We start from the raw sequence: 144179 nt of genomic DNA on the forward strand, positions 1-144179 counted from the left end.
TTGCTCACTTGTCAGGACATTGTTGTTCAGGGGATCTAGCCAACAACACAGCGAACACAATCACCTCAAACTGAAGCTAGAAAGACTGCAAACTAGCTGCACTTTCAATTGGCATTCTTTGTGTATAATATATTGTACAGTCAGATGGAACAGAGTAAATAGGCATTTTAACGTTATGGATTTAGCCGTTAGTAACTTGTGGAATAGACACCAGCTGAAATGTGGGTTTAACCAATCACCATCCAGGTTAAGACCCACTCGCTGTATAATTCACAACAATACACACAAGTAAAACAATGGAATTAAGAAATATATAAATATTAGGACGAGCAATGTCGGATGTTTGGACACACCTACTCATTCCAGTGTTTATCTTTATTTCAAATCAAATCAAACTTTATTTGCCACATGCGCTGAATACAACAAGTATAGACTTTACTGTGAAATGCTTACTTACAAGCCCTTAACCAACAGTGCAGTTCAAGAAAAATAAAATATTTACCAAGTAAGCTAAAATAAAAAGTAATAATAAAAAGTAACACAATAAGAACAACAATAACAAGGCTATATACAGGGGGCACCAGTACCGAGTGAGTGTGCAGGGGTACAAGCTAGTTGAGGTCATCTGTACATGTAGGTGGGGACGAAGTGACTATGCATAGGTAACAAACAAACAGCGAGTAACAGCAGTATACAAGAGGGGGGTGTCAATGTAAATTGTCAGGTGGTTATTTTTATAAATTGTTCAGCAGTCTAATGGCTTGGGGGTAGAAGTTGTTGAGGAGCCTTTTAGTCCTAGACATGGCCCTCTGGTACCGCTTGCCGTGCAGTAGCAGAGAAAACAGTCTATAAATTGGGTGACTGACAATTTTATGGGCTTTCCTCTGACACCGCCTATTATATAGCTCCTGGATGGCAGGAAGCTTGGCCCCAGTGATGTACTGGGCCATTCGCACAACCTTCTGTAGCGCCTTACGGTCAGATGCCGAGCAGTTGCCGTACCAGGCGGTGATGCAACCAATCAGGATGCTCTTGATGATGCAGCTGTAGAACCTTTTGAGGATCTGGGGACCCATGCCAAACCTTTTCAGTCTCCTGAGGGGGAAAAGGTTTTGTCATACCCTCTTCACGACTGTCTTGGTATGCTTGGACCATGATAGTTTGTTGGCGTTTTGGACACCAAGGAACTTGAAGCTCTCGACCCGCTCCACTACAGCCCCGTCAATGTTAATGGGGGCCTGTTTGGCCCGCCTTTTCCTGTAGTCCACGATCTGCGCAATTTGTCTTGCTCACATTGAGGGAGAAGTTGTTGTCCTGGCACCACAATGCCAGTTCAATGACATCTCATCGTTGTTGGTGATCAGGCCTACCACTGTTGTGTCGTCAGCAAACTTAATGATGGTGTTGGAGTCGGTTTTGGCCACACAGTCATGGGTGAACAGGGAATACAGGAGGGGACTAAGTACACACCTCTGATTGGCCCCAGTGTTATACTCCCTGGGGGCGGCCCGTCAGGAAGTCCATGATCCAGTTGCAAAGGGAGGTGTTTAGTCCCAGAGTCCTTAGCTTAGTGACGAGCTTCGTGGGCACTATGGTGTTGAACGCTGAGCTGTAGTCCATGAACAGCATTCTCACATAGGGGTTCATTTTGTCCAGGTGAGAAAGGGAAGTGTGGAGTGCGATTGAGGTTGAGTAATCTGTGGATCTGTTGGGGTGGTATGCGAATTGGAGTGGGTCTAAGGTGTCTGGGAGGATGCTGTTGATGTGAGCCATGACCAGCCTTTCAAAGCACTTCATGGCTACAGAAGTGAGTGCCACGGGGTGGTAATGATTTAGGCAGGTTACCTTCACTTCTTTGGGCACAGGGACTATGGTGGTCTCCTTGAAACATGTAGGTATTACAGACTCAGTCAGGGAGAGGTTGAAAATGTCAGTGAAGACATTTGACAGTTGGTCCATACATGCTTTGAGTACACGTCCTGGTAATCCGTCTGACCCAGTGGCTTTGTGAATGTTGACCTGTTTAAAGATTTTCTTCACATCGGCTACCGAGAGCGTTATCACGCAGTCATTCAGAACAGCTGGTGCACTTGTGCATGCTTCAGTGTTGCTTGCCTCGAAGTGAGTATAAAAGGCATTTAGCTCATCTGGTAGGCTTGCATCACTGGGCAGCTCACGTCTGGGTTTCCCTTTGTAGTCCGTAATAGTTTTCAAGCCCTGCCACATCCGACGAGCATCAGAGCCAGGGTAGTAGGATTCAATCTTAATCCTGTATTGACTCTTTGCTTGTTTGATGATTTGTCTGAGGGCATAGCAGGATTTCTTATAAGCGTCCAGATTAGTCTCCTGCCCCTTGAACACAGCAGCTCTAGCCTTTAGCTCGATGCGGATGTTGCCTGTAATCCATCGCTTCTGGTTGGGATATGTACGTACAGTCACTATGGGGACGACGTTGTCGATGCACTTATTGATGAAGCCAATGACTGAGGTGGTGTATTCCTCAATGCCATTGGATGCATCCCAGAGCATATTCCAGTCTGTGCTAGCAAAACAGTCCTGTAGTGTAGCATCCATGTCATCTGACCAGTTCCATATCGAGCGAGTCACTGGTACTTCCTGCCTTAGTTTTTGCTTGTGTAAGCAAGAATCAGGGGGATAGAATTGTGGTCAGATTTGCCAAATGGAGTGCGGGGGAGAGCTTTGTATGTGTCAAGTGTCAGTGTGCAGCGGGTAGGACGGAGTCAGGCGCAGGACACAGAACTGAGTAAAAACATACTTACATTTACATTTACATTTAAGTCATTTAGCAGACGCTCTTATCCAGAGCGACTTACAAATTGGTGCATTCACCTTATGACCTCCAGTGGAACAGTAGTGCATCTAAATCTTTTCAGGGGAGGGGGTGAGAGGGATTACTTTATCCTATCCTAGGTATTCCTTAAAGAGGTGGGGTTTCAGGTGTCTCCGGAAGGTGGTGATTGACTCCGCTGTCCTGGCGTCGTGAGGGAGTTTGTTCCACCATTGGGGGGCCAGAGCAGCGAACAGTTTTGACTGGGCTGAGCGGGAACTGTACTTCCTCAGTGGTAGGGAGGCGAGCAGGCCAGAGGTGGATGAACGCAGTGCCCTTGTTTGGGTGTAGGGCCTGATCAGAGCCTGGAGGTACTGAGGTGCCGTTCCCCTCACAGCTCCGTAGGCAAGCACCATGGTCTTGTAGCGGATGCGAGCTTCAACTGGAAGCCAGTGGAGGGAGCGGAGGAGCGGGGTGACGTGAGAGAACTTGGGAAGGTTGAACACCAGACGGGCTGCGGCGTTCTGGATGAGTTGTAGGGTTTAATGGCACAGGCAGGGAGCCCAGCCAACAGCGAGTTGCAGTAATCCAGACGGGAGATGACAAGTGCCTGGATTAGGACCTGCGCCGCTTCCTGTGTGAGGCAGGGTCGTACTCTGCGGATGTTGTAGAGCATGAACCTACAGGAACGGGCCACCGCCTTGATGTTAGTTGAGAACGACAGGGTGTTGTCCAGGATCACGCCAAGGTTCTTAGCGCTCTGGGAGGAGGACACAATGGAGTTGTCAACCGTGATGGCGAGATCATGGAACGGGCAGTCCTTCCCCGGGAGGAAGAGCAGCTCCGTCTTGCCGAGGTTCAGCTTGAGGTGGTGATCCGTCATCCACACGGATATGTCTGCCAGACATGCAGAGATGCGATTCGCCACCTGGTCATCAGAAGGGGGAAAGGAGAAGATTAATTGTGTGTCGTCTGCATAGCAATGATAGGAGAGACCATGTGAGGTTATGACAGAGCCAAGTGACTTGGTGTATAGCGAGAATAGGAGAGGGCCTAGAACAGAGCCCTGGGGGACACCAGTGGTGAGAGCACGTGGTGTGGAGACGGATTCTCGCCACGCCACCTGGTAGGAGCGACCTGTCAGGTAGGACGCAATCCAAGCGTGGGCCGCGCCGGAGATGCCCAACTCGGAGAGGGTGGAGAGGAGGATCTGATGGTTCACAGTATCGAAGGCAGCCGATAGGTCTAGAAGGATGAGAGCAGAGGAGAGAGAGTTAGCTTTAGCAGTGCGGAGCGCCTCCGTGATACAGAGAAGAGCAGTCTCAGTTGAATGACTAGTCTTGAAACCTGACTGATTTGGATCAAGAAGGTCATTCTGAGAGAGATAGCGGGAGAGCTGGCCAAGGACGGCACGTTCAAGAGTTTTTACTCGAAATAAATCACAAACTAATTCCATACAGGGAAAATATTCCAGCTTGACACAAAAGAGTGATCACTTAACAAAGAACAAACACACACAAAACCATGTATGAACCAGAGGGTTAAATATGGAATAAATTATAACGTAATGGAAACCAGGTGTGTACAATCAAGACAAAACAAATGGAAAAAGAAACGTAGATTGGTGGCAGCTAGAAAGCCGGTGACGTCGACCGCCGAACGCCGCCCGAACAAGGAGAGGCACCAACTTCGGCGGAAGTCGTGACAGTATGCATCTCTGTGTGTGGAGTAAAGGTGGTCTAGGAGTTTTTTCCCCCTGGTTGCACATATGACATGCTGGTAACATGTTTGTAAAACTGATTTAAGTTTGCCTGCATTAAAGTCCCCGGTCACAAGAGAGCGCCTCTTCTGGGTGAGCATTTTCTTCTTCGCTTATGGCCTTATAGAGTTGGTTGAGAGCGGTCTTAGTGCCAGCTTTGCTTTGTGGTGGTAAATAGACGGCTACGAATAATACAGATGAGAACTCTCTTGGTAGATAGTGTGGTCGACAACTTATCATAAGGTACTCTACCGCAGGAGAGCAATACCTCGAGACATCTTTAATATTAGACATCACGCACCAGCTGTTATTGACAAAAAGACACACACCCCCACCCCTCGTCTTAGCATCTCTGTTCTGCCGGTGCATGGAAAATCCCACCAGCTCTATATTGTCCTTTTCTTTGTTCAGCCACGTCTTGGTGGAATATAGGATGTTACAGTTTTTAATGTCCCATTGGTAGGATAATCTTAATAATAGGTCATCAATTTTATTTTCTAACAATTGCACATTAGCAAGCAGAATGGAAGGCCATGGGAGTTTACTCGCTCGCCTCCGGCTTCTCAGAAGGATCCCCGATCTGCGTCCCCTTTTCCGGCATATTTTCTTCATGCAAAAGGCGTCGATCTGGGCCTGTTCCAGTGAAAGCAGGATGTCCTTCTCGTCGGACTCGTTAAATAAAAAAAAACGATTTTCTGATGTCCAGAAGATCTTTTCGGTCATAAGAGACGGTAGCAGAAACACCCGTAAGGGAGAGTAACAATGGTTGAGAGCTTTTGAAGCTTGAGTACTACAGGGAATGTGTTGATAGAATTGTGGTAGCGTTTTCCTAAGATATACTTTGTTAAAGTCCCCTGCTACAATAAATACGGCCTCAGGATATGTGGTTCCAGGGTAGTTCCTTGAGGGCTTGAGGGGGAATATAGTACATGGCTGTGACTACAATCGAAGAGATTTCTCTTGAGAGGTAATACGGTCTGCATTTGATTGTGAGTTATTCTAGGTTGGGTGGACAAAAACACTTGAGTTCCTGTACGTTATCACAACCTATGAGTCTTCAATGTTAAAATATTTTTGAGGGTTATGTTATAAGGTTACTTTCAAAGCAGACCTGTTAGGGGGTTCCTCATCACCATCATGTTATAATTAGCCACCACTTCCTCCTCTCTTGGCTATAGGCAGGGAACTCTAGACTTACTTAAGGAAACACTTGGCCTACTGGGAAGAAACATAAACCCCTCGATGGAGGCAGAGAACTCTGACGCTAGCGTGAAGGAAGGGAACTCTGATCTTACCAGGAGGGAAGGGAACTCTGACCCTACCAGGAAGGAAGGGAAATCTGACCCTACCATGAAGGAAGGGAACTCTGACCCTACCAGGAAGGAAGGAAGGGAAATCTGGCCCTACACTCTTAGAATTTTTTTTTCCAAAAGGGTTCTTTGGCTGTCCTCATAGGAGAACCCTTTTTGGTTCCAGATATAACTATTTTGGGTTCCATTTAGAACCCTCTGTGTAAAGGGTTGTACATGGAACTCAAAATGGTTCTATCAAGAACCAAAACGGTTCTCCTATGGAGACAGCCGAAGAACCGTTTTAGGTTCTATATAGCACCTTTTTTTCTAAGAGTGTACTGGGAAGGACGCTCAGGATTGGAACTAGCTTGTTGCTGGCATGTGGGGCTTGGGAGGGTCCAATGTCCTGTCTGCACTTGAGTACAGGTTGTGGCTCCATCATAGGAGCACGCAAAGAATTGGGCTCCGGGTCAGGAGCAGGATTTGCAGGTGGAGACTTTGTGGATGAAGGTTCCAGGGCAGAAGACAGTCGAAACTCAGGCACCCAAGAATATACCTTGACTAGCAGGGGATCCCCACTGGGAGGAGAGGACGGCTTCACAATGGCAACCAGACCGGGCCCCATGGGAGCGACTGGCTGTTGCTCCACGATTGGAGCGAGAGTCTCCTTAACTATGGCTAGTCGAGACTCTGGCTGAGGGTGTGCAGACCATGGTGTGGTAGACTATGCCCTCTGGAGTTGTCTTCATCTGCTGGGGAGCTAGGCTGCTTTAGGGAGCAGAAACGGACTGGACGCTCCTGTGGCCTAGAGGGACGTCGGTCGGCTGAGCAGCTGGACCACCTCGAGGGGAAGGTGGCGCTCCCGTCACTCTGGCAGGTACAAAGTAGGCTCTAACCGGGGCGGGTCCAGCTGCTCAGCCGATCAACGTCCTTCTAGACCTCCCCGGCCAGAGCCACAGGAGCGTCGAGTCTGAAGTTTCCCTCAGACATGACCTGGAGCAGTGCTGGTCAGTGCTACGATGAGAGGGTGTGTAAGGACCTCGCAGCTTGTCTTCCTCTGGGACGTGACAGATTCGTGTGTGTGATGTGCAGCCCCATTCGGCTTAGGGATGCAGGGTAAATCGTATGTATCCTGGGGTGCGCAAATGGTTAATTATCAGCTAATGAAGCAATCCTACCTGTAGCTGGTCAGAAATCTGGCGAAACGAAGGACCATGAAAAAAACAGCTAGCTGGAACTCGTATGAGCGGTTGGCTTCTGAGCCCTCACCCTCTATGAACTTAATGCTGATTCTGACTTGGGTTCTGATCCTCTACAGGATGTCCGGTAAGAACAAGGTGATGCTTCTCATTTCAGAGTTTTTATTCGTCACCACACAGCCAACAGATTTTCCACTGATCCTCCTTATATTATATATAACTGCACTCTATACTCCTCTGTAAACTGGCCATTTCTGTATAACCAACGCAAGTCCCACTGATTGATGCTTATTTATAAAACCATCTTAGGCCTCACTCCCCCCTATCTGAGATACATACTGCAGCTCTCATCCTCCACATACAACACCCGTCCTGCCAGTCACATTCTGTAATAAGAATATTTCATTCATTCAGATCTAGGATGTGTTATTTTAGTGTTCCCTTTATTTCTTTGAGCAGTGTGTATTTATATTTCATAAAACGGCATTAGCACTTACCCGTCCAGAACGTCCTGTCCTTGCAGAAACAGCTCCTCAGTTCCTGTTTGAATCATAACACTCAAAGATTCCTCAAACAAAAAATGTCTCTCACTTTCACTTTTTTACTTTCACTTTAGACTTTGACATCACTTTTCCTGATTTATTCGCCATGATGTCTTCAATGAAATCGTTGAAAATACAACTTTCTGAAATACTGCTGCGCGTAACAAGCGTCACAGCAACTCCTCTGATAGTCAAGGCGAGAATGGAGTTCGTTACGCGTGCATTTACAAACACGGAATGGTGGTCCAACCCAAAACCATTACATACTGGCGTTTACCTCAGCTCATTGGCTATCTAGCCAGCTAGATTTCAAGAAGATCAGTGGTCATTGGGCAGAAATACAGTCAATCAACGAAGCTTTGCTAAAATTATTGGTGCGCAAGGTAGTTATTGCTCGTTGTCTTCAAATCAGTTGTCTTCAAATCAGTTCACTTCGGTCAATACTCCCCGCAAAAGAAACTATGACATTTGGCTGTGTTGCAAACATCCAGAGGAATGCACTGAAACCAACCATGACTAGATAAACAATTGTTTACCGTGTGTAATTACTTCGAATGCTCCGTAAAAAATTTATAGAGATGGAATTCACGGCACAAACGGGTTACAAAATGTTTCGATTTAGGGTATAAAAATTGATTTTATCAAAGAAAACGGCACTTCATTTGATCACTGGTAGCCTCAGGAAGAGAAATAAGAGCAAGATATCAGAATGTAAGTCATAATTTTACCTTCAGATGTGAATGTGTAAAAACTGTCATGGTGGAAAATGTTTTTGTTGTTGATTGCTCTTCTCAAACAAAAGCATGGAATTTGTTCTCTGTAATAACTATTTTAAATTGGAAAACGTAGTTTGATTACCAAGATCCTAATCTTTTGAAGGATGTAAGACACTTGCATTTTCAAGAATGCTTAATGTTACGATGTTGTATTTTTAGTTGTCACTCTGAAATTTCCCCTGATGTTGATCCCTGTACGGGGATTGCAGCCATAAGATGGTTAACCCCTTGAGACTCTAGGGGCAGTATTTCATTGTTGGATAAAAAAACGTGCCCGTTTTAAGCGCAATATTTTGTCACAAAAAGATGCTCGACTATGCATATAATTGCCAGCTTTGGAAAGAAAACACTCTGACGTTTCCAAAACTGCAAAGATATTATCTTTGAGTGCCCCAGAACTCATGCTACAGGCGAAACCAAGATGCAACTTCAACCAGGAAATGAGCAGGCTTTCTGAGGCTCTGTTTTCCATTGTCTCCTTATATGGCTGTGAATATGCTGTGAACGAGTTTATGCGCTCTGCCGTTCCTCCAAGATGTCTGCAGCATTGTGACGTATTTGTAGGCATATCATTGGAAGATTGGCCATAAGAGACTACATTTGCCAGGGGGCCGTCCGGTGGCCTTTGTCTAAATTGGTGCGTGATTCCCAGTGGCATTCATTTTACCTTGCGATACAGAAAGAGAAGGATACTTCCAGGAACGATACATCATTGAAGAGATATGTGAAAAACACCTTGAGGATTGGTTCTAAACAACGTTTGCCATGTTTCAGTCGATATTATGGAGTTAATTTGGAAAAAAGTTTGGCGTTTGGATAACTGAATTTTCTTTTTCTTTTGGTAGCCAAACGTGACGCACCAAACGGACTGATTTCTCCTGCACAAAAAATCTTTCAGGAAAAACTGAACATTGCTATCTAACTGAGAGTCTCCTCATTGAAAACATCCAAAGTTCTTCAGAGGTAAAATATTTATTTGAATGTTTTTGCTGGTTTTTGTGAAAATGTTTCCTGCTGATGCTAATGCTAAATGCTACGCTAGTTATCAGTACTGTTACACAAATGCTAGTTTGCTATGCTTGAGAAGCATATTTTTGAAATCTGAGATGACAGTGTTGTTAATAAAAGGCTAAGCTTGAGAGTTAGCATATTAATTTCATTTCATTTGCGATTTTCATGAATAGTTAACGTTGCATTATGGTATTGAGCTTGAGGCTATGATTACGCTACCGGATCCGGCATGGCTCGACGCAAGAAGTTAAATACTTTTTTCTTTACATAGTTGAATGTGCTGACAACAAAATCACACAAAAATCAAATGTATCAACCCATGGAGGTCTGGATTTGGAGTCACACTCAAAAGTAAAGTGGAAAACCACACTACAGGCTGATCCAACTTTGATGTAATCAAACAAGTCCAAATGAGGCTCAGTAGTGTGTGTAGCCTCCACGTGCCTGTATGACCTCCCTATAACGCCTGGGCATGCTCCTGATGAGGTGGCGGATGGTCTCCTGAGGGATCTCCTCCCAGACCTGGACTAAAGCATCCATAATTTGCATACAAATTCATTACAAATCCTACCAAGTGATTTTCTGATTTTTTTTTTCTGTCATAGTCATAGTTGAAGTGTACCTATGATGAAAATTACAGGCCTCTCTCATCTTTTTAAGTGGGAGAACTTGCACAATTGGTGGCTGACTAAATCCTTCCCCCCCCCCCCCTACTGTATGTATATATTCCATGTCAGACATATATATTTCCCATGTCAGATATATATATTTTCCATTTTTTTATTCAACTGGAATGGAGTAGAACAGCAAACACACACATGACCACTGCGCCTGCTACTCCTCTCCATTTCCATATGAAATAGCCATTGGGTGCTGTTCAGGGGAGGGCAGGCCCACAACAATGTCTGGAGTTGAATGGAACAGCACTTCACCTTAGTGACTGTACCCTCTGCTCTATACAATACATATCTGTTTATTTTATGTGATGATGAAAGGCTCATACTATACAAACATTTTTTAAATGTTTTCTTTCACAGTGATAGCGACTCCGACTGGGAGCCACGGGGGCCAAGCTAACCGCTCTACCTCTGCCCCCTCTACTCCTGCCTCCAGTGGTGTTCATATGCCACAGTTCATTACTGCAGGCATGACTGTGCCTCAGGGCCAAAAGGGCACAGCATGGAGGCGTCGTTGTGTTCTGTGTCGCATGACCTGCACCACTTGTTCAGTTTACCTCTGCTTTACCTCAGAAAGAGACTGCTATGGGACATGGCACAGGCAGCAAAATATTGTGTAGAGGACTTCCAAAGGGTGTACTGTTTTTTAAATGTATTTTCTAATATTTTTTTTTTTTTTTTTTTTTTGTGTGTGTGTGTGTTAGAATTGCTTTTTGATATGTTGTATATAGTTATTTGCACTGTTGTATAGGTCATTTCACCAATTCGGCCACTTGGGTACATTTGGGCAACTTGTGTGGGACACCTGGGTGACTTCATGCTAAATGTCATGTAGCTCACCCATCCCTGAAGTTATCAGTCTGAAACTTTGCACACCTACAGTTGCTCTCTTGTGTTATCCATCAACATTATCTGACTGTGTGGCTATTCTAGTACATTTGAAAGATGATGCTACAACAATAAAAAAACAGAAAACGTATGCTCTTTCTTTCTCTTATCTTCCACCAGATCTACTGTGTTATATTCTCCTACATTCAATTAACATTTCCACAAACTTCAGAATGTTTCCATTCAAATGATACCAAGAATTGGCATATCCTTGCCTCTGGGGCTGAGCTACAGGCAGTTAGATTAGGGTATGTCTTCAGGCGGAAATTGAGAACAAGGGATGCAGCCATAAGATGTTAAAGGTCCCCAAAGCACACACATCCCTAGGTCACTCCTCTTTTCAATTCGCTACAGCTAGTGACTGTAACGAGCTGCAAAAAACACTCAAACTGGACAGTTTTATCTCTATCTCTACCTTTAAAGACCCAATCGTGGACACTCTTACCAACACTCCTCCTGGTTACACTAGTGAACATATCCCCCACGCATCCTGCAAAGGTGTTGCTAACATTTATGATAGCAAATTTAAATTTACAAAAAAAATGATTGCGTTTGTCTTTTGGAGCTTTATGAAATCTATGCAGCCTACTCAATCACTTTTTATGGCTACTGTTTACAGGCATCCTGGGCCGTATGCAGCGTTCCTCACTGAGTTCCCTGTATTCCTATCGGACCTTGTAGTCATGGCAGATAATATTCACATTTTTGGTGACTTTAATATTCACATGGAAAAGTCCACAGACCCACTCTAAAAGGCTTTTGGAGCCATCATTGACTCAGTGGGTTTTGTCCAACATCTCTGGACCTACTCACTGCCACAGTCATACTCTGGACCTAGATTTGTCCTGTGGAATAAATATTGTGGATCTTAATGTTTTTCCTCATAATCCTTGACGATCGGACCACCATTTTATTATGTTTGCAGTCGCAACAAATAATCTGCTCAGACCCCAACCAAGGATAATTAAAAGCTGTGCTATAAATTCTCAGACAACCCAAAGATTCCGAGATGCCAAGGACATCAGAGAACAAAAATCAATTAACCACCTAACTGAGGAACTAAATTTAACCTTGCGCAATACCCTAGATGCAGACGCACCTCTAAAAACTAAAAACATTTGTCATAAGAAACTAGCTCCCTGCTATACAGAAAATATCTGAGCCCTGAAGCAAGCTTCCAGAAAGTTGTAACGGAAATGGCCCTACACCAAACTGGAAGTCTTCCGACTAGCTTGGAAAGACAGTACCGTGCAGTATCGAAGAGCCCTCACTGCTGCTCCTTCATCCTATTTTTCCAACTTAATTGAGGAGAATAGAACAATCCAAAATGTATTTTTGATACTGTCGCAAATATAACTAAAAAGCAGCATTCCCCAATAGAGGATGGCTTTCACTTCAGCAGTGATAAAGTCATGAACTTTTTTGACGAAAAGATCATTATTATTAAGAAAGCAAATTACGGACTCTTCTTTAAATCTGGTTATTTCTCCTAAACTCAGTTGTCCTGAATCTGCACATCACTGCCAGGACCTAGGATCAAGGGAGACACTCAAGTTTTTTAAGATTATATCTCTTGACACATTGATGAAAATAGTCTTGGCCTATAAACCATCAAGCTGCTTACTGGACCCTATTCCAACTAATCTACTGAAAGAGCTGCTTCCTGTGCTTGGCCCTCCTATATTGAATAAAATATACAGCTTCCTATCCACCGGATGTGTACCAAACTCACTCAAAGTGGCAGTAATAAAGCCTCTCTTGAACAAGCTAAAACTTCACCCAGAAAATTTTAAAAAACTATCGGCTTATATCGAATGTCCCATTCCTCTCAAAAATGATTCCTGCCTACCTGGAGACAAACAATGTATAGGAAACCATTCAGTCTGGTTTTAGACCCCATCATAGCACTGAGACTGAACTCGTGAAGGTGGTAAATTACCTTTTAATGGCATCACACCAAGGTTCTGCATCTGTCCTTGTGCTCCTAGACCTTAGTGCTGCTTTTGATACCATCGATCACCACATTCTTTTGGAGAGATTGGAAACCCAAATTGGTCTACAAGGACAAGTTCTGGCCTGGTTAATGGTCTTATTGTCAGAAATATATCAGTTTGTCTCTGTGGATGGTTTGTCTTCTGACAAATCAACTGTAACTTTCAGTGTTCCTCAAGTTTAAGTTTAAGGAAAACTATTGTTTTCAACTATTGTTTACACTAGGGCAGATTTCAAGGTTTTACTGCTAACATACAAAGCATTACATGGGCTTGCTCCTACCCATCTTTCCGATTTAGTCCTGCTGTACATACCTATGTGTACGCTACAGTCACAAGACGCAGGCCTCCTTCCTGTCCCTAGAATTTCTAAGTTAACTTTTTATGGCTGCAGGGGCAGTATTGAGTGGCTTGGATGAAAAGGTGCCCATTGTAAACGGCCAGCTCCTCAGTCTCACTTGCTAATATATGCATATTATTAGTAGTATTGGATAGAAAACACTCTGAAATTTCTAAAACTGTTTGAATTATGTCTCAGGACTACCTGGCCTGATGACTGTCCCTAGTCCACCTGGTCATGCTGCTGCTCCAGTTTCAACTATTCTGCCTGTGGCTATGAAACCATGACCTGTTCACTGGACGTGCTACCTTGTCCCGGACCTGATGTTTTCGACTCTCTCTCTACCGCACCTGCTGTCTCTAACTCTGAACGATCGGCTATGAAAAGCCAACTGACATTTACTGTGCTTGTAGAGGGTGCTAACCTGTTGCACCCTCTACAACCACTGTGATTATTATTATCTGACCCTGCTCGTCATCTATGAATATTTGAACATCTTAGCCATGTTCTGTTATAATCTCCACCCGGCACATCCAGAAGAGGACTGGCCACCCCTCAGAGCCTGGTTCCTCTCTAGGTTTCTTCCTAGGTTCTGGTGTTTCTAGGGAGTTTTTGCTAGCCACCGTGCTTCTACATCTGCATTGCTTGCTGTTTGGAGTTTTAGGCTCGGTTTCTGTTCAGCAATTTGTGACATCAGCTGATGTAAAAAGGGCTTTATAAATAAATTTGATTGATAGATTGACTTGTGTCTGCTTTGCGTGATGTACTGTTGTCTCTACCTTTATGCTATTTGTGCTGTTGTCTGTGCCTAACAATGTTTGTACCATGTTTGTGCTGCTACCATGTTGTGCTGCTGCCATGTGTCGCTACCATGTTGTTTTCATGTTGTGTTGCTGCCATGCTGTGTTGTCTTAGGTCGATATTTATGTAGTGTTGTAGTGTCTCTCTTGTCGTGATGTGTGTTTTGTCCTACATTTAAATGTTTTATCCCCTGGCCCCGCAGGTAGCATCACTGTAAATAAGAATTTGTTCTTGACTTGCCTAGTTAAATAAAGGCTAAATAAAAATTTTAAAAACACCATTAGGCACACACACACACTTTGGTTCATTAAAAGGGATTCTAATTGGAATTACTTGGAATCTTACTTCTTGTGGTAATCTGAATGATGTGTGATCTTACATGTTGTGGTTCTATAAGGCAAATACAGTTGAAGTTGGAAGTTTACATACACTTTGGTTGAAGTCATGGGGGCAGTATTCGGAAGTTTGGATGAATTAGGTGCCCAAAGTAAACTGCCTTTTACTTAGGCCCAGAAGCTAGGATATGCATATAATTGGTAGTATTGGATAGAAAACACACTAACGTTTCCAAAACTGTTAAAGATAATGTCTGTGAGTATAACAGAACTGATATGGCAGGCAGAAACCTGAGGAGAATCCATACTAAATTTTGTTTTTGTTGAGCTCACCACTCATTGAAATGGCTGTCTATGGGAAAATCAATGGAATACCTCTGAGATTGCAGTTCCCAGGGCTTCCAGTAGATTTCTGACTTTCGTGATGCATCTGCTTGTTTGAAAATGTTTGTAATGCTTTTGTAAGTGGGGTGCTGTCCTCAGATAATCGCATGGTATGCTTTCGCCGTAAAGCCTTTTTGACATCTGACAAAGCAGCTGGATTAACAAGAAGTTAAGCTTTTAAACAATGTAAGACACTTGTATTTTCATGAATGTTTAATATTACGTATTTTGTATTTAGAATTTCGCAATCTGCAATTTCACCGGATGTAGGCCAGGTGGGACGCTTACTCGTTTTTCAACCACTCCACAAATATCTTGTTAACAAACTACAGTTTTGGCAAGTCAGTTAGGACATCCCCTTTGTGCAGGACACAAGTTAGTTTTCAAACAATTGTTTACAGACAGATTATTTCACTTATAATTCACTGTATCACAATTCCAGTGGTTCAGAAGTTTACATAAACTAAGTTGACTGTGCCTTTACACAGCTTGGAAAATTCCAGAAAATTATGTCATGGCTTTAGAAGCTTCTGATAGGCTAATTGACATGATTTGACTTGGAGTGTACCTGTGGATGTATTTCAAGGCCTACCTTCAAAATCAGTGCCTCTTTGATTGACATCATGGGCAAATTTTAAAAAATCAGCCAAGACATCAGAATAAACATTGTAGACCTCCACAAGTCTGGTTCATCCTTGGGAGCAATTTCCAAATGTCTGAAGGTACCACGTTCATCTGTACAAACAATAGTACGCAAGTATAAACACCATTGGACCACGCAGCCATCATACTGCTCTGGAAGGAGACGTTTTCTGTCTCCTAGAGATTAACGTACTTTGGTGCGAAAAGTGCAAAGCAATCCCAGAACAGCAGCAAAGGACCTTGTGAAGATGCTGGAGGAAACAGGTACAAAGTATATATATATCCACAGTAAAAACGAGTCCCATATTAACATAACAAAAAAGGAAAGGCCGCTCAGCAAGGATGAAGCCACCGCTCCAAAACCGCCATAAAAAAGCATGTAGACTACAGTTTGCAACTGCACATGGGGACAAAGATCGTACTTTTTGGAGAAATGTCCTCTGGTCTGATGAAACAAAAATAGAACGGTTTGGCCATAATAACAATCGTTGTGTTTGGAAGGAAAAAGGGGGAGGCTTGCAAGCTGAAGAACACCATCCCAACCGTGAAGCACGGGGGTGGCAGCATCTTGTTGTGGGGGTGCTTTGCTGCAGGAGGGACTGGTGCACATCACAAAATAGATGGCAACATGAGGTAGGAAAATTATGTGGATATATTGAAGCAAAATCTTAAGAAATCAGTCAGGAAGTTAAAGCTTGGTCGCCCAAGAATACTTCCAAAGTTGTGTCAAAATGGCGTAAGGACAACAAAGTCAAGGTATTGGAGTGGCCATCACAAAACCCTGAACTCAATCCTATAGAAAATGTGTGGGCAGAACGGAAAAAGCGTGTGTGAGCAAGGAGGCCTACAAACCTGACTCAGTTACACCAGCTCTGTCAGGAGGAATGGGCCAGAATTCACCCAACTTATTGTGGGAATCTTGTGGAAGGCTACCCGAAAGTTTGACCCAAGTTAAACAATTTAAAGTCAATGCTACCAAATACTAATTGAGTGTATGTAAACTTCTGAAACACTGGGAATGTGAAAGCTGAAATCAATCATTCTCTCTACTATTATTCTGATATTTCACATTCTTAAAATAAAGTGGTTATTTTAACTGACCTAAGAGAGGGAATATTTACAAGGATTAAATGTCAGAAACTTCCAACATCAACTGTATATATAGTGTAAAATTCAGATGTTGGTGTTTTCTTCCTCGGGGTACTGCACTGTGTTCAAGTTTGTATTCCTGTCTAGCAAAAACACTGTTTTCAAATGTTCATGGTCTACAATTTAGACCACAATTAGTTGAATGAAGTGTTAGTGAAGGGCTGGAACAAAAAACGGTGATCTACTTTCCTGCGTATAGTAAGTATGTGGCTGTCATGCCAAAATGTTGCCCTCATTTACAGAACTTATACATGTTGAATGTTAATATCCTTGATATACCTCATTTGGAGATGCTAAAATGTTTATTATATTCTACTGAGCCATTTACTTTGTGTTCTTAATGCATTATTTCTTATTGTTGTTGCATTGTCTAGAAGGAACCTGCAAGTAATCATTTTGTTGCACCATGTACACCCTAATACAACTTGATGCTTGACTTATTTTGTACAATGGAGTATGTGTTCCAAGAATTACTGCACGGATAGAGGAAAACCTCTAAAAGGGTTCATATTGGTAAGAAATGACGAGTTGATGTTTTCCCGCGGTTCATGTTTTGAGACTTGGGCATCTGGGAGCTGTAGTTCATCTGTCTAATCCCCTGCAAGGAGAGCGAAAGGCATTACTAATATTACAATGGTGTATTCATTTAATGTAATATATCTTTCTGTTTGAAATGCAGGCATATAATTCAATTGGACATGTTCTCCTTTATAATATGCCCGTGTTTGTTTTGTATCCAATACATTCAGCTTATATTAGGATGAAGTAGTCTAGGATTTATAATGTAGCTGTAGTGCATCATATCACCAATCAATATCAGCTATCAATGCATGAGGTGAATATAAAACCAAGCCATCTTGAACAACAGTCTCATTTAATAATATCCACGGGTGTTCTGGTTGTTTTATTTCCAATGAGAAGAGTTGCATTGTGAAAAAGTCATACATAAGCAGTCCAAATGCAATTCAATATTAGCTTCACGGTGAAACCCCACTATTTTGGCTATTTATTGTTGCTAAACAGGTAGCACAATAGCTGATTTCGCTATTTCAAAAATGTTTAGCCTATGTACAATGCATGAAAGCTTGTCAAGACTAAATTGTTAGATGCGTTCTATATGGATATGTAATGGAGTCTATTGGATTCTGCTGATGTTCTTATGGCAACGTTTTTTTTGCAGTGACGGTTGACTTTGCATTGCCTCCTTGAGGGCTAGCTGCTACAGCCATATAGCTTTACACTATTGCCTATCAATTATTATAAACGGATTGGTTCGAGCCCTGCATGCTGATTGGCTGACAGCTGTGGTATATCAGGCTGTATACCATGGGTATGACAAAACATTTATTTTTACTGCTCTAATTACATTGGTAACTAGTTTACAATAGCAATAAGGCACCTCGGGGGTTTGTGGTATATGGCCGATATACCATGGCTAAGGGCTGTATCCAGGCACTCCACGTTGCGTTGTTCATAGGAACAGCCCTTAGCCGTGTTATATTGTCCATATATTACGCTAAGGAGACTAGTAGTTAGAGTGTTGGACTAGTAACCGAAAGGTTGCAAGATCGAATCCCCGAGCTGACAAGGTAAAAATCTGTCATTCTGCCCATGAACAAGGCAGTTAACCCATTGTTCCTAGGCCGTCATTGAAAATAAGAATTTGTTCTTAACTGACTTGCCTAGTTAAATAAATGTTAAAAATGTTTTTAAAAGGGAGTTATTCTAGTTAATGGTGCATTTGTAAATTCACTCTGGCTATCTACTCCTAAAGCACTCTAGTCTGAGTGTGCCAGAGTGCAGAATAACTGATGAATTTATGAACATGCAACACCCTGAATATGACCGGTGTCCATAAATGTCTGCAAAAAATGTAATTCAATTGTTGCCAGCAGCACAGTTACAGTCACCAATGCTCTAGATAACATGAAAACAGCCTAACCAGCTCTGCTATGGCGAGTAAAATGGTCAGTGAGGTGTTCTCCCATTTGTGTCTGGAAGTACCTAGCTAGGGTGCTTCACTGCCATTGGGAGGTCAGAATGTTTGGATCAACCCTATTCCAACCACCGGCTTCAAGGGCATTATCGCTTTTTTTAACGGGTTACCAACATATTCAAATAATGATAGACATATTTCCATTAAAAAACTTATTTTGATTCATTTATTCATACTATTTCATCCTTCCACAGTATATATAATCTCGACACAAATATAGGGTTGCTACCCAACCAGCTGGTCGTTCATTCAATCGGTTCGCTTGTCAGAGATGCGACTCAGTCGTTCAGTCTTTTTGTTCTGTATCTATGGACGCGACCCAGTCGTTCGTTCTAAATGTTCCATTGCCATACTAGCTGGCAACCCTTGCTTGCTAGCCAGCCAACTATGGCTAATTTACAGTCACATCAAACAGTGCAGCCAGAATAACAACAGTAGCTACATTTGCATTTGTTTAAGCTGTTTTCTAGTTACATTTATTTAGATTGAGTTTAGTTTATTAATTCAACCATTTTAAAAAACACGCACACATAAAACTTGAAAAAGCCAGACATCCACATGAATAAAAACACACAAGAAAGTACCTTTCCCAGCATTATCAATGAACCAAATGTATTTATGAAGCCCTTTTTACATCAGCCGATGTCACAAAATGCTGTATAGAAACCCAGCCTAAAACCCCAAACAGCAAGCAAAGCAGATGTAGAAGCACGGTGGCTAGGAAAAACTCCCTAGAAAGGCAGGAACCTAGGAAGTAATCTAAAGAGGGACCAGGCTATGAGGTGTGGCCAGTCCTCTTCTGGCTGTGCCGAGTAGAGATTATAACAGTACATGGCCAAGATGTTCAAACGTTCATAGATGACCAGCAGGGTCAAATAATAATAAATCAGAGTGGTTGTAGAGGGTGTAACAGGTAAGCACCTCAGGAGTAAATATCCAGCTGGCTTTTCATAGACGATTATTCAAAGTTAGAGACAGAAGGTGCTGTAGAGAGAGAGAGTCAAAAACCTGAGGTTCGGGACAAGATATCACGTCCGGTGAACAGGTCAGGGTTCCATAGCCGCAGGCAGAACAGATTGAAACTGGAGCAACAGCACGGCCAGGTGGACTGGGGACAGCAAGGAGTCATCAGGCCAGCTAGTCCTGAGGCATGGTCCTAGGGCTCAGATCCTCCGAGAGAAGAGAGAAAGAGAGAGAGAAAAAGCAAACGAAAGAAAGCGAGCGAGAGAGAGAATTAGAGGGAGCATACCTAAATTCACACAGAACACTAGATAAGACAGGAGAAATACTCCAGATAAAACAGACTGACCCTAGCCCCCCGACAAAAACAATTGCAGCATAAGTACTGGAGGCTGAGACAGGAAGGGTCAGGAGACACCAACGATGCCCCCGGACAGTGCCAACCAGGCAGGATATAACCCCACCCACTTTGCCAAAGCCAAAGCACAGACCCCACACTACTAGAGGGATATCTTCAAACCAGCAACTTACTACCCTGAGACAAGGCCAAGTATAGCCCACGAAAATCTCCCCTACTGCACGAACCCGAGACTCAACCCACTAAACCCCTCCTAGGGACGTCATGGAAGAGTACCAGTAAGCCAGTGACTCAGCCCCTGTATAGGGTTAGAGGCAGAGAATCCCAGTGGAGAGAGGGGAACCGGCCAGGCAGAGACAGCAAGGGCGGTTCGTCGCTCCAGTGCCTTTCCGTTCACCTTCACTCCCCTGGGCCAGGCTACACTCAATCATAGGACCTACTGAAGAGATGGGTCTTCAATAAAGACTTAAAGGTTGAGACCGAGTCTGAGTCTCTCACATGGATAGGCAGACCATTCCATATAAATGGAGCTCTATAGGAGAAAGCCCTGCCTCCAGCTGTTTGCTTAGAAATTCTAGGGACAATTAGGCCTGCATCTTGTGACCGTAGTGTACATGTAGGTATGTATGGCAGGACCAAATCGGAAAGATAGGTAGGAGCAAGTCCACGTAATGGTTTGTAAGTTAGCAGTAAAACCTTGAAATCAGCACTGGAGTAATATGATCACATTTTTTGGTTATAGTCATGATTCTAGCAGCCGTATTTAGCACTAACTGAAGTTTATTTAGTTCTTTATCTGGGTAGCCTGGAAAGTAGAGCATTGCAGTAGTCTAATCTAGAAGTGACAAAAGCATGGATTCATTTCAAATGTTACGTAGATGAAAAAAGCTGTCTATTTGAGACTGTACACCCATCACGATTATTCTGTGCTATCTGGAGCTTCCCCTTCAGAAGCTTCGATAATGACCCCCCAAACCGGGAGTACTAGCGTAGTGAAAATGGCATTGAATGAGGGCAGTGACTAGCACTCTCATTGAGTCCTTACCAAGCAGCTTGGACTTTCTAGTCAAACCCTAGCACTTTAGTGGCCATGCTCACACCGCCAAGCTTTCATCAAGGATGCATCCCAGGTAACTAACAGAGGTTTTAGTAGTCAGCACCTCACACCCAAACTCCTCACTGATTTTATAGGACCTACACAATTTTGGTCTGGACTAGAAAATAATTGTCAAGACCCGGTTACGAACTCGGGTCTCCGGTGTGAGAAACAGTCACTTAGCAAACTGAGCCACTAATAGTCGGCAGAACCCAGAAGATGAGGCAGACACAGCAGTACTTGAGACAGTGTTTTAATAAAGTAAAAAGGAAGTTCTTCAGGCAAAAATATAAATCCACAACGTCAAAAGTAATTCCAAGAGAAAAAGGTCATCCTCCAAGTCAGAAGGTAAATCCACAAGGTGGTAGGTACAGCAAGAAAAAGCCTCAAAAGATCATCAAAAACAAATAAACGAGAACAAAAAACAGAGTACCCCAAGAGCATCCAACTGGCGCAACAAATGTTCACAGCATCGCTGGGGCTGGGTGCTAACATTCAAACACAGAGCAAAGAACTGAGGAAAACTAAGGGTTTAAATACATTCAAGGGAAACGAGGCACAGGTGCAAATAATAACTGGAAACAAGGGAAAACAAAAGAGTCAAAAAGCACAATGGGGGCATCTAGTGGCCAAAACCGGAACAATCCTGGCCAAATCCTGACAATAATTGCCTCAGTTTTACCTAAGGGCAGAGATAACTTATTATCTCCAAGCCATTTGCTAATGGTAGTAAGCTCTGTGCTAAGTACTACTTGCTCCCTTCTTGACAAATAGGACTTTACCCTGCCTAGAGGGATACCGCTTAACCCCAGTGCATCCAGTTTGAAGAGTAGGAGACAGTGGTTGACTGTATCAAAGTCCTTCTGTAAGTCAAGCAGAACCATTCCAAAGAGATTTCCCTCATCAATCTTTTTCCTGAAGAAGTCAGTCAAGGAAAGTAGACATGAATCAGTCTAGTATGTTTTTCTCAAAATCCAACCTAAAAAATCTAACATTAGACGTTGTTTGTTGACATATTCATTAATTTGCTTATGTCCAACACTCTCCAGGATCTTTGATGTCATACTGATGATAGCTACAGGCCTATACTTTCCGGGGTCAGGCTTGATCCCCCTTCTTATACAGAAGTATAACTTTAGCTTGTTTCATGTCCCTGTGAAAGATGCCTTGTTCAAGAGAGAGATTAACAATATGCCAATAAATACATGGTGGGTTGGGCTATCCTTTTTGCCGACATCTGTATTGAAATCCCCTAACAAAATGATTTCCTTCACCAGGGAATCATTACAGTTTGACAGCACAATTTCAAGACCTTCAGAGAATGCATTCGGATTGTGCGGCACCCCCAACAAAATCGGCTTGGTTTTGGGAAGGCAGATATCCAGCCAGACAATCTCCAGATCATCGCTTAAATTTGATCTGACGTTATAAGCAATGTCCGATCTTACAAATGCACATATCCCCCCATCGTTCTGATCCTTCCTGACATCAGAGTAATTGCAAGGAAACTTAAATCAGTTTTACCAAATTTCTATCAACATGTTAAATTTGCAACACATTCTGTACTCCACACACAGAGACACATACAAAACTCTCCCTCCATTTGATAAATCCGACCACAACTATATCCTCCTGATTCCTGCTTACATGCAAAAATGAAAGCAGGAAGCACCAGTGACTTGGTCATATAAAAAGTGATCAGATGAAGCAGATGCTAAACTACAGGACTGGTTTGCTAGCACAGACTGGAACATGTTCCGGAACTCTTCCAATGGCATTGAGGAGTACACCACATCAGTCACTGGCTTATATACCCCATACGTACATACCCCAACCAGAAGCCATTGATTACAGGCAACATTCGCACTGAGCTAAAGGGTAGAGCTGCCGCTTTCAAGGTTCGGGACTCTAACCCGGAAGCTTACAAGAAATCCTGCTATGCCCTGTGACGAACCATCAAACAGGCAAATCGTCAATACAGGGCTAAGATTGAATCATACTACACCGGCTCCGACGCTCGTCTTATGTGGCAGGGCTTGAAAACTATTACAGAGTACAAAGGGAAGCAAAGCCGTGAGCTGCCCAGTGACACGAGCCTACCAGACGAGCTAAATCACTTCTATGCTCGCTTCGAGGCAAGCAACACTGAGGCAAACATGAGAGCATCAGCTGTCCCGGCTGACTGTGTGATCATGCTCTCTGTAGCCGACGTGAGCAAGACCTTTAAACAGGTCAACATAGGTTTAAACAGGTCATCCCTCTGCAACTGGATCCTGGACTTCCTGACGGGCCGCCCCCAGGCGGTGAGGGTAGGTAGCAACACATCTACCACGCTGATCTTCAACACTGGAGCACCCCAGGGGTGCGTACTCAGTCGTGAAGACTCACTACTTTTATAGCCTCGCTACTGTTTTTCACTGTCTTTTTACTGTTTTTATTTCTTTACTTACCTATTATTCACCTAATACCTTTTTTGCACTATTGGTTAGAGCCTGTAAGTAAGCATTTCACTGTAACCTGTTGTATTCGGCGCACATGACCAATGAACTTTGATTTGATTTGAATTGCCGATCTCAATTTCTGAATCACAAACAGATGAATCCAAAAAGTCTCTGATTTGTGAACCAACAGGCGTATCTCATCAATCTTCGGTAGTAGACTTCGGACTTTTAAGTTTACAAACTGTATACCTTACTTCCCAAAGGCCTCACTGAATTCCCAATACACTTGTAACTCGCCTCCCGCTGCACTACCCTCCTCCTGCTGCAACGCCTCCAGTGGCATCTCTGCCGCCATGGAGCACACCTCCCCAGGTGCTGCTCCGTCATCCTCACCACTGTGTCCACCATCTCTCGCCTGTGGCCTTCGCGCTGCTTATACCCCCCTCCTCTGGTGTGCTCTCCATCCTAGGTAAGTCCTCTTGTCCCACTCCACCTTCAATGCTCACACACCCCGTGGGTACAGCACACCGACAGCAAAGGTACGTTTCATTGACCCCATGACCAAATCTAGGATCGTTGCATTTTAGATGAATCCCCTGCGAGCATTCCAAACACACCAGAGCTTTGCGGTTATTCGTAACCCAACGTTCACAGGAGGTACATGGTTGCATAGGCCGTTTGGTGTTTGAGGTGAACTGAAGACCAGGGCATTGATGGATATCACCCGATAAGAGAAGCCATAGAGTTATTATAAGATCTCTATAATATTATAATATTATAATATTAATTATCAATAAGTAGACAGATCAATTTTCCAATGTCAAGCTCTTTCCAAAAGCCTAATCTCTGATAAAGCAAGCTAAATGACATGTTGTTTGCTTAGCTAGCTAGCTTAATGCTAAATGGATAGGCTACTTCACGTATCTGAAATTACATGAACAATTGATGTTTACTGATCATGAAAATTCAGTTACTTGCTGTATAATTCTGATGATAGAGCTAATGTGGATTCTGAAATAATCTGAAATTTGTAGTTCTGACTATGCTCTTCAAGAAGTGTTGATATTAAAACCATAACATTTATTTAATAATCCCTTGAAAACGGCACATAGTTGTCAATGGTTTTAGCAGAGCTGTGGATCTCCTTGCCCCCCAGCAGCCAAATCAAACACTCTACACCGTATTGTGGCGTTTTATTGATAACGACCTATATAGAAATAATTACGCTCAAATGTAAAATCATTTGAATTTCTAACATCCAAATCGAGGTGTCCCACTGGGCACAAGCTGCTTGAATCAAGTCAATCTTCCCTTCAACCAACAATATAAGTTCATTAATATGACTAAATCAAATCAAACTTTATGTTAAATTCATTTAAAATTGGATTAGATTAAGTCCTATTCTTCAACTTCGATTTTGGGTTGAGATGGAGACGTGAATCCAACATATCAATTATTAATTTATAGCCAAACTGGATATTGAATTGAGTTCCTTTGAAGGTGATGTATCTTCTACTTGGATAGCTCCGTCTGTGCGATTTGGTCTGGCTTTAATTCCATTCTCAACCAAATAATCAAATCAAACTTGAAATGCAATTTAAATTCATTTAGATTTGTTTTAGTCCTATTATTTAACTTTGATTCTTGGTAGAGATGGAGACGTGAATCCAACATTTAAATTATTAATTTGGAGACAAACAAGAATTAAAGCCAAAATCAGTGGCACAAAAGATATATCTCCAATATTGATATTTGAGTTTATTTTTATTTTTTACATTGCATTGACAACCAAACACAATTCAATATAACTTTTGCAATACAGTAAATAGCCTAAAGTTAAGGAAATTTTACAAACTAATTTACAAACGAATGTAACAGTATTTATTCAACCTTAAAATGAGTAAAACATTCATGGCCATGGCCATTTGGAGGTCATCCCACTGTAACTTGAAATGTCTTCTTATGTAATCATAGAAAGCGTGCATGTTCAAGATGGCATGCAAATGTCGCAAGTCTGTGGAGATCTTCACGATTGCTATAATGACCTGTGCAGAATCTTGAACACATTTACATTACATTTAAGTCATTTAGCAGACGCTCTTATCCAGAGCGACTTACAAATTGGTGCTTTCACCTTATGACATCCAGTGGAACAGCCACTTTACAATAGTGCATCTAGGTCTTTTAAGGGGGGAGAAGGATTACTTTATCCTATCCTAGGTATTCCTTAAAGAGGTGGGGTCTCCGGAAGGTGGTGATTGACTCCGCTGTCCTGGCGTCGTGAGGGAGTTTGTTCCACCATTGGGGGGCCAGAGCAGCGAACAGTTTTGACTGGGCTGAGCGGGAACTGTACTTCCTCAGTGGTAGGGAGGCGAGCAGGCCAGAGGTGGATGAACGCAGTGCCCTTGTTTGGGTGTAGGGCCTGATCAGAGCCTGGAGGTAGTGAGGTGCCGTTCCCCTCACAGCTCCGTAGGCAAGCACCATGGTCTTGTAGCGGATGCGAGCTTCAACTGGAAGCCAGTGGAGAGAGCGGAGGAGCGGGGTGACGTGAGAGAACTTGGGAAGGTTGAACACCAGACGGGCTGCGGCGTTCTGGATGAGTTGTAGGGGTTTAATGGCACAGGCAGGGAGCCCAGCCAACAGCGAGTTGCAGTAATCCAGACGGGAGATGACAAGTGCCTGGATTAGGACCTGCGCCGCTTCCTGTGTGAGGCAGGGTCGTACTCTGCGGATGTTGTAGAGCATGAACCTACAGGAACGGGCCACCGCCTTGATGTTATTTGAGAACGACAGGGTGTTGTCCAGGATCACGCCAAGGTTCTTAGCACTCTGGGACGAGGACAAGTTCAAATGGTAATACACCATTGATTACTTGCACTATGTACTTTTAATGTAATCTCAACAATCCAGGTCATGTGGTTGCTATTAGATGAAGCATAGTGATAACACATTATAAATAAAACATATGACATCGTATTACCATTTGAACTTGCGCTTTTAAATGGTTGAAAGTGCAATGATAACACATTTAGATGGCTAATAAACTAAACAAATCAGACATTGTTTTTCCATTGGAATTTGGTTGTGCCTTTAGATGGTTGAAATCACAGTGATAACACATTGGAAATTCAACATACCTCTGGCCGTCTTTTTGAGTGGGTGAACAAATGTTGAAATCTCATTGATCAACGTCGCAACCAAATATTACCAAAATGTCCATGTTGAAATTATGTGGTGTGCCCAGTGGGGTATTTTACATCTCTTACATTTCAGTGTGGCTGCATGGGATTTATAATAACGTGACTCTGTGCAGCCAATGGCAATGTCCGCTTTAGGTATAATGCCGGGAGCCACTTGTGGATTTGACAGCTCTAATGCAGTTCCACATCCGACACCGCCAAAACAACTGCCATGCGGATGTTGGCTAAAGCGGATCTGATTGAACAGAGCCCAAATTGTTCCAAAGACTGAAAGGATGACTCAAAGTATCATGTCATATATGCATACACACACACACACACGTGAGCACTATACTGTAATTTACTCTGGATTATCAAAAACATGCTCACATTTACACCCTTCATGCACACAAGGCAATGTTATTTCAGGTGGGACTTATTGATTATGATCATATGAGTTTTTTGTCTACTAAATGCTGATATGTCTAACTATTAATCAGTGATTAGAAGTTTTGCCCGTCACTGTTAGTCTATTCCATTGTTGTTTGGTATTACATTTACATTACATTTAAGTCATTTAGCAGACGCTCCACTCCACCCTTAACAGCCGTGTCACCATAAGATCAGAGTGGGGCGTTAAGCATTCGCCTCCGGGGTCATACATTTGAAATTGAGTGCTAACTCTGTCCCCGGCTTGCTGAAAGAATGTGCCGATGCATGGGCGGAGCAATTTTATTGACCGATTATGTGACGGCTTTCAAATGAATTGTGGGCGGGGGGGACGAGTTAGCATTCAATTTCAAATGTAAGATTGAGGCCATCTGCACATATTAACGTTTGTTTTGTGTTTATTGTTTGAGGTAGAGCGAGCTGAAGAAAAAATAATAAGACGTATGTGAGATTTCAACAAGCACACGAACAAGAGTATGCTGGATTTCTAAAATGTTCTTGCTTTCAGCAACTACACTAATGATACTTTGTGAGATTTCTAGAGTGTTCTTGATTTCAGCAAGCACATAAATGAAGGATATTTCACAAGGATTTGATGAGGTACCACGTTTTATTGAATTTATAAAAGCGATCACATTGTTTAGCCAGTGCGGGACAATGACATTGCAAATATATGGCTTCTCAATGCATTCAGAATGTGTGAAAATATTTCTTATATGTGCTACACAACTGTAAAAGTCACCCATCGTCAGTCTCCTCTTATTACCAAGATTTAAGTCTAGATAATCAAAGTCAGCTTGATGCCACCAACAGCCTCGTCTCAGACTGACAGGAAAATAGCCATGAAAATGATTTCCCTTATTACCCAACTAGAAAAACACTTAGGTGATCCAAAATGAATAATAATGCAGATACCCTTTACATGTCAAAAATAATAGTAGGCGAGAGCGATTTATTCTGTCTACACTTTGGCTGTGCTGCTGTTCGCCTCAATGCTGACAGACAAAAAACATGTCTGCGAAGAATTAAAGACTTTCATGTTGCTGAGAGCCTATATGACATAAGATTCTGCATCCAACACTTTACCAATCCCAAACTTGACAACTATAACTCTTTATTCCCTTTATTGTCATAAAATTGCTTTAGTATGCATTCCCAGTTCTCTAAGATTTTTCAATAGTGTAACAAAATATCGAAGTCTGTATAACTTCAAAGAAAATTGGAGAGGCATGAGGGAAGTGTGGTTTAGGGACGCAATCTTGAGGAGCATTTCGGACATAGCAAGACATGACACAAATGACTCCAAACTGCAAAGCAAATATTTATGGGATCATTCTAGCGATATCACATCTCACTCAGAATGTGGGCTTCACAGCTAAACAATAAGAAGTATAAAACAAGACTATTTTCCTCACAATTGTACTTTTAGAGGAAATAAAAGTAATATACAGTGCATGCGGAAAGTATTCAGACTCCTTCCCTTTTTCCATAAAAAAAAAAAGTTACAGCCTTATTCTAAAAATGATTAAATAAAAGCAATTCCTTATCAATCTACACACACTACCCATAATGACAAAGCGAAAACAGACTTTTAGAAATGTTTGCACATGTATTAAAAATACAGGCAGAAATACCTTTTTTACATAAGTTTTCAGACCCTTTGTTATGAGACTCGAAATTGAGCTCAGGTGCATCCTGCTTCCATTTATCATCCTTGAGATGTTTCTACAACTTGTTTGGAGTCGAACTGTGGTAAATTCAATTGATTGGACATGGTTTGGAAAGGCACACACCTGTCTATATAAGGTCCCACAGTTGACAGTGCATATCAGAGCAAAAACTAAGCCATGAGGTTGAAGGAACTGTCGTAGAGCTCCGAGACAGGATTGTGCTGAGGCATATATCTGGGGAAGGATACCAAAACATTTCTGCAGCATTGAAGGTCCCCAAGAACACAGTGGCCTCCATCATTCTTAAAATGTAAGAAGTTTGGAACCACCAAGACTCTTCCTAGAGCTGGCCGCCCTGCCAAACTGAGCGATCAGGGGAGTAGACCTTGGTCAGCGAGGTGACCAAGAACCCAATGGTCACTCTGACATAGCTCCAGAGTTCCTCTCTGGAGAAGGGAGTATCTTCCAGAAGAACACCCATCTCTGAAGCATTCCACCATTTAGGCCTTTATGGTAGAGTGGCCAGATGGAAGCCACTCCTCAGTAAAAGGACATGACAGCCCGGTTTGGAGTTTTCCAAAAGGCACCTAAAGGACTCTCAGACCATGAGAAACAAGATTGTCTGGTCTGATGAACCTAGATTGAACTCTTTGGCCTGAATACCAAGCGTCAAGTCTGGAGGAAAACTAGCACCATCCCTACGGTGAAGCATGGTGGTGGCAGCATCATGTTGTGGGGATGTTTTTCAGTGAAAGGGACTGGGAGACTAGTCAGGATCGAGGGAAAGATGAACAGAGAAAAGTACAGAGAGATCCTTGATGAAAACCTGCTCCAGAGCGCTCAGGACCTCAGACTGGGGTGAAGGTTCACCTTCCAACAGGACAGTGACTCTAAGCACACAGCCAAGACAACATAGGAGTGGCTTCGGGAGAAGTCTCTGAATGTTCTTGAGTGGCCCAGCCAGAGTCCGCACGTGAACCCGATCGAACATCTCTGGAGAGACCTGAAAATAGCTGTTCACTGACGCTCCCCATCCAACCTGACAGAACTTGAGAGGATCTGCAGAGAATAATGGGAGAAACTCCCCAAATACAGACTTGCCAAGCTTATAGCGTCATACCAAAGAAGACTTGAGGCTGTAATCGCTGCCAAAGGTGCTTCAGCAAAGTACTGAGTAAAGAGTCTGAATATTTTGAATCAATTTGAAAAAAATATATAAAAACCTGTTTTTGCTTTGTCATTATGGGATATTATGTGTAGATTGATGAAGGGAAAAAACTATTTAGTCAACATCAGTATAAGGCTGCAATGTAACAAAATGTTGAAAAAGGTCAAGGGGTCTGAATACTTTCCCGAATGCACTGTATAGTGTAGCTAGCTAGCTAGCTAGCCAGCTAACAATATTTAGGCCCAACTCGCTAAGAAATAACAAACTAGCTGTTTGCAGATGTAAGAAACACAAAGTAATGATTTTGTGTTATTATAGAACACTAGAGGATTTATATTAGAAGCAAAGTGAAAACAACATAGGTGTCTGCATTGATCATGCAGACTGAACGCAAGTGACAGGGCTAGGTCTGTGTGGAAAGCGGCTATTTACAATTGTAGTCAATTTCCACATTGTTTAAAATAAGGTATCAGATATGCAAGGGGGAAAAAAAATCTGAGTTTACATTTTGTTGTGTTACAGCCTGAATTTAAAATGTATTAAATAGATGTTTTCTCACCCATCTACACACAATGCCCTATAATGACAAAGTGAAAACATGTTTTTACAATTCTTAGCATATTTATTGAAAATGTATTACAGAAATCTCATTTACATACAGTGCAGAGAAAAAGTATTTGCCCCATTTCTGAATTTCTCTATTTTTGACCAATAACTAATATTAGACAAAGGGAACCTGAGTTTATGAATAACAAAAAAGTAGTAATTACCCCCTTACACTCAATAACTGGTTGTGCCACCTTCAGCTGCAATGACTCCAACCAAATGCATCCCACAGTTGTTGATCAGTTAGACCCACTTTTGCATACAGAACTGCTTTAACACAGCAACATTTGTGGGTTTTCAAGCATGAACTGCTCGTTTCATGCTTGAAAAACTTAAAATGTGTTGCTTTTTAACCATTTAACCATCTTGCTGCATGACTTAGCTGAGCTTCAGCTTCAGCTCACAGATGGATGGCCTGAAATTCTCCTGTAGAATTCTCTGATACAGAGCAGAATTCATGGTTCCTTCTATTAAAGCAAGTCGTCCAGGTCCTGAGGCAACAAAGCATCTCCAAACCTTCACACGACTATCACCATGCTTGACCATTGGTGTAAGGTTCTTACTGTGGAATGCAGTGTTTGGTTTTTGCCAAACATAATAGGACCCATCTGGTCCAAAAACTTGACTCAAGTTTGACAAAAAGCACCTGGAAGATCATCAAGACTCTGGGAAGAATGGTCTATGAACAGATTAGTATATAACTTTTTGGACAACTGTCTGGTGGAAAGCAGACTGAACCAGGTTTTCCTCTCGGATTTTTCCTGTGCTTAGCTCCATTCTGTTTATTTTTTTATCCTACAAATTCCCCAGTCCTTAGAGATTACAAGCATACCCATAACATGATGCAGCTTCCACTAAGATTGAAAAAATGGAGAGTGGTACTCAGTAATGTGATGTATTGGATTTGCCCCAAACATAACACTTTGTATTCAGGACAAAAAAGTGAATTGCTTTGCCACATGTTTTGCAGTATTACTTTAGTGCCTTGTTTGCAAACAGGATGCATGTTTTGGAATATTTGTATTCCGTACATGATTTCTTCTTTTCACTCTGTCAATTAGGTTACTATTGTGGAGTAACTACAATGTTGTTGATCTCTCCTGAGTTTTCTCTTATCAAAACCATTAAACTTGCAAAGGTTTTAAAGTCACCATTGGCCTAATGGTGAAATCCCTTAGCGGATTCCGTCCTCTCTGGCAACTGAGTTAGGAATGACGCATGGGCGCATTGTCATGCTGAAACAAGAAAGGCCTTCCCCAAACTGTTGCCACAAAGTTGGAAGCACAGAATCGTCTAGAATGTCATTGTATGCTGTTGCGTTCAGATTTCTCTTTACTGGAACTAAGGGGCTTAGCCCAAACCATTAAAAACAGCCCCAGACCATTAATCCTCCTCTACCAACTTTACAGTTGGCACTATGCATTGGGGCAGGTAGCGTTCTCCTGGCATCCGCCAAACCCAGATTAGTCCGTCGGACTACCAGTTGGTGAAGCGTGATTCATCACTCCAGAGAATGCGTTTCCACCCCTCCATAGTCTAATGGCGGCAAGTTATACACCACTCCAGCTGATGCTTGGCATTGCGTATGGAGATCCTCGGCCATGGAAACCTATTTCAAGAAGCCTTGCTTCTAGATGCAGTTTGGAACTCTGTAGTGAGTGTTGCAACCTAGGACAGACTATTTTTTACACGCTTCAGCACTCAGCAGTCCTGTTCTGTGAGCTTGTGTCCTACCACTTCATGGTTGAGCCTTTGTTGCTCATAGATGTTTCCACTTCACAATAGCAGTACTTACGGTTGACCATGGCAGCTCTAGCAGCGCAGAAATCTGATTAACTGACTTGTTGGAGAGGTGGCATCCTATGACGAAAGTCACTGAGCTCTTCAGTATGGGCCATTCTACTGCCAATGTGTGTCTATGAATATTGCATGGTGGTGTGCTCAATTTTATACACCTGTAAGCAATGAGTGTGGCTGAAATAGCCAAATCCACAAATTTGAAGGGTTGTCCACATACTTTTGGCCATGTAGTGTACCTTAAAGTTAAAGCTGACAGTCTGCACTTTAACCTCAGTCATTTCAAATCCCAAAAATGTGTCACTGTCCCAATACTTTTGGAGCTCACTGTATGGCAATGATGCCTCGAGTAATAAAATGTGAATACGGCTTTGTAACAATGTTTCATTTCAGAATATGGATTATAACACTTTGCTTCCTAAACCTGCTGCCTGCTCAAAATGCTTTATTAACAGAGCAGCTTCGCACCTAAATTGTGCATTATAATGTCAGTAGTATGCATAGCCCATGAGGCATTAAAATGTACCTATTATGAAGAGGATATTCATAGAAATTTCAAGAAAAGTGTACTGCTAGCCATAAAGTAGTGGTCATCCTTTTTTTCCCAAAAAGACATCTTTATTGGATAGTTTTATAGAACTATTTTTCAAATCTCTTCATGAAAACAAACAAAAAACAGAAGGAAGGTGTCTATTACAGCTAACAAGAATCTGATTTCACTTCCTTCCAATCTCAGTTCAGGCATCAGCTGAATCCAACAGAAAGCCGTGCAAACTGTGTAGAAAACGCTGAGACTTTCAACAGCATCAAACTCAGCACCTGCAATGTTATTTTGCCTTCTTTCATGGGTGGTAAATTATGATGAATATCAAAGTTATGTTCTTCTTGGCTCAAGTGTGAAATACTGCTCAATAATAGATGGCTCAAGTCACCTTATGTTTCCTATCACAAATAGCTGCAGTCTATGACATCTAGAAACAGGATTATGTAAGAATTGTCGTAAGTCACATTATACAAGAGAATTGACAAAGCATATTGTTGACAACCTAAACATTCTCCTCTCCGTCTCCTATCACACTTAAATGCTGAAACACACACACAAATGATTTGGTTTACAGATTCTAGATCCAACACTGAAAATACATTTAGAATTTCTTAAATACAATTGTCACTACTTTGTATATTTTCTTTGTGATAAAATCTATAGACTTTCTTTTAAAAATACCAGTCAAATGGAATCACAAAAAAGGCATATCAAATATGATCTCTGTGGATGAGGAGGTATTCCCTCACAGGCAGGTAGTAGACAGACACATAGGGACGGTTTCCCGGACAGTTTTATCTTAACCCTGGACTATAAAGCTTCTCTATTGACCAAGCTTCTTAGGCCAGGACAAAGCTTCATCTGTGTCCGGGAAACCGCCATATAATGTGCTGCCTCAGGAACACTTCTCATAAAAACAATGACATGTCTTAAATCTTGCAAGGCTTCCGGCCCAGACGGCATCCCTAGCCGCGTCCTTAGATCATGCGCAGACCCGCTGGCTGGTGTGTTTACGGACATACTCAATCTCTCCCTATCCCAGTCTGCTGTTGCCACTTGCTTCAAGATGTCCACCATTGTTCCTGTAGCCAAGAAAGCAAAGGTAACTGAACTAAATGACTATTGCCCCGTAGCACTCACATGAAGTGCTTTGAGAGGCTAGCTAAGGATCACATCACCTCCACCCTACCTGACAACCTAGACCCATTTGAATTTGCTTACCGCCCCAATAGATCCACAGACGATGCAATCGCCATCACACTGCTCTGTCCCATCATGACAATAGGAATACCTATGTAAGAATGCTGTTCATTGACTATAGCTCAGCATTCAACTCCATAGTACCCTCCAAGCTCATCATTAAGCTTGAGACCCTGGGCCTGAACACCGCCCTGTGCAACTGGGTCCTGGACTTCCTGACGGGGCAACCCCAGCTACCTATCCCTTTTTTGTTTGTCTGTTGGTTTTGTCTTATGAGTTTCACCTGTGTGTATTTTGGTTTAATTAGCTTCCCTATATGTAGTAGTTTGACCCGCCCTTGTTTTGTGCGGGATTGTTTTTTGTTACTCTGTTGGTTGTGGTTTCATGTTTGTATTCTCCGGACTGTTTGGTCCTGTGTTTGGGCTGGTCTGTTTTATGCGCCCTGTATGTTGGCGTGATTTACCGAACTCTGCTCTCTGCGCTTGATTCCAACCCACCACTCCTAGTAGGCTGTGACAAGCCTGCCTATCCCCTTGTACTGTTTTGGACTCGGGCCTGGTTTCTGACCCCTGCCTGGCCTGACCTCGAGACTGCCTATCGTCTGGTACTGTTTGGACTCTGACCTGGTTTATGAACTCTCGCCTGTCCCCGACCTGCCTTTGCCTACTCCCTTTGTTATAATAAATATTGGCGCTCTACCATCTTCCTCCTGTGTCGGCATTTGGGTCTCGCCTTGTGCGTTATTCCCATGTTGTGTCACCCCTGGGTACAATAGCACAGTCATTTGTATGTGCATTTATTATGGATCCCCATTAAGCAGCTACTCTTCCTGGGGTCCGTAAAAATTAAGGCAGTTATACATAAAAAAAAAAAATAGAATACATTTATAACAGGTTTCACAACACACTATACATAGAGCAATGACTACATGGAGCAATGACTACATGGAACTTTATTCCACATCAGGTAACTGATGTAGGCTTGCGTGTGATGCAAGCAGTAGAATCAGATTTAAAAAGAAGATAGAAATACACCTTATGGAACAGCGGAGACTGTGAAGCAACACCCACATAGGCACAGACACATGCGCACACACGATAACATACACGTACACATGATTTTGTGTTGTAGATATGTGGTAGTGGAGTAGGGGCCTGAGGGCACACACTTAGTGTGTTGTGAAACCTGTTATAAATGTATTCTATTTTTTTTTTTATGTATAACTGCCTTAATTTTTACGGACCCCAGGAAGAGTAGCTGCTTAATGGGGATCCATAATAAATGCACATACAAATGACTGTGCTATTGTACCCAGGGGTGACACAACATGGGAATAACACACAAGCAAGAAACAAACAACTTCCTTTAGCTTCAGTCCCGTCGTGCTTGACAAAACACAATCTAATCGCGTCCAGAGAAAATTCTCTGTGATGTACAGAATACAACAAAGGAGAACAAGATGAAAAGGTTTCCATTATGTATTGGGAATGATTGATCTTTGTTACTCTCCTACCCCAATCATGGGTGACCCAATCTTCAAATCCTTTTGAAATGATTTGCGCAAAGGTTTGACCCAGAATCGTTGTAAAGTTTAAATGATTTCAACGGCGAGTGCAGCTCCATCAACCCCAAAGCCTTGTGCATGCATGCCGTTTAGTAACACACAAGCCTACAATCTGGCAGCCCGATAGAGAGCAATAGTAATGTCGTCTTTTTGTAGCCACTAATAACTCCGCCATGGCTCGTCAAAGCCTATGGAGAAGTTCATGTTTTTTTTTCATAAACGGAAAAAAAGAATTCTGTGGTAAACAGGGGTTCTATGAGATCATCTTCATCAGCTCACGTCACTTTTTGTGAATTTTGAAGCATTTATATAATCAAAACCAGCACATAAAGGCTTCATAATTCATAGGCGTAAATATTGTGAAAGGCTTATCAGAGTAGACAGACTGGACTACTCGTCTCCGCTCTTTTCCGAGCCCGTTTCCATGGCGACGGCCTCGTAGCAGTGGTCCGCCGCCGCGTGTTCTGGCGAGCCGTTCATGGGAAGCTCATAACCTTTCATCGCAGAGCTCACGCGCTTGCGATTGTGTGCGCCTGGCTGGTAGAGCTGCATGGCAGGCCGGTCCTGTATGGAGAGAAAGAGGCAGAAACACAGGAGAGAGATCTCGGTTACAATAACAGCACAAACTCACTGCTAACACAAAATGGGTGCTAAACTATACTATATTTTACTGGACACAGATTGACAAGTCCTGGACTAAAAAGCCATCTCAATGGAGATTCTACATTGCGCTTTCTTTTAATTCCAGAGGCCATATCAACAAAGCGTCTCAGAGTAGAAAATTGGTCGTGAGTCAGTGGTTCCTGCGCCACATTCACAAGCTTTGGGGTTGTAAGAATGTTTTGATGTTTCTATTCAGCACATTTATTGAATATGAAATACAGAAATATCTCATTTACATAAGTATTCAACACCTCTTATGCAATACTTTGTAGAAGCACCTTTGGCAGCGTTTATAGCTATGAGTGTTTCTGGGTAAGTCTCTAAGAGCTGTCCACATCTGGATTGTGTTAGAAACACCTTTGGCAGCATTTATAACTGAGTGTTTCTGGGTAAGTCTCTAAGAGCTTTCTACATCTGGATAGTGTTAGAAACACCTTTGGCAGTGTTTATAGCTGTGAGTGTTTCTGGGTAAGTCTCTAAGAGGTGTTAGAAACACCTTTGGCAGTGTTTATAGCTGTGAGTGTTTCTGGGTAAGTCTCTATCTGGATTGTGTTAGAATCCCCTTTGGCAGTGTTTATAGCTGTGAGTGTGTCTGGGTAAATCTCTAAGAGCTTTCCACATCTGGATTGTGTTAGAATCCCCTTTGGCAGTGTTTATAGCTGCTGGGTAGTCTCTAAGTTTATCTGGAGCACCTGGCAGTGTTTAGTGTTTCTGGGTAAATCTCTAAGAGCTTTCCACATCTGGATTGTGTTAGAATCCCCTTTGGCAGTGTTTATAGCTGTGAGTGTTTCTGGGTAAGTCTCTAAGAGCTTTCTACATCTGGATTGTGTTAGAAACACCTTTGGCAGTGTTTATAGCTGTGAGTGTTTCTGGGTAAGTCTCTAAGAGCTGTCCACATCTGGATTGTGTTAGAAACACCTTTGGCAGCGTTTATAACTGTGAGTGTTTCTGGGTAAGTCTCTAAGAGCTTTCTACATCTGGATTGTGTTAAGAAACACCTTTGGCAGCGTTTATAACTGTGAGTGTTTCTGGGTAAGTCTCTAAGAGCTTTCTACATCTGGATTGTGCAACATTTGCCTATTATTATTCTCCAAATTCTTCAAGCTCTGTCAAATTGGTTGTTGATCATTGCTAGACAACCATTTTCAGGTCTTGCCATAGATTTTCAAGTAGATTTAAGTCAAAACTGTTACTCGACCACTCAGGAATATTCACTGTCCACTTGATAAGCAACTCTAGTGTAGATTTGGCTTTGAGTTTTAGGTTATTGTCCTGCTGAAAGGTGGAATTCATCTCCCAGTGTCTCATGGAAAGTAGACTGAACCATGATTTCCTATAGGATTTTGTCTGTGCTTAGCTCCATTCCATTTCTCTTTTATCCTGAAAAACTCCCCAGTCCTTAACGAATACAAGCATACCCATAACATGATAAAATATGGAGAGTGGTACTCAGTGATGTATTATATTGGATTTGCCCCAAACATAACACTTTGTATTCAGGACAGTAAATAGCTTTGCCACATGTCTTGCAGTACTTCAGTGCTATTTTTGTTCTGTACAGGCTTCCGTCTTTTCATTCTGTCAATTAGGTTAGTATTGTGGAGTAACTACAATGTTGTTGATCCATCCAAATGTTTCTCCTATCACAGCCATTAAACTTGGAAACAGTTTTAATGTCACCATTGGCCTCATGGTGAAATCGCTGAGTGGTTAGGAAGGACGGCTGTAATCTTTGTAGTGACTGGGTGTATTGATACACCATCCAAAGTGTAATTAATAACTTCACCATGCTCAAAGGGATATTCAGTGTCTTTATTTTTTTACCCATCGACCAATAGGTGCCCTACTTTGCAGGGCATTAGAAAACCTCCCTGGTCTTTGTGGTTGAATCTGTGTTTGAATTTCACTTCTTAATTGAGTGATCTTTGCAATTGTGTGATCTTCGCATGTGTGGCGTACAGAGATGAGGTAGTCATTCAAAAATAATGTTAAACGCTGTTATTTCACACATAGTGAGTCCAACGTATTATGTGAGTCGTTAAGCACATTTTTACATTTCAACTTATTTAGGCTTGCCATAACAAAGGGGTTGAATACTTATTGACTCAAGACATTTCATCTTATTGAAAAACACAATTCCACTTTGGCATTATGGGGTATTGTGTGTAATCCATTTCAAATTCAGGCTGTAACACAACAAAATGTGTAATAATACATGGGGTGTGAATACTATCTGAAGGCACTGCATAACCACATAGGCAGATAAATAGTCACAGATTTTCCTTTTTGATTATTCAATTACCCCACATCATGTTATTTCAAGTTATCCTTTTGGAGCGCAATAACACATTGAAAACATATGCCATGCCTATAAGTTGAACAATTTAAAGGCATCTGGGGCCTATGTTAATTAACTTTGATTGTGTTTAATGAAAATTATAGACCATTGAAAAGTTTTATGTAACATTATCAGCAAGTGATTTGATGCCAACTGTACTGAAAGGGGACAAAAAGAAAATGCAACCTGTCTCGGAGTTTACCGTAAGAGAGGCCAATGTTTTTTGTGCTAGTTCTGTATCGTACAATATATTTATTTTAATCTTTGAGAATGGAACTGTCTACACTGAGTGTACAAAACATTAAGAACACCGGCTCTTTCCATGACAAACTAACGAGGTGAATCCAGGTGAAAGATATGATCCCTTATTGATGTCACTTGATAAATCCACTTCAATCAGTGTAGATGAAGGGGAGGAAACAGGTTAAAGAAGGATTTTTAAGCATTGAGACAATTGAGAAATGGATTGTGTATGGGTGCTATTCAGAGGGTGTAAGGGTGCCATTCAGAGGGTGACTGGGCAAGAGTTACAGGGTATGGTAGTAGGTGCCAGGGGCACCGGTTTGTGTCTAGAACTGCAACGCTCAACAGTTTTCCGTGTGTATCAAGAATGGTCCACCACCCAAAGGATCTCCAGCCACCTTGACACAACTGTGGGAAGCATTGGAGTCAACATGGGCCACCATCCCTGTGGACTGCTTTCGACTCCTTGTAGAGTCCATGCCCTGCTAAATTGAGGCTGTTCTGAGGGCAAAATGGGGGGGGGGGGTTCAACTCAATAATAGGAAGGTGTTTTTAATGTTTTGTACACTCAGTGTATATTAATTTAACTTTATGTCATTGAAAATGGAGCCTCCAAAAGATGCGGTGGGATGCCTTCACTTATTTCAGTAGTAAAGCAACTGGGTCATTCCACCAATTTAGTACCTTTCGGGTAGTGTACCTTGGTAAAAGAAAAAGAAAATCCCCTAATTTCAACATTTCCATAAAGAGCACACGTTCAACTTAATAAAAACATGTTTTACCATCTCAAGAAAAATACTATAGCAAGTGCTTATTTGAGGAACAAATAATGTAACAGGGTTGATTGTAACAGGGTTCATGATTTAATCTTAAATCAGCCATAAATCCCCTTGTGACAGGGGTAATGGAAGCTTGTTGTGTGCAACAGGGAGGGGCAAATGACTAAATGCAAACTTCACAAAACAATTGAAATTTGTTAAAACATTTGTAGCCTGTCTTCCAATGTATGGGTAACAGGGGTGATGTGTTTTGTTCGTCCCACTCAGATGTCCACCACAAAACACTCGAAAATGGCCAAAAAGAGTAGAACCAGCTCACCTGCTTTTACACTATGATTCGACAATTATATGTTCAATGTTTCTATGGAATTTTAAAAAAATGTTCAAAGGAATAGTTTGGCCATATTAAAACAACAGTTCAGTTCACATAAAAGGATTGACCTTAAAATGAGGGACATTTTGGGGTGAAGCGGGTTACAATGTTCCTAGAAGTAACAGGATGCACAGAGGGAAATGTCAAAATTCTGAATTTACTTTAGCAAGTATTCATTCATATTAAAAATCAGATTTACTGAATTTTCCATGTGGTTTTTATTAAAAGTAACTTCATTTAATATAATTGGCTTTTTAAAGTTAAAATTGGTGCACAATTTCTACTTAAAATGTCAAAGGGACGCAAAACACACTTTTTTTGTGGTACGATCTAACTATAGAAAGGCTACTAGTAAGACTAGCAGTCCATTGGCTAGTAACCTCACTCACTATAGAAAAACTAGGTGTACTAGCAGATTTTCAAATAGTATTTTTTTCTTCTTTATCAGCTCTTAATTGAGCTTGCCTGATGCAATAGAGTACTCCCAAAAGTGCAAACCCTGCTCTCTTCTGGCACTCCAGGCAGGCTCAACCAAACCTTAAATGTATTTGAAAGGCAGCAAATACTATTTGAAAACAGATATGCCACCTATGTAGAAAGGACCAAAGGGTAGAAGAGTAGCTATACATCTATACTTTGGTGCACCATCCCACTACCTTGTGTGCCCCTCCTCATCCCCAATGTAGAAAGGCTAGCTATAGCTGTACCTTGGCCGGTGGTGGAAAGACTAGCTGACTATACCTTGTTTGGCAGAGCCCCTCGTATCTGGTGTGGCCTCTCTGACTGGGCCGTCCTTCTGTCCTGATAGGTTAACACAGACTGAGAGACACAGGCCTGGATCAATGGGGGTTACATACAAATATATCATATGTCAAGGTATTTATACATGTGAGTTTGTATGTATGTATGTTATTATGTGTAGTGCACATGTACTGCAATTCTCACTGTTTTTAATACAATGTATGATGACTGTACCTTTGATCATCTTTAGCTTGTAAATCTTTCATCTCGTGGACAATAATGTTATATTGAAGTATAAATGTCTCCACTTCCCTGCAACAGTATAGCACTGTCTGTTTGCACAGCTGATGAAACACAGACTAGGTTGTACAAGCAGTGTGACAAGCAGCTGGAAATGTGTGTGGTGGGGTTGTATCGTAAAAAAAACAGAATATATCACAACAACATAAAACAACCTTTGTTTACTTGAAAATATTTAAAAATCGGTATAACGACAGGTTGAAATCCTCAAAGAATTCCAAAGGACTCAAAACTGGCAACGATACTTGTTATATTGTACTTTCAGGAATAATTACACAATAATAAAGGTGTAACCTACTTATATGATCATTGTTCTTTAAATAAAAATCAACCACAAAACAACAACCTACCTCTCTTGCTCACCTTGTCGCTCACCTTGTTCCGGACGCGGTCCTTCCTGCTACCGCCAATGTCCTCTCTGACCTCCTTGCCCACCTTGTCGCACGTGTCGTAGGAGTAGGAGCTGTGGTATTGGCCATCTTTCTTTGCCCGGTCCTGGCAGTAGCCTTTACCCCACTTGGTATCCTCCTTGCACCGCATGGACTTGTCGAACTCGTAGTGGTGGCGCTGTCGTTTCCTCTCCTCGTCTCTTCCTCTGTGGTCTTTGTCTCTCTGCCTGCGGCCGTGCTCTCTCTGCTCCTTATCGCTCTCCATCTGACCCCTAGTGGCAGGAAAGGGAAGCACAGACTGGTTATGACTAGGGCTGTGACATTACATTTTGTCAGCTGGTTATTGTCAATGCAAAAGCCTGAACTTAGCTGAATGAAATTGTAACGGCAGATCTCCTCTTCGTCTGAAGAGGAATAAGGATCGGACCAAGATGCAGCGTGGTAAGTGTTCATGATGATTACTTTAATAAATAAACTGAACACTATGAAAAAACAAAACAATAAACGTGAACATGGAACGAAACCGAAATAGTACCGTGTGGCGACAAACACTGACACCCACAAACCAACAGTGAAACCCAGGCTACCTAAGTATGATTCTCAATCAGAGACAACTAACGACACCTGCCTCTGATTGAGAACCATACTAGGCCGAAACAGAAACCAAACATAGACTGCCCACCCCAACTCACGCCCTGACCATACAAAATAAAGACAAAGCAAAGGAAATAAAGGTCAGAACGTGACAGAAATAGAAAGGAGATTTTTCCCATTCCGGAGAAAGTGTGCATGTTGTGGCTATGTTGAGTGTAAAAGTGATCATTTGAAGCAGGTCCTGTACATTACATTTAGAGTTAGTTGGCAACTTAAGTTGTGAATGATACTTACCTTAAAATGTCTTAGAAATCAAAACACATATTTAATTTTTTTTTTTTTAAATTTTACCTTTATTTAACCAGGCAAGTCAGTTAAGAACACATTCTTATTTTCAATGACGGCCTGGGAACAGTGGGTTAACTGCCTGTTCAGGGGCAGAACGACAGATTTGTACCTTGTCAGCTCGGGGGTTTGAACTCGCAACCTTCCGGTTACTAGTCCAACGCTCTAACCACTAGGCTACGCTGCCGCCCGTAGCCTAGTGGGGTGCATGATGCGACTACAGGATATTGATGATTTGAGAAAGTCGGGGGAAAAAGCTTGCTCTCTGTTCCTTGCATCAGGTTGCACAGCTGTTCTCTCATCAAGTGATCATATTTTCACCCATCAGACTATTCTCAATTGAATCTTGTCTTTACTAATATGTCAAACTAGTCTCAATTTAGAATGGCCCATTGAGCAGGGACAGGGGGGAAAACACGTCATCCACACTCGAATAGCGAAAAGTGGCCACGTGTTTTCCCGTGGTCCGTTTTTCATTTACGCCGGATAGGCTCCTTGGTTAATTGGGTTTTGTAGGGGAGCTATGCTTAATATGAGCACCTGAGAAATAAATACAAGAACCCTTATCTCACTCCACATATAAACCACTGTTTCACTCGCTACACAACAGGCGATTTTCTGGATGCCATGGGCTCAAACTCTATTCCTGCAGCTACCCAATGCTTAATTTGGGAAACCAAATGAAATCTGTCGGTAACAATGATAGTAACATGTTTTCACAACAAAACATATTTCACTGAACTGTTGTCATCCCCTCTGCACGCTTGAGAAAGGAATAAAGGAGAGGAGCAGATGGAAACGATTGGTGGTGAGATATTTTGTAGCTAAAAGGTAACGTTAATATGTCAGCCTATTAATTATGAAAATAAAATAAAAATCCCTATTACTAGGCTATTCAAAATCATATACAAATTTACCACAACTGTAAGACCCCTGCACAATCAATGAACCAACAACATCGCCTAGGGGTATACATTCTCTCCTAGACTCCTGGATATACATTTTGGAGTGTAGCATGAGGTAACCCAGGCCATCCAGTTTGCATAATAATACAATGTGTTTAATTTTGGAGTAGGCCTAAAGGCTAGACCAATTATGTACCAAAGACATATTAAATCAGTAGGCTATGTATTGTATAACAGCACAATCATTATTTTAATTCAGTTTTTTTTCCGAGCTTGGCCTCTTATGCATATGCATAAGCTCTAATATGCATGTGGTTGTTTTGAATTAATCATCACCTTAGAAGGCGTTGTCCATTTTGTTGTGTTAGGCTTTGAAACAACATCCACAATGACCGACCATGTTTTTCACTCAGTTTCAACCTGCTGTTGAACTTCTTTCTTCAAATGTATCATCACAGTGGGGTGGAGTTTTGAAAGCATGATATTGTTTTGATAATAAATGTTGTGATTTTCAATTGCATTTGCATTGATGTCAGAGTGTTTAAAGGGACAATAGACCCCTGAGTACCAGGCCATTAGCCACCTAATGTTCGTTAGGGTACTACCAACACATGACCTGAGTGCATAAAAAGGAGATTACCGTGACTCAAAAGTCACTGTATAATTTTACTGCGGTCATGACTCATGACTGCCAGTGTGGTGTTAATAAGAACACTGCAACAGCCCTAGGTATGACACTGGAGGGGTGTGGTATCAGATTATGACCAGGCCTTGGCTAGAAACATTGCTTTTGTCACAAAGCTGTAAAGGCTCCAGGTTGGTCAAAGCCAAATGTGGCATCCACTGTGATAAGGATAGAAAACTCACAGTATAGAAGAAATCTCGTCCTTTACCACTAGCTAACTTCAATTTGGGTTTCTCATAACTGAGAAAAACAAAGCATCAGAGACTGATATAAAACAAAGATATCATGAATAGTGCATTAAAAGCTCCTTACGGGTCCTTGGTTTCCTTTGACTTCATGTGTCCACTGGGTTTGTCCCACTTGGCCCTCTCTGTGTCCCCACTGTCTCCTTTGTCCTTGAGCCTGTCAGAGTCCACATCATCGTCCCAGTCACTCTTCTTCAGGAGCTGAGGCAAGCCCAAAACACACTTAGTACCCAACAACTACCAACAGTTATTAACAAAACAGTCACTAACTATAAAATCTGGTCACAGCCTTAACTCTGGGTACCGAAATTACTGTCTATCTGACTAATAGTTACGACTAACAAAATCCAGCTCACAAAGGGCTTCCTAAAAGCTTTCATTTGGTGAATGTGCATATACCACTCAAAATGGGACACGTTCCAGAAAACTAGGTGGATGTCGTGCGCCACTAGAGACCCATTTGAACATAATTTGTTTTAATTTGATCTAAATGTGTTTTTTTTTTGGCAGAAATGCCTTCTGGAACATGTGGACTTTCATATGCCTTAATAAAAAACATGCATGCCATCTGTAAATACAAATAAAATGGTTAAATCACGAGCCAAGTCGGTTTAGCCACAGAAAAAGTTGGCAACCTTCCCGCTAGCCATGATTGGCTGAGATAATGAGTGTGTTGGACATGCCAAGAGAGGAGTTCAGATTGGTCTGCCATGTAGCACGCTTCTGTCTATAACATGAGCTGGTCAGTATGAGTAGATATTCCTTTCTAAGATGTCTTTTTTGAAAGATATCACATAATAGAACTACATAAATGTTGCTCTCCACTTTCTGAAGGACCGAGTTTTGAAATCAGTGGAATTAGAGTATGATAGCTAAGGAGATGAGGAATTTCTGGTGTTAGTCAAAAAGAGACCACTGAGAAGGCTGTTGTATAAAACACCTTTCTCCGGATTACATCTTCAAACAATTTATTATTATTTTATATTTTTTTGTACACTGCTCAAAAAAATAAAGGGAACACTTAACCTCTTCAGTCGACCCTCTACTTTTTTGAACATTTTGTTAAAAATCGCGCAACATTTCAGCGCCCTGCTACTCATGCCAGGAATATAGTACGTTCATATGGTTAGAATGTGTGTATAGGAAACCCTCGGACGTTTTTAAAACTGGTTAAATCACGACTGTGGCTATTACATAACGTGCGTTACATCGGAAAGCGCAGGAAAACCTGATCACAGAAAATGGAAATAAATATCCTTGCGCCACTACCGCAATTGTTAACAGTGAGCCGAATTAGATAAGACCGAGCATTCAACTCCCACAGCATCCCCATGTTGTCGAGTATCTTGTGAATTTAATCATCTTTGATTCTTGGTTGAACCGAAAGAGGGGCACCGCTTACCTCCGGTCTCCGCCCAGATCATTCCGGAAGAGCTCTCTCCTGAAATTTTTTCCAAGACGACAGCTAATGATATCTACATCGCCTACGGATGATTTTTATCGCTTATTAACGTTTACTAATACCTAAAGTAGCATTACAAACGTATTTCGAAGTGTTTTGTGAAAGTTTATCGTCTACTTTATGAATTTTAAAAAATGACGTTACGTTGTGAAATCGCTGTTTTTTTCGTTTATCACACAGTCTACATATAACGATATCTTGGCTTTATATGGCCCGATTTAATCGAAATAAAGACCCAATAGTGTTTATGGGACATCTAGGAGTGCCAACAAAGAAGATGGTGAAAGGTAATGACTGTTTTCTATTTTATTGTGCGGTTTGTGTAACGCCGAAATGCTAATTATTTTGTTTACGTCCCCTGCTGTGCTTTTCTGTTGTAGTGTATTGGTGCATGCTATCAGATAATAGCTTCTCATGCTGTCGCCGAAAAGCATTTTAAAAATCTGACTTGTTGCCTGCATTCACAACGAGTGTAGCTTTAATTTGATACCCTGCATGTGTATTTTAATGAACTTTTGAGTTTTAACTAATACTATTAGCATTTAGCGTAGCGCATTTGCATTTCCAGAGCTCTATAGTTGGGACGCAAGCGTCCCAGGTAGAGGTAAGAGGTTAAACAACACAATGTAACTCCAAGTTAATGACACTTCTGTGAAATCAAACTGTACACTTAGGAAGCAACACTGATTGACAATAAATTTCACATGCTGTTGTGCAAATGGAATAGACAACAGGTGGAAATTATAGGTAATTAGCAAGACACCCCCAATAAAGGAGTGGTTCTGCAGGTGATAACCACAGACCACTTCTCAGTTCCTATGCTTCCTGGCTGATGATTTGGTCACTTTTGAATGCTGGCGGTGCTTTCACTCTAGTGGTAGCATGAGACGGAGTCTACAACCCACACAAGTGGCTCAGGTAGTGCAGCTCATCCAGGATGGCACATCAATGCGAGCTGTGGCAAGAATGTTTGCTGTGTCTGTCAGCGTAGTGTCCAGGGCATGGAGGTGCTACCAGGAGAAAGGACAGTACATCAGGAGACGTGGAGGAGGCCGTAGGAGGGCAACAACCCAGCAGCAGGTCCGCTACCTCCACCTTTGTGCAAGGAGGAGCAGGAGGAGCACTGCCAGAGCCCTGCAAAATGACCTCCAGCAGGCCACAAATGTGCATGTGTCTGCTCAAACGGTCAGAAACAGACTCCATGAGGGTGCTATGAGGGCACGATGTCCACAGGTGGGGGTTGTGCTTACAGCCCAAAACCGTGCATTGATGCTATGGACTGGCCCACCCGTTCCCCAGACCTGAATCCAATTGAGCACATCTGGGACATCATGTCTCGCTCCATCCACCAACGCCACGTTGCACCACAGACTGTCCAGGAGTTGGCGGATGCTTTAGTCCAGGTCTGGGAGGAGATCCCTCAGGAGACCACCCGCCACCTCATCAGGAGCATGCCCAGGCGTTGTAGGGAGGTCTGAGGAAGTACAGTTCCCGCTCAGCCCAGTCAAAACTGTTCGCTGCTCTGGCCCCCCAATGGTGGAACAAACTCCCTCACGACGCCAGGACAGCGGAGTCAATCACCACCTTCCGGAGACACCTGAAACCCCACCTCTTTAAGGAATACCTAGGATAGGATAAAGTAATCCCCCCCCCCCCTTAAAAGATTTAGATGCACTACTGTTCCACTGGATGTCATAAGGTGAATGCACCAATTTGTAAGTCGCTCTGGATAAGAGCGTCTGCTAAATGACTTAAATGATACAGGCACGTGGAGGCTACACACACTACTGAGCCTCATTTTGACTTGTTTTGATTACATCAAAGTTGGATCAGCCTGTAGTGTGGTTTTCCACTTTAATTTTGAGTGTGACTCCAAATCCAGACCTCCATGGGTTGATAAATTTGATTTCCATTGATAATTTTTGTGTGATTTTGTTGTCAGCACATTCAACTATGTAAAGAAAAAAGTATTTAACTTCTTGTGTCGAGCCATCCCGGATCCGGGATCGTGACTACAGTCTCAACTCCATTACCATAACGCAACGTTAACTATTCATGAAAATCGCAAATGAAATGAAATAAATCTGCTAGCTCTCAAGCTTAGCCTTTTGTTAACAACACTGTCATCTCAGATTTTCAAAATATGCTTCTCAACCATAGCAAAACAAGCATTTGTGTAACAGTATTGATAGCTAGCGTAGCATTTAGCATTAGCATTCAGCAGGCAACATTTTCACAAAAACCAGAAAAGCATTCAAATAACTTCGGATGTTTTCAATGAGGAGACTCTCAGTTAGATAGCAAATGTTCAGTTTGTCCAAAAAGATTCTTTGTATAGGAGAAATCGCTCCGTTTGGTACATCACGTTTGGCTACCAAAAAACCCCAAAAATTCAGTCATCAAAACGCCGAACCTTTTTCCAAATTAATTCCATAATATCGACTGAAACATGGCAAACGTTGTTTAGAATCAATCTTCAAGGTGTTTTTCACATATCTCTTCGATGATATATCGTTCGTGGAAGTGTGCTTTCTCCTCTGAATCCCATGGGAAAATGCCTGCAGCTGAAGATTACGCACCAATTTAGACAAAGGACACCGGGCGGACACCTGGTAAATGTAGTCTCTTATGGCCAATCTTCCAATGATATGCCTACAAATACGTCACAATGCTGCAGACACCTTGTGCAAACGGCAGAAAGTGTAGGCTCATTCAGGGCACATTCACAGCCATATGAGGAGACAATGGAAAACAGAGCCTCAAAAATTCTGCTCATTTCCTGTTTGAAGTTTCATCTTGGTTTCGCCTGTAGCATCAGTTCTGTGGCACTCACAGATAATATCTTTGCAGTTTTGGAAACGTCAGAGTGTTTTCTTTCCAAAGCTGTCAATTATATCCATAGTCGAGCATCTTTTTGTGACAAAATATTGCGCTTAAAACGGGCACGTTTTTTTATCCAATAATGAAATAGCGCCCCCATAGGTTGAAGAGGTTAATAAGAATATTTCATTCATTCAGATCTAGGATGTGTTATTTTAGTGTTCCCTTTATTTTTTTGAGCAGTGTATATATATATTTTTTCTATATACCCTTTTCTCCCCAATTTCACGGTATCCAATTGCCTTAGACCACTGAGCCACTCGATAGACGTAGCTGGTAAATTCGCTCTGGCTATCTACTCCGATTTCAGAACACTCTCGTCAGAGTGTGCCAGAGCGCAGAATAACTGACGATTTGTGAACACTCAACACCTGTTCAGCAAACGTTGGCAAAAAAAGCGTATTTAAATTGTTGCCAACAGCACAGTTGCAGTAACTAACGCTCCGGATAACATAAAAAAAAACATTTTCTAGCTCTGTGTCTCTGCTTTTATCCAATGTAAAAAACACAATATAAAATGTTGATACATAAGACAGAATCGAATGGGTCGGTCACAAATGTTCTTTGGTTTTAACTTTGTGTCAACAGAACCAGTGACCACCTTGATCTTGATCTCCTTCTCCGATAGTTTCTTCTGTTTATCCGCCTCCTTGCGTTTGCGTCTCTCCTCCTCCCTCCGTTTCCTCTTCTCCTCCTCCCTCTGCCGTTTCTTCTCCAGCTCCCTGCGTCGACGCTGCTCTCTCTTCTCTTCTCTTATCCTCTACAGAGAAATTGCATCTTTTTTGAGAGTTGATCTACATCTGGACAGGAGTCCACAAAGGGCAACGGTAAATGCATTATTTCTCACTGTTAGATTACTCTTACGTGCTTCTCAAGTTTCTTATTCTTGATGTACTCCAGAAGAGGTGTTGTTCTTTTGGCTGAAATTCAATCAGATATAATGTAAAGTCAGATTGATTGATTGCCTGACTTATTGGTTGATAGACTGACTGACTGATTGATCCAATACCTATGAGTTTCTTTGTCTTGGCCTCTATCTCTCCCAGCAGGGTTTCAGGGGTGGCCATGGACTTCTCCTCATCACAGGAGTAGTTCTCCAGAAACCGCCGGTACTCCAGGTCTGCAAGGGGGAGAAGGGTAAGGATGAGTCAAGAAGAGGGAGGATGTCAAATCAGTCACTTTGTTACAAAAGGATGTAGTGGTAAAGAAAAAATGTGGGTAAAGATTGAGTTTAAAAGCTCAAGATGACAGGCGGTAACGTTATTGGGTGGGGCCACGCTAATGGTGATTGACATAATAGCTGCATATCTCTATTCACAAAATAGAAAAGTATGTTATGTTTATCCTTCACTGTATCCCAATTTGCCCAAGATAAAAATACAGATATTTCTACGCATTTTTACATAGCTGAGTGCCAACTCCGCTGCCACTCCCCCCTCCTTGATCATATTGTAAACAAAACTGTTTGAACTATTGCATTCCCTCAGTAGGCTATTAACAAGGTCGAGGAGTAAAGGATTACATGTAATCTGTTACATGTAAGGGATTACAAAAAACGAACAGTAATCTGTGACATTACCAGCAAAAAGATAGTAATCAGATTACACACACTTTTGAAAAACTATATTTAAAAAAACATTTATTAATTTAACCTTTATTTAACTTGGCAAGTCAGTTAAGAACAAATTCTTATTTGATTACTTTGAGGATTACTTTTAAATTCAGAAAGGATGTTTGCGAGAAAAACAAACATCTTTGACACGTTTTCTCAATGACATTCAAATCAAATCAAATTGTATTTGTCACATACACATGGTTAGCAGATGTTAATGCGAGTGTGGCGAAATGCTTGTGCTTCTAGTTCCGACAATGCAGTAATAACCAACAAGTAATCTAACTAACAATTCCAAAACTACTGTCTTATACACAGTGTAAGGGGATAAAGAATATGTACATAAAGATATATGAATGAGTGATGGTACAGAGCAGCATAGGCAAGATACAGTAGATGGTATCGAGTACAGTATATACATATGAGATGAGTATGTAAACAAAGTGGCATAGTTAAAGTGGCTAGTGATACATGTATTACATAAGGATGCAGTAGATGATATAGAGTACAGTATATACATATTTACATTACATTTAAGTCATTTAGCAGACGCTCTTATCCAGAGCGACTTACAAATTGGTGCGTTCACCTTAAGACATCCAGTGGAACAGCCACTTTACAATAGTGCATCTAAATCTAGTAAGGGGGGGGGGGTGAGAAGGATTACTTTATCCTATCCTAGGTATTCCTGAAAGAGGTGGGGTTTCAGGTGTCTCCGGAAGGTGGTGATTGACTCCGCTGTCCTGGCGTCGTGAGGGAGTTTGTTCCACCATTGGGGGGCCAGAGCAGCGAACAGTTTTGACTGGGCTGCACGGGAACTGTACTTCCTCAGTGGTAGGGATACGTGTGCATATGAGATGAATAATGTAGGGTATGTAACATTATATTAGGTAGCATTGTTTAAAGTGGCTAGTGATATATTTTACATCATTTCCCATCAATTCCCATTATTAAAGTGGCTGGAGTTGTGTCAGTGTCAGTGTGTTGGCAGCAGCCACTCAATGTTAGTGGTGGCTGTTTAACAGTCTGATGGCCTTGAGATAGAAGCTGTTTTTCAGTCTCTCGGTCCCAGCTTTGATGCACCTGTACTGACCTCGCCTTCTGGATGATAGCGGGGTGAACAGGCAGTGGCTCGGGTGGTTGTTGTCCTTGATGATCTTTATGACCTTCCTGTAACATCGGGTGGTGTAGGTGTCCTTGAGGGCAGGTAGTTTGCCCCCGGTGATGCGTTGTGCAGACCTCACTACCCTCTGGAGAGCCTTACGGTTGTGGGCGGAGCAGTTGCCGTACCAGGCGGTGATACAGCCCGCCAGGATGCTCTCGATTGTGCATCTGTAGAAGTCTGAGTGCTTTTGGTGACAAGCCAAATTTCTTCAGCCTCCTGAGGTTGAAGAGGCACTGTTGCGCCTTCTTCACGATGCTGTCTGTGTGAGTGGACCGATTCAGTTTGTCTGTGATGTGTATGCCGAGGAACTTAAAAGTTACTACCCTCTCCACTACTGTTCCATCGATGTGGATAGGGGGGTGTTCCCTCTGCTGTTTCCTGAAGTCCACAATCATCTCCTTAGTTTTGTTGACGTTGAGTGTGAGGTTATTTTCCTGACGCCACACTCCGAGGGCCCTCACCTCCTCCCTGTAGGCCGTCTCGTCGTTGTTGGTAATCAAGCCTACCACTGTTGTGTCGTCCGCAAACTTGATGATTGAGTTGGAGGCGTGCGTGGCCACGCAGTCGTGGGTGAACAGGGAGTACAAGAGAGTGCTCAGAACGCATCCTTGTGGGGACCCAGTGTTGAAGATCAGCGGGGTGGAGATGTTGCCTACCCTCACCACCTGGGGGCAGCCCGTCAGGAAGTCCAGTACCCAGTTGCACAGGGCGGGGTCGAGACCCAGGGTCTCGAGCTTGATGACGAGCTTGGAGGGTACTATGGTGTTGAATGCTGAGCTGTAGTCGATGAACAGCATTCTCACATAGGTATTCCTCTTGTCCAGATGGGTTAGGGCAGTGTGCAGTGTGGTTGAGATTGCATCGTCTGTGGACCTATTTGGGCGGTAAGCAAATTGGAGTGGGTCTAGGGTGTCAGGTAGGGTGGAGGTGATATGGTCCTTGACTAGTCTCTCAAAGCACTTCATGATGACGGAAGTGAGTGCTACGGGGCGGTAGTCGTTTAGCTCAGTTACCTTAGCTTTCTTGGGAACAGGAACGATGGTGGCCCTCTTCACAGTAGAAGCCTGAAACAATGTTCTCAAGACTGTTGACATCTAGTGGAAGCCTTAGGAAGTGCAATATGACCAAATTGTACACTGTATATTGGATAGGCAAAGACTTGAAAAACTACAAACCTCAGATTTCCCACTTCCTGGTTGGATTTCTTCTCAGGTTTTTGCCTGCCATGAGTTCTTTTATACTCACAGACATCATTCAAACAGTTTGAGAAACTTCAGAGTGTTGTCTATCCAAATCTAATAATATGCTTATCTTAGCTTCTGGGCCTGAGTAGCAGGCAGTGCCGTCCTTGGCCAGCTCTCCCGCTATCTCTCTCAGAATGACCTTCTTGATCCAAATCAGTCAGGTTTCAAGACTAGTCATTCAACTGAGACTGCTCTTCTCTGTATCACGGAGGCCCTCCGCACTGCTAAAGCTAACTCTCTCTCCTCTGCTCTCATCCTTCTAGACCTATCGGCTGCCTTCGATACTGTGAACCATCAGATCCTCCTCTCCACCCTCTCCGAGTTGGGCATCTCCGGCGCGGCCCACGCTTGGATTGCGTCCTACCTGACAGGTCGCTCCTACCAGGTGGCGTGGCGAGAATCTGTCTCCTCACCACGCGCTCTCACCACTGGCGTCCCCCAGGGCTCTGTTCTAGGCCCTCTCCTATTCTCGCTATACACCAAGTCACTTGGCTCTGTCATAACCTCACATGGTCTCTCCTATCATTGCTATGCAGACGACACACAATTAATCTTCTCCTTTCCCCCTTCTGATGACCAGGTGGCGAATCGCATCTCTGCATGTCTGGCAGACATATCAGTGTGGATGACGGATCACCACCTCAAGCTGAACCTCGGCAAGACGGAGCTGCTCTTCCTCCCGGGGAAGGACTGCCCGTTCCATGATCTCGCCATCACGGTTGACAACTCCATTGTGTCCTCCTCCCAGAGCGCTAAGAACCTTGGCGTGATCCTGGACAACACCCTGTCGTTCTCAACTAACATCAAGGCGGTGGCCCGTTCTTGTAGGTTCATGCTCTACAACATCCGCAGAGTACGACCCTGCCTCACACAGGAAGCAGCGCAGGTCCTAATCCAGGCACTTGTCATCTCCCGTCTGGATTACTGCAACTCGCTGTTGGCTGGGCTCCCTGCCTGTGCCATTAAACCCCTACAACTCATCCAGAACGCCGCAGCCCGTCTGGTGTTCAACCTTCCCAAGTTCTCTCACGTCACCCCGCTCCTCCGCTCTCTCCACTGGCTTCCAGTTGAAGCTCGCATCCGCTACAAGACCATGGTGCTTGCCTACGGAGCTGTGAGGGGAACGGCACCTCAGTACCTCCAGGCTCTGATCAGGCCCTACACCCAAACAAGGGCACTACGTTCATCCACCTCTGGCCTGCTCGCCTCCCTACCACTGAGGAAGTACAGTTCCCGCGCAGCCCAGTCAAAACTGTTCGCTGCTCTGGCCCCCCAATGGTGGAACAAACTCCCTCACGACGCCAGGACAGCGGAGTCAATCACCACCTTCCGGAGACACCTGAAACCCCACCTCTTTCAGGAATACCTAGGATAGGATAAAGTAATCCTTCTCACCCCCCTTAAAAGATTTAGATGCACTATTGTAAAGTGGCTGTTCCACTGGATGTCTTAAGGTGAACGCACCAATTTGTAAGTCGCTCTGGATAAGAGCGTCTGCTAAATGACTTAAATGTAAATGTCTCTAGGACAGTCTCTGCCGCCCTCTGGTGACAGGTGGAACCATGACATAACGATGATGTTGTAGCCTATGTAGTCACCTTGTATTTCTGAACAGCTGAAATAAAAATCCTGTGGCGATTTGAACAAACATTCCAAACATACACTGTATATTATGAAGGCTATAACCCTTCTCTATCTTTCTGTTTTAACAGATATTGCAGTTGCACAAGCAGGACGCAGTCCCTACACTTTGGTGCAAAAACAATCAGTTTTGTGTGATGATGTAGGCTAATCTTTGTACTTGCTGCCCTATCGTAGTTCCTGATAAAAATACACTACTTGTCTGCCTGTCTGCCTCCTGTGCAGCTTAGCCAACGTTGCCAATGCTGTTAAATAAATAACATTCGATCGCTAATTAGACTACGTGTCTGTGTCTTGCTGCGTTCCACCTCTGGGCAGCCACACGTTCTAGGCAACCGAGAGTGTATCCAGACTGATAAAAGAGTCTGACAGTGGGCGAGTTTACATGTCCTGGTAATCTGTCTGGCCCTGCGGCCTTGTGAATGTTGACCTGTTTTAAGGTCTTACTCACATCGGCTGCAGAGAGCGTGAACACACAGTCGTCCAGAACAGCTGATGCTCTCATGCATGTTTCAGTGTTACTTGCCTCGAAGCGAGCAAAGAAGTAATTTAGCTCGTCTGGTAGGCTCGTGTCACTGGGCAGCTCACTTGTCTGACCACATGCATGATGACAGGTTTCTCACACGACTGGCCTATCTGGGTGATGTTTTTTCTCGCCTGAATGATCTGAATCTAGGATTACAGAGACTCTCCGGCAAACTATATTCAATGTGCGGGACAAAATTGAGGCTAAGAAGTTGGGGCTCTTTTTCTGTCTGTGTTAACACACAGGTCTTTCCATCATTGTATGATTTTTTCTGTGTGTGCAAATGAACTCAAGCTTACGGACAATGTCAAATGTGATATAGCGAAGTACCTGAGTGAGCTGGGAGCGATATTATGCAGGTACTTTCCCGAAATGGACGACACAAACAACTGGATTCGTTATCCCTTTATTGCCCTGCCTCCAATCCACTTACCGATATCTGAACAAGAGAGCCTCATCGAAATTGCAAGAAGCGGTTCTGTGAAAATGAATTTAATCAGAAGCCACTGCCAGATTTCTGGATAGGGCTGCACTCAGAGTATCATGCCTTGGCAAATCGCGCTGTTAAGACACTGATGCCCTTTGCAACCCCGTATCTATGGGAGAGTGGATTCTCGGGTCAACACTAGCATGAAAACTAAATACAGGCACAGACTGTGTGTGGAAAATGATTTAAGACTGAGACTCTCTCCAATACAACCCAACATTGCAGAGTTGTGTGCATCCTTTCAAGAAGACCCTTCTCATTAACCTATGTTGAGTTATTCACAATTTTGAATGAACGGTTTTATATGTAAGATGGCTAAATAAAGAGCAAAATGTTTTATTATTATTATTTGTGCCCTGGTCATATAAGAGCTCTTTGTCACTACTCACGAGCCGGGTTGTGACAAAAACTCACACTAATTTTTATGTTTAATAAATGTATCGTATAGTGTGTGTGTGGCAGGCTTACGATGATGGCAAAAAACAACATTTGAGAGTGCGCTGACCCTGATGCTAGAGGGAGTACGTAGCTGGAGGTTGAGTGTTTGAAGGGGTACGGGGTCTATAAAAAGTTTGTCAACCAGTGTTGCAGAGGAAGGTGTGCTACATACCCAGAGCAGACAGGAAATACCAGGGCTCAACAGTACAAGGTGAGACCCTGACGAGCTGTGCAGTTACCTCCCGGTTACCCAGCCACAGTCTGTCACTACCTGCTACCCTCCACTGTGACAACCGTCAGCACCAGATTCAAGCCTTCGTGGACTCCGGGCCGCAGAGAATTGCATTAATCAAGACTTCGCCAGAGAATTACCAATCCCCTTCGTGAAATGTCCCATCCCTCTGTAGATTCAAGCCCTCGACCTGGCTCCGGCCAGGTGGAATACCAAACCAAGCCCATTCTACTGCAGGTTGGGGTGAACCACTCAGAGACTCTTAGTTTTCTTTTGATCACGGCTCCCGAGAACCCCCTTTTCCTAGGGTACTCCTGGCTAGTGCTACATAACCCACTACTCTCCTGTTCCACGGGACACATACTAGACTGGGGTAAGAACTGCCCCACATAGAGCCTCACCGCGTCCCCCTGCATCCAGTGGAGACCAAGATTTCTCTGCTCTCCCTCCCGAATACTTCAACCTCCAGGAGGCCTTCAGTATGAGGCAAGTCGCCACCCTCCCTCCTCATCGTCCATACGACTGCGCCGTAGAACGCCTACCCAGCTCCACCCCTCCATGGGGCCGTCTTTACTCCCTCTCAATCCCTGAAGCTGCAGTCTTGGACAATTACATCCGGGAGTTGCTGGGAGGCAGGTTTCTTTGGCTCCTCAACACCCAATTCTTCACCAAACTGGACATCGCAACGCTTACATTCTGCTGAGAATCAGAGAGGGAGATGAATGGAAAACTGTCTTTATTACCCCTAGTGGCCACTATGAGTATTTAGTCATGACATTCGGATTATCGAACTAACCGGGAGACTTCCAAGCATTGGTTAATGACACTCATAGGCATATGTTTAATCAGTTCTTCTTTGTTTACCTCGATGACATCCTGATCTTCTCCAAGATTGGAACAGTTCGTCGGACGGTATTGGAAAGCCTTCTGCTCCCTGTTGGGGGCGTTGGTGAGTCTCTCCTCGGGGTTCCACCTACAGTCGAATGGGCAAACCGAGTGGGCCAACCAGGAGCTGGAGAAGTTCTTCCACTGTTTCGTCTTCCCCCAGGCCAGCAACTGGAGCAAGTTCCTCGTCTGGGCGGAGTGTGCTCACAACACAGTACTGAGCTGGACTGTCGTCATTCGTGACGGTTTAGGTTCGTTCCAACCTCACCAAGTCACAGGTTCAGAAGGTGAGTAAAAGAGCAAAACGTAAAGGAAGGAAGAGTGTGAGAGCAGCAGCTATGTTAGAAAAACGAATTTGTGCGTAAAATATCACATGCGCAGAACGTGATCTCGATCCTTAGCTTTGAGAAAGATTTCCGGATGGGTGGGGCGTGGACAAAAACTCTGTATCCATATCCACGACCTATATTTTATATTTGTGTTAATCAGCAGATGCTGAATCAATGCATGAAGTACAATGAGGGGTCTGAAAACACATACTATACATTTAAAAGGAAGCTTGGGTGCCAGTCTCTGTCTGTCTGCCCCAACGTCTTTTGACAATGAATGCAGAAACAATCAGGTATCCAAGCTGTATGTCTGGATAGTTTCGGATTAGAGACAAGTCCAGCACCTACCTTCTTCAATGCTTCCAGCTTTGGAATCTTTCTTTTTGAGCTTCTTCTTGGAGACTTTCTGAAAGGGGGCAAACTCTACCACAGCTGGGTACTCCTGGCCTGAGCAAATATTGACATAGAGACCGATAATCATTAGACAACACCTGACACACAGATCAAACCATTACCATGGCACCTGTGGCTGTACACGGATAACCCTCTTGTCTTATGAAAGATTAGAGCACACACACCTACAGAGAGAGAGAGAGAGAGAGAGAGAGCAATCATTGTTTGTTACCATAAACAAAATCCCATGGAGCATCACAACAAAACACTGAACACTGACCGTTGGGGATGCTAAAACACATAGCCTAACATATTTATTGAATTATATACTGAACAAAAATATCAACGCAACATGCAAAGTGTCCCATGTTTTATGAGCTGAAATAAAATATTCCATAGACAAAAAGCTTATTTCTCTCAAATGTTTTGCAAAAATGTGTTTACATCTCTGTTTGTGAGCATTTCTCCTTTGCCAAGATAATCCATCCACCTGACAGGTGTGGCATATCAAGAAGCTGATTAAACAGCATGATCATTACACAGGTGCACCTTGTGCTTGAGACAATAAAATGTGCAGTTTTGTCACCCGTCTCAAGTTTTGATGGAGCGTGAAATTGATACTAAAGAAATATCCACCAGAGCTGTTGCCAGAGAATTGAATGTTAATTTCTCTACTATAAACGTCACCAGCCAAATCAAATCAAATTTTATTTGTCACATACACATGGTTAACAGATGTTAATGCGAGTGTAGCGAAATGCTTGTGCTTCTAGTTCCGACAATGCAGTGATAACCAACAAGTAATCTAACTAACAATTCCAAAACTACTGTCTTATACACAGTGTAAGGGGATAAAGAATATGTACATAAGGATATATGAATGAGTGATGGTACAGAGCAGCATACAGTAGATGGTATCGAGTACAGTATATACATATGAGATGAGTATGTTGACAAAGTAAACAAAGTGGCATAGTTAAAGTGGCTAGTGATACATGTATTACATAAGGATGCAGTCGATGATGTAGAGTACAGTATATACGTATGCATATGAGATGAATAATTTAGGGTAAGTAACATTATATAAGGTAGCATTGTTTAAAGTGGCTAGTGATATATTTACATCATTTCCCATCAATTCCCATTATTAAAGTGGCTGGAGTTGGGTCAGTGTCAATGACAGTGTGTTGGCAGCAGCCACTCAATGTTAGTGGTGGCTGTTTAACAGTCTGATGGCCTTGAGATAGAAGCTGTTTTTCAGTCTCTCGGTCCCAGCTTTGATGCACCTGTACTGACCTCGCCTTCTGGATGATAGCGGGGTGAACAGGCAGTGGTTCGGGTGGTTGATGTCCTTGATGATCTTTATGGCCTTCCTGTAACATCGGGTGGTGTAGGTGTCCTGGAGGGCAGGTAGTTGATACAGCCCGCCAGGATGCTCTCGATTGTGCATCTGTAGAAGTTTGTGAGTGCTTTTGGTGACAAGCCGAATTTCTTCAGCCTCCTGAGGTTGAAGAGGCGCTGCTGTGCCTTCTTCACGACGCTGTCAGTGTGAGTGGACCAATTCAGTTTGTCTGTGATGTGTATGCCGAGGAACTTAAAACTTGCTACCCTCTCCACTACTGTTCCATCGATGTGGATAGGGGGGTGTTCCCTCTGCTGTTTCCTGAAGTCCACAATCATCTCCTTAGTTTTGTTGACGTTGAGTGTGAGGTTATTTTCCTGACACCACACTCCGAGGGCCCTCACCTCCTCCCTGTAGGCCGTCTCGTCGTTGTTGGTAATCAAGCCTACCACTGTTGTGTCGTCCGCAAACTTGATGATTGAGTTGGAGGCGTGCGTGGCCACGCAGTCGTGGGTGAACAGGGAGTACAGGAGAGGGCTCAGAACGCACCCTTGTGGGGCCCCGTGTTGAGGATCAGCGGGGAGGAGATGTTGTTGCCTACCCTCACCACCTGGGGGCGGCCCGTCAGGAAGTCCAGTACCCAGTTGCACAGGGCGGGGTCGAGACCCAGGGTCTCGAGCTTGGAGGGTACTATGGTGTTGAATGCCGAGCTGTAGTCGATGAACAGCATTCTCACATAGGTATTCCTCTTGTCCAGGTGGGTTAGGGCAGTGTGCAGTGTGGTTGAGATTGCATCGTCTGTGGACCTATTTGGGCGGTAAGCAAATTGGAGTGGGTCTAGGGTGTCAGGTAGGGTGGAGGTGATATGGTCCTTGACTAGTCTCTCAAAGCACTTCATGATGACGGAAGTGAGTGCTACGGGGCGGTAGTCGTTTAGCTCAGTTAGCTTTCTTGGGAACAGGAACAATGGTGGCCCTCTTGAAGCATGTGGGAACAGCAAACTGGTATAGGGATTGATTGAATATGATTGAATATGTCCGTAAACACACCGGCCAGCTGGTCTGCGCATGCTCTGAGGGCGCGGCTGGGGATGCCGTCTGGGCCTGCAGCCTTGCGAGGGTTAACACGTTTAAATGTCTTACTCACCTCGGCTGCAGTGAAGGAGAGACCGCATGTTTTCGTTGCAGGCCGTGTCAGTGGCACTGTATTGTCCTCAAAGCGGGCAAAAAAGTTATTTAGTCTGCCTGGGAGCAAGACATCCTGGTCCGTGACTGGGCTGGGTTTCTTCTTGTAGTCCGTGATTGACTGCCACATGCCTCTTGTGTCTGAGCCGTTGAATTGAGATTCTACTTTGTCTCTGTACTGACGCTTAGCTTGTTTGATAGCCTTGCGGAGGGAATAGCTGCACTGTTTGTATTCGGTCATGTTGCCAGACACCTTGCCCTGATTAAAAGCAGTGGTTCGCGCTTTCAGTTTCACGCGAATGCTGCCATCAATCCACGGTTTCTGGTTAGGGAATGTTTTTATCGTTATTATGGGAATGACATCTTCAACGCACGTTCTAATGAACTCGCACACCGAATCAGCGTATTCGTCAATATTTTTATCTGACGTAATACGAAACATGTCCCAGTCCACGTGATGGAAGCAGTCTTGGAGTGTGGAGTCAGCTTGGTCTGACCAGCGTTGGACAGACCTCAGCGTGGGAGCCTCTTGTTTAAGTTTCTGCCTGTAGGCAGGGATCAACAAAATGGAGTCGTGGTCAGCTTTTCCGAAAGGGGGGCAGGGCCTTATATGCGTCGCAGAAGTTAGAGTAACAATGATCCAAGGTTTTACCACCCCTGGTTGCGCAATCAATATGCTGATAAAATTTAGTCTTGTTTTCAGATTACCTTTGTTAAAATCCCCAGCTACAATGAATGCAGCCTCCGGATAAATGGTTTCCAGTTTGCAAAGAGTTAAAGTTCGTTCAGAGCCATCGATGTGTCTGCTTGGGGGGGGATATATACGGCTGTGATTATAATCTAAGAGAATTCTCTTGGAAGATAATGCGGTCTACATTTGATTGTGAGGAATTCTAAATCAGGTGAACAGAAGGATTTGAGTTCCTGTATGTTTCCTTCATCACACCATGTCTCGTTAGTCATGAGGCATACGCCCCCGCCACTCTTCTTACCAGAAAGATGTTTGTTTCTGTCGGCGCGATGCGTGGAGAAACCCGTTGGCTGCACCGCATCGGATAGAGTCTTCCCAGTAAGCCATGTTTCCGTGAAGCAGAGAACGTTGCAGTCTCTGATGTCCCTCTGGAATGCTACCTTGCTCGGATTTCATCAACCTTGTTGTCAAGAGACTGGACATTGGCAAGAAGAATGCTGGGGAGTGGTGAGCGATGTGCCCTTGTCCGGAGTCTGACCAGAAGACCGCTACGTTTCCCTCTTTTTCGGAGTCGTTTTCTTGGGTCGCTGCATGCGATCCATTTCGTTGTCCTGTTTGTAAGGCAGAACACAGGATCCGCGTCGCGGAAAACATATTCTTGGTCGTACTGATGGTGAGTTGACGCTGATCTTATATTCAGTAGTTCTTCTCGACTGTATGTAATGAAACCTAAGATGACCTGGGGTACTAATGTAAGAAATAACACGTAAAAAAACGCCACCCAGACAGCTGATGAAACTGTGGGTTTGCACAACCGAAGAATTTCTGCACAAACTGTCAGAAACAGTCTAAGGGAAGCTCCTCTGAATGCTCGTCACCAGGGTCTTGACCTGATTGCAGTTCGGCGTCATTACCAACTTCAGTGGGTAAATGCTCACCTACGATGGCCACTGGCACACTGGAGATATCATGGTTTCAACTGTACCGGGCAGATGGCGTCCTGTGGACGAGTGGTTTGCTGAATGCAATTTGAATACACTGGAAGCTGTTGAAATTGTTGCATGCAGTGTTTATATTTTTGTTCAGTGTATATATAGCACTATACCACCACCTACTTTCATGTGCTGAAAAACATTCTAACATTGTGTAAACACTAACTGCTAAGCACTAACACATTGGTAATAAGGAATATTTAGGATAGGTTTCCAGGACACATATTAAGCCTAGTCCTGTACTAAAAAGCAAGCCCAATAGAGAATCTCCATCAAAAATGCATTTTAGTCCAAGACTAGGCTGGGGTGTCTGGGAAACTGCCCCATGACGTTTATATTATAGGTCTATGTGAAAAAGGTACCTTTGTTATCAATGAAAACATAGCCATCAAAGCGGTCTCTGAAGAGCAGGATGTCGTCGGGGTTTCTGAAGTTAATGTAAACTCTGGAGAACAGGTGTGGATAGAGGCTGCGGGAAATGAGCAGGTTATCGTAGAAACCCATTCCACGAGAGGAGCCTATCTAGAGTGTGGGCATAATAGGGTGACTCCATAGGCATGATGATGACATACTCTTCTCCAGTCCCTGCTTTTAGGTGGTAGCCTAATAATTAGATGGCTGTGCTAGCATCCTTTCTTTGTTTTGGCCAGATAATTTTGAATTTATCCACTCAAGCTGAATAGGTTTCAACAGCAGAGGTTAGGTGAAGTCAATTGTTTGATAGGGGGGAATGTCAATATCACGATGCAGCATGAATCTGAGAAAAACACTGATCTGTGCTGTCAATCTGGCATTTCGGGCAAATGCCAGATGGGCTGGTCCATTTTAGCTTAGTGGGCCCGTCTAACTTGGGTTTTTTGATAATTAGCCGGTTAATGGCGGGCCTCAAGGGGGACAAAAATGGGCAGGTGTATTTTATATTTATTATGGCAGCAGCTACTCAAAGCCAGTGACATGTCGTTAGTAAAGATTGAAAAAAGTAAGGGGCCTAGACAGCTGCCCTGGGGATTTCCTGATTCTACCTGGATTTTGTTGGAGAGGCTTCCATTAAAGAACACCCTCTATGCAGAGGCCTCGAAGAAAGAAATGGGCCGGTGTAGGGTCCCAATCTGCCCCTGGTAGGCACTCTGTCCCAACACATGGTGTCATTGCATTAAATGTTCTAAATATTCACCTTTGATCAGCAGGGAAAAACTCGAAGTAGTCATAGGATGGAAGAGGACTGAGCTGTTCTTCCAGCTGGTCCTTGGACAGGTTGGGTGGAAGTCGCCTTATTACTACCTGGAACCGTGAAGGACATAAAAGCACAAACACAGAATAGTGGGTTGAAATTACACAAAAATTGCCAAGACATCAAAGACATTCAAGGTCATGAGCAAAGTTGGAATGTCTTCTTTATCATAGCCTGTTACGGATACAGTTATCCTGTGTGTGTGTGTATCCTGTGTGTGTGTTTCTTTTCTCTCCTTCTCCCCTCACAGGTGAAAACCATCACTCCCCAATCAGTCAACAGTCAATCATCAATCAGAAGACACACCTCCTCCTATTTCCTACCCTATCACAGTTCCTTCCCCATGGTTTAAAAACCCCATCATTTGTTTGCTCTAGAGCAATCTCTAGCTCAATCTCTAGCTCAATCTCTAGCAATCTCTAGCTCAATCTCTCTGTAAATGCCATGTCTGTAGGTCTCTGTGTTTCACTCTCGCTTTGTGTCGTAACCTCTCTTTTGTTTAAGCACCTCCATAGCACTTTGTCATCACCTGTGAGTATTGTTTTTGGTTATGGTGTTTGTTTGTTGCTGGTGGGAAAAGGGGAAACGAAGACAAGTCGCCCATGGGCATACACTACCCGTAGGTAAACTTTGTTAAATACACGAGTTAGAACTGGGCGGACCACCCACTGTATTTTTGGTTAGTTAGTTAGCTGTTGTTAAAGTAGGCTAGTCTAGCTTAGGGGTGTTTTTGAATACTTATTGTTTCTTTCCTTGGGTCCAGCTCAGCCCCTTTTCCTGCTCCCCCCATTACCGTGTGTTTATAAATAAACCTAGAGTTTGACGGTAGATTTCTGTTGTCGTGGTTATTTCGTTCACACTTTTACTTTGTCACAATAATAATTTGCATGAGTTATGTTACGGGTCTCATTACCATCCCCCCTAGACTGCCGGGCCAAAAGGGATTCGTAACATAGCCCAAAGGCCGGCAGACAGCAATATTGAGTTTAGTCATCTTACCATCCAAATGCATTGTATGCAGGTCGGCAATACATTTGTATCCCTATTGGATCGTTCGTACCTAAAAAATATATATATACATTTAGGCTGCATAGGCATTGATTTCCTCAACTTAATGGCGATAAACCAGAAAAAAAGGGGAAAATATGTGCACTTTCCTTATGACACACCATTTTCCACCACCATGATAGAGGCTAAATACTAATCCTGGATATTGTGTATCACAATCAGCCAATCAGGTTAAAACTATCAGAACAGGGGTTCTGTTTCTTTTAGCCCGCTGCGTAAGCAGCGTCACATAAATCTAAATCAAGACTGTACGGTCGTGGCCAAAAGTTGAGAATGACACAAATATTAATTTCCACAAAGTTTACTGCTTCACTGCTTCAGTGTCTTTAAATATTTTTGTTGCTATGGAATACTGAAGTATAATTACAAGCATTTCATAAGTGTCAAAGGCTTTTGACAATTACATGAAGTTGATGCAAAGAGTCAATATTTGCAGTGTTGACCCTTCTTTTTCAAGACCTCTGCAATCTGCCCTGGCATGCTGTCAATCAACTTCTGGGCCACATCCTGACTGATGGCAGCCCATTCTTGCATAATCAATGCTTGGAGTTTGTCAGAATTTGTGGGGTTTTGTTTGTCCACTCGCCTCTTGAGGATTGACTATAAGTTCTCAATGGGATTAAGGTCTGGGGAGTTTCCTGGCCATGGATCTAAAATATTGATGTTTTGTTCCCCGAGCCACTTAGTTATCACTTTTTCCTTATGGCAAGGTGCTGCATCATGCTGGAAAATACATTGTTTTGTCACCAAACTGTGTGTAGGTACCATTCTTTATTCATGGCTGTGTTCTTAGGCAAAATTGGGAGTGTGCCCACTCCCTTGGCTGAGAAGCAACCCCACACATGAATGGTCACATGATGCGTTACTGTTGGAATGACACAGGACTGATGGTAGAGCTCACCTTGTCTTCTCCAGGACAAGCTATTTTCCGGATGCACCAAACAATCAGAAAGGGGATTCAGAAAAAATGACTTTAGCCCAGTCCTCAGCAGTCCAATTGCTGTACCTTTTGCAGAATATCAGTCTGTCCCTGATGTTTTTCCTGGAGAGAAGTGGCTTCTTTGCTGCCCTTATTGACACCAGGCCATCCTCCAAAAGTCTTTGCCTGACTGTGCGTGTAGATGCAATCACACCTGCCTGCTGCCATTCCTGAGCAAGCTCTGTACTGGTGGTGCCCCTTGATGATCCGATAAATAGTTGATTTAGGTGCAATCTTACTGGCAGAAATATCCTTGCCTTTGAAGCCCTCTTTGTGCAAAGCAATGATGACGGCACGTGTTTCCTTACAGGTAACCATGATTGACAGAGGAAGAACAATGATTCCAAACACCACCCTCCTTTTGAAGCTTCCAGTCTATTATTCGAACTCAATCAGCATGACAGAGTGATCTCCAGCCTTGTCCTCTTCAACACTCACACCTGTGTTAATGAGAGAATCACTGACATGATGTCAGCTGGTCCTTTTGTGGCAGGGCTGAAATACAGTGGAAATGTTTTTGGGAATTCAGTTCATTTGCATGTCAAAGAGGGACTTTGCAATTAATTGCAATTCATCTGATCACTCTTCATATCATTTTGGAGTATATGCAAATTGCCATCATACAAACTGAGGCAGCAGACTTTGTGATAATTAATATTTGTGTCATTCTCAAAACTTTTGGCCACGACTGTACTCAGGGCAGACCTGGTTGTAAGCTAGATATTTTTATATTAGATTAGATGTATTTGCAGAGTACAGTGCTATTCGTAAACTATGAGCTCCAACAGCAGAGGCCCAAAAGAGAAGTGAATGAAACAATGATTTAAAATATAAATATTGGTAAATACATACAGTACCAGTCAAAAGTTTGGACAAACCTACTCATTCAAGGGTTTTTCTTGATTTTCACTAATTACTACATTGTAGAATAATAATGAAGACATCACAACTATGAAATAACACATATGGAATCATATAGTACCCAAAAAAGTGTTAAGCGAATATTTGAGATTCTTCAAAGTAGTCCTCCTTTGCCTTGATGACAGCTTTGCACATTCTTGGCATTCTCTCAACCAGCTTCATGAGGAAAGATTCAACAGTCTTTAAGTAGTTCCCACATATTCTGAGCACTTGTCTGCTTTCCCTTCACTCAGCATCCAACTCATCCCAAACCATATCAATTGGGTTGAGGTCGGGTGATTGTGGAGGCCAGGTCATCTGATGCAGTACTCCACTCTCCTCCTTGGTCAAATAGCCCTTACACAGCCTGGAGGTGTGTTGGGTCATTATCCTGATGAAAAACAAAAGATAGTGGGACTAAGCACAAACCAGATGGGATGGTGTATTGCTGCAGAAGGCTGTGGTAGCCATGCTGGTTAAGTGTGCCTTCAATTTGAAATAAATCAGTGTCACCAGCAAAGCACCCCCACACCTCCTCCCCCATGCTTCACGGTGGGAACCACACATGCAGAGATCATCCGTTCACCTACTCTGTGTCTCACAAAGACACAGGGATTGGAACCAAAAATCTCAAATTTGAACTCTGATTTCCACCGGTCTAAATGTCCATTGCTCGTGTTTCTTGGCCAAGCAAGTCTCTTCTTATTATTGGTGTCCTTTAGTAATGGTTTCTTTGCAGCAAATTGACCATGAAGAACTGATTCACGCAGTCTCCTCTGAACAGTTGATGTTGTGATGTGTCTGTTACTTGAACTCTGCGAAGCAATTATGTGGGCTGCAATCTGAGGCTGGTAACTCTATTGAACTTATCCTCTGCAGCAGAGGTAGCTCTGGGTCTTCCTTTCCTGTGGTGGTCCTCATGAGAGCCGATTTCATCATAGCGCTTGATGGTTTTTGCGAATGCACTTAAAGAAACGTTCAGTTCTTGAAATGTTCCGTATTGACTGACCATGTCGTAAAGTAATGATGGACTGTCGTTTCTCTTTGCTTATTTGAGCTGTTCTTGCCATCAAATGGACTTGGTCTTTTACCACAACAACTGATTGACTCAAACGCATTAAGAAGGAAAGAAATTCCACAAATTAACAAGGCACACCTGTTAATTGAAATGCATTCCAGGTGACTACCTCATGAAGCTAGTTGAGAGAAAGCCAAGTGTGCAAAGCTGTCATCAAGGCAACGGGTGACTATTTTAATTTGTTTACCACTTTTTTATGTGTGTTATTTCATAGTTTTGATGTCTTTACTATTATTCTACAATGTAGAAAATAGTAAATGAGTAGGTGTGTCCAAACTTTTGTTTGTCCATTGTGGGGGCAGGGTAAATGCCAATGGAGGGGGCGGTAGGTAGCTGTCTAGTGGTGGCTTTTCAGCAGCCTGATGGTCTGGGGGCAGAAACTATTGGCCAGTCTTACAGTTGTTGTAATGCTCCTATAATCAAAATAAAATAAAATTGTATTGGTCACATACACATATTTAGCAGATGTTTTTGCAGGTGTATCGAAATGCTTGTGTTCCTAGCTCTAACAGTGCAGTAGTATCTAACAATTCATAACAATATACACATCTAAAAGTAAAAGAATGGAATTAAGAAATATATCTATATTAGGAGAAATATTGGAGTGGCATTGACTAAAATACAGTAGAATAGAATATAGTATATGAGATGAGTACAGCAGTACATAAACATTAAAGTGACTAGTGTTCCACGTCTGAGTGATGGAAGCAGGGAGAGATGGTAATGTTGCCTACCTTCACCACCTGTTTGAGTCGTGTCAAAGAAAGCGTAGCATTTGAGCTAATTCGAACCCTTTTCCTAATCTTACATTTACATTTACATTTAAGTCATTTAGCAGACGCTCTTATCCAGAGCGACTTACAAATTGGTGCATTCACCTTATGACATCCAGTGGAACAGTAGCGCATCTAAATCATCAATTTTGGTAAAAGTGTGTAAAATGTGTAAAAGTCTGTGTAAAAGATTTGCGGCCCGTCTGTACAGTCAGTTACACATGCATTACGATGCATTTTATTGATAAGGAGTGGGAGGCAAGGATCTCTGTACTTTGTTCTGCTCATCTTTCCCTCGATCATGACTAGTCTCCCAGTCCCTGCCACTGAAAAACATCCCCACAGCATGATGCTACCACCACCATGCTTCACCGTAGGGATGATGCCAGATTTCCTCCAGATGTAACACTTGGCATTCAGGGCAAAGAGTTCAATCTTGGTTTCATCAGACCAGAGAATCTTGTTCTCTGTTCTGCCTTTTACTGAGGAGTGGCTTCCATCTGGCCACTCTACTATAAGGCCTGATTGGTAGAGTGCTGCAGAGATGGCGGTCTTTCTGAAAGGTTCTCCCATGTCCTCTGTCAGAGTGACCACCGAATCCTTTGTCACCTCCCTGACCAAGGTCCTTCTCCCCCGATTGCTCAGTTTGGCCAGGTGGCAGCTCTAATGAGAGTCTTGGTGGTTCCAAACTTCTTCCATTTAAGAATGATGTGAGGCCACTGTGTTCTTGGGAACCTTCAATGCTGCAGAAATGTTTTGGGACCACATCTGTGCCTCAACACAATCCTGTCTCGGAGCTCTATGGACAATTTCTTCAACCTCATGGCTTTGTTTTTGCTCTGACATGCACTGTCAACTGTGGGACCTTATAAAGACAGGCGTGTGCCTTCCCAAATCATGTCCAATCAATTGAATTTACCACAGGTGGACTCCAATCAAGTTGTAGAAACATCTCAAGGATGATCAATGGAAACAGGATGCACCTGATCTCAATTGAGTCTTATTGCAAAGGAATACTTATGTAAATAAGGTATGTTTTTTATTTTTAAGGCTTTAACATTACAAAATGTGTAAAGTCAAGGGGTCAGAATGCACTTTACCTATTTTCTACGGCACTATTTTAGAGGGAAAGTTCACCCAAATTAATTCATTATTTACATGTTGGTTTCATATGGAGAGACTGCAATCCATCATATGGTTAGCCACTGCCACCAACCATTAATATTAGCATGTTCTAACCAAAAAACTGCAATTCAATGTCCCCCAGTTAGAAAACTCTAAATCCCATGCCCAAATAATCTCAAAGTAATTTAAAGTAATTCAAAGTAGCTAAAATTTAAAATAATCCCAAACCCACCTGACCTGTGACTTGTATTTATTTATTCCAACCTGGTCATGGGCCTAAGCCATGTGACAATATATACAATTGCAGGAAATTAGCTTTAAAACAAATATATTTTTTTCATAGGAGGGGGACCCAGGACCACAGTTTAGGGGTGGAGCCATTGAAATCTCACTAAAACACATTCTAAAGTTAGCCACCCCCGGAAAAGTACACATTTTCCCGTCTTCTCGAGATTAAATAAAGTTAAGGACGAACTCGAAGTCTATGCAGCCTGAATGGAGAATGTTGTAGGTACAAACAGGTCGACAGGAATACTAATGTATTGCCGGCAACATACAATGCATTTGGACGTTAAGGTACGACTCAATATCGCCATCTGCCGGCAGTTGGGCCATTTTTATTACTGAATTCTACACTGCGTTTCGGAGGTTGTTTTACGACATAATGACATGTTCATATCTAGTAATAATCAACTTCCGTTGCCTTTGACAGGTAGGCCCAAATACAGTCAACAAAACACAAGTGTGCGCTTGTTTCCAGGCGCTGGTCATTGCATTTAATCTTTGGGCACCGGTGCAGACTACTTTAGCCTTTTTTTCAACATAGCATAAGCTACAGTAAATAGCTTTACATGCATACACCTACGACAGTATTATGGCAAATTACAGCTATATTTCTGTGCACAAACAAGCATGCATCAGATCTGTTGTTGACATACAGTATATTGAATGCGCCTGTCATGCATGGCTACGCATCCTTCTCGCGTTCGCTGTCTGTGGTGCTGATTATCTTGCTCCTCATATCTGCGATCGATAGCAATAACAAACACACCATCAGTGCTCTGCCTACCTTAGTAAAGACCTCCTTCTTCTCTTCTTTCTGCTTTGAGTTGACGGAGACGGCGTCCTGTCCCCTCGGAATATCTCTGAATTGTATTTCGACGACACTTTCCTCCCTGCCCCCGGTCATTTGGTCCGTTTCAGACCTCATCTTTCTCCCTCTCCTGTGGAAGTCATTTTCCCCTCGCGAGAGTTCCAAGCTGAAGAGCTCTGCTATAGAGCTGGTGCTGCTGTGTTTATGCGGTGCGCTATCTTCTCGGTAATCACACACCATTCACGCAAATTATTTACATATGTTTTGCATTAAAAAAAAGGCTATTGGAAAACACCTTGTTCATATAATAAGGACGACCTGTCCCAAAATACAAATTTGGTTCAATTAATTCGGCTACAATAGTTTATCATTAAACAGTCTACAGGTCTGAGCTGCGAATAGGCGTATATTATTTTGATTGGCTGGTCGGTGGTGTGCAGATTAGTGAGAGAGTAGTGTATCAAGCCTTATAAAACCGTCACAACAGAAGTTAAACGTGATCACCTGTGTTTTATGTAGATCTCCAAACTATGAGGTTGAAACCGATCACTGCCTGCACTTGCAGGCCCGTCCAACATCACTACTCTGGACGGTTCTGACATAGAATATATGGACAACTACAAATACCTAGGTGTCTGGTTAGACTGTAAACTCTCCTTCCAGACCCACATCAAACATCTCCAATCCAAAGTTAAATCTAGAATTGGCTTCCTATTTCGCAACAAAGCATGCTGCCAAACATACCCTTGTAAAACTGACCATCCTACCAATCCTCAACTTCGACGATGTCATTTACAAAATAGCCTGCAATACCCTTCTCAATCAATTGAATGCAGTCTATCACAGTGCCATCCGTTTTGTCACCAAAGCCCCATATACTACCCACCACTGCGACCTGTACGCTCTCGTTGGCTGGCCCTCGCTTCATTCTCGTCGCCAAACGAAAAGTCCCCCCTTATCTCAGCTCGCTGGTCACCATAGCAGCACCCACATGTAGCACGCGCTCCAGCAGGTATATCTCTCTGGTCACCCCCAAAACCAATTCTTCCTTTGGCTGCTTCTCCTTCCAGTTCTATGCTGCCAATGACTGGAACGAACTACAAAAATCTCTGAAACTGGAAACACTTATCTCCCTCACTAGCTTTAAGCACCAACTGTCAGAGCAGCTCATAGATTACTGCACCTGTACATAGCCCATCTATAATTTAGCCCAGACAACTACCTCTCCCCCTACTGTATTTATTTATTTTGCTCCTTTGCACCCCATTATTTCTCTCTACCTTGCACATTCTTCCACTGCAAATCAACCATTCCAGTGTTACTTGCTATATTGTATTTACTTTGCCACCATGGCCTTTTTTATATTTTTACTTTACCTCCCTTATCTCACCTCATTTGTTCACATTGTATATAGACTTTTTTTCTACTGTATTATAGACGGTTTGATTTACTCCATGTGTAACTCTGTGTGGTTGTATGTGTCAAACTGATTTGCTTTATCTTGGCCAGGTCGCAATTGTAAATGAGAACTTGTTCTCAAGTTGCTTACCTGGTTAAATAAAGGTGAAATAAAATAAATACAAAAATTGTGAAATTGATAAGGCCATTTTAGTGTACGAGCTATTTGAAAAGACCATCTGAAATGTTCAGCCTGTTTTGGTGGGTTGGCAGCCTGGTTTCATAGACTAGACCTAACATAGTAAATGTAAATCCGGGACACACAAATTAATATGATATGCAACCATACCAAATGTAACATAAAACCGATTACTTAAGGTAAACACGAAAGTAGGGTCGTTGGTCTGGCTGAGTGTATAACACAAACGTCTAGCAACCCAAATGTTGCGTGGTCAAATCTCATCACGGAACACTTTTAGCTAATTAGCAACTACTTACTACTTTTTAGGTATTTTCCAACTATTTAGCATGTTAGCTAACCCTTCCCCTAACCTAGCTAACATTAGCCACCTAGCTAACGTTATCATTATCCACCTAGCTAACATTAGACACAACACATTGTAATTCCTAACATATCTTATGAAATGGATGGATATAAACAAATGTATAATTACAATACGAAACATATCATATTACATTTACTCAAGTCCAGGTTGGGGATGGAGCTTTGACCTCCCAGTAGTTTACGGTCATGACCTCACCAGGCAGTAAAATGAGTTAATAGACCAATAAGAGAGTTCCAAACCTATTTGCCAATAACAGATCATTTTCGGGTTTCCCTCTTCCAGACAGTCCTAGCAAAATTATTGCTTGATACATTGCTTTTGCTAAGAAGCTATTTGTTTCTTTTAGACCATTTTGATAGTTTTCAAACACAGTAAGGGACCTAATTGTTACCCAGAAATTATTTGATATTGAAGTAAAAACGGCTACATGGGGCCTTTAATAAACTGTTTTAAGAAATGCTGTGTCCTTTCCCGGGACATTCTTGGCCATGAAGGATAACATCAGTGACATTCATAAGGGAAATCAACATTATCAAAGTTCTTCAGAAACTACTTTTCTTGAGATCTGGACCTCAGTGCGCCAACCACGCACTTCATTTTGCGTGCAGAGTCCTATAGTATAGACAGTATAGACGCAAATCTGTCTCCGCAGATTGTCCGTCACCTCTAGCCGCATGTGGGAGTCTCATCCCCGTCAGAGTCGCTGTCTCTCTCGCTGCAGCTTGGCTTGAGGATAGAGTGTGGAAGGCAGAGCGGGCTGGCAGTGGTTGCAGTGGTGAAAGTGCTCCACGCGTCCGGGCTAGAAGGCTGGCTTAAAGATCGCCCATAGCTGTCTCGGTACGGAACTGCATATAGAGGAGATTAACAGTAATGACTATAGCAAAGTGACCACTCACAGGTGTCTGCACTGGCAATTAATTGACATTCATGTGTCCGAGCCTTTTAACTGGATTTTATTTGAGCTACTAATACCTTAACACATCAGCCTAAGCCTAAACACTATATATTTTAAGCCACCAATAAATTACAATTAACAATGCTGCAATACAAAATAGGCTACATTATCCCTTTACAATGCTCTGTAAGTACTTTGAGATACCATGAGAAGAATCAACATGTTACTGGTGGCTACTTATAGTATAGTGCCCCGTTATATATACTTTATTTCCCCAAACCTTCCGATAAAGTCATTGAGTGACAATCCTCTCACCACTGAGGAAGGTCTGTTTGCCGCTGCTGGTCTCCAGACAGAGCTGAGGCGAGGGTCTCTTCGGGGTAGACACGGAACTCTTGAGACTGGGGACAAAGGTGGAGCAGGTGTCCAAGTCCCGACACACCCGGTCCTGGGTGTAGTTGATGGAGGACTTAGACGGAGTGCAGCCCATCACTACCCCTTCAGCTTGCTGCTGCTATACTCCACGAGGAAAGGAGCACTCTACTGCACATGTTCTGCTGAGAGACTGAGGAGAGAGGGTGAAAGAGAGAGAGGGAGGCTAGTAGAGTGCAGTGGGTGAGTGTTATGTGTGTATGTATGAGAGGGGGGATAAGTGGAGTAGTGGAGTGAGAACTCTGGTGGTTGTCAGGGGCGCAGCTAGAATCCTTGCTTTAGTTGTCAGGAAGGCGATCGAGAGTAGTAACCAGCCCCCATTTGAAGCAGCACAAGGAGAAATATCAGAAATTAAACATCACTCCTCCCTTCCATCTGACCTTTAAAGGGTTCTCCAAAAAGACGGCGTCACAAAGACCCCCAAAACGTGCTTTTCTCTATAACATGGCTGTGTGAGTAGACTTGAGCACTATATCCTGACAGCTCTTGAGATGTAAAACAAACACACTGAGCATTACTTTCGACGATGGTGAGGAAGTGGTTAAGTAGGGACCAAATAAGGGCATGGTACGCTTCGTGACAATCATTGGGCTTGGCTGCTTGAAATGAATGGAAAGCTGACTGCCCACTTGGTTGATCGACCAACATCATTGACCAGGTGGCGAATCGCATCTCTGCATGTCTGGCAGACATATCAGTGTGGATGACGGATCACCACCTCAAGCTGAACCTCGGCAAGACGGAGCTGCTCTTCCTCCCGGGAAGGACTGCCCATTCCATGATCTGGGTTGACAACTCCATTGTGTCCTCCTCCCAGAGCGCTAAGAACCTTGGCGTGATCCTGGACAACACCCTGTCGTTCTCAACTAACATCAAGGCGGTGGCCCGTTCTTGTGGTTCATGCTCTACAACATCCGCAGAGTACGACCCTGCCTCACACAGGAAGCAGCGCAGGTCCTAATCCAGGCACTTGTCATCTCCCGTCTGGATTACTGCAACTCGCTGTTGGCTGGGCTCCCTGCCTGTGCCATTAAACCCCTACAACTCATCCAGAACGCCGCAGCCCGTTAACCTTCCCAAGTTCTCTCACGTCACCCCGCTCCTCCGCTCTCTCCACTGGCTTCCAGTTGAAGCTCGATCCGCTACAAGACCATGGTGCTTGCCTACGGAGCTGTGAGGGGAACGGCACCTCAGTACCTCCAGGCTCTGATCAGGCCCTACACCCAAACAAGGGCACTGGTTCATCCACCTCTGGCCTGCTGCCTCCCTACCACTGAGGAAGTACAGTTCCTGCGCAGCCCAGTCAAAACTGTTCGCTGCTCTGGCCCCCAATGGTGGAACAAACTCCCTCACGACGCCAGGACAGCGGAGTCAATCACCACCTTCCGGAGACACCTGAAACCCCACCTCTTTCAGGAATACCTAGGATAGGATAAAGTAATCCTTCTCACCCCCCTTAAAATATTTAGATGCACTATTGTAAAGTGGCTGTTCCACTGGATGTCTTAAGGTGAACGCACCAATTTGTAAGTCGCTCTGGATAAGAGCGTCTGCTAAATGACTTAAATGTAATGTAAATGTAAATCATTACTTTGAACAGGAACCATGGATTTAGTTTCTATTCGATTCCATTATGCATTTGTCTCGGTCCTAACTTCTGTTGTTTGTGCATCTCTGCGGAACTCCCATCAACCATTATTTATGAAACTGAAGTTTCTGTGCATAATGTGTAGTGCGTTGACTTAAAACGAGATCGAGTTTCTACCATCAAATTGATGTAGCCATGTAAGGTGTTGCGTAATTACACAATATTGATAACGCAAATAGGTTGACACAATGTACTGTATAATTACCATATCAATAACACTAGGGGAAGATTAAAATACTGGGGTCTGTTGACAAACTTCACCGCTCAATGCTTTGTATTTTCATGACTGACATACCTGAGTGTTATTACAAGCATTTTTGTTTAGGAATTTAACAGTTAAACTCAAGGGACAATTGATAACATGAGATCATCTCCCTGTCGATGCTTTCGAGTATTACTATCAAGAGACAAAGCTTGCCAGGATTACAATGACCACAGAAATAAATATAAAAAGATAAATGCATGGTTTATTGTAGGAATTACCAACAATATTTTCATCAAAAAGTTCTGGCATTCAGACAGTTTTGTTTATTCAAAGTAAAAATCCACAGGTAAGCATCCCACATGTTCCTGCTAGGAGGCATGGATACGGGGCACAGTCAGTTGGAGCTCAAAGGGTGTTGCGGCTGCATTAAGCATCCCACATGTTCCTGCTAGGAGGCATGGATACGGGGCACAGTCAGTTGGAGCTCAAAGGGTGTTGCGGCTGCATTAAGCATCCCACATGTTCCTGCTAGGAGGCAGGGATACGGGGCACAGTCAGTTGGAGCTCAAAAGGTGTTGCGGCTGCATTAATTCCGTTCAGTCAAGCATCCGAGGACAGTCTCTGCTTTCCCCACTTCTTCAACAAACTACCTACCTGAGGCCCTATTCCAAACCAATCACTCACCCCACATCCCTGGGCCCTTGGGAATCTGAAAGGACTGGATTACTGGGAGCAATATTAATTCAGCCGCAAAAAAATTTAATTTTACTATACGGTAGAAAACCAGTTGGACTAGAGCTCAAATTTATGCTAAAAACTCTGCCTTACATTCTATTAAGCGAGACCCAGGTTGTTCCCCACCGCTTAAGCTACACCAATCCAATCATTTCAAATCCCAAAGAGGGGAAGTCGACAAGAAACCTAAAGATAAGTGCCAAAGGTCTGGTTTAGAATTGGTCCCACAACAGGTCACTACGACGATCATGTCATCAGTGACATTACGTGCTGGTGTCCGACATCGAGGTCTCAAGCATCATGTCGCTCTCATACATGTCACACTCCAGGGGCAGCGAGCGCCGAAGGGGCGTGTCCAAAGAGGCCTTGTCCTGATTGGACGGCAACGTCTCTAGGACCATGATGTCGCTCTCCTCCAGAAGTGGCGTGGCTCGAGAGTCACTGGGTTCGGTTGACATGTTCAGCATCTTCATCAACACTGGCGTGCTCAGCGTTCCACGGACTTTGTCCTTTATGTCCGTCCCTGAAAGACACATTACCATTAAAATGCTGAATGTACCATCAGTGTTCAAGTCTGAACTACCTTATTCTTATAGTCAGTCTGTGAAGAACTCCTTGCTCCCTCAGTCATGAGCTGTCGCATCACATCGGTTAAAGTCTGCGCACACACACACACGGCTCTCAATCCTTCAGTTTCCAGCCAAGCTACACTACAGCACCTTTCAAACATTATCCAGTGTTCTTTCCCAATATTTTGAAGTCGTGTGCGTTTATGAAAACATGAGTATTTCTTCTATATGTCATAATATCGGACCGTATTATGGTGGTTGTATATATCGCCAGTTATCCCAAGTTATAACTCCCTGCAACCTTCCATCATGTGCTAGCTTGCCTTGATCATTTATAATTGTCAGCCATATTCTAGCTACACTATATGATCAAAAGTATGTAGACAACTGCTTGTCGAACATCTCAATCCAAAATAATGTGTATTAGTATGGAGTTGGTCACCCCCTTTGCTGCTATAACAGCCTCCAGGGCTCTGTGCAGGCCAGTCAAGTATTTCCACACCGATCTCGACAACCCATTTCTGTATGGACCTCGCCTTGTGCACAGGGGCATTGTCATGCTAAAACAGGAAAGGGCCTTCCCCAAACTGTTGCCACAAAGTTGGAAGCACAGAACCGTATATAAATGTCATTGTATGCTGTAGCGTTAAGATTTCCCGTCACTGGAACTAAGGGGCCTAGCCCGAACCATGAAAAACCTCCCCAAATCATTATTCCTCCCCCACAAAACTTCACAGTTGGCACTATGCATTGGGGCATCATCCACCAAACCCAGATTCATCCATTGGACTGCTAGATGGTGAAGCATGATTAATCACTCCAGACAACACGTTTCCACTGCTCCGGAGTCCAATGGCGGCAAGCTTTACGCCACTCCAGCCGATGCTTGGAATTGCGCATAGTTATCTTAGGCTTGTGTGCGGTTGCTCAGCCATGCAAACCCATTCCATAAAGCTCCCAACGAACAGTTATTGTGCGGACATTGCTTCCAGAGGGAGTTTGGAACTCAGTAGTTTGGAACTCTGTAACAGATGAGACTTTTTATTTGATTCTATACTCTATGCACTCGGTGGTCATGTTCTGTGAGCTTGTGTGGCCTACCACTTCGCAGCTGAGCCGTTGTTGCTCCTAGACAATTCCACATCACAATAACAGCACACCGGGGCAGCTCTAGCAAGGCAGAAATTTGACAAACTGAGTTGGCATCCTATGACGGTAACGCATTGAAAGTCACTGAGCTCAAACCTACCGACAATGTTTGTCTATGGAGAGATCATGGCTGTGTGCTCGATTTTATACACCTGTCAGCAACGGGTGTGGCCGAAAAAGCCAAATCCAAAATTTGAAGGAGTGTCCATACTTTTATATATATTGTGTAAATGTTACAAAGTTGTACTCCTCTAGCTCCGTCAGCCACATGGATGTCAGCCATAAAGAGCTGTTACTAATGACTGTATATAAACTCAGCCATTTTTTTAAAGATCATTAGTAAAAATCCAAATAACTTCACAGATCTTCATTGTAAAGGGTTTAAAACACTGTTTCCCATGCTTAATTAATGAACATGCACCTGTGGAACGGTCGTTAAGACACTAACAGCTTACAGACGGTAGGTAATTAAGGTCACAGTTATGAAAACTTTGGACACTAAAGAGGCCTTTCCACTGACTCTGAAAAACACCAAAAGAAAGATGCCCAGGGTCTGTGCTCATCTGCGTGAACATGCCTTAGCCATACTGCAAGGAGGCATGAGGACTGCAGATGTGGCCAGGGCAATAAATTGCAATGTCCGTACTGTGAGATGCCTAAGACCGCGCTACAGGGAGACAGGACGGACAGCTGATCATCCTCGCAGTGGCAGTCCACTGAGGGCTTGTAGGCCTGTTGTAAAGGCAGGTCCTCACCAGACATCACCTGCAACAACGTTGCCTATGTGCACAAACCCACCATCACTGGACCAGACAAGACTGGCAAAAAGTGCTCTTCACTGGCGAGTCAAGGGATGATGGTCGGATTCACGTTTATTGTCGAAAGAATAAGCATTACGCCGAGGCCTGTACTCTGGAGCGGGACCGATTTGGAGGTGGAGGGTGCGTCATGGTCTGGGGCGGTGTCACAGCATCATCGGACTGAGCTTGTTGTCATTGCAGACAATCTCAATGCTGTGCGTTACAGGGAAGACATCCTCCCTCATGTGGTACCCTTCCTGCAGGCTCTTCCTGACATGACCCTCCAGCATGACAATGCCACCAGCCATATTACTCGTTCTGTGCGTGACTTCCTGCAAGACAGGAATGTCAATCCCATTGAGCGCGTCTGGGACCTGCTGGATCGGCGGGTGAGGGCTAGGGCCATTCCCCCCAGAAATGTCCAGGAATTTGCAGGTGCCTTGGTGGAAGAGTGGGATAACATCTCACAGCAAGAACTGGCAAGTCTGGTGCAGTCCACGAGGAGGAGATGCACTGCAGTACTTAACGCAGCTGGTGGCCACACCAGAGACTGACTTTTACTTTTGACCCCCCCTTTGTTCAGGGACACATTATTCTATTTTTGTCAGTCACAGGTCTGTGGAACTTCTTCAGTTTATGTCTCAGTTGTTGAATCTTGTTATGTTCATACAAATATTTACATGTTAAGTTTGCTGAAAATAAACTCAGTTGACAGTGAGAGGACGTTTATTTTTCTAAGTTTATAATAACCATGATATCAAAGTAAACTTGGAGTCCCGTGATATGGTGCGTTCCTCACACTACGACTCAGGAAAGCATGCAGTATTTGGCTACAGATTAAATATGATGAAATTCACAGGGTGGCAAAAGTGCACAGTGAGGACCTTGATGCTCCTTTCCAATAAATATCGAGGTTCTTCTTCTGGTGACATTATGATCAATGCTCGGCTGCCATTTGGCAAAAATAATCTCTTTTGTTCATAATAATCTCATGTTGGCTATACCCGCACTGTATCTGCGAGCTGTTGGCTAGATCCCACATGCCAATACCATTGGGCACATTCGCTATATAACGCAACATTTTTTGTGAAGAAAATGTGATGGAAAACCACTACATGGGTATTTCACCACAAAAGTAATTTTATGTGCACTACATCACGCACAGCCTTTTATGAAAACATCTATAGTTTGAAAAATGCATGTAGATTTTACAATATTCACATACAAATCTGTTCGCCAATTGAATATTAAAACAGCTAGTGTGGAAATATCACATTTTTAGCTGCACTGCCCCTTTAACACATGTAATTCACCCACAAGGCACACGCTAGCAACTAGACTAGGAAAAAGAAAAACCGAAAACTTAAAATCAACAGTTGCCTTGTATCAAGTCTGATGTTCATTGTTAAAAATACAAATGCTATTATTTTTTGTTTTGTTTGTATAGGTGTTCTAACATCGGTTGCAAAGTAGTTTTACCCATGTAGGAAGTTTGACCTATGTAGGCATCCGTGTCTCCAATGTACATCTCAATGCAGTGGCCGAGCATAGTCACAGAAAACGTGTCATCTCTTTTAAGACCGAGTGCCTGTCAAAAAGAAGCAAAACTCAATTGTTGTAATAACATACAAAAAATGTATAGCAATATTTATTCAACATATCACATGGTCATGTCAATGGATTTAACATTTTAAATAAAGGAACAAAAACACCCAAAAACTGAATAACCAGTACCGTGTGAAAGTAGTCGATGGCGCTCTCGAAGTCTCCCATGAGGCTGTGCACATATCCGATGACCGAGTAGGTTGAGGCGTGCTGAGGGATGAGAACCAGGGCCTGGCGGTGGTACTCCAACGCCTGGTCATACTTCCTATTGGAGGACAGAACAAAATAACCAATCAGACAGTTCTCCCAGAGCCAATCTAGAGATCTGCCTGGTCTGGGTGTGTTCCACAGGAGGTTGGTGGCACCTTAATTGTGGAGGATGGGCTGCTGGTAATGGAGCCCATCCATGGTGGAACCATGTGTTTGATAGCGTTCCAGACATTATTATGAGCCGTTCCTCCCCTCAGCAGCCCCCTGTGGTGTGTTCAGAGATCCAAAATAAGATGTAAACACATCTTCCTCTCTCAGACCGGTGTCCAAATAGTAGTAGTTTTCAAATTCACCACATAGGAAAACAGCCCATCATGTTTTGTACAAATCAAATACTGAACCATGTGTATGTCATTCACAGGAGTTTGACTTAAACTGATTCAATCAATTGGTCAGTACACACTGCAGTTCAGTTAAGAAGCCTTTATTGAAATAAAAACAAAACATTAACTGCAAGGTGCAGATTACCAAAGATTGCCCTTTACATAAAGTACCCAAACCTTTTCAAAACCTCCACTTGTACCGCAAAGCCTCTCTCTAGATCTGCTGAGTGGCTCCTACGCATTATTCATGAACAGATCTGTGCATGAATACTCAATTAGAGACCTACTTATACAGAAGGACTGAGGAGAGCAAGTGTGTCTCTCTGAAAATAGTCAGAGGAGAGAGAGGTCCTATCATCACCTCAGGCTTTCCACCTGAAATACCACTCAGGTTAATTTTGGATCCCTGTCCTTTAACGTAGTACCTGGAAGACAATAGATAAATGCCTGCCTACCCATCCCATAAGTGTGATGAGAACATGGAATTTACAACGATGGCATCATAGGAGAGCTACAGATACAGAGATATGCCAGTCAGAACTTCCTTTCTGTTCAGTTCCATCCCCTCAAAAGATGTATGTCACAAAGCCAGCTATAAATATTCTGGATGAGCTAAAGCTAGCTAGCTTCAGTTTGCTCCACATTTCAGCTCAGGATTTATCCATATCACAAAGGTGGATATCTAACCAACACCTTCCACATGTTGCACATGGACAACCCAGGATGATTCATACTCACTTCAGTTTTCGACAAACGTGACCCAGGTTGTTCAGGAGAGGCTCCCACTTGTCCACGGTCACCTGACAAATAAAAAAACTGAAATCATGGCAAAAGAGGAATGTTTGCATTGAACAGAACTCTGAAACTGAATCTTTACAACTCAACGATACTGGCTGCCAGTTCTTAACCCTCATACTATCGACTGGTAACCCAAAGGTGGTTTATTCAATTCTTAAAATTGACCAGGTAATTAACTAATCTAAATAATGTGTTTCTGTATCAATATGGACTTAAATATTCAAGACCTTTGGGGTCATTTTGACCTGTCACCCCCCCCAAAAAAAAAAAAGTATATATAATAATCTGACTATAGTAATTTCACAAATATTATTTGAATCTAGGTTTCTCTGGAGACATAAGATATCACCCCATGTGTGTATTGTCTAAGAAGGCAAGTCATTCTAGCACAAATCTAAGAACATCTTTATTTGAATCCAGGATTCTCTGGAGACCTAATAAGTTATCCATACCACCACAAGAGGGTGAAGGGGGACCTGTATAATTGATTTTGACTAGATAAACAGAACACTTGCAGTGATGATGCACCTTATGTAGCCTAGTGGTTAGTGTTGGAATAGTAACCGAAAGGTTGCAAGATTGAATCTGTCGTTCTGCCCCTAAAGGCAGTTAACCCACTGTTCTTAGGCCGCCATTGAAAATAAGAATTGACGTGCCTAGTTAAATAAATATTTGTAAAAAATTAATACATATGTACGCCTATGGTTATAAGTATAACCGTGAACAAAATTTAACCTTGAAATTAAAAAAGTGTCAGTACTAAGAATACCTGGTAGAACTAATACAGAAACCAGCTACCCTCTATATGAACAGTGCTCTAGTCATGTGTATTCTCAACAAAAAAAAGCTATTTTACAGGAAATGTTATAAATACCAGAATTCCTATAATATTCTGTGTTTGAGACTTGTTATGGTATTTGGGTTACTGTACATTTGGTTTGAAGTGACTGAGGAGTTTGGTATGCTTTTTGAAACGTCCTACATTATTATTATTTACCTCTGACGGCCTACCACGGCCAAACCCTCCCCTAAACCCAGACGACGCTGGGCCAATTGTGCGCCGCCCTATGGGATTCCCGATCATGGCCGGTTGTGATACAGCCCGGGATCGAACCAGGGTCTGTAGTGATGCCTCTAGCACTGAGATGCAGGGCCTTAAGGGCGCTGCGCAACGCGGGAGCCACAAAATAATATATCTTTATGAGCATATAACTTGTACTTGCCAACCTTCCTTACCCATTAGAATTGACCCCTAACTTTTGCTCTCATCTCTCCTGTCCAGGTGCCATCTCCCTCTGTTGTACATAGTAAGGCCATACTCCAGCCCTAACAACTCTAAACTGGCCGAGCGCTTCTTCAGCATCGCACCAGAAGACCGCTTTGTCATGCATGAGGTGGCCGTGGTGGTCTTCCAGAACGGAGAGTGAGTAACACGCGTATTATTATTTTTGCATGGTCTCTTATGCACACTCACAGGGCCCTGCACACGGACACTCCAACACAAACAATCACTCACACACAAATATACTGACTACACACACATACCCAAACAGCAAATACCTGCTACTCTGTTTATCATATATCCTGATGCCTAGTCACCTTATGCTTATACATATCTACCTCTATCACTCCAATATCCCTTCACATTGTAAATATGGTACTGGAACCGACTGACCGTGTGTGTGTGTGTGTGGTATGCTTGCTTTCTCGTGTTAATTTTATTTCTAATGTGTTTTTGTTGTTTTTAGTATTACATTGTTATTGGGCATTTCACCATACTTGTACATGGGACATTAAAACTTAAATGGGGAAAATGTATATTTTTGTTTTACAGAATATGCAAATTAACTGTAATTGTGCTAAAAGTCTTCTGGTAATTTTGATTCTCCAGATAACATTACTACATGTCTTATACTGTTTTAATAACAATTTTGCTATGACTATTGGGGGAAAAAGCAACAGTTTCTTATTGCGGTCAAAGTGAACCCAGTTGGTAATCCATGCATGGAAAATATGTTGGTCGTATGATTAAGAAGTCCCAAAACTTAAAGATTCGAGCATGATACGTGGCACTCGATTGAAATGAGCAGCTACCTCGTTCCCAATGGCTTTGATCTTGTCCATGGCATCCAGGAACAACTTCTCGGCTGTTTTCCAGCTGAAAAGGGAAGAACCGAAGACATTTCAGCAAAATCCACACATGAATAAAAAAATAAGGCAATAGTACCTTTCACACATCGTGTCAGCCTGAACAGTACTGTGCTCGTTCAAATTGTCTTTTCAAATGGTCCTTTCCAGCACAGTTCCAGCAACTATGGTGGACACATTGCCAGGTACAGCTGTTGGATAATCTTTTCCCGACTAAATAGACAGAACCCGTGTTTTTAGTCACAACCTAATCTATATTAACCCAGAAGTAAAATCTTACATAATTTGGTCAGCTGCGTCTAAGAGTTCGAAGTTCAGATTTCCGGCAAAGATGTCACGACCCTCACAAAAGGAAAAGTACTCATCCAAATGTGTTGCACGTGGAGGTATTCTACATCATATTCGGGTGCACGTGCGTGTCTGTGTGTGAGTAGAAATACACATTATCCCTGTATGCGTTAGGGCCAGGATGATGCCAGTATCGCGACACTCGTTAGTATCGTGACAAGGAAAAACAAGAAGCAAATTCTACTTCAGGAAAACAGCCCATTGTTACACATACAGCAGGGTTTTAAAGGACTAAAGACATTGGTCTGCTATGTGTTTTCATTTTTGACGTGGAAAAAATATTGCTAATTCTAAAAACAACAAAAACACATGAGAAAGCAAGCATCACAGTCAGTCGGTTCCAGTACCATATTTACAATGTGAAGGGATATTGGATTGATAGTGGTAGATATGTGTAAACATAAGGCATCAGGATAAACAGTTGAAGTCGGAAGTTCACATACACCTTAGCCAAATACATTTAAACTCAGTGTTTCACAATTCCTGACATTTAATCCTAGTAAAAACTCTGTCTTAGGTCAGTTAGGATCACCACTTTATTTTAATAATGTGAAATGTCAGAATAATAGTAGAGAGAATGATTTAGTTAAGCTTTTATTTCTTTCATCACATTCCCAGCGGGTCAGAAGTTTACATACACCCAATTAGTATTTGGTAGCATTGCCTTGAATTTGTTGAACTTGGGTCAAACGTTTTGGATAGCCTTCCACAAGCTTCCCAGAATAAGTTGGGTGAATTCTGGCCCATTCCTCCTGACAGAGCTGGTGTAACAGAGTCAGGTTTGTAGGCCTCCTTTTTCAGTTCTGCTCACACATTTTCTAGGTCAGGGCTTTGTGATGGCCACTCCAATACCTTCACTTTGTTGTCCTTAAGCCATTTTGCCACAACATTGGAAGTATGCTTGTGGTCATTGTCCATTTGGAAGACCCATTTGCAACAAAGCTTTAACTTCCTGACTGATGCCTTCAGATGTTGTTTGAAAATATCCACATGATTTCCCTACCTCATGATGCCATCTATTTTGTGATGTGCACCAGTCCCTCCTGCAGCAAAGCACCCCCACAACATGATGCCGCCACCCCTGTGCTTCACGGTTGGGATGGTGTTCTTCAGCTTGCAAGCCTCCCCCTTTTTCCTCCAAATATAATGATGGTCATTGTGGCCAAACAGTTCCATTTTTGTTTCATCAAACCAGAGGACATTTCTCCAAAAAGTTGCTGAGCGGCCTTTCAGGTTATGCCGATATAGGGCTCGTTTTACTGTGGATATAGATACAAAAGTATCTTCACAAGGTCCTTTGCTGTTGTCCAACCTAAGTATGTAAACTTCCGACTTCAACTGTATGATAAACAGAGTAGCAGCATATATACTGATTGGATGTCAGTGGGTATGCATGTGTGTAGAGTCAGTATAAATGTATGTGCATATTATGACTGTGAGCAAATTATGGAGTGAGTGTTTGAGTTGGAGTGTCAGTGTGCAGGGACCTGTGTGTGTGCATAGAGACCATGCAAAAATAATATTCTGCGTGTTACTCACTCTCCATTCTGGAAGGCCACCACGGCCACCTCATGCATGACAAAGGGGTCTTCTGGTGCGATGCCCAAGGCCTGGCTGAAGAAGCGCTCGGCCAGTTTAGAGTTGTTAGTAAGGCCATACTCCAGCCCTATGTACAACAGAGGGAGATGGCACCTGGACAGGAGAGATGAGAGCAAAGGTTAGGGGTCAATTGGGGCGGCAGGGTAGCCTAGTGGTTAGATCCCCGAGCTGACAAGGTACAAATCTGTTGTTCTGCCACTGAACATGCAGTTAACCCGCTGTTCCTAGGCTGTCATTGAAAATAACTTTTTCACACACATCCTGTTCTGTGTTGGTATCTGGGTGTCCATGTGTGTGTGCGCGTGTGTGGAAGGGGAGTCTGGGTTCAATAACAGTACATACCCCTTCATCAGTTGCGCAGCGGTGAAGTAAGCAGCCATGGCCTGGTCGTGTTCACTCTCCACCGCAAACGAGTGACCGTAGGCGATCCATGCCGGACCGTACGTCCGCTCCAGAGTTGTTGCCTTGCTGCGGGAGACAGAATTAGGATGTTAGTGTAAATAAGAGATATTCTACTCAGTCACGGAACGAATGCAGAGTAAATATTATTATTAGTATGTAAGTAATACAGTACCAGTCAAAAGTTGACACTTACTCATGCCAGGGTTTTTCTTAATTGTCTACATTGTAGAAGAATAGTGATGACATTACAACTATCGAATCATGTAGTAACCAAAAAAGTAACCACCTTTATGACAGCTTTGCACACTTGGCATTCTATCAACCAGCTTAATAGGGTAGTCAGTCACCTGGAATGCATTTGAAATAACAGGTGTGCCTTGTCAAAAGTTAATTTGTGGAGTTTATTTCCTTCTTAATAAGTTTGAGCCAATCAGTTGTGCTGTGACAAGGTAAGGGGGGTATACAGAAGATGGTCTTTTACCAAATAGGACTAAGTCCATTTGATGGCAAGAACAGCTCAAATAAGCAAAGAGAAATGACAGTCCAGCATTACTTTACGACATGAAGGTCAGTCAATACAGAACGTTTCAAGAACTGAAAGTTTCTTCAAGTGAAGTCAAGCTCTATTATGGAACTGGCTCTCATGAGGACCGACACAGGAAAGAAGACCCAGAGTTACCTCTGCTGCGGAGGATAAGTTCATTAGATACCAGCCTCAGAAATTGCAGCCCAAATAAATGCTTCACAGATTTCAAGTAACAAACAACATCAACTGTTCAGAGAAGACTGCATGAAATCAGGCCTTCATGGTGAAATTGCTGCAAAGAATCCCATACTAAAGGACACCAATAAGAGGAAAAGACTTGCTTGGGCCAAGAAACACGAGCAATGGACATTAGACCAGTGGAAATCTGTCCTTTGGTCTGATGAGTCCAAATTTGAGATTTTTGGTTGAAACAGCCATGTCTTTGTGGGATGCAGAGTAGGTGAAAAGATGATCCCTGTATGTGAGGTTCCCACCGTGTAGCATGGAGGTAGTGTGATGGTGCCTTGCTGGTGATACTGATTTATCTAGAATTCAAATCACACTTAACCAGCATACGCCATCCCATCTGGTTTGCGCTCAGTGGGACTATGATTTATTTTTCAACAGGACAATGACCCAACAAACCTCCAGGCTGTGTAAGGGCTATTTGAACAAGAAGGATAATGATGGATTGCTACATCAGATGACCTGGCCTCCACAATCACCCAACCTCAACCCAATTAAGATGGTTTGGGATGAGTTGGACTGCAGAGTGAAGGAAAAGCAGCCAACAAGTGCTCAGCATGTGGTAACTCCTTCAAGACTGTTGGAAAATCATTCCAGGTGAAGCTGGTTGAGAGAATGCCAAGCGTGTGCAAAGCTGTCATCAAGGCAAAGGGTGGCTACTTCGAATAATCTCAAATATAAAATATATGACTTGTTTAACACTTTTTTGGTTACTACATGATTCCATGTGTCATGTCATATTTTAACGTCTTCACTATTATTGTACAATGTAGAAAATAGTAAAAATAAAGTAAAGTAAAAACCCTTGAATGAGTAGGTGTCTCCAAACTTGTGATTCATCAGCAAGTGAATGAATCAAAATATTTGGATATCAACATCTGACTGCTGAATAGGCCTGGCAATAAGAACATGACATCTGGTACCTGAGATATCTACGAGCGTGTTCATTTTTGTGACCGACCATTAGATAGTAGCATCCCACAGCAAACCAAGAGACCTAGATGAAAACAATGCTTACCATTTGGTTAGTGGTCAAATATTAAATCCATAAAAAAACAAAAAAACATACTGTACCAATCAGAGCTTGGACATATGCCATGTCAAGATGCAAGTATAGAGGGGTATCACAGGAGGTTGGTGGCACCTTAATTGGGGAGGAGGATAATGGCTGATAGCAGGATGAGTGGAACGGTATCAAACACGTGGTTTGTAGGTGTTTGATGCCATTCCATTTTCTCCAGCCATTATTATGAGCAGTATTCCCCTCAGCAGCCTCCTGTGGTGGGTATACTCATAGCAGAGGAAAGTAGTGGGAAACAAAGCAGGGGTTATACTTACTGGGTTGTTGGGATACAAGTCCACAAGCTTGTGTGAAAGGTAAAACAGTTCTGTAGGGGAATAAAAGAGCAGAGAATCATGGTACATATTTTCTCTCTCCAAACAATTCTCTCTCCAAACAATCTTTCCTGAGTACGTATGAATAAACACACTTAAAGGAGAGCATCAACCGTATTACCATTTGCTTTGCTGAGCTCCACCAGTGTTCCTATATGAACAGGTAAACAGTTGGCATGGAATGGGTCTTTCACCATCACCCTTGAAGAAACAAAACATTCAGGTGATATGTAGACGGATTAGAAGTATGCAATTTATACCCTATTCACAGAACTGAGAGAATAATATTCCTGAGTGTACAAAACATTAAGAACTCCTGTTCTTTCCATGACAGACTGACCAGGTGAAAGCTATGATCTCTTATTTAGGTCACTTGTTAAATCCACTTCAATCAGTGTAGATGAAGGGGAGGAGACAAGTTAAAGAAGGAATTTTAAGCCTTAAGAAAATTGAGAAATGGAGTGTGTGTGTGCATTTCAGAGGGTGAATGGGCAAGACAAAAGATTTAAGTGCCTTTGAACGGGCTATTAGTTGCAGGGGCACCGTTTGTGTCAAGAACTGCAACGCTGCTGGGTTTTTCACACTAAACAGTTTCCGTGTGTATCAAGATGGGTCCACCACCCAAAGGACATCCAGCCAATTTGACAACTGTTGGGAAACAATGGAGTCAACATGGGCCAGCATCACAGTGGAACACTTTCAACACCTTGTAGAGTCCATGGCCGATTAATCGAGGACGTTCTAAGGCAAAAGGGGGTGCAGCTTAATATTAGGAAGGTGTTCCTCATGTTTTGTACACTCAAGTGTATATCATAAGATCTTATGAACAAAAAAAAGGTTTGGCCGTTTTAACACCTGCAGACTCATCTTAAAGTAACCCACACCAACGAACTGAAGTAGTTTTGTGCCAACAATTCGTTAAATATGTGCCCCCCAAAAATGTCATATCTCCTAAATATAGGACAGACATTTCAAAACCTTATGATTTTTCAATGCTTCTATGGGCTATTGTAGTTAGGCCAAATTCAAGATTTCATCAAATAATATATTTGTTTTTATACATAAAGGGTACTTAAAATTCAAAATCAAATTGCGAAATGATCCTTGGTATGACCATCTTTAAACCATTCCATATGTTAGCTTCGCTGTTGGGGGGGGGGGGGGGGTACTTAGACTGAGGTTATAAACAAACAAAAAAAGGTTAGTTTTGCAGATTAACACCAGCAGACTGCCAATAAATCTCAAGAGGAACCGGTCTATGTAGTTCTAGTTAAAAGGTTAAAGGTGGGCCAGCGATTAGTTATCAAACTTACATGGATGTGAGTTTGTAGCACATTTTGAAGTCGCAGTTGTAATAATGCCTCTCTGCGATGGAGACCACCACATCCAAGTTGTCTTGGAGACCGTTGACCATCTCTGGGACCACCATATCACTGGGTTTGTTATACTGAGGGAAGGAAAGAGGAATGGATGGATGGAGGGACAAAAAGGGTGGGGAGAACATTTTAGGGTTATGCTGTCATGGTTACTGGTTGACTGACAAGGGCAGCTGTAGATGACCAATACGACAATAGGAGTAATTGTACTATGGTTCATTCTGAACTATAGGGCAAAATCCAAAGTGATATGCGATGACCTACTGTGGCGGTTGTGAGATTCTTTCTGTCGGTTATTGTCGTGCAAAAGACTGTTCGTCTCACGGTAAATGACCGTTAACATAAGCAAGTTAAGCCTCTAGGCCTCCACGCATACCAAGTGGCTGATGCGTGCCTTTGGAATATCTACAATTTAAAAAGTCTGATTTATCAATTTAATATACACCATCACAATAAATCCAGGATTTATTTTAGTCAGGTCTAAAGAAACATGATCCAAAGAAAATGCATTTCAGTAGAACAGAATACGAGTTTGCCTACTGTATGTTATCTGGCTTGTTCATTTGGCAGACAAGCTTTGCTTAGAAGTCCCGTTCCATTATTTAATATTATAGTAAGAACAATGATACTCAACTTAACATGAATGAAATTGATATTTTCCCATTCTGGAGAGAGTGCACATACGTGGCTACGTTGAGCATAAAAGTCATCCTTTGAAACAGGTCCTATATTTAGTTATTTGGCAACTTCAGTTGTGAATGATAAGAATGTCTTAGAAAATCAAAACATGGGTTGCATGATGCGACTATAGGCTATTGATGATTTAACAAATTGAAAAAAATGCTTGCCGCAGGCTGCACAGCTGTTCTATCATATTTTCACTCATCAGACTATACTTCATTTAATCTGGTCTTCACTAATATGTCAAATTAGAACATCCCATTATCAAATGGGCAGGATAAAAAAATAAAAAGTAATCTGTATGCAACTGAATAGTGAACGGAGGCGTGCGCTTTCCCGCCAGTCCGTTTTTCAATGATGGCGCTACTTCGGTTTTATAGTGGTGCATGTGCATAACACGAGCAGCTGAGAAGTAAAATATGAACACACTTATTCCACTCCACAACCACTGTTTTGAGGAGCATGCGTTCGCTGCGTGACAGGTGATATTCCACCCAAACTGTATGCCATGGGCTCTCCAACCCAGTTCCTGGAGCTACCCAGTGATTCATTTGGAAAGTGAAATCTGTTCGGGAACGTGGACAGTAAAATTTTCACAACAAAATATTTAAACTGTTGACAACCCCTCTGCGCACTCCATAAAGGAATAAAGGAGCGCAAGGAAAGATGGAAACACATGGTGGAGATATATTCTGTATAGCTAAAAAGGTCATGTGTCATCCAATTATTTTTGAAAATACATTTAAATTCCTTTTACTAGGCTATTCAAAATCAAATACAAATTCCGTATAATAATAGGCTAACTGAGCCGCCCTGCAAAAGCAATGAACCAACAGCATCGCCAAGGGCTATACGTTCTCTCCCAGACATGGACATACATTTGAGCATAACATAGTCAATATTAAAATGAAATGATAATAATAATCCACACTCAAATGCGATTACTCGAATGTGTTTAATTGGAGCAAGACCAATTATGTCCCAAAATCTGTTTGATTATGATTGTATTGTAGAACGGCTTAATCATCATTTTAATTCAGGTTTATTTTCTGTCTTGGCCTAATAACCCTATGCATAAGCTCTAATATTTGTATGGGTGTTTTGAATTGATCATCACCTTAGAAGGCGTTTTCCATTTTTTTTTGTGTTAGGCTTTGAAATAGAATCCACAACCATGTTTTGCACTCAGTTTCAACTTGCCGTTGAACTTCTTTCTTCAAATTGATCATCACAGTTTAAGTGAGTTTTAAAAGCAAGATTCTGTTTGTGTTGGATGTGATTTCCAATTGCCTTTGCATTGATGTCAGAGTGGTTAGAGGGACAATCGGGCCTGATGTTAAGTAGCAAGTTGGGTACTACCAAAGCTTGTCCGGAGTGCATAAGAGGAGATGACCGTGACTCAATGGTCACGTATAATTTTACTGTATAATTCTACCACAGCCCTATGATGACCTGGGTATTCAAGTACAGAAACAACATTGTGATCAACATCGACTGTGTAAAAACGGAAAAGTAACATCGGAATCTGAACAGAATTGATGTCCTGACATGGAGGATAACAGTGGACGTACCTTCTTCAATTTATTCTCAAACAGGAAGTGAAGTAATTCATCTTCCTCCTCAGTGCACTGTTGGCTCAGAGGAAGTGAGTCCAGGAAGTCCTTTTCTATTACACACAAAAACGACCGGTCTTCAAATGGGGGGCTTGGGTGAAAAATATATACAGTGCATTCGGAAAGTATTCAGACCCTTTGACATTTTGTTACGTTACAGCCTTATTCTAAAATTGACACAAATCTTTTTTTCCCCTTTCAATCTACACACAACACCCAATAATGACAAAGCAAAATGAGGTAAAAAAAAATAAATAATGAAATATCACGTAAGTATTCAGACCCTTTATTCAGTACTTTGTTAAAGCACTTTAAACAGCGACTACAGCCACGAGTCTTCTTGTGTATGACGCTAGAATCTTGGCACACCTGTACTTGGGGAGTTTCTCACATTCTTCTCTGCAGATTTTGGGGCGGCAGGTAGCCTAGTGGTTAGAGTGTTGGGCCAGTAACCAAAAGGTTGGTTATCGGTATCATTTATTTTTTTGGCAAGGAAAATATCAGATAGATATCGGCCAAAAATGTCATATTAGTGCATCACTATATTTCATTTATTTTATACATTTGCTAAAATGTTTTTTTTTTAAATAGTTCTTGGTGTATTGTGTGTAGATTGATGAGGGGAAAAAACTATTTAATCAATTTTAGAATAAGGCTGTAAAGTAACAAAATGTGTAAAAAGTCGAGGGGTCTGAATACTTCCCAAATGCACTATACACACTCATCTGCCTACATAGCATACATGGTACAAATACATTTACCCTACAGATACATCAGTAAGTACAGTATCGTTATTAAAAACAAATGGCACAAAATAATCTATATTAGTCCTGCTACACACGTGCAAAACCCATAAGCTTCACCTTCCTGAGCGGTCAGCATGTGATGGGACGTTAGAAGGTCGAAGGCTTCAAAGCAGTACACGTCCAGTTTCAAGGCCTCTTTGTAGCTGGACGTGGCCAGAGGCCGGTTGTCCATAGCATCATAGATCTTCCCCCGCAACAGACAAATAGAACTGTCGATCTGAGAGGGGGTGAGTGGGAAATGAGGAAGATGTGAGACCACAGGGGTCAGGACCACTGAAGCAGCATCAGTCGGGGAAGCCTCCAGGGGACACTGACATAAAGACCCACACATTAATTTTGTATGAATGTGGCTACTGGGTGAACGACAGACCCCTTTAATAATATGACAATGACTACTACAAAAATGAAAATGTATCACTTTCAAAAGGAATAATTCATGAAAATGCAGCCATGGGGTCTTTGAATACAGTGTTGCCATATTAGTCACCCACAATACAGTACGCAAATACTATAGTTAACCTGTAACCACAACACCATAAATGTGAAGGAACTGGGGATTTATATAGGTTTTTTAATCACACTAAGAGGTTTGAACACAAACCTGGAATTACAGGGCCACAAAAACAAAATGGACCCTATTGTGTCAGAGCTGAGACTCACAGAGGCAGGGCTCATCTCCCAGTTCTTGGGCGACTGTTGTATCCCGTGGTCCTCTTTGACACTCTGGTCCAGCAGCTTCTTGCTGGCTGGCTCCTCCATGTCCAGGATGTCTAAGGCCTGCTGGAACTCTTTGGCAGCATACTGCACAAAACAAACAATAGGTTAGTGCTTCCAATGGGTCAGGTAAGTTAGGAGCATGGTGTTGGTAAACTCAGGGTTGTAGGTTTGATTCCCGCATAGGCCACATAATTAATATGCTGGCAGTTCTGTAAGACCATTTGGCTAGGAAGACGCCGCTAAATGACCATATTGGAGAATAACAGCACAAATACGATGAACTTGTCTCTAGTCTGTAAGTGTAAGTAAAACAGAGTGGAAAGTAAACAAATAGTGAGAGAAAACATGTTCAAAAGAACACATTAAGGTATAGCTAAAATACAAGTGAAGGGGAGGTGAGCCTACAGCTTTTGTCCCATTAAAAAATTAAAAAGGGAATTAAAAAGTGTAATAGACACGACATCGGTCACATAGTCTTTGGGCCAGAGGGTCACTTTGTGGAGGCAAAGTCTAATGATGATTTTCATTAACGGTCATGTCTGTGGATTATATTTTGGTATGATAGCCACATTTAGCTACCTCCGATACATGGCCATCACTGCATTATATGAATGATATGTTCGCAAGGAATAATGGCGCCAGAGGGCATTGGCTGCCGGTTTACAGGCTCTTAACCAATTATAGTTCTACAGCTGCACCATCGAGAGCATCCTGACTGGTTGCATCACCGATTGGTATGGCAACTGCTCGGAATCTTGCTGGCTGGCGCCGACAGAGATGGCCGCATCGCTTCGCGTCCCTAGGAAACTATGCAGTTTTTTGTTTTTTTACGTGTTATTTCTTACATTAGTACCCCAGGTCATCTTAGGTTTCATTACATACAGTCGAGAAGAACTACTGAATATAAGATCAGCGTCAACTCACCATCAGTACGACCAAGAATATGATTTTCGCGACGCGGATGCTGTGTTCTGCCTTTCAACCAGGACAACAGAATGGATCCCATGCGGCGACCCAAAAAAACGACTCCGTAAAAGAGGGAAACGAGGCGGTCTTCTGGTGAGACTCCGGAGACGGGCACATCGTGCACCACTCGCTAGCATTTTTCTCGCCAATGTCCAGTCTCTTGACAACAAGGTTGATGAAATCCGAGCAAGGGTAGCATTCCAGAGGGACATCAGAGACTAACGTTCTTTGCTTCACGGAAACATGGCTCACTAGAGACGCTATCGGAGGCGGTGCAGCCAGCGGGTTTCTCCACGCATCGCGCCGACAGAAACAAACCTCTTTCTGGTAAGAAGAGGGGCGGGGGAGTATGCCTTATGGCTAACGAGACATGGTGTGATGAAAGAAACATACAGGAACTCAAATCCTTCTGTTCACCTGATTTAGAATTCCTCACAATCAAATGTCGACCACATTATCTACCAAGAGAATTCTCTTCGATTATAATCACAACCGTATATATCCCCCCCAAGCAGACACATCGATGGCTCTGAACGAACTTTATTTGACTCTTTGCAAACTGGAATCCATTTATCCGGAGGCTGCATTCATTGTAGCTGGGGATTTTAACAAGGCTAATCTGAAAACAAGACTCCCTAAATTTTATCAGCATATCGATTGTGCAACCAGGGCTGGAAAAACCTTGGATCATTGTTACTCTAACTTCCGCGACGCATATAAGGCCCTGCCCCGCCCTCCTTTCGGAAAAGCTGACCACGACTCCATTTTGTTGATCCCTGCCTACAGACAGAAACTAAAAAAAGAAGCTCCCACGCTGAGGTCTGTCCAAAGCTGGTCCGACCAAGCTGACTCCACACTCCCAAGACTGCTTCCATCACGTGGACTGGGATATGTTTCGTATTGCGTCAGATAACAACATTGACGAATACGCTGATTCGGTGTGCGAGTTCATTAGAACGTGCGTTGAAGATGTCGTTCCCATAGCAACGATTAAAACATTCCCTAACTAGAAACCGTGGATTGATGGCAGCATTCGCGTGAAACTGAAAGCGCGAACCACTGCTTTTAATCAGGGCAAGGTGACTGGTAACATGACCGAATACAAACAGTGCAGCTATTCCCTCCGCAAGGCTATCAAACAAGCTAAGCGTCAGTACAGAGACAAAGTAGAATCTCAATTCAACGGCTCAGACACAAGAGGCATGTGGCAGGGTCTACAGTCAATCACGGACTACAAGAAGAAAACCAGCCCAGTCACGGACCAGGATGTCTTGCTCCCAGGCAGACTAAATAACTTTTTTGCCCGCTTTGAGGACAATACAGTGCCACTGACACGGCCTGCAACGAAAACATGCGGACTCTCCTTCACTGCAGCCGAGGTGAGTAAGACATTTAAACGTGTTAACCCTCGCAAGGCTGCAGGCCCAGACGGCATCGCCAGCCGCGCCCTCAGAGCATGCGCAGACCAGCTGGCCGGTGTGTTTACGGACATATTCAATCAATCCCTATAACAGTCTGCTGTTTCCACATGCTTCAAGAGGGCCACCATTGTTCCTGTTCCCAAGAAAGCTAAGGTAACTGAGCTAAACGACTACCGGCCCGTAGCACTCACTTCCGTCATCATGAAGTGCTTTGAGAGACTAGTCAAGGACCATATCACCTCCACCCAACCTGACACCCTAGACCCACTCCAATTTGCTTACCGCCCAAATAGGTCCACAGACGATGCAATCTCAACCACACTGCCCTAACCCATCTGGACAAGAGGAATACCTATGTGAGAATGCTGTTCCTCGACTACAGCTCGGCATTCAACACCATAGTACCCTCCAAGCTCGTCATCAAGCTCGAGACCCCGCCCTGTGCAACTGGGTACTGGACTTCCTGACGGGCCGCCCCCAGGTGGTGAGGGTAGGCAACAACATCTCCACCCCGCTGATCCTCAACACTGGGTACCCACAAGGGTGTGTTCTGAGCCCTCTCCTGTACTCCCTGTTCACCCACGACTGCGTGGCCACGCACGCCTCCAACTCAATCATCAAGTTTGCGGACGACACAACAGTGGTAGGCTTGAATACCAACAACGACGAGACGGCCTACAGGGAGGAGGTGAGGGCCCTCGGAGTGTGGTGTCAGGAAAATAACCTCACACTCAACGTCAACAAAACTAAGGAGATGATTGTGGACCTCAGGAAACAGCAGAGGGAACACCCCCCTATCCACATCGATGGAACAGTAGTGGAGAGGGTAGCAAGTTTTAAGTTCCTCGGCATACACATCACAGACAAACTGAATTGGTCCACTCACACAGACAGCATCGTGAAGAAGGCGCAGCAGCGCCTCTTCAACCTCAGGAGGCTGAAGAAATTCGGCTTGTCACCAAAAGCACTCACAAACTTCTACAGATGCACAATCGAGAGCATCCTGGCAGGCTGTATCACCGCCTGGTACGGCAACTGCTCCGCCCACAACCGTAAGGCTCTCCAGAGGGTAGTGAGGTCTGCACAACGCATCACCGGGGGCAAACTACCTGCCCTCCAGGACACCTACACCACCCGATGTTACAGGAAGGCCATAAAGATCATCAAGGACAACAACCACCCGAGCCACTGCCTGTTCACCCCGCTATCATCCAGAAGGCGAGGTCAGTACAGGTGCATCAAAGCTGGGACCGAGAAACTGAAAAACAGCTTCTATCTCAAGGCCATCAGACTGTTAAACAGCCACCACTAACATTGAGTGGCTGCTGCCAACACACTGACTCAACTCCAGCCACTTTAATAATGGGAATTGACAACACTAGGCTACCTGCCGCCCCTGAAACACTTAGAAAATGTTCTAGAAACATTCACTGATATATAAATCATTAAAATGATATGCAATATGATACAATATAATGTTGATGTGAAACCTGTCCCATACATTGCACTATGAGATCCCATAGGAATGCATAACATCCAGCAAAGAGGTACCCATTCTTGCAAAATGCCTTCATAATGAGTGCACACAAGTTGACAAAGCTAGGAGAAGTGTTAACAATGATGCCTAGCTATTGTGGATTTAACTATAGGTTATCCATTTCCCAACACGGCCACAAACCAGATCCACTGCTTTTAATAATAGGTAGAATATGCCTAATGATAATTAAATGTTTTAGTTATGCAGATTACAAATTCAGCCAGGTTTGCTAAATATCTCATCTTTGTAAAAAAATAGATTAGCAAAATGCTTCAAACACATAACTGTTTTTGTTCTGTATTTAGAGCTCTAATTTGTATATTTAAAAAAAAATACATTTTTTGAAATTGATAATGATATGCCATATTGTGAAAAGTAAAAGCGGTCTTGTATGCTGTCATAAATACACACACACTACATTCCAACATTAACTTTCTAACAAACCACCTGATAATTAGGGGACATAAACTTACATAGCTGGTGTTTTGAAGCCTTATAGATGGTGTCTAGCTACCCCATCTATGGGAAATTACATTGTAGTGTACGTCCTACTGAAATATGTACTGGTTAGAGCAGGGTTCTACATCCCTGTACCTGACGCACTACAGTCTGTTGCTTCACTCCTACCCTATTCCAGCACACACTGGATGTCATAAGGTGAAAGCACCAATTTGTAAGTCGCTCTGGATAAGAGCGTCTGCTAAATGACTTAAATGTAAATGTAAATGTGATTCTAATAATTAGCTGGTCGATAAGCTTAAAAATCAGCTTAGTTACAACTGGAGTTGGAGTGAAAACCTACAGGAGGGTAGCTCTCCATGAACAGGGATGGAGAGCCCTGGGTTAGAGACCGGTGAGGGTTGTCGAGGGCGTCAGCAATGGTCTAAATGCACAAAGGCTGGTTATTTGTTTATTTTAGTAATCCCCCCCCCCCCCCCCCAATATCCAAATTGGTAGTTACAGACTTGTCCCATCGCTGCAACTCCTGTATGGACTCAGGAGAGGCAAAGGTCGAGAGCCATGCGTCCTCAGAAACACAACCCTGCCAAGCCACACTGTTTCTTGACACTGCTCGCTTAACCAGGAAGCCAGCCGCACCAATATGTCAGATAGGCTAAGGTTTTTCTAATCACCAATGGCATCATTTCTATAACATTTGTCAACCAGCTGCTGAACTAATGGCTGCCAAATTAGGTAACACATCACTAAATAACTTAAGGTTGAAGGTTAGAGAGCATAAGTTTTAAATCATGATGGTCAAGGACAGAAGTTAGTTCAAGGTTAGATAAAAAATTATAACAAATATTATTTTTTAGAGAATGTGTTTACCTAAATCTGTGAACTCAACAAATGACATGGCACACATTTCATGTCAGCATTGCAAGTGACAAATATAAAACCAACATGATACCAGATTTGAATCTCTTGGTATTATTTCCCACTTGGCCAATGACCAATTTTCCTTAAACAAATATGTATTTCTGCTACATCTAACATTGGCTGTTTCATAAGATGAGTCAGTCTAGGTAATCATTAGAACATTTCCCAAACCCCATGGTTTTTAAGATGAGCTGCAACCAAAAACATGTTCAACTGTTGTTAAATCGTCATTTTCAATGAGCATGTGAACATTCCACCTTGTCTCAAATGTCCTTTAACAGACTTCAAAAGATTATTTTGCATAATTTCCCATACAATCAATCAATATATATAAATGACTATAAAAGTGAACACATTTTCCAGAAGGACCATGGACTAAAGATGGACTGGAGAGTTTGAACAGGTAGATTTCATCACAAGTAGCTGCTTAATGTTTATACTCACGTGGCATCTAGCAGCGAGATATTGACACGCGCCATACAACTGTGAAATGAAAGATACATATTGGGAAAATGAAAACCAAAGCACAAGCTGACAGACAACTTTTCACCTCAACAATGGCACCAGCATTTGCCCATTCAGACAGTAACACAAGCACGTTAGTGTCTATTTACAAATATCTGGCATTTATGAGGGAAATGCCGACAGTCTAAACGTTAAAAGGGACAGTTAAATGTTAAACTTCATAATCATAATCTCCTGCACCGCCCCAACATCAACATGCACTACATGACCAAAAAGGTATGTGGACACCAGCTCATCCAACATCTCAATTCAAAATCATGGGCATTAATATGGATTTGGTCCCCCTTTGCTGCTATAACAACCTCCACTTGTCTGAGAAGGCTTTCCACTAGATATTGGAACATTCCTGCAGGGATATGCTTCCATTCAGCCACGAGCATTAATGAGGTCGGGCACTGCGTTTTCCTGGCATCTGCTAAGCCCAGATTCATCCATCGGACTGCCAGATGGTGAAGCATGATCAGCACTCAAGAGAACGCCTTTCCACTGCTCCAGTGTCTAATGGCAGCGAGCTTTACACCACTCCAGCCGACACTTGGCATTGCGCATGGTGATCTTGGGATTGTTATGCGGCTGCTCAGCCATGGAAATCTATTTCATGAAGTTCCCGACGAACAGCTATTGTGCTGACATTGCTTCCAGAGGCAGTTTGGAACTCGGTAGTGAGGACAGGTGATTTTTACGGGCTTCAGCACTGGGCGGTCTCTTTGTGAGATTGTGTGGCCTACCACATAGCCGGCTGAGCAGTTGTCGCTCCTTGACGTTTCCGCTTCACAAAAACGGCATATTTCTGTTTTGAGGTCAAAACAATGGTTTCCAATGATGTTAACCAATTATTCGAGATTTAGTAGGCAATGACTACTCACAATTGGTCAAAAATCACACGATGCACACAGAGGAGGTCATTGGAAACACTTATTCCTCTATATTTGACTACAAAAACACACCATTTTTCACATAGTGGTTGCTCCACTAAAAGTTTTGCGATTATGCTGCGGTACTTAGAGGTAATTTGTGGTTTAGTACGATACCCTGCGTCACCACTTCATTGCTCCAGAACAGCGCATGGGGGAGTTAGAGCACGAATTATGCTTTTGGGTCCTACTGTCTCTGACAATGAATGGGCGACATAAACCGAAATAGAAACTGGTAATTTCACATGGACTTCAGTATAACTTACTAAAACTGGTTGTTAGACTAAAGGTTATTATTTTGTTTTGCTCTTATTGAAGTACACTCCCAACTGGTCACATTGTACAGCGCCTAAGCGGCGCAACGGTCTAAAACACTGCATAGCTGTGCAAGCCGTGTTGCTACAAATGCTGGTTCAATACCTGTGCTGGCCTCGACTGGGATACCCATGAGATGACTGTTGGTTTTTCTCCCTCTAAAAACATAACTAATTCTAAAATAATAAACTAGCTTTATTTAGAAATTAGTAACAATGTCTCACCCCATGTTCAAGAATGAATATAGGGGGTGCTCTTTTAATTTATGGATAAAAAAACGTTCCCGTTTTAAACAAGATATTTTGTCACGAAAAGATGCTCGACTATGCATATAATTGACAGCTTTGGAAAGAAAACACTGACGTTTCCAAATCTGCAAAGATATTACAGAACTGATGCTACAGGCGAAACCAAGAAACTTCAAACAGGAAATGCCCCAGATTTTGAATGCGCTGTGTTCCAATGTCTCCTTATATGGCTGTGAATGCGCAAGGAATGAGCCTACACTTTCTGTCGTTTCCCCAAGGTGTCTGCAGCATTGTGACGTATTTGTAGGCATGTCATTGGAAGATTGACCATAAGAGACTACATTTACCAGGTGCTCCGGTTGGTGTCCTCCGTTGCAATTATTGCGTAATCTCCAGCTGCATGTATTTTTCCATTTGCTTCCGAGGAGAAACCCAACTGCCACGAATGATTTATCATCGAATAGATATGTGAAAAACACCTTGAGGATTGATTCTAAACAACGTTTGCCATGTTTCTGTCGATATTATGGAGTTAATTTGGAAAAAAGTTTGGCGTTGTAATGGCTGAATTTTCGTGGGGTTTTCTTAGCCAAACGCGAGGAACAAAACGGAGCGATTTCTCCTACACAAATAATATTTTGGGAAAAACTGAACATTTGCTATCTAACTGAGTCTCCTCATTGAAAACATCCGAAGTTCTTCAAAGGTAAATTATTTTATTTGAATGCTTTTCTTGTTTTTGTGAAAATGTTGCCTGCTGAATGCTAGGCTTAATGCTATGCTAGCTATCAATACTCTTACACAAATGCTTGTGTAGCTATGGTTGAAAAGCATATTTTGAAAATCTGAGATGACAGTGTTGTTAACAAAAGGCTAAGCTTGTGAGTGAATATATTTCTTTCATTTCATTTGCGATTTTCATGAATAGTTAATGTTGCGTTATGGTAATGAGCTTGAGGCTATAATTAAGCTCCTTGATACGGGATTGCTCGACGCAACAGGTTAATGGTGGTTGGCACTTATAATGTGAAATAGAATCTTTTAAGCATTTGATAGCCTTCAATAGTGGCTGTACTAGAGAATTTCAAACCTTTTTTTGTAGGAACATAGTAAATGGGACAGATTTTTTATTTTAAGAAATGTTGCTTAATTAATTTGATTAACATTATGGTGTTTAAGGCAATATTATTTGTCAAATTGGACTTCGCGTTGCGTTCCGCGTGGAAGGAAATTTGCCACAAAAAAACATGGAGTGTGAATGCGACACAGAGCACGAAGACCGTACCTAAAAGAGGGGTTACTTCGAAAGCATGGACGTGGTTTGAGTATGAAAAATCTGACACGGACTAGAAAATCAATCTCCGCAGAATACGCCGCAGGCCGGTCCCGTCAAAAGGCTCAAACACCAATAACCTCTTACCACCTACGCAAGAATCATGTGAAAAAGTACGGAGAGAGTCTACGGATGAAACCCAAAAAAGTAGGGTTGAGTGCTCAAAACAAACCCGACGTCACAAGAGGCTTTTGCCCGCGGCACACCATATGGCAAAGAATCATGAAGATAACAGCTGTCATTACAACTTACATCTGCAAAGACATGTCCCCAATTTACAAGGTCGAGAAACGGGGGTTAAGTGAGTTGGTAATAACACTCGACCCAATATCTTTTATTTGTTGAGTGTAATTCAAAAATGTAATAAGAATTAGGCCTTTACGTGTGGTCCTTTTATATAGACAATTTATTCATTGAATTTACAGAAAGTGTATATCGTGATATGTATCGTTATATGACATTTTGGCCATATCGCCCAGCCCTATCCTGGAGATTTACAACTTTGAGTCCACCCGTGGTAAATTCAATAGATTGCACAAGATTTGGTAAGGCACGCACACGTCTATATAAGGCCCCACAGTTGACAGTGCATCTCAGAGCAAAAAGCAAGCCATGAGGTCGAAGGAATTGTCCGTAGAACTCTGAGACACGATTGTGTCGAGGCACAGATCTGGGGAAGAGCACCAAAACATTTCTGCAGCATTGAAGGTCCCCAGGAACACAGTCGCCTCCATCATTCTTAAATGGAAAAAGTTTGGAACCACCAAGACTCTTCCTAGAGCTGGCCACCCGGCTAAAGTGAGCAATCGGGGGAAAAGGGCCTTGGTCAGGGAGGTGACCAAGAACCTGATGGTCACTCTGACAGAGCTCTAGAGTTCCTCTGTGAAGATGGGAGAACCTTCCAGAAGGACAACCATCTCTGCAGCACTCCACCAATCAGGCCTTTATGGTAGAGTGGCCGGACGGAAGCCACTCCTCAGTGAAAGGAACAACAGCCCACTTGGAGATTGGGTGCCTTTTGGCAAAAGGCTCTCAGATCATGAGAAACATGATTCTCTGGTCTGATGAAACCAAGATTGAACTCTTTGGCCTGAATGCCAAGCGTCACATCTGGAGGAAACCTGGCACCATCTCTATGGTGAAGCATGGTGGCAGCATCATGCTGGGCGGATGTTTTTACGCGACAGAGACTGGGAGACTAGTCAGGATCAAGGAAAAACGTTTGCGGCGTTAAAGTAGAGAGAGATCCTTGATGAAAGCCTGCTACAGAGCGCTCAGGACCTCCGACTTGGGCGAAGGTTTACCTTCCAACAGGACAACAACCCAAAGCACATAGCGAAGACAACGCAGGAGTGGCTTCTGAACAAGTCTTAATGTCCTTGAGTGGCCAAGCCAGAGCCCGGACTTGAACCCGATGGAACATCTTTGGAAAGACCTGAAAATAGCTGTGCAGCGACGGTCCCCATCCAACCTGAAAGAGCTTAAGAGGATCTGCAGAGAACAATGAGAGAAACTCCCCAAATACAGGTGTGCCACGCTTGTAGCGTCATACCAAAGAAGACTCAAGGCTGTAATCACTGCCAAAGGTGCATCAACAAAGTACTGAGTAAAGGGTCTGAATACTAATGTAAATGTTCTGTTTTTTATTTTTAAATACATTTGAAAAAAATTCTAAACCCTTTTTTAGTTTTTTTATTGATGGGGATTTGTGTGTAGATTGAGGGGGGGACAATTTAATCTATTTTAGAATAAGGCTGTAACTAGGGATGCACAATATCAGTAAGTATATAAAAATGCCAACATGGCACTATGTCTATTTTAACGGCGATGTGCAAAACCGATGTCAAAGCTGACGTGCATACCTATATAACGTAGGTACATAGTGTAATGACGCCACGTACAATTTTGCGCTGCACATGCAACACGGCATTCATAACCTAGCCCACAATGTCTGCTGTGTGGATCGAGCGGTCAACAAGTCGAGCAGTCATTTGAAAGACCGTTGTCTCGCTGAAAATTTCTTAAAGGCAAAATCCAATAACGCCAAGATAATGGAATTCATTGCCCTTGACAATCAACCATTCTCTGTCCTGGGTGATGTTGGCGTCGCCGACTGGTCGAGCACCGGTACACACTACCAAGTGCGCTATTTTTCAGATGTTGCCCTACCGGAGTTACACAGTAATAGCGTCACTGCTAAAAAGCTTCACGACTGACATTTGGACCAGCGATATCAGCCCCATGAGCATGCCGAGTCTGACAGCACAGTGGGTCGTCAAGGATTTAGAATTGAGGAAAGTCGTATTGCATGCTCATGAATATGCTGGTCGTCATACCGCTGCTGCCATTTCAATGGCATTTGAGAACATTTGAAACTCGTAAACATGAACACACTCCAAGCTCTATTCGAACAACTGACTGGAGAAATAAGCTCATCAACTGCGTCTGCAGCAGTGATGATACCCTCTGTCATGGCATTGAAACGCCTGCTCAACAAAACTGCTGACAAAGGCTGTGAACAAGCGATTCGGTGGCATTCTCTTTACTGTGTCGCCACCATGATCGATGCTATGTACAAGGACCACCACCACTTTGATGCAGATAAGAAACAGGATTTACGTGAAATGTTAGACACAGCTGGACAAGATGGAAACAGACACAGTGAAAGTGCGCACCAAGGAAGAGAGGTCACAGACAGAGGGCTGAAACTTCACTGCTTGACATGCATGATGAAATCCTGGTTGAGAATAAAACGAATGAACAACGAAACAGCACAGCTAGTAAGTGAACGAAATAGGTTTTGTTTATGTTTGACGAGTAATGGGGACATGTAAATGCAAACAAAATATTTTTGGTCAGTATGGTGTATGTAACCTTTATTTAACTAGGCAAGTCAGTTAACACATTTTTATTTACAATGACAGCCTACCTGGGCCAATTGTGCGTCGCACTATGGGACTACCAATCACAGCCGGATGTGATACAGCCTGGATTTGAACCAGGGACTGTAGTGAAGCCACTTGCACTGAGATGCAGTGCCTTAGACCGCTGTGTCCATGTGTGTGTGTTAGCTACTTAACTTTACTAAATGCTTAAGGCAGCCAATATTTTTAAATATCGTTTTTCGTTGTTTTTTTTTTTGTTAAGGGAAATATCGGAATCAGCCAAAAATGCCATATCAGTGCATCACTAGCTGTAACGTAACAAGATGTGGAAAAAGTCACGTGGTCTGAATACTTTCCAGAATGCACTATATAATAACAGAGTAGCAGCAGCACTGCGAGTGGTGTCAATATGCGTGTGTGACCGCATGTAGGGGGGGGGGGGCAATGTAAATTGTCCAGGTAGCCATTTGATTAACCATGGCTTGGGGGTCGAAGCTGTTCAGGTGTCTTTTGGTCACAGACATGGCGCTATGGTACCGCTTGCCACGCAGCAGCAGAGAGAACAGTCTATGGCTTGGGTGAATGGAGCATGATAATTTTTAGGGCCTTCCTCTGACACCGCCTGGCATAGAGGTCCTGGATGGTGGTAAGGAGTTCGGCCCCAGTAATGTACAGGGCCTTAAGCACTACCCTCTGCAGCGCCTTGCGGTCGGATGCCGAGCAGTTTCCATACCGAGCAGTGATGCAGCCATTGCTCTCAATCTGTACAACATTGAGGATCTGAGAGCCCATGATCCTACCAGGTGGCGTGGCGAGAATCTGTCTCCTCACCACGCGCTCTCACCACTGGCGTCCCCCAGGGCTCTGTTCTAGGCCCTCTCCTATTCTCGCTATACACCAAGTCACTTGGCTCTGTCATAACCTCACATGGTCTCTCCTATCATTGCTATGCAGACGACACACAATTAATCTTCTCCTTTCCCCCTTCTGATGACCAGGTGGCGAATCGCATCTCTGCATGTCTGGCAGACATATCAGTGTGGATGACGGATCACCACCTCAAGCTGAACCTCGGCAAGACGGAGCTGCTCTTCCTCCCGGGGAAGGACTGCCCGTTCCATGATCTCGCCATCACGGTTGACAACTCCATTGTGTCCTCCTTCCAGAGCGCTAAGAACCTTGGCGTGATCCTGGACAACACCCTGTCGTTCTCAACTAACATCAAGGCGGTGGCCCGTTCTTGTAGGTTCATGCTCTACAACATCCGCAGAGTACGACCCTGCCTCACACAGGAAGCGGCGCAGGTCCTAATCCAGGCACTTGTCATCTCCCGTCTGGATTACTGCAACTCGCTGTTGGCTGGGCTCCCTGCCTGTGCCATTAAACCCCTACAACTCATCCAGAACGCCGCAGCCCGTCTGGTGTTCAACCTTCCCAAGTTCTCTCACGTCACCCCCGCTCCTCCGCTCTCTCCACTGGCTTCCAGTTGAAGCTCGCATCCGCTACAAGACCATGGTGCTTGCCTACGGAGCTGTGAGGGGAACGGCACCTCAGTACCTCCAGGCTCTGATCAGGCCCTACACCCAAACAAGGGCTCTGCGTTCATCCACCTCTGGCCTGCTCGCCTCCCTACCACTGAGGAAGTACAGTTCCCGCGCAGCCCAGTCAAAACTGTTCGCTGCTCTGGCCCCCCAATGGTGGAACAAACTCCCTCACGACGCCAGGACAGCGGAGTCAATCACCACCTTCCGGAGACACCTGAAACCCCACCTCTTTCAGGAATACCTAGGATAGGATAAAGTAATCCTTCTCACCCCCCTTAAAATATTTAGATGCACTATTGTAAAGTGGCTGTTCCACTGGATGTCTTAAGGTGAACGCACCAATTTGTAAGTCGCTCTGGATAAGAGCGTCTGCTAAATGACATAAATGTAAATGTAAATGACAAATATTTTCTGCCTCCTGAAGGGAAATAGTCGTGAAGAGGGCACAACAACACCTGTGTTGGTGTGTTTGGACCATGGCCCGCTATACTACAGCCTAGTCACTGTGAATTGGGGCACGTTTGGCCCTTAGTTTCCTCTAGTCCAAAACAAGATTATTTTTTATTGCTCACATTGAGGGAGAGGTTGATGTCCTGGCACCACATTGCCATGTCTCTGACCTCCTCCCTATAGGCAGTCTCATCGTTGGTGATCAGGCCAACCACCGTCACATCTTCTGCAAACTTAATGATGGTGTTGGAGTAGTGCGCAGTCGTGCGTGAACAGGGAGTACAGGAGGGGACTGAGCACGCACCCCTGGGGGGCCGCCGTGTTGAGGGTCAGTGTGGCAGATGTGTTGTTACCTACTCTTACCACCTGGGAGCTGGCCGTCAGGAAGTTCAGGATCCATTTGCAGAGGGCGGTGTTTAGTCCATGTCCTTAGCTTAGTGATGAGCTTGGAGGACACTAAGGTGTTGAACAATGAGCTGTAGTCAATGAACAGCATCCAGACGTAAGTGTTCCTTTTGTACAGGTGGGAAACGGCAGTGTGGAGTGCAATAGAGATTGCGTCATCTGTGGATCTGTTGGGGTTGTATGCAAATTGGTGTGGGTCCAGGGTTTCTGGGATGATGTGAGCCATGACCAGCTTATTTTTTTAACCTTTATTTAACAAGGCAGTTAAGAACAAATCCTTATTTGCAATGACAGCCTAGGAGCAGTGGGTTAACTGCCTTGTTCAGGAGCAGAACGACAGATTTTTATCTTGTCAGCTCGGGGATTCGATCTTGCAACCTTTCGGTTACTGGCCCAACGCCTAACGCTCTAACCACTAGCCTACCTGCCGCCCCAAAGCATTTCATGGGTAAAGACGGAAGTGTTACGGGTGGTCATTTAGACAGGTTACATTGACGTTTAGGCGCAGGGACCACTGGAAGGGGAGTGAACTCAAGTAACCCAATATTGAAAGCGCTGACAATATAGACCTGTTAACAGAGATACAAAAGGCGGAAATATCAACTTATTATTTATGATGAATGTAAAATCACTTTTAGGTAGCTGGTCAACAGACAACTTTACATGTCAAATTTGCTCTCATTCAGTGCTGTATGGTACTGCCTGACAAAAAAAATGTATAATAACAAAAACACTAAAAATGTCACCTGCCCAAAGCAGAATCCAGTATGACTGCGGTAGAACTTCATTGCCCCCTAGAGGCCATACCGCACAAGAGGATTTGATGTGGAATTGTATAAAATGTAATTTTTTTAACAGAAGACTATTGGCAGTTTAAACATTTTTTTTAAATTCTCTCCATTTGTCAGACCCCTAGAAGTTGTCATTCAAATTTCTTGTATTCTGTTGCAATATTCATAAAAACATTAAAGTGACTTAATATTTTCGCCGAACACCTGCAGTACCTCCGGATTCCCAGTTGAATACCCCTGGTGTAAACCTTCATACGCATCGCTTGCAATGCGGTTTCGGAAACATTTCAAACTTTACTTTCATATAAGCAAGAAATATTTTAAAATACAAAAAAGACACTTACTGTACACAGTTTAAGTTGCACGCGGCTGTGTTTTGAATAACACAATTCATGCTTCCAGCCGAAGTACGACATTTGAGTGCAGCAGAAGGAACTTCCGTACACTGGCTGAATGCATGCGTTATTCAAAACACAGTGCTAAAACTGCAAATAGTAAGTACATTTTCTTGTACAAATGTAAGTTCCAAAAGGTTTTCAAAATCATATCGCAAGTGATAATTATTAAAGTATCTGACCTTTAAAAATGGAGTGTGGGGATTGTAGTCCACATTGAGCTAGCTGTGGTCCATACGTTCAACTGAGAACCCTAGGAATGGCTGTATACCCCCTTCGATTCTCGAGAGCTAACCAGGTACAATATTATTGTATTTGTTTTGCAGAACAAGGGCACAATCTGGATAGTACATAGTTTTGAAAGCGACAGAGAAGAATGCGATGTGTAGACTCATTAACATGTCATTAGTCACGTTGCATGCAAGCCTGAGTGCCCCACAGTGAGTTGCTGACATACAGAAATACGCAGGTACCCAGGGAGCCAACCAGGTGGTCTTACCTGATCTAGTTTCCGTGAGCGGAGGGCATGGGAGGCTCTGTGGTACTGGGAGGTGAGGTAAAGGCACTGTGCTAGCCAGTAGATATCCTGGGGGTCTTCTGTGAAAGGTACAACATCAGTTAAATAGACTACTAACTTAACTTCTATAGTAACTAGCCAGACGATCTCATCAAATCAAGAAGATTACTCACCATGAGACAGGGATGCAATCTTATCTGCCCAAAATAAAGCGCTTTGATACTGTTGCTGCAAACAAAACAGACAGGAAAGGCAGCATGAAAGCAAACATTCTGAATGTATTAACTAGAAGTATGAAACTGATACTGTCAGGAGCTGTCAATACTCACTGATACATGTGAACAGTTATCTAGCCACCCTCCAAGTAGCCCAAGAATTTAACCAGAATCTGGGTTTACAGGAGACGTTGAATATGGCGATTCTCCTTTAAGCCCAGGAAGCAGCCATTCAACATGCCATTCACCAGCTTTTCAAGCAACTATTGTCATTACTGCCGTCACACCGATATGTACTTCCAAAAAAATGTCAAAATAAAAAGTTACATGCAACCAAAAAAATGCATTGTCTGGAAATAATCTAAGTATTGTTATTGACTTAGTACGCATGTACCAAAACCACCTCTTCAGCACCTGCAATATTAGGAGTGAAATTAAAATATAGAAAATAGAATTATAAACTGGGTGGTTCGAGCACTGAATGCTGATTGGCTGACAGTACATATGGTATAAAACATTTATTTTACTGGTCTAATTACGTTGGTAACCAGTTTATAATAGCAATAAGGATATTATGCGTTGTGCCTAAGAACACCCCTTAGCCGTGGTATATTGGTCATATACCACACCTCCTTGTGCCTTATTGCTTAAATATACAATCACTGTAAACATACCGTATATTATCTACTTAATCCACTTGTATGAAATAATATTGCATTCTGTGTAGTACAGGTGAAACAGATTGATATGACATTCATCCACTGTTGTAGGTGATAAAAACAGACCTGTATCTAACGACGAGATGCTCAAATCTCTGCCCCAACAATTGTCCCAGATGCGAAGGTAGGCGACAAGCTTAGGTCCAAAATAGGCCCATAGAAACATGGTGTGCTTATTGTTGACAGATTTTCACCAAAGTGAAACCTCTCGTTTCACCTCTTCCTCTCTGGATAAAATAAATCTTCCCTGCTGTTGGATCAGCTGACCTGTGCATGGCATTAATTACAGATTTTTTAGGTGGATTTGATGCATGCACACCTGGTGAAAAACAATACCAATGCCTTTTTTCAGTTGCATATAACATTTTATTTAAGCCTTTTTTGGAAGTACATACCAGCCATGACGCAAGTAATGACTAAAGTCGATCAGCAAAACTCCATTCTTGGTAAGTTCCAATCGCATTTTGACTTTAAGCTTGAAAAGCTGATTAATGGCAAGTTGAATGGTTTCGTAAGCATAAAGATCTCATCTTTCATATCAGCGAGAAATAATTTTAAAAATTAAATTGATACAATAAATCAAATGCATTTAAAGCCCTTTTTACAGCAACAGATGTCACAAAGTCCTACACACCTTAATAGGGCTAGTTTTCCCAAATTATATCAGTGTTACAGTACTTGTTTACGGAAAACAAGAGGCGACCACCTGCGCTAATGATCCATCTAGAGTAAGCGTAACTCAGGAAGTGTAGTTTCGTCGGATGGAGGCTAGCCATAAATGTATGGATCTGTGCAAAACTGCTACAAGTGTAACTTAATTGAATGATTCTCCCTCACTAATGAATTAAGGGCCATATGTTTTGAAATCCAGAACGCAGGCGATGGTTGACGTGTCTAAACGTTAACACAGAGCGTCGGGATTGTAGTTCAGATAAGACAGTCGTGGGCGAAGTTAACGGACTGTAGGGAGAAGGCAAAATGCCGCCTAGAGTTTAAGAGCTATGAATGGGGTAACTAGCTCCGTAGTCCAAGTACATAACATTACAGTAGTAGCCAACAACGTTAACTAGCTCAGGTCAGTGACTTAGGTAGCAGGGAAGCTAACTAGGTACTAAGGTTAGCATGTTGATATCTAAGGAGCTACCTAACGCAAGTGTGTTACACATCTGGAAACTGTAGACTTGTCATTATGAACATTTCACTTAGCTAGCTAGCCGGTACAATAAATTACGGCAATCAGACAGCGGCAATCTAGTCTACGTTTCTTACCTGATCAATGTAGTGTCGTACACGTTGTCGAAGTCTGTCGAGATTCATTGTGATTGTCCTAATGCTCCCTTTATACATCAAAGCGTAACATTTTCATTCAGCGACAAATAAAACTGTATCGTGTGAAAATAAGATCGCTAGTAGTAACGCGTAAACTAGCTACGCAAGGAAACCAAAAAAAGTCCGCGGTCTTCTTGCAGCGGGAGTGTCACTTAAAATACTCCGCAAGGAACTCGACCCTTTGATCATGGTTCCGGTCATTTCAGAGAAAAAAAATCTCACAATATTTTATTTTATTACAGCAAAGAACATTTCAGCGTTTAGCTTTGCGTGTACCACAATTCAAACGGTGTGTGTACACGTTTAGAAAAGTTAGTAATCATTGCTTGCGAAACTGTTTTTGAAACATATGCTGATATGCCCCTTATATTTCATATCAGCGAGAATTAATCTTTGAAATAAAAACGACACAATAGCCATTCAACACAGATTCATAGGCTGTGTGTGCCTCCAGTTGACAAACTACACTTCCCGCCCCAGTTATGCTTACGAACAGGTGTTAGGAGCATGTCTTCCATAAAAAATATATATTAAAAAATGAATGTATCATGGAGATATGGGCATGTGGGAACAACCCTATGAAATGTTAAATTATTATACACCTTTTAATATTATTATTTTTTTAATATCGCTGATCAAATTATATTGGTGGCATACTTTGTAAACAACAGCTGTAGACTTTTCCAAAAATGCAGAGTTAAAGATAAATAAAACATTGAAATAGTGACACATGGAATAAAGTGAATAGAGTGAATAACATTTACATTACATTTACATTTAAGTCATTTAGCAGACGCTCTTATCCAGAGCGACTTACAAATTGGTGCTTTCACCTTATGACATCCAGTGGAACAGCCACTTTACAATAGTGCATCTATGTCTTTTAAGGGGGGGGGGGTGAGAAGGATTACTTTATCCTATCCTTGGTATTCCTTAAAGAGGTGGGGTTTCAGGTGTCTCCGGAAGGTGGTGATTGACTCCGCTGTCCTGGCGTCGTGAGGGAGTTTGTTCCACCATTGGGGGCCAGAGCAGCGAACAGTTTTGACTGGGCTGAGCGGGAACTGTACTTCCTCAGTGGTAGGGAGGCGAGCAGGCCAGAGGTGGATGAACGCAGTGCCCTTGTTTGGGTGTAGGGCCTGATCAGAGCCTGGAGGTACTGAGGTGCCGTTCCCCTCACAGCTCCGTAGGCAAGCACCATGGTCTTGTAGCGGATGCGAGCTTCAACTGGAAGCCAGTGGAGAGAGCGGAGGAGCGGGGTGACGTGAGAGAACTTGGGAAGGTTGAACACCAGACGGGCTGCGGCGTTCTGGATGAGTTGTAGGGGTTTAATGGCACAGGCAGGGAGCCCAGCCAACAGCGAGTTGCAGTAATCCAGACGGGAGATGACAAGTGCCTGGATTAGGACCTGCGCCGCTTCCTGTGTGAGGCAGGGTCGTACTCTGCGGATGTTGTAGAGCATGAACCTACAGGAACGGGCCACCGCCTTTATGTTAGTTGAGAACGACAGGGTGTTGTCCAGGATCACGCCAAGGTTCTTAGCGCTCTGGGAGGAGGACACGATGGAGTTGTCAACCGTGATGGCGAGATCATGGAACGGGCAGTCCTTCCCGGGAGGAAGAGCAGCTCCGTCTTGCCGAGGTTCAGCTTGAGGTGGTGATCCGTCATCCACACTGATATGTCTGCCAGACATGCAGAGATGCGATTCGCCACCTGGTCATCAGAGGGGGGAAAGGAGAAGATTAATTGTGTGTCGTCTGCATAGCAATGATAGGAGAGACCATGTGAGGTTATGACAGAGCCAAGTGACTTGGTGTATAGCGAGAATAGGAGAGGGCCTAGAACAGAGCCCTGGGGGACACCAGTGGTGAGAGCGCGTGGTGAGGAGACAGATTCTCGCCACGCCACCTGGTAGGAGCGACCTGTCAGGTAGGACGCAATCCAAGCATGGGCCGCGCCGGAGATGCCCAACTGGGAGAGGGTGGAGAGGAGGATCTGATGGTTCACAGTATCGAAGGCAGCCGATAGGTCTAGAAGGATGAGAGCAGAGGAGAGAGAGTTAGCTTTAGCAGTGCGGAGTGCCTCCGTGATACAGAGAAGAGCAATCTCAGTTGAATGACTAGTCTTGAAACCTGACTGATTTGGATCAAGAAGGTCATTCTGAGAGAGATAGCGGGAGAGCTGGCCAAGGACGGCACGTTCAAGAGTTTTGGAGAGAAAAGAAAGAAGGGATACTGGTCTGTAGTTGTTGACATCGGAGGGATCGAGTGTAGGTTTTTTCAGAAGGGGTGCAACTCTCGCTCTCTTGAAGACGGGAGGGACGTAGCCAGCAGTCAGGGATGAGTTGATGAGCGAGGTGAGGTAAGGGAGAAGGTCACCGGAAATGGTCTGGAGAAGAGAGGAGGGGATAGGGTCAAGCGGGCAGGTTGTTGGGCGGCCGGCCGTCACAAGACGCGAGATGTCATCTGGAGAGAGAGGGAGAAAGAGGTCAGAGCACAGGGTAGGGCAGTGTGAGCAGAACCAGCGGTGTCGTTTGACTTAGCAAACGAGGATCAGATGTCGTCGACCTTCTTTTCAAAATGGTTGACGAAGTCATCTGCAGAGAGGGAGGAGGGGGAGGGGAGGAGGATTCAGGAGGGAGGAGAAGGTGGCAAAGAGCTTCCTAGGGTTAGAGGCAGATGCTTGGAATTTAGAGTGGTAGAAAGTGGCTTTAGCAGCAGAGACAGAGGAGGAAAATGTAGAGAGGAGGGAGTGAAAGGATGCCAGGTCCGCAGGGAGGCGAGTTTTCCTCCATTTCCGCTCGGCTGCCCGGAGCCCTGTTCTGTGAGCTCGCAATGAGTCGTCGAGCCACGGAGCGGGAGGGGAGGACCGAGCCGGCCTGGAGGATAGGGGACATAGAGAGTCAAAGGATGCAGAAAGGGAGGAGAGGAGGGTTGAGGAGGCAGAATCAGGAGATAGGTTGGAGAAGGTTTGAGCAGAGGGAAGAGATGATAGGATGGAAGAGGAGAGAGTAGCGGGGGAGAGAGAGAGCGAAGGTTGGGACGGCGCGATACCATCCGAGTAGGGGCAGTGTGGGAAGTGTTGGATGAGAGCGAGAGGGAAAAGGATACAAGGTAGTGGTCGGAGACTTGGAGGGGAGTTGCAATGAGGTTAGTGGAAGAACAGCATCTAGTAAAGATGAGGTCGAGCGTATTGCCTGCCTTGTGAGTAGGGGGAAGGTGAGAGGGTGAGGTCAAAAGAGGAGAGGAGTGGAAAGAAGGAGGCAGAGAGGAATGAGTCAAAGGTAGACGTGGGGAGGTTAAAGTCGCCCAGAACTGTGAGAGGTGAGCCGTCCTCGGGAAAGGAGCTTATCAAGGCATCAAGCTCATTGATGAACTCTCCGAGGGAACCTGGAGGGCGATAAATGATAAGGATGTTAAGCTTGAAAGGGCTGGTAACTGTGACAGCATGGAATTCAAAGGAGGCGATAGACAGATGGGTAAGGGGAGAAAGAGAGAATGACCACTTGGGAGAGATGAGGATCCCGGTGCCACCACCCCGCTGACCAGAAGCTCTCGGGTGTGCGAGAACACGTGGGCGGACGAAGAGAGAGCAGTAGGAGTAGCAGTGTTATCTGTGGTGATCCATGTTTCCGTCAGTGCCAAGAAGTCGAGGGACTGGAGGGAGGCATAGGCTGAGATGAACTCTGCCTTGTTGGCCGCAGATCTGCAGTTCCAGAGGCTACCGGAGACCTGGAACTCCACGTGGGTCGTGCGCGCTGGGACCACCAGATTAGGGTGGCCGCGGCCACGCGGTGTGGAGCGTTTGTATGGTCTGTGCAGAGAGGAGAGAACAGGGATAGACAGACACATAGTTGACAGGCTACAGAAGAGGCTACGCTAATGGAAAGGAGATTGGAATGACAAGTGGACTACACGTCTCGAATGTTCAGAAAGTTAAGCTTACGTAGCAAGAATCTTATTGACTAAAATGATTAAAATGATACAGTACTGCTGAAGTAGACTAGCTGGCAGTGGCTGCGTTGTTGACTTTGAAGGCTAGCTGGCAGTGGCTGCGTTGTTGACACTACACTAATCAAGTCGTTCCGTTGAGTGTGATAGTTTCTACAGTGCTGCTATTCGGGGGCTAGCTGGCTAGCTAGCAGTGTTGATTACGTTACGTTGCGTTAAAAGAACGACAATAGCTGGCTAGCTAACCTAGAAAATCGCTCTAGACTACACAATTATCTTTGATACAAAGACGGCTATGTAGCTAGCTATGTAGCTAGCTACGATCAAACAAATCAAACCGTTGTACTGTAATGAAATGAAATGAAAATGTGATACTACCTGTGGAGCGAAGCGGAATGCGACCGGGTTGTTGAGTGAGGAAGTTCTATTCGGTAGACGTTGGCTAGCTGTTGGCTAGCTAGCAGTGTCTCCTACGTTAAGGACGACAAATAGCTGGCTAGCTAACCTCGGTAAATTAAGATAATCACTCTAAGACTGCACACTCTAAACTACACAATTATCTTGGATACGAAGACAGCAAAGACAACTATGTAGCTAGCTAACACTACACTAATCAAGTCGTTCAGTTGAGTGTAATAGTTTCTACAGTGCTGCTATTCGGTAGACGGTGGACGTTTGCTAGCTGGCTAGCTGGCTAGCTGCTGGGCAGATAGCAGTGTAGACTACGTTAGGACGACGAAATACGATAATTACGCAATTATCTTTGATACAAAGACGGCTATGTAGCTAGCTAAGAAGAAATTGCTAAGATTAGACAAATCAAACCGTTGTACTATAATGAAATGTAATGAAATGTAATGAAAAGTTATACTACCTGCGGACCGAAGTGCGGATGCGACCACTCGCTCGCTCCAACCCGGAAGTCCAACCCCTGTGGTCTACCCACTGAGAAAGATTCCCTTTGCTCTCCGTGCCCGTCTGAAGAAATAGTTGGAGAGCATGGAGCAATCTGACATAGTCACCAAGGTTACAGAACCGACTGACTGGGTAAACGCGTTAGTGGTGGTGGAGAAACCACGCACAGGCAAGCTCCGAGTATGCCTCGACCCAAGAGACTTGAACAAGGCTATCAGACGCCCCCATTATCCTTTACCGACGCTAGATGGCATCACACACAAGCTAGCGGGAGCACACTACTTCAGTGTCATGGACGCTAGATCAGGTTACTGGGCTCTCAACCTGACAGAAGATTCATCTAAGCTCACAACATTCAACACACCGTTTGGACGCTACAGGTTCCATCGCCTCCCTTTTGGGATCATCTCAGCTCAAGACAAGTTTCAGCGAAAGAGCGACAAAGTGTACAAAGGCCTCGACGGAGCTGTGGCAATTGTGGACGTTATCCTTGTCTATGGTCAAACCAAAAAGGAGCACGACCGAAACCTCCGCACGATGTTGCAAAGGTCCCGCGAGAGAGGAGTCCGGCTCAACCCCGAGAAGAGCACAGTAGGCGCTACAGCGGTCAGCTACTTCGGACATCTTCTCACAGCGACTGGATTCAAGCCAGATCCACAGAAGATCTCAGCCATAAAATAAATGGAGCCACCAATGAACTGTGCAGAGCTGGAAACAGTGCTTGGCATGGTCAACTACTTAGCCAAGTTCGCACCCAGTCTCTCCAATGCTAATGCACCCTTGCGTCAACTGCTAAAGCAGTCCAGTGAGTTTCTCTGGGACAAGCAACACGACATTGCTTTCAAGAACGTGAAAGACTTGATCACAAGTGAACCAGGACCAATCCTTGCCTACTACGACCCCAACAAAGAGCTCAGACTCCAAGTGGATGCGTCGAAGTATGGACTAGGTGCAGTGCTACTGCAAGAAGGAAAACCCATCGGCTACGCTTCCAATTCTCTCACAGACTGTGAAATCAACTACTAGCTCTACGCCATTCTGTTCGGATGTAAACGTTTCCATCCGTACATATCATTGTGGAATCCGACCACAAGCCCCTTGAGTCAATCATGAGGAAACCACTAGCCGCAGCCTCGCCAAGGCTACAGAGAATTATCCTTCAACTACAAAAATACGACTTCACATTCACTCACCGTCCAGGCAAAGACTTCCCTGTCGCAGACACACTCTCCAGGAAGTCTCTTACCTATAAGGACAGCAGCCTCAGTGAAGGCATGGACATGCAAGTGCACACTGTGTACAGCAATTTACCAGTTAGTGACACAAAACTGAAGGAGATCCAAGCAGAAACAGAAAAATACTCACAACTCGCACAGCTGAGGAAAGTCCTACAGGATGGATGGCCTCAGCAGAGGAGAAAATGCCCTCAGAGCGTCTCAGAATTCTGGAACCATCGTGATGAACTATCACAGATCAACGGAATAATTTTCAAAGGAGAGAAAATCATTATTCCTACCAGTCTCAGAGAAGAGATTTTGACAAAGATCCATGCTGGACACATGGGCATGGAAAAGTGCAAACAGGGACATTTTGTTTTGGCCCGGAATGTGCAAACAAATAGAGGACATTGTTGGTAAATGCGCAATCTGTCTTGAACGGCGCCCCTCAAACACCAAAGAGCCAATGTTACCTCACTGTATCCTAGACGGACCCTGGCCGGTCGTTCCAACCGATTTGTTCACCTGGCACAACGAGGACTACATCGTAACAGTGGACTACTACAGCAGATACTTCGAACTCGACAAGCTTCACAGCACCACATCTGTAGCTGTGATACACAAGCTGAAAGCAGCCTTTGCCAGGCATGGCATTGTATAGACTTGAATATCTGACAATGGGCCCTGTTACAAATCAAATGAGTTTGAATCCTTCACAAAAGCATGGGAGTTTACACATGTCACCACAAGCCCACATTACCCTCAAAGTAATGGCCTTGCTGAAAAATCTGTGCAGATTGTTAAATTACTCATGGACAAAGCAAAAGCAGAAAAGAGAGACCCCTACCTCAGTCTGCTTGAATACCGTACAACTTCAGTTGACAACTTCAAATCACCAGCCCAGCTGTTGATGAGCCATAGACTTCGCTCAAACCTTCCCAGAACCAACCAGCAGCTGCAACCTGAGGTCGTCAGGAAATGCATGAAATGCATGAAAAACGTGCACAGAGACAACAACAACAAAAGCGATACTATGACAGGTCAGCTGCCACCACTGATTGACGGAGAGTCAGTTAGAATCCAGGAGCATGGCCTCTGAAAGCCAGCAGTCGTCATCCAGCCAGCTGACACTGAACATTCATATCACGTCCGCACCGCAGAAGGAGCGGTGTACCGCCGCAATCGTCATCACCTACTGAACACAAAAGAACACCACACTGATGAGATGAACTGTTCCCCTGAAAGAGAACGTGGACTAAACACACACACAGCACAACATACAACATACTTACCTGCAACACCACAACAGCTGTTGACTGACACAGAAGCATGCTCAGCATCATATCGCACAAGGTCAGGAAGAGAGGTCAAGCCCAGAGCTGTCCTAGACTTGTGAAATGCCAAAGGGTGTAGGCGGATCGCTGCCCTAAAAGAGTTGCAGACTGTAAACTTGTTATTGAAAGTTCACTTGAAATGCTTTGGTATTGTATTTGTTTGAAATGTTAAGATGTAATTTCTACGGTGAAAGCTGAGTTGCTGAGAATCTCTTGTTCGAAAAGTAACAGTATGTTGGATCATTGTTCAGAGTCTATGTTGATTCAGTTGGTGTAGCAATATAAATGGTTACTTACCTTGAGTTCAAACTGCAGAGCATGTTTTCAAAAGAAACGCTTGGAATATGTAAACATTTTTTTTGTTTTAAAAGAAGGGGGATGTAATATGCATACGTGTAAACATACTGAATTATAATTGGATGCATTTTACCGCCGTATCATACTGTGCTATGATTGGTTAACACCACTGTTAGTAATTTAATTATGCCGATGTGCTTTCATCAATTGAAAGCCCTTCATCTATTTTATGAGAATTTGTAAGATTTCTTGTTTGCATAAAATAGTCACAGACCAGTCTTTAAATAATAGGTAATAGAATTTATTCTCGGAGCGCGCTACCACTCAAACACATGCATCAGTTTAAATACAGATCATGACGTCATTTCACTGCGTTAACCGAACCCCCTCCTCTCGACAGGACAAAGTAAGGTGAAAAGTTCATTCTAACTTACTAACACACTCCCAGATAACTTTTGACCCCTCAACATTATCGATCACCACTGAACTGACAGTTTTAATTAACAGAAACCCTAGGAATGCACTCACTGCCTTATCTAAAAACCCCAGAGCTAAGTTTCAGGTTGGGTCAACCATAGGCTAACGACCTTATGTGTTTACACAGTCCACAACTCATTTGTTCCTGCCCAGTTGGAATGGTGTTCATTAACATTTTATTACTCTTTGTCCTGTCACACAATTTCTTCTTATGAACTCATATTGTCTATTAAACATACAGAGTATAAGTTTACCTAGATACAATTCTATTTAAAATGGGGATATTGTTTATTCATTTATCCATAATAAATCCATAATAAATTCAACAACCACCCAGATGGTTAGGTCATGGTCAGTTGATCATGGTTGGAGATACGTGAACTTGCAAGTTGTAGCTACGTAATAAAGAGCTACGTTAAGAAATATCCTGTAGTACTGCATTTGACTATTTTGTACAAAGCGTGCAAAACAAGACAATGAATTCACAGAATATATTAAATATAAGCTGTACAGGGCTTCGTAGCATCAAACATATGACCAAATGTCATATGTTTCCACATACTTTTCATTCCAAAATCATGGGCATTAATATGGAGTTGGTCCCCCCCTTTGCTGCTATAACAGCCTCCACTCTTCTGGGAAGGCTTTCTACTAGATGTTGGAACATTGCTGAGAGGACTTGCTTCCATTCAGCCACAAGAGCATTAGTGAGGTCGGGAACTGATGTTGGGAGATTAGGCCTGGCTTGCAGTCAGTGTTCCAATTCATCCTAAAGGTGTTCGATGGGGTTGAGGTCAGGGCTCTGTGCAGGCAATTCAAGTTCTTTCACACTGATCTTGACAAACCATTTCTGTATATACCTTGCTTTGTGCATGCTTAAACAGGAAAGGGCCTTCCCCAAACTGTTGCCATAAAGTTGGAAGCACAGAATCGTTTAGAATGTATGCTGTAGTGTTAAGATTCTGCTTTACTGGAACTATGGGGCCTAGCCCAAACTATGAAAAGCAGCTCCAGACCATTGTTCCTCCTCCACCAAACTTTACAGTTGGCACTATGATTGGGGCAAGTAGCGTTCTCCTGGCATCCGCCAAACCCAGATTTGTCCGTCGGAATGCCAGATGATGAAGCATGATTCATCACTCTAGGGAACTCGTTTCCACTGCTCCAGAGTCCAATGGCGGTGAGCCGACGCTTGGTATTGCGCATGGTGATCTTAGGATTGTGCGCAGCTGCTCAGCCATGGAAACCCATTTCATCAAGCTCCAGATGAACGGTTCTTGTGCTGACATTGCTTCAAGAGGCAGTTTGGACCTCGGCAATGAGTGTTGCAATCGAGGACAGACAGTGGTTCTGTTATGTGAGCTTGTGTGGTCTACAACTTTGTGGCTGAGCTATAATAACACACAGGCAAAGGAATTCTGTTTCCCTCAATCTATACTGAACAAAAATATAAAACGCAACATGTAAAGTATTGGTCCCATGTTTCATGAACTGAAATGAAAAAACTTGTGAATTTTCCATACACACAAAAAGCTTATTTATCTCCAATTTTGTGCACAAATTTGTTAACATCCCTGTTAATGAGCATTTCTCATTTGCCAAGATAATCCATCCACCTGACAAGTATGGCATATCAAGAAGCTGATTAAACAGTATGATCATTACACAGGTGCACTCTAAAATGTGGAGTTTTGTCACACAACACAATGCCACAGATGTCTCAAGTTTTGAGGGTGCGTGCAATTGGCATGCTGACTGCAGGAATGTCCACCAGAGCTGTTGCCAGAGAATTGAATGTTCATTTCTCTACCATACGTCGCTTCCTAGGTCATTTTAGAGACTTTGGCAGTATGTCCAACTGGCCTCACAACCACAAACCACACGTAACTACGTCATCGCAGGACCTCCACATCTGGCTTCTTTACCTGCGGGATCGTCTGAGACCTGGACAGCTGATGAAACTGATGAGTATTTCTGTCTGTAATAAAGCTATTTTGTGGGGTAAAACAAATTCTGATTGGCTGGGCCTGGCGCCCAAGTGGCTGTGCCCCTGCCCAGTCGTGTGACACCCCTAGATTAGGGCCTAATGAGTTTATTTAAATTGACTGATTTACTTGAACTGATTTTATGAACTGTAACTCCGTAAAACCATTCAAATTGTTGCATGTTGCGTTTATATTTTTGTTCAGCATAGAATCCACTTCAGAAAGAAGCCCAGGCATCACACAGTATTGTCTATAAGACAAAATAATAAATTATACTCTATTGTACAGTTTGAACTATAGTTGAACTGTACTATTGTAACATCAACATTAGGGTAGAATAGTTGAGCATGCACACATGTGTAAAGGCACAGATATTACATTTAGAACAATATCTAGCCCAGGATTACTCAACTACTATTTGCAAAGGTCAGAGAGTAATAGGATACGGCATGTGTCAAAATTGATTGATTGCTGACCTTATGACCTGATGACATGTACTGAATATGTGCCCCCGCCCCGCCCCCCCTGTTCGTGTGGTCATGTGTTAGAGGGTGTTTGAACTTTTGGGACCCATGCCCCCCTCCACCCCCCAGTTTTATCTCCCTTATGGTTGTTATCTATGAAGCAGGAATGTCTGGGGCTATAGATAGCGCTGGGGCCTCAGCATTATAAATGTCCAGAACAAGCCATTTTTTAAGACCTGAATATTAAGCATCTAAAAATATGTCTACAAGGGGAATTCTCGGAGTGCTCTGTAGCTCATGTCACGAACCCAACGCCAAAAGCTTGGAGGATATTTTGGTAGAGGCTCCCGAATGTTTTAACGGATTTCTGTGTACAAGCGAGGGCCATATTTCGTACATACTACGGTTAAGATATTCACAGACAGCGTGTCCCAACCCTTTTATCGTGCAGAACCCGAGCCTTTTTCTCTAGCGCTAAGGATGCGAGAATGGCTTAAAATAAGGCTAGCTTTGTGTCAAATGGAACGTGCCCTGAGTGCTTCAAGGCTGCCAGGATATGCGTTGGAAGAACAAGTCTGTGGACGTCAGGATCTAATGGCTCTGAGAGTCACATCCATGGGGTATACCCCGGACTCCAGAGTGACAATTTTAGCATGTGAACAATTTGACAGGTCAAATGCTACGAAAACGGTCAGTCCATATGTATCCTCCAAAGCATGCAAGGATGTAAAATTTTTCAAATAATGTTCAGTTTTAAATGGCGCGATTACCACATTTTCCGAACCCTGATGAATAAGCTGGACAGTCTTTTCGAAAATCGTGAACAATTACGGCGATGGCCTAGGTTATCGTTGAGACATACCCGGAACAACAACAAGTTCGAAGGCGGATCTTTCCCTGGCAGGAAAGTGGACAGAGCTTCGACGGAGCGCGGAAAAGACTTTGTGATGGGGAATTGGAAACGGATAATGTTCAGGGCTAACAGGACCCCATATATCTGTAAGAAATAGTTAAAATAAATGTTGAATTATAACGTGTGTTAAAATGTAGGTGTTAATTTTTGAAAATGTATACCCCCCCATTTAACTAAGGGGTAGCGCTCTTTTCTCTCAAGCTAGGGTCTGGCACAGACAACTGTAAGATCTGAAAAAAAACATGTATTATTTTATAGTCTATTCCTACATGGGTATGTTATGAACATTACGTTTTATTAAAGTTTGTAATAATGTACAAAGACCTGCATCCAAGGTTTTTTTTTTATTTTTACATAAAACACGTGTGCTGCATGTTTAAATATTATTCAAATGGGTTACTTAATTCAAACATGTCTTAAAGGTTGTACGAAATATTTTGGAATTCAATAAAAGGAATGTTTAAAACGGTATCTCACCCTTTAACTATGGGAAAACCTATTTAACAACGTCTTCCAGCTCTGTCGCAAGTAAAATAGAATCAGAGTGTTTGTGTGTGTGTGGGGAGGGGTCTTGAGGCGGAGCAACAGGCGTGTGTGTGTGTGTGTGTGTGTGTGTGTGTGTGTGTGTGTGTGTGTGTGTGTGGTTGGGTGTGTGTGTAACATAAATCCTAAGGTTGGGGGGTCCCAGAACTCTTATCTGTAGAGAACCGTTTGAAACCAAGGTGTGCACTATCATGCATAAGGCATGTCGAGATATCAGCCGAACAGCGGGGGTTAAACATAGATATCTCTAATCTGCGGCCCCCACACACCCCGTTTGCAGACAGAATGTCACGACATCCCCTCCTGTTGTTTGAATTCACAGCCTGTGTTCTCTAAACCAGACATACATGGGTTGGGGTGTAGCATACATCTCTCAAAAAAACTCATTCCGAACTTTTAGATAGTTAGGGACAGAACTATTTTTTAACGTTGTCAGCATTGCTTTAGCGCAAACATAAAGGCCCGAATATTGAGCTGCACGGACAGATTAAAATAATAATAATAATATTCGGAATAAGGGAATCTCGCATAATGGATATTTCTGGAGGTGAGTAAATGAAAAAAACATATTTTAAGATTTGTTGGAATATTATTGGAATATTAAACCCTAGTTATTTGGGTATTTCAGGCCAAAAGCCCAATATAGGTAAAAAAATAAAAAAATAAAGTGTAGATATAGCGTATAACTGTTAACATTGTCTAATGGAATCTAGGATCCCCGACATTTACGCAGCTTTTACGCGATTTACCTGATCTGGAACATGATGGGGGTTCGCAGGAGCAAAAGTCTGGCAGACAATCACCAACGGCCTTTTTTCGTTGTAAGTCCTTATAATTAAACACATACCCAAGAAATATTTATATATAAACATTTTAAAAATAGGTTGTACTATTTTTTTAAACTATTTTATGTATTTACAGCCGACATACAGCCCTTTATGATAAAGGATGCGTTATGGACATCTGACACGCAGGACTTTGATGCAATTCTACCGTTCTGTACGAGCGCTTTTTCAAACTCACCGCGAATCCAGGGAACATCGACCCCCTCCCGACATATTCCAGACCCCAACAGGCAACGATCAACTGTGGCCCAAGTACACTGCTCAGAATCAAGCCCACCCGTTGGGCCGGGAACTTGCTGCTTCACGAGCCGGCGCTCCAGGGACAAGGTATGGGACCATTATACAGTTTTGTTATTAGTTATCAGCCTTTTTATTAGTTATAGATCTGTTGATAGCCTATGTTAAAACAAGGACAAATAATGTTTTTTCAGACTGCCCGGAGACAGACCCAGCAGAATCTGGAACGCTAGAGGGAAAAAGTCACACACCCCCGGTTTCGGCGATTCGTCACAACAAGCGCCAAAAAAGCCGAGGTATTTTAACTATGTACTGTTAATATATATTATTATAACGGAAAGGTATTTGACATTTGTATGTAGCTAACATACATAATTACGTTATTAGATATAAAAATATATATGTATTATTTTCATTCAGACTCCGCACCGGCAAAAAACGGCACAGACGACCACATAAATCTAGAGCTGGGGGATTCCGGCGCCCCGAGCATTCCGAATGAAACACCCAAGAGACCTGTTTTTAATGACATGTCAGATGTTGATGACCAGCTATTCTGTGATGCGGCCAACCTTATAGACCCAGTCAATTCTACGGCCTCAATACCTGCAGCCGAACAAGAAAGGTTTTTCACATTATTTTCCAGGGCTTTGAAATCGAGGAATGTTTTGCTATACAAACGACTGGGGGATTTAATTGAGAGACAGTACAGAGACGATATGTTATTCTGGCATAGAACAATTCCACGCATGTTAAACAGCAACCCCATTAAAAAACGCAAATACAGACGCTAAAATCATACATGTAACACCAACCATTACAGAAAGAAAAAAACGAACACTCTTAATTATCCAAAAATGGCAGAACTAACGCAACACGGGGAGACAGTTGAAAGCCTCTTATCCCAGATTCCAGACGAACTCCTAGAAGTTATAAGACGTATGAACGATTCAGGAACGTTAGATGAAAGCATATTAACACAGATTCCAGCCGAACTCTTAGAAATGATTAATCGTATGAACCAGTCAGGGGGGGGGTTGAGGAAAACATGTTATCCCAGATTCCCGAAGCCCTCATAACCTTAATTAATCGTATGAACGCGAGTCAGACAATTTCGGCCCCGACAGCGATAGAACAACCCGTAACGCCTAGGTCCGTAGAGTCTGAAACGCCACAAGATGTTTTTGGGGAATTGGACAATTATCTAATAAATCTGGCTGCAGATGTTCATGATAGACGTGTCAGGGTTGTGTACAGGAATAAATTCAACAATAAAGAGATTCGACAGTTTTTCAATTTCCTATGTGTGAATCAGAATCTTGACTATGCTGTATTTTACATGATGATAATGGACACTCTGAATGACCTGTTAGAAACAGCAAGAGATTATGGCGAACCTCGTGGTGTCTTACAGTTGGAAATATGTGGAGATAGCCTGCATAATTCAGTATCTCTTATTTTACCCAATGGCGAAGCAGATCTTGAACAATTTACAGCGCTGGTAGAACACCTTGTTCAGTCAAATTTAGCCATCATAGCCGATCGAACCCTAGAGCTTGTAGTGCAAATAATACGTCAACCACAGGGGGGCGGTGGGCAGAGAAGGAAGCTTGATAGCCTAATGCAGTCAGAAATCATAAGCAATAAAAGGGCCTACCTCATAAACGTTCACAATCCCGATAATAAGCTATGTTTTGCAATAGGCCTAGCGCATTTACTTAACCCCGGATGTACTGATCTGACGGCATTGCAAAAGGCTAGAGAGATCCAAACGGCGGTGGGTCTCGGGATCCATGAAGGCGTGGCATTCTCAGACATTGTCAAATTTGAAAACCTATCAAGATTGTGGTTTTGTACCACAGTAGAGCTAATGCAGCTCTCTTGAAGTTCCAAAACACCCCCCAACTGCACCCCCAGATTCTGTACTTTTATGTGCAAAACGAACATTACTATGCCGTTACAAACGTCACGGCGTTCCTAGGGGCAACCTATGTGTGTAGATCCTGCCATACCGGCTACAGCCGAAAGGGGAGGCACTCGTGCCGTTATAACTGTTCTGTATGTCAGGATGCCGAGTGCCCTATGCAGACCCTAAACTTGACACCATGTGAGGATTGCCATCGCACATGTCGTTCGACCTACTGTTACGATAAACACAAAATTGAAACATGGCACCCTAAGGCCTGTAAATCTGTAGGCATTTGTGCCATTAACAAGAAATGCCCAAAATGTCATTGCAATTACAGCCTTAAAATAGATAGCCCTAAACCACATGTTTGTGGAATCCTACAGTGTCCAATCTGTAAAGGGGGTCTGAAAAGCAGAAATGCTGAAGTGGTTCAAGAAGTGCCACACGAGTGTTATATTCAGCCCTTGGCTGAAGATGAACCTTCAGAGAAATATGTGTTCTATGATTTTGAGACAAATCAACAATCGGGGGGTCATTTGCCTATTTTTGTATCTACCATGACATTCACGGGGGAAAAGTGGTCTGCAGAAGGATCCAATTGTGCACTACTCTTTCTAAAACATTTTAGAAAACCACAGTACCGAAACTTTACGTTCATAGCGCACAATGCTAGAGTCTACGACTCGTACCTTCTTCTGAACCCCTTGATACAGCAAGGCATAGCGCCGAGCGAGGGTCCTAGCACAAGGGAGTAAAATCCTGTGTTTTGTAGATCCCGCCTTCAACCAGAGATACATTGACAGTTTAAGCTTCTTACCCATGAGATTGGCTCAAATGCCAGAGGCCTTGAGTTTTGAAAACTCTGTGAAAGGCTGGTTCCCCCACTTCTTCACATCTGAGGAGAATCTACACTATATAGGATCATATCCCAGCCCAGAAATGTATGGGTGTGATCAAATGTCTCCCAAAGAGCGAGAGAGATTCATGACATGGTATGAGACAGTAAGACATGGCACCTTTGATTTCCATAAAGAGATGGAATCATACTGTGACAATGATGTGGTTATACTTCGTGAAGGATGCCTCAGATTCAGAGAAGAGGTAATCAAAGATGCAGGTATTGACCCTTGGAGTTGTACAACGATTGCATCGGCATGCATGAAAACATACCGTACACACTATATGCCGACATCCTCTATAGCGATCCCCTCTCGCCTGACAACTACCGACGCCAGTTCAAGGCCTACTCTAGTGGGTCCATTCAATGGCTAAAGTATATGGCCCAGGATAAAGACATTTTTATTCAACATGCTTTGAATCGAGGGGAGAAGGCGTTTGGCTCTTACCATGTAGATGGCTACACCAAGATTGACGGGGTTGAGACCGTGTATGAGTACAACGGTTGTTTCTTCCATGGTTGCAAATCTTGCTTTGTGCCCCAGAACATATGTGTCCTAACCCAAAAGACTTTTGGGGAAATGTACCAAGAGTTTCAAGACAAAGTTGATTCGTTACAGGCTACTTACGGTCTAAAAGTGGTTGTTTTGTGGGAGCACGAATGGACAGCCCTCAAAAGTCTGATCCTCATGTTCAAGCATTCCTTTCCAGCTTTGACATCCCAGAACCTCTGGAGCCAAGACAGGCCTTGTATGGCGGCAGTACCAATGCTTTGACATTGAGGTATGTAGCGCAACCCGACGAGACAATAGGCTATGTGGATTTTACATCCCTTTATCCGCATGTAATGAGTTCCTCATGCTATCCTATAGGTCATCCTGAAATTATTCATCGTGATTTTGACTTACCTCAAAACTATTTTGGTCTGATCAAAGCAACAGTCTACCCTCCAAGGGGTTTGTTTATACCTGTGTTGCCTTACAGGGGCCCTCAAGGAAAACTTTTCTTTCCCCTTTGTCGCACCTGCAGTGAAAACATACAACAAAACCCATGTGATCACACAGATCAAGAAAGAGCACTGACAGGTGTATGGGTCACAGCTGAATTCTCTAAGGCTTTAGAGATGGGGTATCGTGTGGCCAAAATCTTTGAAGTATGGAACTTTCCAAAGAAATCAGACACTCTTTTTAAAGAGTACATCAAGACCTTCTTGAGATGTAAGCAAATGGCTTCAGGCTATCCTGCATCGGTCACAGATCAAGAAAGTAAAGACAGGTACATTCAAGACTATCATGACAGAGAAGGCATCCTTCTTGACCCTGACAGAATAGAGGTCAACAAAACCAAACGAAATGTGTCGAATTGTACCTAAATTCGCTTTGGGGCAAATTAGCGCAGAGGTGTAATATGTTGACAACGTCGATTATTAAAGACCCTGAAGAATTTTTGGAATTCATTTTTTCGGACCAATATGAAATTTCACATTTTTCATTCTTGAGTCAAGACATTGCCTTGGTGCAATGGCGACGTAACAAGAAGTGGGTTCTACCCCGGGTAATGTAAATGTGTTTCTTGCAGCATTTACCACGGCCTATGGCCGACTTGAACTGTACAAGCTCATGGAGCAGCTTCAGAGGCGGGTACTTTACCACGACACAGACTCTGTGGTCTATGTAAGCAAACCAGGGGATTGGAGCCCCCCACTCAGCAACTATCTGGGTGGCTTAACGAGCGAACTCGCAGAGGGTGACCATATCACAGAATGGTCATCCTGTGGGCCCAAAAGCTATGCTTTTAGAACGCTAAAGAATCACGTGGTATTGAAAGCCAAAGGAGTGACTCAAAACTATGAAAATGCCCAGCGTGTAAACTTGGAATCAATCACACGCTTGGTTGAGGGGTTCCTAAATGACAGGAATAGTGACTTGGAGATTTTGAGCTCCTACAAAAAGATTGTTAGGGATAAAAAGGGCTTCCATCTGAGGAATGTCCCACTCATTAACCTGTTGCTCCTACCCTCTACTTTTTTGAACATTTTGTTAAAAATCGCGCAACATTTCAGCGCCCTGCTACTCATGCCAGGAATATAGTACATTCATATGGTTAGAATGTGTGTATAGGAAACCCTCGGACGTTTTTAAAACTGGTTAAATCACGACTGTGGCTATTACATAACGTGCGTTACATCGGAAAGCGCAGGAAAACCTGATCACAGAAAATGGAAATAAATATCCTTGCCACTTCCAGCAATTGTTAACAGTGAGCCGAATTAGATAAGACCGAGCATTCAACTCCCACAGCATCCCCATGTAGTCGAGTATCTTGTGAATTTAATCATCTTTGATTCTTGGTTGAACCGAAAGAGGGGCACCGCTTACCTCCGGTCTCCGCCCAGATCATTCCGGAAGAGCTCTCTCCTGAAATTTTTTCCAAGACGACAGCTAATGATATATACATCGCCTACGGATGATTTTTATCGCTTATTAACGTTTACTAATACCTAAAGTAGCATTACAAACGTATTTCGAAGTGTTTTGTGAAAGTTTATCGTCTACTTTTTGAATTTTAAAAAATGACGTTACGTTGTGAAATCGCTGTTTTTTTCGTTTATCACACAGTCTACATATAACGATATCTTGGCTTTATATGGCCCGATTTAATCTAAATAAAGACCCAATAGTGTTTATGGGACATCTAGGAGTGCCAACAAAGAAGATGGTGAAAGGTAATGACTGTTTTCTATTTTATTGTGCGGTTTGTGTAACGCCGAAATGCTAATTATTTTGTTTACGTCCCCTGCTGTGCTTTTCTGTTGTAGTGTATTGGTGCATGCTATCAGATAATAGCTTCTCATGCTGTCGCCGAAAAGCATTTTAAAAATCTGACTTGTTGCCTGGATTCACAACGAGTGTAGCTTTAATTTGATACCCTGCATGTGTATTTTAATGAACTTTTGAGTTTTAACTAATACTATTAGCATTTAGCGTAGCGCATTTGCATTTCCAGAGCTCTAGTTGGGACGCAAGCGTCCCAGGTAGAGGTAAGAGGTTAAAAGATTCAGGGTTGTCTATGACAAGAGAGTGCTTTTGCCTGACGGGACTACATTGCCCTATGGCTACTGACTTATGCTACAAGCTACAGGGGTCTTAAAGCTTAAGATATAATGACTGCTGTAGAAGGTTTTGACCCCCGGTTGCAACTACCATTTTCGGCCTTAATCGCAGGGCCTTCGAATAGTGGTAAAACTTGTTTTGTAAAAAGTATTTTAGAGAATTCTGAACATGTGTTATCTCAAAAGCCTGATAATGTTGTGTGGTGTTATTCATGTTATCAACCTCTGTATGATGAATTGTTGAAGACAATAAAAATCAAGTTTGTTGAAGGAATACCTGATACCCTGTCTGATGATGAACTTTTACCTCCTCATAAAAACAATCTGTTGGTTTTGGACGATATGCTATTTGCAGGTAGCGAACATCCCGAAATTGCCCGAGCGTTTACCCAATATACTCATCATAGAAACCTGTCCGTGCTTTACTTGGTGCAGAATGTGTTTCACCAAGGTAAAAATAGCCGCACCATCAGTTTGAACGCCAATTACATGGTTTTGTTCAAAAATCCTAGAGACAAACTACAAATTAACACTCTAGCTCAGCAGATGTACCCGGGAAGGAAATCCTACTTCATGGAGAGCTACGAGGACGCAACCCAAGCGCCATTTTCTTATTTAATCGTGGATCTAAAAGCAAATACTCCAGAACACCTGAGGCTACGAACCGGTCTGTTCCCGTGGGAGTGGCCGGCTGCGTACATTCCTAAAAAAAAAAGTAGCCGCTATGTCTCTGCGTTTAAAAAGAAACTTGCCCCTCTTGAGAAGCCTAGTTGGGGCTACATCTAATGAACGGAAGGCCATCTTGGGTCACTGTTCTTCAGATCTCATATTATCCCTATGTGAGATTGCTTTGAATCTTCTCAAAGGACGCATTCCACTCACCCTGACACAATTGAAAAAATTAAAGAGACAAAAGACCTCGATCAAGCTCTTTGCCAATAAAAGGGTCAGTCTTCAAAAGAAACGACATAGCATACAAGTCTGGCGGTTTTATTCTACCTTTACTAAGTATAGCCGTGCCCTTCATCACCAGCCTTATTGCAGCCCGACGTGGTGGTTGAACACATAGGGTGATGGCCAATAAAAAGTATCTGGTGCCACAACAAGAGTTGGATAGACTTAAAAAAACAAATGCAGGGGCCCCCGAAAATATCAGACAAACAGCGGAAAATGATTTGGATACGGCCATGAAGGATATTTTGAATCAAAAAGGATTGAACCCCTATGATAAGGTCCAAAAATACACAAACCTCTTGCAAAGGTATTTGTCCTTGGTGAAACAAGGGGAGAGAGAGACAGGCCATTTAACTATTTCCCTACAGGACCCTTTAAAAGATGACGAGCCTCGCGAGAGCCACGCCCCTGTAAGGCCTGTACCTGCGAGCTTACCATCTGAAGATCAAATGCCTGTTGAAGATAAAGTTATGCATGACTTGTTAACCCATGTTCCGGCACGTAACAGGAAAAATGTTAGCTACATTATGAACAAGCTAAAAGACTCAAATGGGGCAGCAACTTGGAATGACAAAGGAGAGTTTATCCTTCAGGGGGCTGTTGTCAAGGGTTCACATATACTTGACTTGCTTAAAAGTACCACATCTGCCCACAAGGTGGCTGATGACCGAAGACCTCCAGGGTGGCTTCAGTTTCTTAAGGCCCTGGCCATCCTCAACATACCCCTCTCGGGTGTACCCAACTATAAGTTTCGGCAACAGATTCACTCTTTAAAACACAAACCGTCACCGAGATACAGCACCCCTAAAGATGCCCCAAAACCCTCGCATCCTTATGAAATGAATGACGATAAACCATTTACCCCCCTGAACGCCTCTGGACCATTCCCTAATCCCGATCTCTCTGGGTGGTTAGCCTTTTGAATGACTTTTGAATGACTATGATTAAATTCAATAAATTTTATTTGAAAAATAAGCAATTTAACATTTGTGGCATTCTTGAAACATTTGGCGTGAGCATACGCCTTGATTATACGTTCTTAGAGGATACACATTTGAACACTTTTGATATTTTCTAACAAAACAAGCTACAACTTTATCATTACTTCTTAAATCATCCTTATAAAGAGACATAACATCTTCAAAAGAAACTCCCCGGGCTCTTTGGCATAGGTAGAATACACAGTGTTGACCGCATGTCGTTGAAAGGGTATCTTGCACCTGTTTGATATTGTAGTATATCTTTGAGCCATTTTTGGTCAGAAATTCTTTAATAGATTTGGGGAAATGTGAAAAACCGGGTGGGAAACCATAGGAATCAAAAAAAGTTGAGATTTTTCTTCCTCCTTCCTCTTCTAAGGTCACAGCTAGCCAATGTTCACCCGGCATGTTTTTAGGATGGGTATTGACAATAAACATTGCAGGCCGCACCTTCCATTTCTCCATAGGTAATTCATCACAAGCCAACACTCCGCAAAATTGTTTTCCAATCAGTCGGCTCATCAGCCCTTCCAACTCTTGGGTATTCATGTCTTTTGCTCAACGATCCTTAATAATAATCTACTAAAACCTGTCTTCGGCTATTCACCTCCAAGATTGAATCAGAGCAGGCATAAACAATCATGCTAACCGTACAGGCTAAAGGTGTACGGAAACGCATTTCCAGCCTGAGGTTACCTTGGGACACCACAGAAAGATTTCCTGAGGTGTCATCATCTGGGGATAAATTGAAAGCATACATTGTGTAACCCTCGGCAAAATCATTTCTGTCAATAGGTAAAGAGAGATCTTTTAGATGCCTCCCGGTAGCCAGGAATAGATTGTAAAATTCTCGCACAGATATGTTGTTATTAAATTGCGGTTGGAAAGCCTTAGCAGGGACCTGACGTCCGTCCTGACACAGAGCGACATACTCTGCATTGAAGTGTTGAAAATTAAAGTTTTTTTTATTTAAGCTGCCTGTATTGGAGGCGTGATCAACCAAACCTATAACTACGTATCGCGGTAAAGGGCCTAGAAATAGGTTTTCTTGACTGCAGATTCTGCTGCCCACAGGTATGCTAAAGGTTTTCATGGTAATTCTTTGGAGAGGGTAAAGGGCATTTCCTTTCAGCAAAGCCTGTGAGTGACCCAGACGAACTGCCGGAGATACCGATACTTTTTTAATAAAAAGCGTGGCCCCCAACACTTTTAAGCTAAAGTCCCCATCCGTTGCAGACATTAGGCAAAACTCATCCTTGGCCCTGGTTAATTTTAGTCTTAAATCAACCGCATTTAAGAGTAAACGTTCTTGAAAGAAAATGTCAGAGTGTATAGGGCCTAGCAGATGAAACTCTCGAGATTCTGCACAGTAGCGAGCCCGGGCGGCCAGGCCTTTATTTGCACCTGTGGATGGGTCTGTCGATTCCATAGAGCCTCCTGCAGTATCCTTGCTAAAAAGCCCTGCGCTGAATTGGGTCTTGAGAGTGTCTTCAGAGTAGTTGAGTTGAGTAAGCATTCCATGATGGCACGGTAGGGGTATGTGGCACTGCTTTGACTGATTAGCCGTTCCCCCAAAGTCACATCCACTTGGGAGAAGATGGTGGCCACTGGGTAATTAATGAGACTCATTTTGGCATCGTTTGCAATATCAGTACCATCTCTTTTGGTTACTTTTAGACGCAAATGCACCAAGGTGTTGTTGAGGTCCAGATAGTTGTCACCGTGGCCTGGTATGAAAAACTCTATGGGGCCGTTGTCTGTAATGGCAGAGAGTGGGGCTATCTCCACATAACTGGACCTCTCTACTGAATGTTGGGTTAAGGGGGCCGTGAAAAGATCGAGCTCTGTTTTTATAGCTTCAGAGGACATGCGGTGTAAAAGAGCCATGGTGCTTGTTCTTTTAGAAAATACTTCAGAGTATTCTTTTTACCGTTTTTGGTCCAGACCTCCTCACTTTACCCCGTCTTTGACTAACTGAGTTTCTTTTAACCGTTAACCTCCGTTTTTAGGCTCAAGTCTTCGCCTTATACCGGGCGGTCTCTTTTTCGGTCTTCGAGACAACATCATCAACCCCGAGCCTTCTTGACTCTCGACATCTGGTGACGCCCTTCTGGTTATCGCATTGGCGACAACCTCACTTACTATATTTTTGCTGCTGATTTTAAATGCGGTTTGGCTATGCTGAAGCCTCTCTTCATAAACGGTAAAACCATCCTAAAGAGATTACGAAATATCCCTCCGATCCCCGAACCATACATGGTGGGCGATCCATAATATCCTGGTAACCCATTACCCACTTGATCCACATAGTATGTGACATACCGGTTAGGGTCGAGATGTCGGTGTTCCATAATTTTAATTTAGATGTATTATGTATATAAAATATATAATACTAATATTATATATGTAGAGAGGTTTTGGTGGGTCTAAAGTGGAGTTTTACAATCGTTTTACCATAAGTAAATTCAATGTTTTCGTTCTGATCCGTTTAAGCTCAACAAGAATGTTTTCAATATATTTCTTGCTTACAGGTACGTAGTGTGGCTTGTCGTAGGTGACAGTGACGATGTCCCCATCCTTTCCATCTATATGAACCGTTCTCAGGAGTGGCACACAGCTGTCTCCGACCCTTTGATATGATATGATGTCGGTATACACAAATATGTTGTAAAATCCTGCATGTATATCCGCGGGGAATGGGAATAATTTATCTCTCACATACGTCCATGTATTGGGCCCCATCCCTAACATGTAGGCTAAATTACCACTGGTCTTTATCCCCCCGGAAGCATCTCCTGAGATTTGTACCCTTTTATGTATAGGGTTGTACATCAGGAATATTTCCATACTGTTCTGCGATAGCCGTTCATTCAACTCGGAGACGAGCCTTTCGACGGTTCTATAGAACCCTTTTTTAACCTTAATAAATTTAGCAGGTTCCGTTAACTTTTTGAAATAAAATTCCCGGTCCTTATCTTTGATATTATACCAGCTATGGGGGTATGTAATCTCGCTGAGCCCTACTTCCCAGGCCTCTGATAACTCTATAGGCTTTGGAAAATTGGTTGTATAATTAGAACTCTGATTATTACGATATATGTGTGAGGACGCATTACTGGGGAGAGTCAGGTAGAAGCCGCTGTGTTCAATTATGCCCTCCGGTGTACACCCGAATGAGGATGTATTTTATCATGCATGGGGGTTTAAATTAACCCCTGATGCCTCCACTACATCCTTCTCTAATACCCAGCTGTTGAATTTTAGCGGCCAGTTTTTCCAGCGGACCAGCACCCATTTTTGACCTTTCTCTCTCTTTTGATCTAGAATCTCATCTACGTGAAACACCTTGTCTTTACCAACCGTTACCTTCTGTAATTCCTGCTCATAAAAAGATCCCGTTATAAGTTCCCCGTCATAATCTTTTAATATGTAGACCGGGGGTATGCGCGGCAGACATTCTGTAACCGTGAAAAGCTCATCACTGTATCCTTGCACGTATTTTTTATCGAAAACACCCCTCAACTTGGATATACGAACCAAGTCCCCACAATAAATTTAAAATGTATTTTTTTCTTACGGCGAAGAGGAGCAAACCATACAGATTTTTAAAGACTTGAAAGAGTTTTCCGAAGAGACTTCGGAGGGTTTCATCCTTATACTTTTATGATAACTATTGTTATACGCAATTACTAAATCTTGAACTATATCGATATATCTATGCGTGTTGTGCGCTGTAAAATAGCGCCACATCCTCTCCTTCAGAGTCCTGTTAAAGCGTTCAACCACAGAAGCTTTCAAATCCGATCCTGTAGCAAAATGTACTATATTGTGCTTTTTCATTAGTTTCTGAAAGGTCTTATTAAAAAATTATTTTCCGCCATCGGTCTGCACTTTCTTGGGGGCGCCTCCTTCCTTCAAGATAGAGGCAAATGCCCTGGTCACCTCAGCGCCGCTCTTATTCTTTAAGACCCGGACAAAAGCTATTTTAGAGAAAACATCTATGACCGTTAGCATGTAACGGTTTCCTTCATTTTTATCTGCAAGGGCCTGCATGTCACATAGATCCGCCTGAAATTGGGACAATGGGTGTGTAGAAAAAACTCTATTTCTAGGAAAATGTTTTCTCACGGGTTTATGTAGAGTGTGCGCATCTTGTTCGGATAGCCACTCAGTGACTTTAGCATCGCTTAACCTGTGACCTGTTTCTTCGGCTAAAGCGCGCTGTAAACGCTCCTTACCACCATAAGACCCCGGGTTAGAGGGATTATAATAAATGTTTTTCAAAATCTGCTCTGCCATCCTTCTTGCCTCTCTGAGGTACAATAATGTTAATGAGCCACTTTCAAATAACAACAACATTTCATTTTCATTTTTGGGATTTTTATTTTCATGAAAACATTAGGTATTACGTATACAGACAATCCCTAATTCGTTGCAGGATACATGCCCCCCCTTTCTCTATGATCGAATCATGTAAAACCTTGTTGTCACGCCCTGGTCTAAGTATTTTGTGTTTTCTTCATGTATTGGGTCAGGCCAGGGTGTGGCATAGAGTTTTTGTATTGTGGTGTGTTTTGTCTTGGGATTTTGGAATGTGTGTATAGTGGGATTGTAGCTTAGTGGGGTGTTCTAGGAGAGTCTATGGCTGTCTGAAGTGGTTCTCAATCAGAGGCAGGTGTTTACCGTTGTCTCTGATTGGGAACCATATTTAGGCAGCCATATTCTTTGGTTGTATTGTGGGTGATTGTCCTGTGTGTCTTGATGTCCTGGTTAGAGGTTAGTAGACACTTGTATAGGCTGTTTTCGGTTTTCGTTTTGTAGTGTTAGTGTTTTGTTGTGTGTTACGTTTGTTTATTAAAGATGAATCACAATAGACACGCTGCAGTTTGGTCCGACTCTCCTTCACCATTAGAAAGCCGTTACAGAATCACCCACCACAGGACCAAGCAGCGTGTCAACAGGCAGGAGCCACAGGAGAAGCAACAGAGGCAGCAGCAGCAGGAGCAGCAGCAGCTACAGTGGGAGAGATTGCACTACCTGGAGAAATGGACATGGGAGGAGGTACTGGACAGTAAAGGACCCTGGGATCAGCCTGGAGATTATTGTCGCCCCAAAGCCGAGCTGGAGGCAGCAAAAGCAGAGAGGCGGCATTATGAGGAGCTAGCACGGCAGAGCGGATGGAGGCCTGAGAGTCAGCCCCAAAATTTCTTGGGGGTGGCTCACAGGGAGTATGGCTACGCTAGGTAGGAGACCTACGCTAACTTCCTGTGGTTACCGGGGGGCTAGAGAGACCGGGCAGGCACCTTGTTATGCAGTGGTGCGCACGGTGTCCCCAGTGCGGGTGCATAGCCCGGTGCGGTATATTCCAGCTCCTCGTATCGGCCGGGCTAGAGTGGGCATCGAGCCAGGTAAGGTTGGGCAGGCTCGGTGCTCAAGAGCTCCAGTGCGCCTGCATGGTCCGGTCTATCCAGTACCACCTCCACACCCCAGCCCTCCGGTAGCAGCTCCCCGCACCAGGCTTCCTGTGCGTGTCCTCGGTTCATTACCACCAGTGCCAGCACCACGCATCAGGCCTACAGTGTGTCCCGCCTGTCCAGCGCTGCCGGAGCGTCCCGCCTGTCCGGCGCCCCTGCCGGAGCCTCCCGCCTGTCCGGCGCCGCTGCCGGAGCCTCCCGCCTGTCCGGCGCCGCTGCCGGAGCCTCCCGCCTGTCCGGCGCCGCTGCCGGAGCCTCCCGCCTGTCCGGCGCCGATGCCGGAGCGTCCCGCCTGTCCGGCGCCGCTGCCGGAGCCTCCCGCCAGTCCGGCGCCGATGCCGGAGCGTCCCGCCTGTCCGGCGCCGCTGCCGGAGCCTCCCGCCAGTCCGGCGCGCCGATGCCGGAGCCTCCCGCCTGTCCGGCGCCGCTGCCGGAGCCTCCGCCTGTCCGGCGCGCTGCCGAGCGTCCCGCCTGTCCGGCGCCGCTGCCGGGCGTCCCGCCTGTCCGGCGCCGCTGCCGGAGCCTCCCGCCTGTCCGGCGCCGATGCCGGAGCCTCCCGCCTGTCCGGCCTCCCGCCTGTCTGGCGCCGCTGCCGGAGCTTCCCGCCTGTCCGGCGCCGCTGCCGGAGCTTCCCGCCTGTCCGGCGCTGTCAGAGCTACCGCCCCTCATGCCAGAGGCGCCAGAGCCCCTCATTCCAGAGGCACCAGTACTCCTCTGTTCAGCGCAGCCAGAGCTGTCAGCCTGCATGAAGCATCCAGAGCTGTCAGTCTGCCCAGCGCCGTCTGAGCTGTCAGTCTGCCCAGCGCCGTCTGAGCTACCCGTCTGCCCAGCGCCGTCTGAGCTACCCGTCTGCCCAGCGCCGTCTGAGCCACCCGTCTGCCCAGCGCCGCCAGTGCCGCCAGTCTGCCCAGCGCCGCCTGAGCTACCAGTCTGCCCAGCATCGCCAGTCTGCCCAGCATCGCCAGTCTGCCCAGCGCCGCCAGTGCTCCCAGTCTGCCCAGCGCCGCCAGTCTGCCCAGCGCCGCCAGTCTGCCCAGCGCCGTCTGAGCCACCCGTCTGCCCAGCGCCGCCAGTGCCGCCAGTCTGCTCAGCGCCGCCAGTCTGCCCAGCGCCACCAGTGCCGCCAGTCTGCCAGGATCAGCCAGGATCCGCCATTCAGCCAGGATCCGCCAGTCAGCAAGGATCCGCCAGTCAGCAAGGATCCGCCAGTCTGCCAGGATCCGCCAGAAGTGCCAGTCAGCCAGGATCTGCCAGATCCGCTAGTCAGCCAGGATCCGCCAGTCAGCCAGGATCTGCCAGATCCGCTAGTCAGCCAGGATCCGCCAGTCGGCCAGGATCTGCCAGAACCGCTAGTCAGCCAGGATCCGCCAGTCAGCCAGGATCTGCCAGATTTGCTTGTCAGCCAGGATACGTCAGTCAGCCAGGATCTGCCAGTCAGCCAGGATCTGCCGGATCCGCTAGTCAGCCAGGATCCGCCAGTCAGCCAGGATCCGCCAGTCAGCCAGCCAGGATCTGCCAGATCCGCCAGTCAGCCAGCCAGGATCCGCCAGTCAGCCAGGATCCGCCAGTCAGCCAGGATCTGCCAGTCAGCCAGGATCTGTCGGAACCACCAGCCAGCCAGGATCTGGTAGATCCATCAACCTGCCTGAGCTTCCTCTCACTCCTGAGCTGCCTCTCACTCCCGAGCTTCCTCTCACTCCCGAGCTTCCTCTCACTCCCGAGCTTCCTCTCACTCCCGAGCTTCCTCTCACTCCCGAGCTTCCTCTCACTCCCGAGCTTCCCCTCAGTCCCGAGCTGCCTCAGTCCCGAGCTGCCCCTCAGTCCCGATCTGCTCCTCAATCCAGTGGGTTTCTGGGTGAGGACTACTAGGACATGGTCGGCGGCGAGGGTGGACTATCCAGGGACGCGAGGAGAGGGGACTAAGACATTAATTGAGTGGGGTCCACGTCCCGCGCCGGAACCGCCACCATGGACAGACGCCCACCCGGACCCTCCCTATTTGTTTTGAGGTGCGTTCGGGAGTCCGCACCTTAGGGGGGGGTTCTGTCACGCCCTGGTCTAAGTATTTTGTGTTTTCTTCATGTATTGGGTCAGGCCAGGGTGTGGCATAGAGTTTTTGTATTGTGGTGTGTTTTGTCTTGGGATTTTGGAATGTGTGTATAGTGGGATTGTAGCTTAGTGGGGTGTTCTAGGAGAGTCTATGGCTGTCTGAAGTGGTTCTCAATCAGAGGCAGGTGTTTACCGTTGTCTCTGATTGGGAACCATATTTAGGCAGCCATATTCTTTGGTTGTATTGTGGGTGATTGTCCTGTGTGTCTTGATGTCCTGGTTAGAGGTTAGTAGACACTTGTATAGGCTGTTTTCGGTTTTCGTTTTGTAGTGTTAGTGTTTTGTTGTGTGTTACGTTTGTTTATTAAAGATGAATCACAATAGACACGCTGCAGTTTGGTCCGACTCTCCTTCACCATTAGAAAGCCGTTACACTTGTATATTTGGGTTAGATTAACAGGTTTGTTTCGCTGAATTTTTACAACAGACACATCCGCTATAAAAGTATATAAACAACAAATATGATACATGGTACAATTAAAGGGTGTTTCAAACAAATAAAGTAAAATCTTAGACAAGGTTGTTTCTAGTTCTTCAGAATCACCACCAAGCCGGGTTACCATTTGTGTCCATTGTAGAACCTCGCCAGCATGGCGTACATGAGTCATGATTTGGTCCATTTTCAAAACACGCTCTACATTAGCCCCGGAATTGGGGGTTTTGTAGAACGAGACATTGTTCACTTTATTTTCAATAATTTGATGCATAACACTTGTAAGTTCTCTCAAAAGAAAAAATGTATTTATTCTATCTAACATCGTATACATATAGTTACCCATTGCTCTACATCTAAATAACAAAAATGTCACTCGGGCTCTTGGGCTTTATTGAGCCAGAAAGCCAACACATCCGACACCACAGCCTCCCTGTATTTGTTATCCTCCACCAGGGTGTGTCGGATTTCTTTGAGTTTCTGGTGTATGTGAATTGCCTCCTTTAGCTCGTGTAGGAATGCTTCGGTTACCCCGTAAACTCTGGGGATAGACGGAACAAGGCCCATAGCCTCCAGGGCTCTGACCAGCGATGGTATAAACCGGCGGGACCAAAGTCTTTTCACCAGCGCCTCAAAATTGTTGAAGAAGTATCTTGGGGGATCGTATAGGCAGGGTAGGCAGGGGTGCCTTCGCTGGCTGGGGTGATTAATCTCCCAACCGATGCATTTTTCTCGTATATATTCTCCAATCACCACGTCTGAAAGCGCGGCTACTGAGGCCTTGATTGTGTCAACAAAAATAGTACTGACCACCCCATCAAACACGTCCTCAGGTTGTGTACAGGTAGGGGGTGTCGAGGGTCTTGCCAGGGGGGAGTAGAATGGAGGGCTGCGAGGCATACAATCCTTAGTGTCGGGAGCCCAGGCCGTTTCGGAGTTCGGGTATGCGTTAGGAATATCCATGGTCAATGCGTAGGTTAAGAACTGTAGGTTTTAAGAACCAGCCTTTTTATTCTTGAACCAACCCTCGGGGTATCTGGGCGGGGTTAACAACACAGCTTACCTCGCTTTCTTTGGGGGCTGCCTCTCCTTGACGTATTTTCTTGGGGTTGCTTTGAGTCGTAATCCTCAGGATTCGTATATATTATGCACTTCTTTATCCGTACAATGCTCTGGCGCTTTTGGCTCTGTACAAACAGAGCGTCCAACAGCTCCAACATTTGCAATTCCATTTAAAGGCCAGCTTTTAAGGGGTATAAGCATTCGAAGCCGGAAATCCCCGTCCGAACCGCCAGCCCTGATGTTTTGGTTTCGGATTTCTGCGGTGCTGACGTAAAATTCCACGCACCCGCAAGGCCGTCCATTTATACGTTGTAATTTAACTCTGTGAAATACTCTTCCTGAGGTGTCCGGGGTACCTTCCCAACGGGTCTCGTAGCCTGTGAACAAGCTGTAACCCTTGGTGATACGGCTCAGTTCGGGACACAAAACCTGTCGAAAAACCGTCCAGTCTTCAACATCATAAGTCACGCCTAATTTCTGGTCGGTATATTCTTCTCCTTCGGCTAACGTATAGAGTTTCACGCTACAGGCCAAGTAATCAAACAGATGCCCCCAATGCTGTCCGTTAGACATCAACACTTCATCTTTCAGCGCCGTTGCGGGCGGTATCTGGGTTCTATACACGTTTAAAAACCGCTTTTTTGGTTCATCGTATATTGCGGCTGTATACTTTGCCCTTTCTCGATGTTTCAGACGCGGTCCTGCCTCCGAGGCTACAGTCATCACAGCTTTGCCACTGATCGCAAAATCCATGTTTAAAAAATAGGGTTTACGGTTCTGGGTTTCGAAAGCCTTGTTCTGGACATTTATAATGCTGAGGCCCCAGCGCTATCTATAGCCCCAGACATTCCTGATTCATAGATAACAACCATAAGGGAGATAAAACTGGGGGGTGGAGGGGGGCATGGGCCCCAAAAGTTCAAACACCCTCTAACACATGACCACACGAACAGGGGGGGCGGGGGGGCACATATTCAGTACATGTCATCAGGTCATCAGGTCATAAGGTCAGCAATCAATCAATTTTGACACATGCCGTATCCTATTACTCTCTAAGGTCCAGCGACACAAATTTCCTAGGTGGCAAAGGTCCGGATAGATATCGTCCTTCATCAGCGCTGTGGTACAGCGCAATAACAAACATAGTCATCTATGACTTAGGAAACGTTATATAAAAATGTACATTAAATGAGACCAAAAATGTGAATTAATTACATATTTCAAATTGCATCAACATTGCTGAAGAACAAAAATGGTTGCATAATTGTCTATGCAACATGTGCACTGTGAACGATTGTACATGGGCCTTGAATTATTTTATTTTTTTAAGAACAAAGGACAGTTGAACAAAAATATTCTTGCACAGAACGTCACTGTGGGCCATGCAATATTCATGTATAAGTCACTGGGCCTTTGTTACAACCTGGCTCAAGATTGTAACAAACAATAGGAAACCACACACACAGTAAAGGAATAACTAAATTAATATATTCCATAAATAAAGTAAACACTCACAACAATAATCAGATGGGGCATGAAGGTCAGTAAATTAGGTGTCAACTGCCAAAGCCACAATGAAACAACCAAAGGTATGCATGGAGAGTGGAATCTCTTACTGAATGGGGAAACAGTGGCTTTATCCCAAAGCTGAGCTTTCACAGGTGTGCCCTATCAGCACTGAAGACCCTCCCAGCTCCGCCCACCTCTCCTACTCCGCCCACCAATCTCCTGCAGGAAGTAAGCACAGCAAAACCCAGGGAGGGGCTGTCACAGCCATGCATTAATGACAGAAATGTCACTTTCTGTCTATGCTTTGAACTTTGGCACACATGGTGTGAGAGCCACTCTGAAACACTGGTGCAGGTGTTTATTGGTGAGCCTGGTGCGGTATTTGTTTTTAATAAAGTTAATTGTGGAGAAGGCTGATTCACAGGTGTATGTTGAGCCAAACATGGTCAGGATGTATAGTGCCAGTTTCTTGAGAACAGGGACATCAGCTGAAGGTACCATCTTTCCCAGAAATTGACAGGGTCACAAACACCAGCATGCTCCTTCAAAGCCACAGTTTCTTGCAACACAATCAACAACATTTGCAGTGATGCAACATCTACCCATCTGAAGATCTGTTTTGGTTCTTCTGACAACTTTGTCACATTTGTGACCAAGAAGGGGGTCTGGAGGAGAATCAGCAGTTCTCTTCCAACATTGAAGTCATTAAAGCAAGCCTTGAAGTTATCCATCAACTTCTGGAGGAAATTAACATGGTTGGGAACATCTTTGTTTCCCTGTGTTTGCACCAGAAGATTGGGGAAGTGGACAAGTTCTCCCTGGAGATCATTCTTGAAAAGCTCAAGCCCGGACTGCTGTTATCATATCACACACTGTGTTGTCCCGTCCCTGCAGCTTGACATTCAGTTGATTAAGGTGTGATGTAATGTTTGTCAAAAATGCACCTGTTTCCATCTTCTCGTCTTCCAAAAACTCAGAAAACTGAGTTGCCTTTACTCTTTTGCTTTGATAAGAAAGATTTGATTTCCTCCTGAATGGCCCAAAAGTGTTCCAAAACCCTGCTCATTTGCTGAGCCATCATTGTTGTGCAATAGTTAGTAGGGATGCCCGATATATCGGTAAGCATATCGGAATCGGACAATATTAGCTAAAAATGCCAACATCAGCATCGGCTAGATGTCTATTTTAATGCCGATGTGCAAAACCGCTGTCAAAGCTTACCTATGCATACCTGTATAACATAGGTAGATGACGTAATGATGCCACAAAAAAATACTGTGCTATGCGTGCAACACAGCATCCTTGCCCACAATGTCTGCTGTGTGGATCAATTTTGAAGTTTCAAAAGATAACAAAGGCCATATGCAACATTTGTGCTGCTATTATTTTCCAAGGAGGGGAGAAAGTGAAATCTTTCAATACCACCTAATTAGTCATTTGAAAGTGCATTATCCCCCAGACGTTCAGCGACTAC

General features: G+C 43.6%; 2 protein-coding genes and 1 long non-coding RNA gene across 5 annotated transcripts; 1 reads left to right on the forward strand and 2 right to left on the reverse strand.

Annotated features, from left to right (window-relative positions):
* Window positions 1-35328: 35328 nt before the first annotated feature.
* LOC115125452 (regulator of nonsense transcripts 3A-like) lies at window positions 35329-73316 on the reverse strand. Its single transcript, XM_029655994.2, has 12 exons — window positions 73128-73316; window positions 69930-72762; window positions 62881-62987; window positions 62069-62175; window positions 57453-57551; window positions 49555-49665; window positions 49410-49465; window positions 49147-49305; window positions 44271-44404; window positions 41404-41701; window positions 40741-40818; window positions 35329-36167 (listed from the first exon to the last, which is right to left on the reverse strand). Exons 2-12 carry the CDS (start codon window positions 70191-70193, stop codon window positions 35994-35996), a joined length of 1587 nt encoding a protein of 528 aa, XP_029511854.1. The 5' UTR covers window positions 70194-72762; window positions 73128-73316; the 3' UTR covers window positions 35329-35993.
* Window positions 73317-75339: 2023 nt separating this feature from the next.
* LOC115122393 (cell division cycle protein 16 homolog) lies at window positions 75340-111240 on the reverse strand. Of its 3 annotated transcripts, XM_029651936.2 has the most exons (18): window positions 111033-111240; window positions 109003-109057; window positions 108812-108909; window positions 98952-98990; window positions 93147-93287; window positions 92544-92703; window positions 91639-91733; window positions 89324-89457; window positions 88132-88211; window positions 87954-88003; window positions 87539-87612; window positions 85784-85909; window positions 85382-85534; window positions 83441-83504; window positions 81287-81348; window positions 80085-80220; window positions 79830-79938; window positions 75340-76355 (listed from the first exon to the last, which is right to left on the reverse strand). In XM_029651936.2, exons 1-18 carry the CDS (start codon window positions 111108-111110, stop codon window positions 76096-76098), a joined length of 1914 nt encoding a protein of 637 aa, XP_029507796.1. In that variant the 5' UTR covers window positions 111111-111240; the 3' UTR covers window positions 75340-76095. The 3 variants fall into 3 exon arrangements, with proteins under 3 accessions (XP_029507796.1, XP_029509130.1, XP_064881840.1); XM_029653270.2 differs by lacking the exon at window positions 98952-98990; XM_065025768.1 differs by lacking the exons at window positions 98952-98990; window positions 109003-109057 and having other exon boundaries at window positions 111033-111121.
* Window positions 111241-122595: 11355 nt separating this feature from the next.
* LOC115112999 (uncharacterized) lies at window positions 122596-125657 on the forward strand. The gene is made up of 5 exons (XR_010465419.1): window positions 122596-122727; window positions 123898-124005; window positions 124106-124356; window positions 124461-124562; window positions 124687-125657. It is a non-coding gene; the product is annotated as an uncharacterized LOC115112999 (long non-coding RNA).
* The last annotated feature ends 18522 nt before the right edge of the window (window positions 125658-144179 follow it).

The sequence above is a fragment of the Oncorhynchus nerka genome, linkage group LG1 (assembly GCF_034236695.1).
Source record: "Oncorhynchus nerka isolate Pitt River linkage group LG1, Oner_Uvic_2.0, whole genome shotgun sequence".
NCBI lineage: Eukaryota > Metazoa > Chordata > Actinopteri > Salmoniformes > Salmonidae > Oncorhynchus > Oncorhynchus nerka.

Excerpts from the sequence above, each read along its gene's own strand:
- LOC115125452 (XM_029655994.2), bottom strand. The coding sequence starts at position 70,193 with ATGGTGTGTGATTACCGAGAAGATAGCGCACCGCATAAACACAGCAGC. Across the intron at positions 62,988-69,929 it reads AGAAGGAGGTCTTTACTAAG|GTAGTAATAAGGCGACTTCC; the intron begins GTAGGCAGAGCA and ends TCACGGTTCCAG. Across the intron at positions 49,306-49,409 it reads ATAAGAAACTTGAGAAGCAC|AGGATAAGAGAAGAGAAGAG; the intron begins GTAAGAGTAATC and ends ATTTCTCTGTAG.
- LOC115122393 (XM_029651936.2), bottom strand. The coding sequence starts at position 111,110 with ATGTATAAAGGGAGCATTAGGACAATCACAATGAATCTCGACAGACTT. Across the intron at positions 109,058-111,032 it reads TACGACACTACATTGATCAG|CAACAGTATCAAAGCGCTTT; the intron begins GTAAGAAACGTA and ends TTTTGTTTGCAG. Across the intron at positions 108,910-109,002 it reads GATTGCATCCCTGTCTCATG|AAGACCCCCAGGATATCTAC; the intron begins GTGAGTAATCTT and ends TACCTTTCACAG.